A 144,179-nucleotide genomic window follows, 5' to 3' on the forward strand; every position below is an offset into this window, starting at 1 on the left:
TGTGTGACCTTGGGCACATTTAACTCCATTGCCTTACAAAAAAAAAAAAAGAGAGAATATAAGCTTCTTAAAAGGAGGGGACCTTTTTTTGTTTCCATGTCTTTAATGCTTAATCATGTTTGGCACATAGTAAGTGTTTAATAGGTGTATGTTGATGACCTCTGAATTGAGGGAGATGAACTAAATGGTCTTTAAATAGTTCCATTCCAGCTCAAAATCTATGATCCTATCAATGATCCTATCAAATTAGTTTCTATCAGTACAGTCAATTATTGTAGATGATAAGCTTTATCTAGAGGCTTGATTATTGTTCATTAAAATCTTCTATGTTCCTCTTGGCTCAAGTCAGTCCCTATATTACCAATGAGCCCATTTTTAATGACAATGCACTTTTGCTACAATCCACTAAAGTATCACAAGATTCCCTGCTCACAGCCCCTGTTTGGATTCAATTCAATTGTTTTTAATTACTTTGGATTCTGTGACCCCATTTGGGGCTTTCTAGGCAAAGATATTGAAATGATTTGCCATTTCCTTCTCCAGCTCCTTTATAGATAAGGAAATTGAGGTAAACAGGGCTAAAGTGCCCAAGGTCACATAAGAAATAAATGTCTTGGGGAGGCTAGGTGGCTCAGTGGATAGAGCACTGGCCACTGGAGTCAGGAGTACCTGAATTCAAATCTGACCTCAGATACTTAATAATTACCTAGCCGTGTGGCCTTGGGCAAGCCACTTAACCCCCTTGCCTTGCAAAAACTAAAAAAACAAAAACAAAAAAAAGAAATAAATGTCTTAGGACAGATTTGAACTGAGGAAGATGAGCATACGTGATTCCAGACAACTTCAGAGTTGTAGAGGATTTTAGTAATCTGAGCCAATTCCCTTATTTTATAAATTATAAAGACCTAATATAATTGAAAAGGACATATAAAAAAAGATAGAACTGATAAATAGAAGTATATATAGAATAATTGTACATATATATATACATATATATATATTATATATATAGTTTTCTGTATACATACCTACTTCTTTATAGTCATCTTTAGGGTGGGGGAGAGAAGAAATTTAAGGAGCTTACATTCTTTATTTTTTTTTTTTGGTAAGGCAATGGAGTTAAGTGTGTACAAGGTCACACACGTAATTATCAAGTGTCTGAGGCCGTATTTGAAGTGAAGTCCTCCAGACTCCAGGGCCGGTGCTCTATCCATTTTGCCACCTTAGCTTCTATTCTAATTTTGTTTTATGTTTAAAAGGAACATCAGGCCATACATAGTAGATTTGTAGTTTCATGTATAATCATCTTTCTTATAGTACTATGTTATGGAACTATTTGTTTTATACTATAAATTAAAAATAGAACTTTTAAAAATATAAATATAAAAGTAGAGGAAAAGAAAGCTGAAGAGACTTTGCTAAGATTTCAATTTTTTTCAATATTGACATTTTTCGATAGTAACATGATGCTTCATACAACTTCGGGTAGGGAAACTACCCTACAGGGTCTGTTCTGAGACTGGTACAGAAAAATGCAGGAGGAAGTAAGCTCCAGGCTCTCTGGAAACTTAGATTTCTGCTTTGACTAGGGTGTTGGGACCCTGAGTCTAAGATCTTGATTATCCTACTAGAATAAGCTGAAGTAGATAAGGAGAAGAAATTACCAAGTCCACAAGAACATTTATACAAATGTGAGGAAACTTTGAGTTTCTCTATTCCAATCCTCTGCTACATGCAAGAATGAATAAATTTTTTAAATCGCCTTTCAGAGTGCTTACTCACTATGTATCAGATATTACCAAATGTTGGGGCAGCAAATGCAAAAGCTAAGACACAAATCCCCATCTAGCATTCCTGAACCAGAACTGACAGAATTAGTTGGAGAAGGAATTGAATATTAAACAAACCAATATGGGAAGCCTAAAGGAACGAACCCTCTCTCATTTCCCTCAAACCTCATCTTGATAAGCAAAGCACCAGACTTCCCTGGCAACAAGGAAAACTGCACTTCTAACTTCAGACACCAGGTGTGGCTAGTGTTCCAGAGGAACTTGATATTTATTAAATACCTTGGCATGCCTTTCTTCTCACAGATGAGTACTCCAGATACTACATGATTTCCAGGAACTTTTTTTTAAAACTATAGCCTTCAAGTCCATAAACATTTTTATTTTTATCAGTTAGATGGACAATGCAAGAGTTCAGATCAGATCCAAGTAGTGAAAAAGTAAGGTAAGAAAAGTAGCAATAAATATCTTCCTCCCTTCCCTGCTCATGAGCTTGAGATCAGTATAAAGAGTAGATGTACATCCAATGGGGAATGAATGGAAAAGGAGTGGATATGTATCTAATCATGACTGGGAATCACATAGAGAATATATGTTTCCAGAGTACATATATGGAAAGTTAACTCACACTTCAAACATTACAGAGTTGTTGATGTCTTCTGGTGATGTCACTGTATTCAGTTCACTGGGCATGTTATCTTCCCACCACTGGTATATAATCTCTACCCAGGCTGCTGTCATTGCTAGAGATGTAAGGATGTCATCAAATACTCTCTGGTGAGCATTGTTTCCTGCTAATCTCACACAGCTGTTGTTTGGCAGTGACCTAGAGTTCTTTTGGTCATTGTCAGGCATGGTTCCATTGGGCACAAGATTATGGAGCTTTCTTTGCCTTCCAGTTTAATACTTCAGTTAGTTTCCTTAGCAGAAATGTTATTGGACAGACAGACAGATACAGATAGATAGAGAAGGAGAGAGAGAGAAATACAGAGGAGAGAGAGAGAGAGAGAGAGAGAGAGAGAGGGCTTTGCTGTATTTATTTTTATTTGTAGTAGTAGTAGTAATAGCTGTTGTTGTTGTTGTTTAAGATCCAGAGACATAAAAAAAATGGCAAGGTCCTCATAAATGAAATCATCAAACTGGGGAAGAACTCTGACTAATTTTTCTGCACATAGAAAAGTTTATTAATCAGAGACTTGACTAATAAACTTTTCCTCTGCAAAAAGAGAACCTTCATCCTAGGGACCAGGCTTTCTGGAAACCCAGAATAGGCAGTTACACAGTAGCTGTGGGCTCTAAAAATTTTTTTAATCTTCATTTCTTAGTCTCTAAAAACCATGTCTCTATCAAGATCTCCACTGACTAGGATTATAAATTCTTTGTAATTCCCTACTTAAAGCCAAATTGTCAAACTACACCCAGTCAAGAATTGAAGCAAGATGGTGGAAGAGGAGGCAGTAGAGCACAGCTCTCCCATAACTGTTCCAAAAAGGATTTAATAAGAATGCTAGACTGAATACTAATTGGAAAATCAAAGGAGAAACCAAAAGGGGTCATCTTATAAGACCTATGCCAACAGTGTAGAGAGTCTCCCAGAGAGGATATAAACTTCTACTCAGTGTCCAGAGCTCCAAGTAAGGACACCCCAACACTCATCATATACTGAGTACCCTGACCAGGACAAAAATCTAAGGAAATATTTCAGAGAAGCCTGTAATCACAGATCCATTCCAAGGACTCTCAGGTAGATTGACAATGCAGGGTTACCCAGAGCAGATTTCAGGAAGAATAAGTTAAGGGGGGGGGGGGAGAGAGAGAGAGAGAGAGAGAGAGAGAGAGAGAGAGAGAATTTATCTTGATATCCAAGACAAATATCAAGAAAAGAGAAAAGAAGAATAATTCCAAAATACTTACAAGCAAAACTCCAAAGAAAAACACAACTTGGGGGAGTCTAGGTGGCGCAGTGGATAGAGAACTGAGTTCAAATCCGGCCTCAGACACTTAATAATTACCTAGCTGTGTGGCCTTGGGCAAGCCACTTAACCCCATTGCCTTGCAAAATAAAAAAAAAAACCCACAACTCACCTACAAGAGCAATTGGAATTTCTAGAAGAAAAAATGTGATTCTTTAAAAGTTTTTAAATATATTATAAATGAATTGAAAGTCATAGAAGAAATAATCAGAAAAGAATTGAGAACTATGAAAGAGTCTTAAAATGGGAAGCAATACGTTGGCATAGAGGTACATGGACCTTATTTAAGTAACAGACACCCTAAAGATTGGAATGGACCAAATAGAAGAAAACATAAGGCATTTCATACCAAAGGCAACTGACTTGGAAGATATATCAAGTTGATATAATTTAAGAATCATTATGCTTCCTGAAAACCATAGCTAAAAACAAAATATCCTATGTATCATATCTTTAAAAATCACAAAGGAAAAAAGTGCCCATATTTCTTACAACCAGCAAGATGAAAATAGAATCACTGATCGATTCTAGGAAAAAAAATTCTAATACGAAAACTTTCAGCAATGTTACAGCCAAAATGCAGAGCTTCCAGGTTAAAGCAAAAGTACCGGAACTAGCCAGAAACAATGACTTTAGGCACAAAAAAAACTTAAGTCAAGATCACACAAAATTTAGCAGCTACCATTAAAAAGATTCAGAGAACATAGAATACATTATTTAAAAGGCAAGCTATTTAGACTTAGAGGTAAGAATTACTTATCCAGAAAATTCTAAGTATAATGCCAACAGGAGAAAAAAAATCCAAGCATTTCTAATTTAAAAAAACTAGAACTACATAGAAACTTTGGAATATATGAGAATAAAGAAAAACATAAAGAGGGTAGAACACAAATAAGCAAACAAAAAAGTCTCCAGGAAAAATGAAGTATTTGTATTCTAATTAGAGAGATGATGCAAGAATCCCCAAGAGCCATAATGTCATCAGTGGTCACAAAAGAAGTCAAATAAAATTGAAGGCCCCTGGCATGAGTAGGCTACTGCTGGTCTCAGTCCTCTCTATACTCTTTTCTGTGATGTTCAAGTCCTCAAAAGGGACCTTCTTTAGGGACAGAGTGAAGTGTTCTGAGGCCCAGAGTTAGCATAGAAGAGTTCTCTGGTGATTTTCAGTGCAGGTATCTTGGCAGCCTCCTTGACACATCAAACAGAAGCAGGAAGCAGAAATCGGAAGTGACTGCTAAGTAGTGATGAGAACAATGTGACTGTTGTGATGGCTACACACCACAATTCCGTCTATACTGAAAGTTTAGGGAGGATGTGTGTAGGATAGGAGTGGGGGGAGAACCATTACAGGAGGAAGTGGTTAGGTATGAGAAATATTATCTCAAAATCAAGTTTTTGGTTTTTGCTGCTCAAACTCATGAACTGATCAATGATGATTGATGATATCTTTGGCCTTCTTTCTCAAAGAAGATCTTGACCTTAGGGAGGTGATGCCATGACAAGCATATGAATTGGATTTGAGTGAGGGGGCACTGCGCTAAGTCACTAGTCTTACTTTCTCCTCCAGAGTCATCTGGGTCCAGTGGCTAGATATACATTGGGAAAGCCTGGAGATGACTCTGGATGTAAGGTAATCAAGGTTAATTGACTTGCCCAGGGTCACATAGCTAGTGTATTAAGTGTCTGAGGCTGGATTTGAATTCCTGTCCTCCTGACTCCAAGGCTAGTGTTCTATCCAATTCACCACCTACCTACCTGTTCAGGTTTGTAGGGAACATGAGTTGACCTGTCTTTTATTTTGCTTTTAAATAAGACTGTATGCTTCCTACTGTGGACAAATGAATAAAAGACATTCACAATGTGTCTAAAATGCAATAATGAATAGCAAGGTGGAGTAGTGGATAAAGTATTAGACTTGTGGCCAAGAAGAAATGAGTTTGAATCTTATCTCAAACATGACTCTGGGCAAGTCACTCCTCTCAGTCTCAGTTTCCTCATCTATAAAATAGGGGCAATAGCAACACTTTATTCACAGGATTGTTGTGAGGATCAAATAAGATATTATAGATACAGGACTTCACAAATATTAAAATGCTGTATAAATTTTATCAATTATTTTTATCATTTTTAATCATCATAAGTTCACCATGCACTCCGGTTTGTATCCTTGTCATTTTTTATTAGGACTATTACATTAACTTCCTAATTGATCTGTCTGCCTCACAATTCTTCCCTCTCTAATCCATCCTCTGTGAAAGCTCCAAAATGATTTTTTCTAAAGCACACATCTGAACAATTTTCTAAAACATACAAATATACTGACATATTGAATTCTCCATCTCCTATAATACCATCTACAAACAGCTGGTATTATTGAACACCAGATAGACTCTTAAAATAACAGACCTCATGCTCCTGATTACTGGGGTTGAGTTTCTCACCTCCCAAAAATGGTGTATGTGACAAATTGGGAAATACACTAGGAAAGGCTCTCTGTCTAATAGTTCCTTGGATCCCACCTCTAGTAAGATTTACATTATAATGATGGACAACTTTTAGACATACCCCTGATTGAACACTTCTAATCCTAGTCTATTCCCTATGCAGCATCACATGAGCCCCTTTTAGAAAACTTCATAAATCTTGGAATAATTCCTCCTTAATTGTCAAATCTCCTTTTTGCTTGGGGTGATTCATACAACCTCTTCCTAGAAATGGCTTAAAGGATAAAAGGATGAAAATTTTTGAAAGGTACTCTATCCATGCTTGAAAGTAGAAAAAATATCTTTCCCATAGGCGTGAATGAAAGGACATTTCTTAGCAGATATGGCCACAATCTTAAGTTTCTGGATGAAGGGGGAGTCTTTATTTAACCCCTACAGAAGAAAGCAGCTCTTCAAAAGAGGACTTCAACTACTTATACCTAACTATCTATACCCCTTGACTGAACAATGCCACTACTTGGTCTATTTCTGAAGTAAGGAAAAATAATCTATATGTTCTAAATTGTTTGTAGCAGCTCTCTTGGTGGTGACATAGAACTGGAAATTGCAGGGATGACCATCAATTGGGGAATGGCTGAACAAGTAGTGGTATATGATTGTGATAGAAGAAATGTTTATCTTACTGATTTTAGAGAATCACAGGAAAAACTTGCATGAAATAACAGAAATAATGAAGACTGAAATGAGAAGAAATAAGATAATGTTGTTTACAATTACAGCAATATTGTTCTAAGAACAACTATTAATGAATGTTATTTTGACTTTTATATATATTTAAATTAACTATAAAGGATATATGAAGAAAAATGCTATCTACATCCAGAGAAAAATTGTTAAATAGCTTATAGGATTTGTGTCTAATGGTAGCCATCTTCAGAGAGTGGGGAGGGAGATAAAAGGAAAAAAAAAATTTGTGTAATAATTTTATTATATATTTGAAAGAAATAATAACCTGTACATAATATATTTATAATTTCACATGCAACCATCTTTTTATTGTATTATGTTTTGGAAATGCTTGTTTTATTACATAAATTAAAAATAAATTTTTTAAAAAAGAGGACTCCAAAGGAACAAATATTTGGTATCATCAACAACCCTGATGGGGTTCCCAGAAAGAGGGAGATTTGTATATAGATACAGGACTTCACAAATATTAAAATGCTGTATAAATTTTATCAATTATTTTATCATTTTTAATCATCATAAGTTCACCATGCACTCCAGTTTGTATCCTTGTCATGAGGTCTTGGATGAGTCTCAATAACATCTTAGGTCCCATGACCTAAGTCAATGTCTTCTTCAGTACCTTTGTGACAGATGGATGGGGATCAGTGACTGCTCTAGAGGTATTATCATTTATAATGTGCTTCTAAAATTGCTAGTGCTGTTCCTTTTAACAGCTGTTATTTTTTTACTGGGAGATATAATATGAACTGCCCCTGATATCACCTCCACTACATAAACTGCATTTTTCCTTTTTTTTCCAAATTAGTGTTTTTCCCACTTACTCTGTAAAGACAGAGCTTGGTATCTTCAGTTATGTTAGATGAATCTACTTTAAAATGACCCTTTTTACACTAGTTCTCTACCCCTAACCTTCAAATATCTCTCTTTCCCCTAGTTTTCAAGTTTGCTTAACATTAATTTCTTTTCCTATCTTCTTTTTATCTATTCCAATTATTCTCCTTTTTTCTCTCTGTTAAATTGTCAAAATCTCCCTTCCTCTTCTGTCCCTTCAACTTGTTTTATTTATTAGTTTCTCTTTCATTTTCTACATCTTTTCCACTCTTTCTCTTCATCAACTTCCTTCCCTTCCTGTCTACTCTAGACTTTTATTCTTTGATTTATGAAGCTCATGTTTATTTGTTCCTTCTTTGACCTCTATTTTTTTCATGGAATTAAAATACCTTCTAAGGAATGTGTTTCTAGTTCTCTCTTCCAAACAATTGTTCAGTTATTGCCTGTCCCTCTTCCCCTTTTTTCTATTGCATGTCTCTCTTAGAAAGAGCAATTTTTGCAAGAAGATAAAAGTTAATAGAAATTTTCCCATGTCCTTGAGTGAGTAATTCATTATTACCCCTTGCCCTCTTATTGATAAATTTTCCCCTCTTTGTTATGAAATTCCATATCTAGATCCATGTCCTTTTGCCCTAGGATGCTCTAATTTTACTTCTCCTGAAGCAGGATGCTATCCATTGAGACACAACAGTCTATCAGAGGTAGTGGTTTCTGAATATCAGATCACTATAGATTGTACACAGTGTAAGGTCACCATCTCTCCTAATATAGACTATGTCACTCTTCCCATGGGAACTTTCTTCAGTGATACCCTTTTTCACCAGTGAAAAAAGATTGTTCTCCTTTCCCCCTTTTTCAATCTTTCTTTCTTGTCTTCTTATACATTCTCCTGTAGATCCCCTTCCTCAAAAAAAAAAAAAACACAGGAGTTATTTTCCTCTTATTGTTAAACTTCCACTTAATTAGTCTACTTCACATTTTGTCCTTTTATTTCTCCATCTACTTTTTACGTGCCCTTCTATCCTGCAATTAAGTCCCTCAAAAAAAAAATACTAATACCTTGTAAATGGGTGTTGTGAGGTGTTAATTCCTGCATCATTATACCTATTTTTTTTATTTTTTTTTTAGGTTTTTGTAAGGCAATGGGGTTAAGTGACTTGCCCAAGGCCACACAGCTAGGTCATTATTAAGTGACTGAGGTCAGATTTGAACTCAGATACTCCTGACTCCAGGGCCAGTGCTCTGTCCACTGCGCCACCTAGCCACCCATCATTATACCTATTTAAGTTTTGCTTTCAAACTTTTCTTCTTGTATATTTTTAGAAAGAAATTTCAATCTCTCTGTTGCTATTTTGTTGTTCTTAACTCTGCATTGTCTTCTTTTTCTAGTTTTTTCTTTTTGTTTTGAGGTAATTCATTTTGTTATTTCTTTCTTTCTTGGTTAACATATTTGTTTACCTTTCTTGTATTTCTATTGTCTTGGGTCATTTTGTTGTTGCTATTCAATCATTTTTCACAGATTCATTGAAAATAAATCATTTGATCAGATCAGGTTTTCTTTGTAGGAATGGTTCAAATGTCTCTTTTTTTATTGAATATTGATTTTTTTTCATTGCTGAGTAGGCTCAAGTTTGCAGGGCATACAAAGCTCAAGTTATATCTTGTGCTCATTTGCTCCTCAGAATACATTATTCCAACCCTTCTTGTCATAGCTAATGAGTGAAAGATAGTCTCCAGTTAATTTAATTTCCTTTCCTTTCCTTTATCTTTGAAGGTCTTTCCCCTGGTCACTTGCAGGATTTGTTGTTTGTCATAGGAATTATTCAATTTAACCACTACGAGTCATAAGGTGGGTTTTTTGTGGGGGGGGTTATTTTCTTGGAGGAAATATGTAGAATCTTACAAGTGACACAACTTTCTGTATTCAGAAGTTCTGGACAATTTTTTTGGTATTTCTTGCATTATGGTACTCAGGTGTTTTGACTACTGATGGTCTTCAAAATAATATAATCATTAAGTTGTCTCTCTGTGTCCTGTCCTCTAGTTTAATATGCTTTGCATATTATTCTTTTTGACTCTCTTCTACCTGATGATCCATTACTTTTATGTATTTGCAATTCCAATCTCTGTTCTATCTTTTATTTTTTGCTTTTGCAAGGCAATAGGGTTAAGGGACTTGCCCGAGCTCACACAACTAGGCAATTATTAAGTGTCTGTGGTCGCATTTGAAATCAGGTCCTCTTGACTCCAGGGCCAGTGTTCTATCCACTATGCCACTTACCTGCCCTCTCTCTTTTGTTTTTGTTTGGTTTGGTGATGTTTGCCACCATTGTCTCAAATTTTTTCTATTATGCCAATTATTTCTATTATGCTAGTCATAAATTCTGCTACAATAAGGGAGAATGGCCTACAACTTGGAAAACCCTATAATAAATACTGTCTAAATCCCCTTATTGCTCTAAATGCTATGGAATTATGACTACTTCCCAATATCACCTCTACTACCATCTCTGCACAATTTTATATACATAACCTTAATGATGCTCAGAAATAGGAAGTTTGAGACCCTATGATATTGTGATACTATTGGTCTTCTCCAATTGAAATATTTCCCAGTTCCTTTACTAGACAGAGTCCTCCCACCATCATGGTGACCCTTCTCTGGCTATTCTCAGGTTGATCATTTGGAGGGCTTTGTGTTAAAGTGTAAACATATAAACAATAAGAACCATTTACAGTTGTACAATTTTCAGATCTTTCTTCTTCTATGATCCTTATGCCTCCATGTGAGCAGACAGGAATGAACAGGAATGGAAAAAGTACTTGTTGACTCTACCACCTATTGGTTGGGCAATTGTAAACATGTCACTTTCCCTTTCTTGCCTGTAGCTACTTCATCTACAATATAGGTAATGATTTTTGGTGATGCTATCTACTAATCAAATCAAATTATCAACTGGAAGGAGCAGGATCTAGGTTAGTCCCAATCTCACTCCAGTAGTTTTGTTGATATTTCTTGGCTTTTTTTGGTCTTCAGAGGGTAGACAACTTTCAAAATACCATTTCTACTTCTGCCACTCTAGCCACAATGACTGATCTGTCTAAGGGTAAATGGGGGTTTGTATAGATTTACTCATTTTATTTTATTTTTTTTTAGATTTCTTTTTTCAAGGCAATGGGGTTAAGTGGCTTGCCCAAGGCCACACAGCTAGGTAATTATTAAGTGTCTGAGGTTGGATTTGAAACCAGGTACTCCTGACTCCAAGGCCAGTGTTCTATCCACTATGCCACCTAGCCGCCCCATATTTATTCATTTTAAATATGTTATGAACCTCCATCCTAGTGATAAAATTACTCTTCTTCCTTCAACTTGCTATATTTCCCAGAGTCTTTGTAATCTATATTATAATGGATTTGGGGGTATGGAAATAATAAAAATAATAAAAGCAAAAAATATCTACCTTGTGCCTCCTTGTCCACAGATTCTCCCAGATCAAGGCAACTGTCCAGATAATATCTAGACTAATCCACAACCAAGAGTTCTAAAAAGGATTTATCTTTGGTGCACTTAGTTTCATAAGGGCATGATTACAGCTACTGGGCAAAGGAACTTCTATTGTACAATATAAATGCACTTCCCAATTAATGTTAAAACTCAGGTCATTCAATTGAGTTAAAAGCTCAGAAACTCTGAACTCCTCTTCCAAGGGGGCCTAAGTTTGGGATCTGGCACAAACTGAAGTTTACATAAACTTGTACTTTTCACTTTTTTTGATGTAATAAGGGTCAAGTGACCTGCCCTGGGGTCACACAGCTATTAATTATCTGAGGCCAAATTTGAACTCAGGTAGGTCCTCTAATTACAGAACTAGTGCTCTATCTACTGTGCCACCTAGCTGTCCTTAAGCTTGTGGTTTTTCAACCATTGCCCTATAGTTGATGGAAAATTCTAACTTCTCAACCTAAGCTAGCTCATTATTTGTGAAGAGAGGAGCAGGTTAAATGAGAAGTGCTCACTGTAGTGTCTGCTCTGGTTTCCTCTATCTCTGACCTGGACTGAGGAATTGTAAAATTTGTAGTAGACCAGGAAGGAAATTATACCCTCTTTGACCTTCTAATCAGCAGTCATACTTTCTCTCTCTTTCTCCTCCAGTTCTTATAATCGTGAAACATGAAAGAGGGGATAAGACTGAAAAAATAAAACTGACATAACCTTTCTATTGTGTTATAAGAATCACATGAAATTGTAAAATGATTATAAAGTGCTTTCCAAACAAGAATGAGCTAGATTGTTTCTTATGACTCTATATAGCTTAGGAACCATTCTTAGTTATTTCTCTAATTTGCACTCATTTTCAAAGATTGGGTCTCCAGAGTGTAACTGCTACCTTGAATTCTAAGGGTAATACAAGAGGTCTACACTTCTAGAAAGATAATTCATGAGCCCCCTTTGGTGTGCTATCCATATAACAGTCATGTTAATTTAATTAACTCTTAGCAAAGATAGTTATTCAGGGTACCATATCAAGATTAGTTCCTACAACACATTTTTCCCCATAAACCTTGGGTATACCCTCCAACAAATGCACAGAGTCCAAGGGAAGAGTGAGCTCAAATATAGAGTTCAATCATAGTGAGAATTAATAGGATATAAGAGAAATACAATTACACTTAGGACTTTTAAAAAAGGCAACTCACAACTCCTGATACTATAGCCTACTCCTTAACACCTTGTTAACACCTAAAATTCTTTTGGTCTTCTGTGAGTATATCAAAATCAGAGAAGTCTTTATTCTCAATGACCCACCAGGGAAATATTTACCATCCTCAGCAGATCAATTGTGCTGACTTTTGTCAAAATCCAAGCTATACAGTTCACAAATAACATGGAAACTAATATTCTTCAACAAGGATAAAGGTCTTCCACAGGTGGTAGACTTGGCTAATATACTAACTTCTAAAATCACGATTATACATTTTTAATAAACATGTTATTTTGTAAATTTTTTTAGATTGCCTCTTGTCTTGGTGCTTGCAAATGTATGTAGGGGTGTGTCTTGTCCAAAAATCCCTGCAATTCAAGGCTCCCCCCCCCCTCAAACAAGGGGTTCAACATGATACTGAAGAAAGAGGCCAGAGAGCTCCAGATTGACTATATAAGTAATTTAACAATCAAAGGTACTCATATTGGGGCAGTCTGGGGCAGCTGCCAGACAACATATTTGGATCCCATGAAGAACCCTCAAAAGCCCAATGGTCATTATAGAAATCAGACTAAGGGAGGAGTTATAGAGTATGTTAGTGTGTGATGAAATATAAAAATGCTATGGGGTGTGGTCTAGTTTGGGGTTTGAATGTGTCACAAATTCCTGAAATACTTGACTCTGGCCTAGAAGTATTTAGGGATGAAAAGGTTTATTTATGGATTACTGTGATAAACAGAAGCTAAAGGAAAGAGAAATAAAGGCAGTGGGCTGATCCCCTGAAGGGATGAGCAAGAAAGACAGTAAAGATAGTTACAGGAAAAAGCAGCAGCAACTACTGCCTTTAGGGAATAAGTAGTAAAGAAGGAGAGCAGTATAAGGAAGGGGAAATTAAGGACACATGCAAGCACAACTGGGCTGATAACAGCAACATCCATCAAGGGTATAGACTGGGTTTATATAGGGGAGCAGGGCATAAGTGTATATGCCAGGAGGGAGGAGTTAAGGTAATTCCCACCATCTCAAAATCCCTTGTACATGGGATTAGCCCTGAGTGAGATTGGGAAAGAAGTGGAGATATTTATATCTCAGAAAGGGTTTATATGATTCCCACCATCTTAGTACCCCTTTTATGTGGGATTAGTCCTGGTGTGAGTTTTCAGATGACTCACAATGCCTAAATGGGATGGAACAACAATAGGTTGGAAATGAGCATATTTTTCTTAATATTCCTTCTACTTCATATGAATTGGCTGATCTTTTTTTGGATTTACTCTTGTTCAACCCTGGGTTTTAGTCCCAAAGACCTGGGTGACCTATCAGTACTGTTTGTGCTAGTGTCCCCAGGCGTGAAAGGTTATGAACTGAATAAATGCCAGTCATATCTGGGTTGTGTCCTGGTCAGTATGCTTTCTTTAAGCTTTCATTAATCTTGGTTTACATTATTCATGGTTTTCATTAACAAGGACTCCATTTTATTATTATTATTTATTATTTATTTATTTATTTATTATTGTTTATTGTTTATTTATTTATTTATTATTTATTATTGTTATGCTTTCACTAATGGAGACTTTTGCTAGGAAATTCCATTATCACCAGCTTTTACTGTCAAGGAATCTATACCAATAGGTACCTCACAAAATTCTAATCTAATGTGCAACAAAAGGATACTGAGATACTCCAAGCATTTTTTTTTTGTTTTTGCAAGGCAATTGCGTTAAGTGTCTTGCTCACGGTCACACAGCTAGGTAATTATTAAGTGTCTGACGCTAGATTTGATCTCATGTCCTACTGATCCCAGGGCTGGTGCTCCATCTACTGTACTACCTAGCTATCCCACTCCAAGCATTTTCAATTTATTAGGGAGTCTAAGGAAGGTTCCCTAATTAATTAGGTTCAAGATCTTCCTCATAATTAGGTATCCTTCCCCTTGAATGACACTTGAGAAATCACTAAAAAGAGAATGAGGCAGTATAATTTTATGATTGGCTAATGGCGGGGGGACACAGTGAGGAAGGCACATTATTACTGGTTGAGGGGAATGCCAATAGCTATTTTGACAGCAGACTTTTGAGTCATTAACTACAAGTTTTTCCTGGAAAATTCATTCTACTTTCTACCACAATAGAGGTTTACATAGGAAACCAAATGTCTGATGTTTTGGTTGTTGTTCTAGGAAATAAGAATGTTGTGGACAAAAAGAAAGGTCACAATGGAATAGTGATTCATAGGGATGAGTGAGAGAGTGAAGCAGGGGAAATTCAGGCCAAAAGAAACATTGTAATCTCTCCCCTTTTTCTGTACTGAGACAAATATTGTAATTTCTATAAGCAAGGAATATAGCTAGCCAACAGACACTCTTTTAAAATAGTTAATTTTATGAAAACCTTCCTAATATTGACTCTGTACTAGGACCCTATGTTATCCTATCTAAACTAGTGTTTCCAAGTTATTTCAACAAGTTCTACTATATATATATATATATATATATATATATATATATATATATATATATATGTATGTATATATATCATAAATTCCTCAGTGCTATCATATAGATAGATAGATAGATAGATAGATAGATACACACAAAAATCCCAACTCCAAGTCACATTGATTCTTTCAGTTAAAGTTTAACCTTAATTTGAGAATTTAAGGTTAATCTAAAACTGCATCCCCCAGACATGCACAGGAACAGAAACTTGTCATGCATTAAGCCACCCCTTAGTTCCTCTAGGTACCACCCTAATTCCTCCCTCTGCAGTAGGTGGGCTCCACTCCCTATAAGAGTTCTGCTCACCTTCTCCAAACTGCTATTCTTAGCTGAATTTAGCTAATCAACCCAACTGTTGACTTACAGCTGTATTCCTCTTTTCCCCTTCCTCTTTCCCCATTCTTAGCTGTCCTTTTTTGTTCTCACCAACCCAACTTGCTGTTTCTTCTTTGCTTAAACTTACTCTCTTCCTTAAAAATTCACTTTCTTTACCTTGCTAAAGAATTCTATGAATTAACATGTGACTTTTTGCAGTAAACTGTGAATTAAAAAAGTGATTTCTTCATTTAAAAGAACCTCATTGGGGCGGCTAGGTGGCATAGTGGATAAAGCACCAGCCTTGGAGTCAGGAGTACCTGGGTTCAAATCTGGTCTCAGACACTTAATAATTACCTAGCTGTGTGGCCTTGGGCAAGCCACTTAACCCCATTTGCCTTGCAAAAAACTAAAAAAAAAAAAAAAAAAAAAGAACCTCATCTGTTTTTAGTATCTCCCCACATCCAACCAACTTCTGAATCTAATTACAAGATATAGTGATGCTGCAATAGACAGCCATATGATTTTTATCTTATAATCTACAATTTTATCACTAATATCAGTATCACCAATACATGAGGTCATTTGATCATAACTGATAAATCTTATCCTAATCTTCTGCTTAATTCACCAATATAATATATAATCATTGATACTCACCAAATCATAACAAACTGAGTAAATGCTGATTAATTTGAATAGGAGGTATCAAAATTAGGGGTGAGAGTGGGGGAGGAGGTAGAAATTCCCATAAGGAGAACCTTGTCGAATCCCTGAGAAAATCTATGGACAAATTAATCCCTATTGCATTCTTATAATGTATAGAAGGAAGGGAAGGGAAGGGAAGGAAGGAAAGAAGGAAGGAGCAAGGAATCGAGGGGAGCAAAGGAGGAAAGGGAAGGAGGAAGAAAAATAAACTTCTTTATGGAAACGACCAAACTTGATTAATTTACCAAATACATATGTAACAGGGGACTAGCTAATGAGACATTAGCTAATGAATGTCTAGTCTTGGAAGTATGTAGCTATTTGGTTAGCCTTGGGTCTATGAAGTATTACATATATAATTTAGTTTTACTGTACCCCATAGTCATTTCCCTGAAATTTGGTAACAGAAATATTTGTTTACAAGACAGGCAGATTATCTAGAGTTCCTGAGGTTCTTGTGGTCTTACCCACAATCTTGCATGGAATTCAGAGAAGAACCCAATAGGGTGGCTACAAGAGATATGTTATATGAAACTTCCAGAGGCTTAGATCAGGATGTCCTCAGAACTATATTTTATTTCATCCAAGGTTTTATAAGAATGATGGAGACAATTAGATCAGGAGCTAATGGAATATAGGACTCAGTTCATAGGGAAGTAATAGACATGAGAAACAAGACAATGGCTTACAGGTATTGGGTCCAATGAAGAACATTAGATTAGCTGATACATTTATTTCCTCTTCTCTGTCCATCTAGGAAGAAAACGTACCCCACCCCATTTTCCTATAAATCCCTTTATTCCTACTTTTATCCTTGAAGTTCCCTGCTTACTAGACTGAGATGCCTATACTACTATGACAGTCAAGAGTTTGGGTTTCCCTAATTACTTTCATTCTATTTATTTAAACTATTATTATAATTTATACTGATAGTCATCAATTTTGAGGCTGCTTGGCTATTAATGAAGAACAGAGAAGTGCAATCCCACTCCTTAAATGGATAGAATATTATTCCTCCAGAACCATAGAAGGAAAGGGGCCCAAAGTCCCAAAAAGAAAGAAAATCTGTTATTTTATTGTTGGGTCTTTCCAGAGAGCATTTGCATACAAATTTGAACCCTGGATTTATTTCATTCCCTTTTTATGAAACTAAACTGGGAAGAAAGGCAAGGGAAGTGTTGAGGAAAAGCCTGTATCATGAACTTTTCACCTAGAAACCTAACCTAAGCAGGGAACAGAAGAGATTTTCCACATGCAAATTTATTCACAACCAGAAGATTTCTTTCATTTTGGTGCTAACTTTAATAAAGCCATAGACAGCTAGTTGATAGCACTTGGAGGTAGGTGAAAGGATCCTGATCTTGCTCATAATCTCCCTCTAGTTCTTAGAGATGTTTTACTTTTCTTTAAATTTCTTTTCTCAAAGCTTATCTCTAGATTTATCTATCCTTATCACAAACTAATGTGGTTTTCTTTCTTTGTTTTCTTTAAATATACTTTTAAAGCTACCAGAAACTTCACATTGCTAATTCAGAAAGGACTAAAAAAAATCAGGAAGATTTATTCTGTGCACTTGTGGTATGCACACAGATCAAATATGTGAACTCAAATCACCTTGGGTGTCTCTCCTATTCCTCTTCCATTCGGGACCATGGCATTTCTCTTTATAGCTTCGTCAGTACTTCACCTAAGTGCTTAACATATGCTTGTTTAATTAATATTATAATTCTTACTTAATTAAAATTATTCATTCATAATGTAATATAATAGCTCATATCTATATTGCATTTTAAGAATTACAAAAATACTTTCCTCACTACAATCCTGAGATGGACAATGTGACTACTCTTACTATAAAGCATTATCTTCAACTTTTCACTACCCTTATCTCACATATCCATTCAATTGTCAAATCTTTCTATTTCTGTAACCATTAACAGCTTCATTCACATTCAACCACTTTTTTCTTTACGTAGTACCTTTTTTCAGGTCATCATTACCTCTTGTCTAAATTATTATTGCAAAACCTCCAGACTATTTCCCCTTCCTCATTTCTTCTTATTCAGATCTATCCCATGAATCCTAAGGTTTGGTTTTTCTCTAAGTACACATATGACCATGTTAATACACTATTCAAATAACTTCAATGGCTCCCTATTACCACAAGAATAAAATATAAATCCTTCCAATCTAACTTTTACGTCTTAGTATATAGTCCTCTCCTTTCTCCTCTCTTTGACAGAGTCAAACTGAACTCTTTGCTCTTCACAAATTATACTACTTCTAAAAAATGCTTTTGAACTGGTTGTCCCACATTTCTAGATTCCACTTCATAGAATTCCTCTTTCTTCAAGGTGCAGGTCAACCATCTTCCTTTTATGAAAACTTTACTTATATCCTTATATATCCATATATCCATAAACATACACACACATATATATAACCTCCCTTCAAAATATCTTAAATTTAACTACTTTAGATTTATTAGAATTTGTGCCCTTTATATTTATTCTGTATAACATTATGATTTTTTATTTTTCTTTCCCTTTAGAGTATATTTTTCTGTATTTTTTTTCCTAAATTTCCATTTCAAAGTGTCTACTCAATTCTGAACTTTTCCTTAGGAATGTTTAGAAATATTTCTATTTCATTAAAAATCCATTTTTCCCCCTCCATAGGGATTATACTTAACTTTACCAGTTATTCTTGGTTATAAACCTTTATCTTTTATCTTTTAGAATATTGTGTTACAAGCTCTCATCTCCTTGAAACTATCATTTTCATGGCAACAAGAGCAGATCGTGTCTTAGGTGCTCTCTCATAAATCTTTGAAACTAAGGACTTTAACTAAATTTTCAAGGGATGGAACCCACAGAAGGACCCAGTGAGGCAGTTCTCCTACTCAAGGTAACCTGGAAAAGAGCAGAAAGGCTCTGCTACTCCGGGGTTGGAGGGGGCAGCCTGCCAGAGGGGTGGCCAGCCAGAGCAAAAGAACTTCAGCCTCCCAGAGGCAGCCCCAGGGTGCTGGGAGCCAGGGCTCGCAGCAGTGGGGGAGGTTTCCTGAACTACGCCCCCCGGGGAGCACCGAGCACAAATTGGGGGAACAGCGGGAAGCATGTGAAGTCCAGCCCTCAGGGCACACAGCCAGCAGCTTGGTCACTGCATCCCAGATCTAGGAAACATAAGCGGGCAGAGCCCATAAGCAGAAGCCCCTAAGGCATGAGCCCATTGAGCTGAGGGAGGGGAGTGAAGACAGACTGCCAAGCTCTGTTCTCTACACCTGGAACAGGACTCTGGGGCTCTGAAATTCAGATGCTGATCACAGTCTAGGCCCCCCCATAGAACAGCAGGAGCCCCCTCTACCTCAGCCCCATAGCAGAGGGGGGTGCATATGGTCATTCACAGACCAGGAGGGAGGACAGAGCCTCACACACTGAGACCCTTGTGGGAGTGTCCCAAAAGCTCAGGAAGCACCCCAAAAAACAGGCTCAGGCTGGGAAAATGAGCAAGCAGAGAAAAAAAGAGGAACCACCATTGAGAAATACATTATCTATGATCCCAAGAAGGATCAAAATACTCACTCTGAAGATGAGGAAGCACAAGCTCCTGCATCTAAAGACTCCAAGAAAAACAGAAATTGGGCTCAGGCTATGACAGAGCTCAAAAAAAGACTTTGAAAATCAAATGAGGGAGTTGGAAGAAAAACTGGGAAAAGAAAGGAGAGAGATGCAGGAAAAACATGAAAAAGAAGTCAACAGCTTAGTCAAGGAAATCCAAAAAATGCTGAAGAAAATAGCATGCTAAAAACCAGCTTAGGTCAAATGGATAAAACAGTTCAAAAAGTTATTGAGGAGAAGAATGCTTTAAAAAGCAAAATTGGCCAGATGGAAAAAGAGATAAGAAAACTCTCTGAGGAGAACAAATCCTTCAGACAAAGAATAGAATTCAGGGAGATTGATGAATTTAACAGAAATCAGGAATCAATACTTCAAAACAAAAAAAATGAAAAATTAGAAGAAAAGGTGAAATATCTCATTGAAAAAAACAACTGATATGGAAAACAGACTTAGGAAAGATAATTTGAAAATTATTGGAATACCTGAAAGTCATGATCAGGAAAAGAGCCTTGACATCATTTTCAAAGAATTACTACAGGAAAATTGCCCTGATGTTCTAGAAGCAGAGGGCAAAATAGAAATGGAGAGAATCCACTGATCCCCCAGAGAAAGAAATCCCAAAAAACCAACCCCTAGGAATATTATAGCCAAGTTCCAGAACTCCCAAGTCAAAGAGAAAATATTACAAGCAGCCAGAAGGACACAGTTCAAATATTGTGGAGCTGCAGTCAGGATCACACAGGATTTAGCAGCAGCCACATTGGAAGCTTGTAGGGCTTGGAATACAATATAGCAGAAGGCAAAAGAGCTTAGAAATGCAGCCAAGAATGAACTACCCAGCAAGGCTGAATGTCCTCTTCCAGAGAAAAAGATGGACTTTCAATGAACCAGGGGAATTTCAAATGTTTCCTGTTGGAATGGCCAGAGCTGAACAGAAGGTTTGATCTTCAAATACAGGACTCAGGTGAAGCATAGAGATTGGAGGAGAAGGGGAAAATATGAGGGACTTAATGATGATGAACTGCATGTATTCCTACATAGAAAAATGACACTGATAATATTCATATGAACCTTCTCAGTTAATAGAGCAGGTAGAGGGAGTTTTTATAGTTGAAGCACAGGAGAAAGCTGAATTTGAAGATAAAATAGGTTGTAAAAATGGAGTCAATAGAAAAAAGGGAAACATAATGGGAGAAAGAAAAAGGAGAGGAGTAATAGGCTAAGATATTTCATATATAACAAGATTTTTTCTTTATTACAGTGAGCTATTGCAATGATATGGAAGGGGGGAAGACAAGGGGGAATGAGGGAATCTTCATTCTCATCAGAGGTGGCTAGGAGAGGAAACAGGATATATACTCAATGGAGTATAGGCATCTGGAGTAAGAAGAAGGGGGATAGGGGTAAGGGGTAGGGATGTGAATGATGGAGGAGAGGGTGGACCATGGGGGGAGAGTGGTCAGATATAACACATTTTCTTTTTTACTTCTTGCAAGGGGCTTGGATTGGATGGCCTGTCCAGGACCATAGGCCAGGTATATGCTGGGCCTAAAGGGTGGTAGGGGGGCTCAGGATCTCTTGCCCCAGGACCAGGGATCTGTCTGCTGTGTCACTCAGCTACCCTACCCCAGAGTCAGAGTGAAAGGGGAGAGCAAATATAGTACACGGTAGTGGAGAAATGCAAAAGGAGGGAGTTGCGATCAGCAATGGCAAAGATGGAAATATATGGAAGTAACTTTTGTAATGGACTTATAAAGAATGTGATCCACCCACGACAGAGTTGTTGGTGTTGGAACAAAGACTGAAGCACATTTATTATTATTATTATTATTATTATTATTATTATTTGGGGGAGTGCAGGGCAAATGGGGCTGGGTTGCCTGCCTGGGGCCGCATAGCAGGGTGATCGTTGGGTGTCTGAGGCCAGATTTGGACCTGGGTGCTCCTGGCTCAAGGGCAAATGCTCTGTCCACCACCCAGCCACCCCCTACTATTATTACTATTTTATTTTATTTTGGGTCTTTTTTTCTTTTTTTTTTTTTTTTTGGTTTTTGCAGGGCAGTGGGGTTGGGGTGGCTTGCATGTCACAGGGCTGGGTGATTGTTGGGTGTATGGGGGCCGGATATGGGCTCGGGGTGCTCCTGGCTCCAGGGCTAGTGTTCTGTCCATTGTGCCACCTGGCCATACCTACAATTATTACTATTATTTTTTTAATTTTAATTTTTTTTCTCTCCCCCTTTACTTTATTGCTCAAGAGAGTCTATGTTTTTTGGGGGAGGGGGTATTTTGTTTACTCTTAAACAAGAATATTTTATTAATGTATAAAAAACATTATTTGTAAAAAAAAATGTGCATACCCTTTGATCCAACATACCACTCCTCAGTCTATACCCTGAAGAGATGATGAAAAAGGGTAAAAAACATCACTTGTACAAACAATATTCATAGCAGCCCTGTTTGTGGTGGCTAAGAACTGGAAATCAAGTAAATGTCTTTCAATTGGGGAATGGTCTTAGCAAACTGTGGTGTATTTATGGAACACTATTGTTCTATTAGAAACCAGGAGGGATAGGAATTCAGGGAAGCCTGGAGAGATTTGCATGAACTGATGCTGAGTGAGATGAGCAGAACCAGATAAACACTATACACCTAAACAGCAACATGGCAGCAATGATCAACTTTGATGGACTTGCTCATTCCATCAGTGCAACAATCAGGGACAATTTGGGGTTGTCTGCAATGGAGAATACCATCTGTGTCCAGAGAAAGAACTGCAGAGTTTGAACAAAGACCAAGGACTATTACATCAAATTTAGAAAAAAAAAAAACCCTGATATCTTATTTTCTGATCTTGCTATCTCTTATACTTTATGTTTCTTCCTTAAGGATAACATTTCTCTCTCATCACACTCAATTTGGATCAATGTTTACCATGGAAACAATGTAAAGACTGACAAACTGCCTTCTGTGGGGGTGAGGGGTGGGGGGAGGGAGGTAAGATTAGGGGAAAAATTGTAAAACTCAAAATAAATAAAATCTTAATTAAAAAAAGAAAAAAGAAAAAAAAAGAAACTATCATTTGCCAATCTTGTATGATCGTTGCCATGGTTTATTGGTATTTGAATTCTTACTTTTAGATTACTGGTAGAATTTTTTCTTTGATAGATTTTGGCTATGATGTTTCTGGGAGTTTTTATTTTAGGATTTCTTTTTGTATGTAACTAGCAGATTCTTTCCATTTTCACTTTGCCCTCTAGTCCTAATAGTTGGAGGAAGCTGTCATTTTTGATTTCTTGAAATATGGTGTGAGGGAGTAATTTGGACATGATTTTCAAATAGTCTAATAATTTTTAAGCTATCTTTCCTCGTCCTATTTTTGAGGTCAAGCTCGAAAATTATATGTCTTACACTTAGTCTGTTTTTTATTAATTTTGTGGGATTTCTTCATATTTGTTTTCTGAATATATAATATTTCTTATCTCATTGAGTCATTCTTGGGTGAGACTTTCCTTCATCTATTCTAAGGCATCAGTTTCCCATGTCATTCCTTCCTCCCGAGCTATTCCTTTTTGTAACTCTTTCAAGTACTCTTGTACTACTTGTGACCAAGATTTTTTTCCTCTAAAGATTTAACTAGACTTGTGATGTCTACCTCTTCTGTGCATGCCAGTTTTCATTCTTAAACCAGTTTCTAATTCCTTATTTGTTTCATAATGAGAAAGTTCAATAATTATTTCAAACTATATTCCTTTTTTTCCTGTCTAATCCTGATTGCAGCACCATAATATTTGAATTGTTTCCTTCTTGTTGCTTGAAATATTTTCTCTTTGATTTGGGAGTTCTGGAACTTGGCTATAATATTTCTGGGGGGGTGGATCTCTTTCAGGAGGAGATTAGTGGATTCTCTCGATTTCTATTTAACCCTCTGTTCTAGAATATCAGGGCAATTTATCTATAAAAATTCTTTAAAAATGAAATCAAGGCTTTTTTTTTTCCTGATCATGACTTTCAGGTAGCCCAATAATTTTTAAATTGACTTGCTGGATCTGTTTTCCAGATCAATTGTTTTTTTCAATGAGATATTTCATGTTTTCTTCTAGTTTTTCATTCTTTTAGTATTGTGCTATTGTTTCTTTATTCCTCACAGCTTGCTTTAGTTCCATTCTACTTTTGAAGGAGTTTTTTTCTTCAGAGAGCTTTCTTATCTCCTTTTCTATCTGACCAATTCTGCTTTTTAATTATACTAATACATTAGTATTCTCCTTGTTAACTTTTTGGGCTGCTTTTTTCATTTGACTTAAATTAGTTTTTAACATGTTATTTTCTTCAGCAATTTTTTGGATCTCCTTCACCATGTTGCTGACTTGGTTTTTATGTCTTTTCCTGCATCTCTCTCATTTCTCTTCCCAGTTTTTCCTCTACCTCCCTTACTTGATTTTCAAAAATCTTTTTTTGAGCTCAGTCACAGCCTGAGTCCAACTCCTATATTTCTTGGAATTTTTGGATACAGAAGCTTGGACATTGTCATCTTCTGAGTTTGTGTTTTGATGGTCAGGTTGCTTTTTTTCTGTGTACTCATTTCCCCAGCCTGTGCCTTGGTTTGGGGGTACTTCCAGAGCTTTTGAGTATTATTGGGACCTCCCTGTAAGGACCTCAGTTCCTTCAAGGTCTTATGAGAGGCTCTGACTGCTCTCCTGACCTGTGTTGTGGTCTGTGGATTACCACAAGTACATCCCTCTGCCTTGGAGCTGTGAGAAAGATCTCTGCTCTATGTCAGTATTGGGGCTCAGATTGTGAACAGGGTCTGAATATGGACAAAACACAAGAGTCCTGTCCCAGGGACAGAGGAGAGACCTCAACAATCTCCCCTCACCTCCTTACCTTCCATGGGCTGAGCACTCTGGAGTCAGCTGCTGGGCAGCTCCATGTTGGGCAGCTCTGTGGGCCTGCTTCCATTTCCTGGGATCTGGGCCGTGCTGATGACCATGATTGTACTGAGGGTCATGATGGCCCCCACTCACTCAGGCAAAGGTTTCCCTACTGATCTGCCAAGTTGTGCTTGGTGTTCCCTGGGTTGGCAGGTCAGGAAATTGATTCTGCTGCCAGGAGCCAGCACTCCCAGGGATCCAGGCACTCTGCAGGCTGTTTCTAGAAGGCCGGAGCTCTTTCTCTCCGGCACATTGATCCCGGCTGCACTGCTGCCCTCCTTCAACTGTGGAACAGAACCTTCCTACATTCTTCCAGGTTACCTTGGGCTGGAGAATTGCCTCACTGGATCTTTCTGTGTGCTCTGTCTCTTGACAATTTAGTTAGAATTATAATTTTAAGGTTTTTTGAAATATTTTGGAGAGAGCTCCTAGGAAAGGCTGATCTCATGACACCATCTTGCCTCCACCCTCCCCAAACTATATTCCTGATAAAAAGGCTAATTTCTCAAGAAAGTACTCAGCCTTCACTTCTCAGTCACCTTTGTCACTCAGTAAAAAGTCAAAATCATTGGGTATCTCTTCTTACGTTAATTATACATTTAGGCTGGGCAGTTAGGTGGCACAGTGAATAGAGCACCGGTCTTGGAGTCAGGAGTACCTGGGTTCAAATCCAACCTCAGACACTTAATAATTACCTAGCTGTGTGGCCTTGGGCAAGCCACTTAACCCCATTGCCTTGAAAAAAAATCTAAAAGGGGTGGCTAGGTGATGTAGTGGATAAAGCACCAGCCCTGGAGTCAGGAGCACCTGGGTTCAAATCTGGTCTCAGACACTTAATAATTACCTAGCTGTGTGGCCTTGGGCAAGCTACTTAACCCCATTTGCTTTGCAAAAACCTAAAAAAAAAAAAAAGAATTATACATTCAGGAAGACAAATGATCAGGAAGCCATAAAACTTGTTTTCCCCTCATGATGCTTTAATTCCAGGAAGAGATAACAATTCATCAGATTGAATTATATAAAAATGAGTCTTTGAAGAACAATTGTGCAACTCAATATTATGCAACCTCATAGACAGGCCTCCAAGGAGGTTATTGATTTCCCTTATGCTTTATTTTGGATAACTACTCCCTTCTCTCTCAATTTGGGGGTGATTATTACCATAATAGCCTTCACCCTATAGCATTATGGTAAATCCTGGAGAATAAAATATTTCTAACCTATATTTTCTGTCATTTTATTTTTAACTCTATATTTTTAAGGTTTACAAAAGAAAACTAGGATTGATCAAAACAGCTTTTGATTCATGTCTAACCATCTAGGTGGCATAGTGGATAGAGGGTTGTACTTGGAGTTAGGAAAATTAAATTTTAATTTTGCCTCTGATACTTTCTACTAATATGACCCTGGACACCAAATCTCTTTGAGCCTCAGTTTCCTCAAGTATAAAATGAGGACAGTAATAATATTTATCTCTCAGGACTGTTGTGAAAAATAAATGAGATAATATTTGTGAAGGGTTTTGCAAACTTTAAAGCACTCTTTAAATGCTAGTTATTATTAAATATAGCAGAGAACATAGTACAGAAATTTACAAAACTAAATAGGATAGAAATTTCTGTCTTAGTCCAAAATGCTAGGTTATTTGTGTTTGGTTTTTCATTCCTTATGTAGAGGCTGAGTTGGAAGAGTGAGAATCTTATGGTTTTAAATTTGTTAATAAATCATAACTACCTAAATTTGTTGTTATTTAATTGCTTTCAGGCATATAAGACTGAAGTAGAGGAAATATTGGACAGGGAAATATGTTTTATAATTATAAATCTGTACCCTCTGTACTGACCATGTGTCTCCCTCTCATCCCATTGCCCAAGCTATGAGAGAGGCCAATGAACCTTGCCCCTCCCTGACAATGATTCCCAGTAGATCCCTGCCCCCAGGCTATGAGATGAGGTCAATGATATTTTAGTAAAGTACCTTGTCCAGTCCAGGCAAAAGACAAGCCCCTATCAATAAAACAATGGATCCCTGCCTTAGCCTTAGTCTTTGAGCTACCACCCTTCATCTGTATATCCCTCATTACTTTATTTCTGCTATTTGAGCTACTTACTGCCCCTCATCAAAATATCTACCTCTACCTATGTCTTCCTTAAAAATTCACCTCAAGGAGTGGCTAGGTTGTGCAGTGGATAGAGCACCAGCCCTGGAATTAGGAGTACCTGAATTCAAATCCAGCCTCAGACACTTAACAGTTACCTAACTGTGTGGCCTTGGGCAAGTCACTTAACCCCATTGCCTTGCAAAAACCTAAAAAATAACAAAAACAAAAAGTCCCTCAATCCTCCATTGAGCTGCTCCTCTGTCTTGTCTGAGAGAGTGTCATCCTGCACCCCTATTAACCTTCTTTACTATTTATCCCCTACTGCTCTTGCTCCTTTGAAGAAATCCACTCTTGGGGAGCATCATCCCCCAAATTCTCCTACTCTTTCACCCTTCTCTACTGTTATCTTATCTTCTACTTATGTTGCTTGTCTTGCTGTGAAGCTAACCTCCTCTGGGTTAGCTTCTGATTCCCCAAACTTTCCCACCCTCTTCTTCTATTGAAACTCACTACCTTGCTGCTTCTCCAAAGAAGTTGAACTGTGAACTTTTTGTAGGAACTGGTAAACTGTTTGAGCAATCTGTGAATTAAACTTTAAGCCATTTTGATCTCCCTGAGTCAGAGATTGGTGAATTCTTCACAAAACAAATCTTCATAGATTGGATCTTTAAGCCCCCTTTCCTCAAGCCCATTTTCTCCCATCTTCAAGACCCTTTGTGACCACATTTGGGTTTGGTTTTGTTTTTTAGCAAAAATACTAGAGTAGTTTTTCATTTCCTTCTCTAGTTCATTTTACAGACTAAGCAAAGAGGGTTAAGTGACTTGTCCAGTGTCACACAATTGAGCCTGAACTTTAACTTAGGTCATTCTAACTTTAGGTCAGGTGCTCTTTCTGTGTCATCTAGTTGCCCCAACTTCTTAAGTAGCATAGATAAATGAACCACATGTCTTGAGACCATTTAGACTTTGGTTATTAAATGTCTTAGAGTGCCAGATATTTCTTTCAAGTAATTGGGTTCAACAACTAATGGTGAGCTCAAGAAAAAGAGAAAATTAGAAATAAAGACCAAGTGAAGGCTTGATGTGAAGAAAATGTCCATGCCCTGGGGAAAACCCAAAAAATTCCAAAGGAAGGGAGCAATTTCTGCAATGTACAATCAAATTCCAACACACAGTGTCATTTGTTACCTTGGGAATGTTAGAAATAAATCTTTAAAGAAAACCAAGGGGCAACTAGATGGTACAGTAGATAGAGCACCAGACCTGGAGTCAGGAGGACCTGAGTTCAAATGTGACCTCAGACACTTAATAATTGCTTAGCTGTGTAACCTTGGGCAAGTTACTCTTAACCCCATTGCCTTAATAAATAATTTTTTTAATTATTAAAAAAAAGAAAGAAAAAGAAAAACCAGAAGATTCCAAGGTGACTGAAGTAGCTTAAAATTTTAATACATTCTGCAGGAAGGGTGTCTGAAGACAGACACACAAACACATACACACACACACACACACACACACACACACACACACGCAAAAAATAAGCATCCCTTAATCTCTGCCTCTGAAACTCAGTTCCTTCACTCACTCAGATCCTTACTGGCTGGGGATTATGTAAATCCCAATTTCCCAGACTACCTCTTGTATGTTGCTCCTTAATATATCCCTCCATCCTGGTCCTGCCTCCATGTATACAGCATGTATAATGAATATTAAGTTCCTCCTAGGACAGAGAAGCTAATATATATATAAATATATATATATATATATATATAAGTTTATTAAGAATGCTCAGAGTAATGTGCCAAGTAACCTTTAAGTAATCCCTATTTTTTCATTAATCTTGATTTTTGGAACTTTCTACCAGAATGTAAGTAAGTGAGGTAACTACCTCCCTTGTATTTCATCAATTAACTGAATTTTTCCTTTTATGGAAACACAAAATATTTCATTTCTTTCCAGAAGAAAAAGAAATAAAAGAGATATGACTTTCTGACTCTCTGAAGGTCAACTTGGTTCAAGAATTATAGTATCAACTGTGAGCCAAGGTGGTGGAGTAAAGGCAGGGACACATCCGAGCTATCAAACCACTCCAAATAACTTTAAATACTAACTCTAACCAAATTCTAGAGTTACAGCACTTATAAAAAGACTGAGTGAAAAAATTTTCCAGCTCAAGACAATTTGGAAGATCCACAGGGTCTGTTAAACCAGGGTTAGAAAGGGCCTGCAGGACAGCCTGGGCCACACCCAAGCAAACCAACTCTAGGTAGGAATAGACTGTGATATACCTGGGTTCCTTGGCAGAAGTGTCAGTTTCTGGACCTCAGTCCAGTGATTGCCAATTACAACTTGGAAGGTCAACAGGAAAACTTTGCCACACCAGAGTAAGTATGAGGCCCAGGCCAGTACAGACCTCAACTCAGACTCAGTCTCAGGGGACCAGGAACTGTCAGGGAGTCACCTGGCCACTTCTTCCAGAGAGTTCAGCCCAATGATGGTAAGGAAGTGGAAGAGATAGCACAGGTCTGTTCGCTATCACTGAAGCATGACTCTCTTGTTTTGTCCATACTCAGATCCAGATCACAGTCTGGAGCCCTAATCTCAGGAAAAAGAAGAGAGGCACAACAGAGTTCACTGCCTGTAGAAGAGCAGGGACTCTCCTCACAGTTCCAGGGCAGGGGGAAGTGCTTATGGACATCCACACATCAGATAACAGAGCAGGAGAGCAGTCATAGACTGCTCATAAGACCTTAGAAGACTCTCATAAGACCTTGGAAGAATTGAGAACTTGCAGGTGCCTGGGGAGGGTCCCTGAAAATAGCTGCAAAAACCCTCAAAAGCCAACAACTGAAGAAAAAAAAAAATCCAACCATAGACAATTACTTTGGTCCTATGGAGGATCAAAATATACACTCAGAACATAACAAACCCAAAGCTTCTGAATCCAAAGCCTCAGGCAATAGAAGAGCTCAAAAAACATTTTGAAAAATCAAGTAAGGAAGGTAGAAGAAAAAATGGGAAGAGAAATGAAAGCAATGCAGGAAAATCATGAAAACCAAGTCAGTGACTTGGTGAGGGAGAGGTCAAAAAATAATGAGGAAAATAACATCTCAAAAGCCAATTTAGATTAAATGGAAAAAAAGCAATCCAAAAGACCAATGAGGAGAAGAATGTCTTTAAAAAAGCAGAATTGGCCAGATGGAAAAGGAAATACAAAACCTCTCTGAAAATAATAATTCCTTAAAGTGTAGAATGGAGCTAAGGTAAGCTGATGACTTTATGAGAAATGAAGAAACAATAAAACAATACCAAAAGAATGAAAAACTAGAAGAAAATGTGAAATATCTCTTTAGAAAAACAACTGACCTAGAGACCACCCAGGAGAGATAATTTAAGATCCTAGATTTCATTTTTCAAGAAATTATCCAGGAAAATTGCCCTGATATCCTAGGAGCAGAGGGTAAAATAGAAATTGAAAGAATCCACTGATCACTTTCTGAAAGAGATCCCAAAATGAAAACTACCAGGAATATTATAGCCAAGTCAAAGAGAAAATATAACAAGCAGCCAGGAAAAAAAACAATTCAAATATCATGGAGCTAGTCAGTCTAATGCAAGATTTAGCATTACATTATATTACAGCTACATTAAGGATTCATAGGGCTTAAAATATGATATTCTGGAAGGCAAAAGAGCTTGGATTACAATCAAGAATCACCTATCCAGCAAAACTGAACATACTCTTTCAGGGGAAAAGATGGCCATTCAAAGAAATAGGAGATGTTCAAACTTTCCTGATAAAACCACCCAGAACTGAACAGAAAGTTTGATCTTCAAGTACAGAACTCAGGTGAAGAAGCATATAAATGATGGTTAGGAAAGGCAAATCATGAGAGACTTAATGATGTTAAACTGCTTGTATTCCTGCATGGGAAAATGATACTGATAATTTATATGAACCATCTCATTTATTAGAAGGAGTATATATAGACAAGACACAAGTGGGAGTTGAATTTAAAAGTATATATTAAAAAAATAAAGCTAAGAGGGGAGAAAGGAATGTACTATAAGAAAGGGAAAGAAGAGGTAGAATGGAGTAAATTATTTCACATAAAAAAACACAAAAAAATACTTATGCAATGGAATGGAAGAGGGACAAGTGAGCCTTACTCTCATCAAAAAAGAAGGTAATCACATACACATTCAAATGGGTATAGAAATCTATCTTACCCCAGAGGAAAATAGGAGAGGAAAGGGATGGGAGAAAGGGGACAGGAGGAAGCAGGGGAGGAGGAGCTGAAGGTAATAGAAGAGAGGGAAGATCATGGGAGAGAGGGATCAGATGAAACACACATGAAGAAAGACAGGGTGAAAGGGGAGAGAGAGAGCATAGAATAAATAGGGAGGATAGGATGGAGGGAAGGAAATACAGCTAGCAATAGCAACTGTGAGAAAAAATATTAAGGCAATTTCTGGACTTATGATAAAGAATGCTAACCATCCCAAAGATAGAGCTGATGGTGTCTGAATACATACTGAAGCATTTTTTTAAAAAGGGAATAATGAAGGGGATAGTTGCAGAAAAACCTGGAATTATGAGGGACTTAATGAACTTGAAGTGCTTATGTTACATCATGGGAAGATGATATTGATAACTAATATGAACGTTTTCACTTATTAGGATAGTTAGACGGAGCATATAGAGTCAAAGTGCAGAAAGGAGATGAATTTGAAGGTATAATATATATATTTTTAAATGGAGTTAATTGTTGAGAAAAAATGTACTAGGAGAATGGGAAAGAAAAGGTAGAATGGGGTAAGTCATTTCACATAAAAGAGGCAAGAAAAAGCTTTTGCAGTGGACTGGAAGAGGGGAGTAAGTGAGCCCTACTCTCATTGGAAGTGGTTCAGAAAGAGAATAATAAACACACTCAATTGGGTATAGAAATCTATCTTACCCTCCAGGAAAATAGAAGAGGAAAGGTATGGGGGGAAGGGGACAGGGGGGCAGAGAGGGGATGTAGGTGTTAAAAGAAAGGAAAGATCATGGGACAGGGTAATCAAATGCAATACACTTTTGAGGAGGGACAGGGTGAAAGGAGAGAGAGAACAGAGGAAATGTGAGTAGAGGAAATAGGATTGCAGGAAATACAGCTAGCAATAGCAACTGTGGAAAGAAATATTGAAGCAATTTCTCTGACGGACTTATGATGCCCCTTCAGTAAATTAAAGACTAGTTAAAAATTAGGGAAAATAATCAGGCTTGGAGAGGAAGGATTATTATTTAATTTACTAATTACTTTTTAATTACTATTTAAATTACAAAAATCAAAAGTAAAAATTCAGGTACTGAACTTAAGGTCTTCATACCCACACATACTTCCTTATAACAACAAAAAGGGAAAAAAAACTCCTTCCAGTGCCCGTCAAATAACTAGGAGAGGAGATGGGAATGGTTTTAGTCATTCCTGGGGCTATGTGACAGGAAGAAGCATAATACCTCCTCAGGGTAGTCTGGGTTGACAGAGGAGTTAGCCTTGGGGATCCAAGCATATTGTCTTCACCTTTCATAAGCAAAGAGAGGGAAGTTTTAGTCACAGAATGATCCTTTAGAAAACTGGATTCAAACTTCATAGTATCCATTAACTTCAAAAGAGAGATTCTCGATGCTCCCAGATGCCATATTAGGCATATAGACTGTATCTCTGCTCATATTTTTCTTGGAATTTGATACATGTTGGAGATGTTATCTCAAAAGTTTGAAGAAGAACAAAATCTTTTGTTTTTCCTCAGTGTGAAATTTGGATTTTGTATCCTGGGTGTTCATAAGTAAGTGAAATAAGATGACCCCTTCCCTAGATGCCATGCAAAGAATTCTAGAACTCCAGGGGTCCAAGCACCTAGGATGATGGGAAACAGGGAATAGGAATCCACTATTTACTCATCTAAAACAGATCTTTTGCATGTTTTCCTCCATCAAATTTTAAACTTCAGATCAGAGATTGCCTTTTTTTTTATTTGTAGCCCCAGCACTCAGCATCATACCTGGAATATTCAGTCATTTTTCAGTCAGATCTGACTGTCATAACCCTATTTGGGGTTGTCTTGGCAACAAGACAGCAATGGTTTACCATTTCCTTCTCCAGCTCATTTTACAGATGAGGAAACCGAGGCAAGCAGGGTTAAGTTACTTGTCCAGAGTCATACAACTAGTAAGTATCTGAAGTCAGATTTGAACTCAAGAAGATGAATCTTCCTAATTCCTGGGTCAGTTCTCTATCCATTGTGCCACCTAGCTACCCTGCCTGATATATGGTAGGCAATTAACAAATATTTATAGGTTGATTGACTGATCACAATATCTCAAACTCCTTCAGTCAGAAAGAACCTGATCTTCTGGTTTATTCCTCTATATCTGAGCAACATTGACATATAAATCCAGACACCCTCACTTTTGTCTAGTAGAAATGCAACCTTAAACAATTCTAACTGATCCTGATGCACTTGAAACTTTAGAGATTATCAGAAGTCTTTGTATAATACTTGATCACCTCAATTTCCATTATCTGAAGGCCAACAGGGTTAAACATCACCAATCTCCCAGGATTCTTCATTATCCTTTTTGGAGATTGGTGAATGTGGGCATAGTGTCTCTGCCAATGGCTCTATGGCTCTAGTCCCTAACAAGAGTGTTCCCTCAATTGCAAAGGGTGAGTCCCTGGCACTCCAGTTCCATTTAACCATTAGAAGTTGGATTCAATTTTATAAAAGAATATTTAATTAAAAGGTATGATCAGAAATAAAATTATTCCCCAATATGTCAAAAGCAAAATCATTTACACACATACATACACACACACATACACATACACAAACACACAAAATACCACTTCAGTCTCTGGGGAGAGAAAGGTGCTTTAGTTGACAGTTTTCTCAGTTCTTATAGTCTTCAATCTCAAGGTTTCAAGTCCCAAACTCCTCTTGATCTCAATATCAAGCACCATGATCATTCTCTGCTAGGTTAGCTGGCTAGATGCAACATTCCACTAGGAAACCTGGCTCCAGCATAACCTTGGTTTGAACTTCTGGGTTCAATGAAGTTTATTGCCAGTACTTCAGCCTGAGAAAAACACAAAACAGAACAGAAACAAAAACTCCCCAAATCACAGTGACTACTAAAACAAGAAGGAAGGAAAGACTACTTCCTCCACTTCCCAGTTCACTTCACAGTTCCAGTGCTATGTGTGAACTGGGTGTGATCTTTGTCCCATACAGTAGGAAAGAATGCATGGGAAAAAGAGAATGCCCCAGTCTAGTAATTTTTTAAAATTATAGCTTGTTCTGGCTACATAGCCAATCAAACAAGGCTACTCTCATTCACGGGGTCAGAACACAGAAAAGTAATGTGTCTCCATGTTAGGTTATCTGACCCTAAACCCAGAGCCAAAGCTCCTGATCCAAGACCCTGGGGCTCCATTATACACTTTAACCTGTTTGAAATTTGTCATCCCTGACAAATAGGGAGGGGTGAACTTTTTAATACAGTTCTTGTCCCAATTCAGAACAGGATGAAACAATCATATTTTCGTTGCTTTCTATTGTATTTCTTCCACTTTTAGTATTATCCAAGCACTCCTGGTATTGTTTGCTCTATGCCCCCACAGACATACAGAACCTCTTACCAACTAAGAATCTCTACCCAGATCAGGAGGATTTGAGACCTTGCAGTCCCAAGACCAACTTTCCACACCAGGAAATCATTGTCCTTCAGAAGCCTCTCCACTCCTGGTCCTATTAAAAAAGCAGCAAAGATAAGAATTAGAAATTAAAGTATGCCCATCTATTGGAGAATTGCCAAACAAGCTTTGGTATATGATTGTAGTGGAATAGTATTGTGCTATAAAGAAATGTCAAGAAAGATGATTTCAGAAAAACCTGGAAAGCTTTATATGAATTGATGAAAGATGAAGTGAAAAGAACCAGGAGTGGGGCAGCTAGGTGGCTCAGTGAATAGAGCACCAGCCCTGGAGTCAGGAGTACCTGGGTTCAAATCTGGTCTCAGACACTTACTAATTACCTAGCTGTGTGGCCTTGGGCAAGCCACTTAACCCCATTTGCCTTGAAAAAAACCTAAAAAAAAACAGGAGAATGTTATATACAGTATTAGCAATAATGTTTGATGAAGAACTGTGAATGACTTAACTATTCTCAGCAAGACAATGATCCAATGGGGCAGCTAGATGGTGCAGTGGATAGAACACCAGCCCTGGAGTCAGGAGTACCTGAGTTCAAATCCGACCTCAGACACTTAATAATTACCTAGCTGTGTGGCCTTGGGCAAGCTACTTAAACCCCCTTTGCCTTGCAAAAATCTGAAAGAAAAAAAAAAGACAATGATCCAAGATGATCCCAAAGGACTAAAGATGAAGAATACAACTTACCTCCAGAGAAAGAAATGATATTATTTGAATGCAAATAGAAGCTATTTTTCACTTTCTTTTTTTTCAATCCAAATAGAAGCTATTTTTCACTTTCTTTTTTTTCAATCCAAATAGAAGCTATTTTTCACTTTCTTTTTTTTTCCTTTTATTTAGGTATTCCTTTTGAGTATTACGATTTTTCCCCAATCTTACTTCCCTCCTTCCCACCCACCACAGAAGGCAATTTGCCAGGCTTTACATTGTTTCCATGGTATACATTGATCCAAATTTAATTTGATGGGAGAGAAATCATATCTTAAAGGAAGAAACATAAAGTATAAGAGATAGCAAGATCAGACAATAAGATATCAGGTTTTTTTTCTAAATTAAAGATAATAGTCCTTGGTCTTTGTTCTATCTCCACAGTTCTTTCTCTAGATACAGATGGTATTCTCCATTGCAGACAGCCCCAAATTGTCCCTGATTGTTGCACTGATGGAATGAGCAAGTCCATCGAGGCTGATCATCACCCCCATCTTGCTGTTAGAGTGTACAGTGTTTTTCTGGCTCTGGTAATCTCACTCAGGATCAGTTCATGCAAATCCCTCCAGGCTTCCCTGAATTCCCATCCCGCCTGCTTTCTAATAGAACAATAGTGTTCCATGACATACATACACCACAGTTTGCTAAGTCATTCCCCAATTGAAGAACATTTAATTGATTTCCAATTCTTTGCCATCACAAACAGGGTTGCTATGAGTATTTTTTGTACAAGTGATGATTTTACCCTTTTTCATCATCTCTTCAGGTTATATACCCAGTAGTGGTATTTGGCATAATTTCAAATTGCTGTCCAGAAAGGTTGGATGAGTTCACAGCTCCACCAACAATGTATTAATGTCTCAGATTTCATGCATCCCTTCTGAGGTGGTATCTCAGGGATTTTTAATTTGCATTTCTCCAATAAGTAATGATTTGGAGAAATTTTTCATATGACTATAGATTGCTTTGATTTCCTGAGCTGTAAAATGCCTTTGTATATCCTTTGACCATTTGTCAATTGGGGAATGGCTTGTTTTCTTAAAAATTTGACTCAGTTCTCTGTATATTTTAGAAATGAATCCTTTCTCAGAAATACTAGTTGCAAAAATTGTTTCCCAATTTACTACATTTCTTTTGATCTTGGTTACAGTGGTTTTGTCTGTGCAAAAGCTTTTTAATTTAATGTAATCAAAATTATCTAGTTTGTTTTTAATGATGATCTCTATTTCTTCCGTAGTCATAAACTGTTTCCCTTTCCATAGATCTGACAGGTAAACTGCTCCTTGATCTTCTAGTTTGCTTATAATATTGTTTTCTATGTCTAAATCCTGTATCCATTTAGATCTTATCGTGGTATGGGGTGTGAGGTGTTGGTCTAATCTAAGTTTCTTCCATACTAACTTCTAATTTTCCCAACAGTTTTTATTGAAGAGAGTTTTTATCCCAATAGCTGAACTCTTTGGGTTTATCAAACAGCAAATTACTATAATCATTTCCTGCTCTTGCACCTAGTCTATTCCACTGGTCCACCACTCTATTTCTTGGCCAATCTCAGACAGTTTTGATGACTGATGCTTTATAATATAATTTTAGATCAGGTAAGCCACCTTCTTTTGTACTTTTTTTCATTGAATCCCTGGAAACTTTTGACTTTTTATTTCTCCATATGAATTTACTTATAGCTTTTTCTAACTCATTAAAGTAATTTTTTGGAATTTTGATTGGTAGGGCACTAAACAGGTAGTTTAGTTTTGATAGAATTGTCATTTTTAATATATTACCTCAACCTATCCATGAGCAGTTGATGTTTGTCCAGTTATTTAAAACTGATTTTATTTGAGTGAGAAGTGCTTTGTAATTGTTTTCAAAAAATTTCTGAGTCTGCCTTGGCAGATAGACTCCCAGGCATTTTATATTTTCTGAGGTTACTTTGAATAGGAGTTCTCTTTCTAGCTCTTCCTGCTGTATCTTGCTAGACATATAAAGAAAAGTTGAGGATTTATGAGGGTTTATTTTATATCCTGCAACTTTGCTAAAATTACTAATTGTTTCCAGTAGTTTTTTGGATGATTTCTTGGGATTCTCTAGGTATACCATTATCTGCAAAGAGTGAGAGTTTTGGCTCTTCCTTCCCAACTCTAATTCCTTCAATTTGTTTTTCTTCTCTTATTGCTGAAGCTAGCATTTCTAAAACAATATTAAATAGTAGTGGTGATAATGGGCATCCTTATTTCACCCCCTGATCTTATTGGGAATGCCTCTAACCTCTCCCCATTGAATATAATGTTTGTTGATGGTTTCAGATAGATATTGCTTATTATTCTAAGGAACTGTCCATTTATTCCTACACTCTCTCTAATGTTTTTAGTAGGAATAGGTGCTATATTTTGTCAAAAGTTTTTTCAGCATCTATTGATATAATCATATAATTTCTGATAGGTTTGCCATTGATATGATTAATTATACTAGCAGTTTTCCTAATATTTAACCAACCCTGCATTCCTGAGATAAATCCTACTTGGTCATAATGTATTATCCTAGTGATAACTTGTTGTAATCATTTTCTAAGATTTTATTTGAGATTTTTGCATCTATATTCATCAGGGAGATAGATATATAATTTTCTTTCTGTGTTTAACTCTTCTGGTTTAGGCATCAGCACCATATTGGTGTCATAGAAAGAGTTAGACAGAGTTCCATCTTTTCCTATTTTTCCAAAAAGTTTATATAGAATGGGAGCCAATTGTTCCTTAAATGTTTGATAGAATTCTCTTGTGAATCCATCTGGCCCTGGAGATTTTTTCTTAGGGAGTTCAATGATGGCTTTTTGAATTTCTTTTTCTGAGATAGGGTTGTTTAGGTATTTAATCTCCTCTTCATTTAACCTGGGCAACTTATATTTTTGTAAATATTCATCCATTTCACTTGCATTGTCAAATTTATTGGCATAGAGTTGGGCAAAATAATTCTGAATTTTTATTTTAATTTCCTCCACATTGGTGGGAGTTCACCTTTTTCATTTATGATAGTAACAATTTGGCTTTCTTGTTTCTTCTTTTAATCAAATTGACCAGAGGTTTATCAATTTTATTGATTTATTCATAAAACCAACTCTTGGTTTTATTTATTAATTCAATAGATTTTTTTCTTTTGATATTATTAAATTCTCCTTTAATTTTTAGAATTTCTAATTTGATATTTAACTGGGAGTTTTTAATTTGTTCTTTCTCTAATTTTTTAGTTGCATATTTATTTCATTGATTTCCTCTTTCTCTAATTTATTCATGTAAGCATTTAAAGATATAATAAATCCCCTGACAGCCTCTTTTAATGAATCCCATAGGTTTTGGTATGTTGTTTCATTATTGTCCTTATCTAGGATAAAATAATTAATTCTTTCTATAACTTGTTGTTTGATCCACTCAATATTTAACGTGAGGTTATTCAGTTTCCAATTAGTTCTGGGTCTATATCTCCCTGGCCCAATATTGCATGTGACTTTTATTATGATCTGAGAAAGATGTTTCACTATTTCTACCTTTCTGCAATTTATTATTAGATTTTTATGCCCTAGTACATGATCAATTTTTGTATAAGTGCCTTGTACTGCAGAGAAAAAGGTATATTCCTTTCTATCCCCATTCAATTTCCTCCATAAGTCTATCATACCTAGGTTTTCGAACAATCTATTTACTCCTTTAACTTCTTTCTTGTTTATTTTATGATTTGATTTATCTAAATCTGAAAGCAGGAAGTTGAGGTTTCCCACTAGTAGAGTTTTGCTATCTATGTCTTCCTGTAGTTCTTTCAGCTTCTCCTCTAAGAATTTGGATGCTATTCCCATAGGTGCATACATATTCAGTATTGAAATCACTTTATTGTTTATGGTACCTTTTAGAAGGATGTAGTTTTCTTTTTAATAATATCTATTTTTGCAGTTGCTTTATATAAGATAAGGATTGCTACCCCTGCTTTTTTCACTTCAGCTGAAGTAAAATATATTTCGCTCCAACCTTTTACCTTTATTCTATATGTATCTCTCTGCTTCAAATGAGTTTCTTGTAAGCAGCATATTGCAGGATTCTAGCTTTTAATCTACTCTGCTATTTGCTTATGTTTTAAGGGAAAGTTTGTCCCATTCACATTAAAAGTTATAATTAGTAACTCTTTATTGCCCTCTATGCTATTTTCCCTCTGTTTGTATTTCCTCCATTTTCCCTTTTATCCATATTCTGTAGTATTTTGTTTCTGAATACTGCCCCCTACAGTGTGTTTGCTCTCCTATATCGACCCCCCCCCTTTCTTTCCCCTTTCCCTTTTTTTCCTTTTCCCTTCCCTTCCTTCTGTTAGTTTCCCTTTTTCTCCCTCCGTCTCCATTCCCCCTCCCCTTTCTCCTTTTAATTCTTGAAATATAAGTTTTTTTTAAGTTAACTGAGTGTGTGTGTGTAAGTTAACTTTAAGCCAAGTCTGATGAGAGGAAGAGTCAGGTGTTTCTCATCTCCTCCCTTCTTCCCCTCTATTACCATAGGTTTTTTTGTACCTCTTAATGTAATGAGATTTACCCCATTCAATCCCGTCCCTCCTCTCATCTCCTTCCTGTCCCCCTTTTTAAGGAGGAAGTGTTTTTAAATCATTCTATCTGAGTCATAGAAAATCCTGAGTATTCATCACTTCTGGCTAAGTATATTCTCTCTAATAGAGTTACAATTCTTAAGAGTTATGAGACTCTTTTTTCCCATGCTGGGATATAGCCAGTTTCATCTTATTGGATAGCAGGTTTTTTTCTTTATCCCCCCCCCCTTCTTTTGCCTTTTCATGTGTCTCTTGAACCTCCTGTTTGATGTCCAAATTTTCTATTTAGCTCTGGTTTTTTCATCAGGAACTGTTGGAAGTCTTCCATTTTGTTAAATGTCCATCTTTTCCACTAAAAGAGAAGACTCAGCTTGCCAGATAGTGGATTCTTGGCTGCATTCCAAGCTCCCATACTCTTCAGAATATCTCATTCCAGGCCCTTTGAACCATTAATGTTGATGCAGCCAGGTCCTGTATAATCCTTACTGTGGCTCCTTGGTATCTAAAATGTTTCTTTCTGGCTGTTTGCAGGATTTTCTCTTTTATCTGACAGTTCTGGAATTTGGTCACAACATTCCTTGGTGTTTTCATTTTAGGATTTCTTTCTGGAGGGGACTGATGTATTCTTTCAATTACTATTTTGCCCACTGGGTTCCATGATATCAGGGCAATTTTCCATCACTAAATCCTGTAATATTAAGTCTAGGCTTTTTTTCTCTTCAATGCTTTCAGGAAGACCTATAATTCTCAGGTTGTCCCTTCTTGATCTATTCTCAAGGTCAGTGATTTTGCTGATGAGGTATTTTACATTTTCTTCTATTTTTTCTATTTTTTGCTTTTGTTTAACAGTCTCTTGCTGTCTCATGAAGTCATTAATTTCCACAGACTCCATTCTTTTTTTTAGAAAAGAATTTTCTTCATTTATCTTTTGCAACTCCTTTTCCATTTGGTCAGTTCTATTTTTGAAAGAGTTTTCCATTTGACCAATTGAGGTTTTGAGAGAATTATTTTCTTTTTGTATTTGCCCAATTGAGGATCTGAGAGAATTATTCTCATTTTGTATTTGTCCAATTGTATTTTCCAGTGATTTGTTTTCTTGTTGCAAGGTGTTAATCTTCTCTTGGGTTTCTTTTCCCAAATTTTCCAATTGATTTTTAAACTCCTTCCTTATTTCTTCAAAGAAGTCTTTCTGTGCTGGAGACCAGATAATATTCTCTTCAGTGGTTCTAGGTCTCTCTGAGTTGGGGTCTTTTCCTTCCAAGAATTTTTCTATGGACCCTCCTTTGCACTGACCTTTCATCATTATTCTAAGACTGGTTCACAGAGGTGTTGGTGTTGGGATCCCTAGAGGTTTTACTCACTGAGTGTAGTATCTCCAGATGTCCAGTAGGGAGTGCTATAGGTTTTGGTCACTTAGTGTAATATCTCCAGCTGACCAGTAGGTGGTGCTGGTTGCTTTCTCTGGAGTGTTGGTGTCCTTGACTGAGGCTCTCTCCCTTGGCCTGGAGGGAGTGACTGAAGCTGTTAAATACTTTTGTCTTTCATCAATAGTGGGCTATAGGGGCAGCTAGGTGGCACAGTAGATAGAGCACCAGCCCTGGAGTCAGGAGTACTTGAGTTCAAATCCGGTCTCAGATGCTTAATAATTACCTAGCTGTGTGGCCTTGGGCAAGCCACTTAATCCCATTGCCTTGCAAAAAAAAACTAAAAAAAAAAATAGTGGGCTATACCCTAGGGTGAGGTGATTACTCTCCCTATTGCCAGCTGAGTGGTTCTACTGATTGGCCTTAGCCTGGGGCAGAGGTAGTCTGTAATTGTGTTTGTTCTGGGAAGAGGCTTCAGCTGAAATGGAGGTGTGGACTCTGAGCTCCTCCCCACCAGTGGAGCCCATAGATGATGTCTGCAGCACTCCCCCCCATTGGGAACTCTACCTCTATCCCTGCCAGCAAGCTCCTGAGGGTCAGTGCCAACACCAATGCCTCTGTTCCCTAGTTGACCCAAGCCCCCATGGTCAACCAAGCTCTAGCCCCATGACTGATCAGGATAATCTGAGGTTGATCCAGGTTCCCAGTCTCACCCAGTCCTGTGCTCCCAACAGAGTCTGCCCTCTGTGCCCAGATTTACCCACAATTGCGGAAGACAAATCCTGAGGTAGATGTTCTTCTCCTGGCTTTTCTTTCTGGGTTTTGTTGATTGGATTTCTGTTAAGATGTTTGTTTCATATCATATATGGTGGGGGGGGGGGGGGATCAGGAGATTTTAGAACTGTGCCTGTCCTCTCTCTGCCATCTTGGCCCTTATTTGGGTATTCTTGTACAAAAATGACTAATATGGAATTGTTTTACATAATTGTACATGTACAACTTATATCTGATTGCTTACCATCTCAGAAAAGGTCGGGGGTGGGGCACAGAGGGAAGAATAGAATTTGGAACACCAAACTTCAAGTAAAAAATGTTTGAACAGCAAAGGAAGAAAGTAAACAAAATGTTTTGTTTTGTTTTAATATACTGAGAAGAGCAGAAAGAAAGTCAGAAGTGGACAAAACAAGCAGGGCAGTGGTACCATTTAATTTTTTTAATTTTATTTTTTGGTATTTGGTCATTTTTCAGTCATCTTCAACTCTTCATGACCCCACTTGGGATTTTCGTGGCAGAAATACTAAAATAGTTTGTCATTTCTTCTCCAGCTCATTTTACAAATGAAGAAACTGAGACAAATAGGATTAAATGACTTGCCCAGGATCACACAGCTAGCAAGTATCTGAAGTTACATTTGAACTCAGGAAGATGAGTCTTCCTTTCTCTAGGCACAGCACTCTATCCATTACACCATCACTTTGAAAGAAAAACAAGTTATATGTGATAGAAATTATTTCAAATACTGTCCTCTTTTTCTGTTCTTTTTTATATTGAAATATTTATGTGTTAATATTTGTTAAATTCATAATTAAAAATTTGAATTGGGGTCACAGGATGAGATTTCTCAACATTTTACTCAGAGTTAAATGGAAGAAATTAAGTGGAATAGTGGACTAAGAATTTTATAACCCCAGGGGCATGACCAAACTAATATATCTACATGTAAAATTTTGCTGATTTTGGACTTACATCCAGTGGAGGTCTATATGTGTAGACAGAGATGGGTAGCAAACTTTGCTATGTCTCTCTGGTTAATTAGTCTCTCCCAGAATTTTCACCTGGGAACATTAACTGACTTGTACTCCTCTCATTTGCAAGTATCAGACTCCCAAAGGCATCTATCATAGAACATATTTTATTTAGTTTCATTTGCCAACCTCAGTTCATTCTGAATTTTAACATTCCTAATACTATTATTACAGGACCTTGTCAACATTTTTGCATACTTTTTTCTATTGCATCATCTTGCTTACATATTCTTTATGTTTTTATATTTTAAGTTGGGTGATGTTTGCTGCTCAAGCATATCAATCTCTTCAGACAAATTTTCTTCCTGATTTTAATTGTTTCTCTTTGTGAAATTGTCAGAATTTCACTCTTGGATATTCTGAAGCATTTTGCTCCATAGGATCATTTTACCATCTTTCTTCTGAATCTTTTCAAATCTATTTTCTCAAAATTCAGCACTCACACCTTCCACTCATAGTCCCTTAATTTATCACAAACTCCAGGATGGAGTCATCACTTCTCTTCAAGGTTCCCATAATTTCCACCCCAGCACAAGTTCTTCTGCTAATGAGAATCAGAATCCAGAATAGAATTTCCCCTTGTTGGTTCTTTCATCTTTTGAAGGATGAAAATATTTCACTGCTTTTGATTAGAACATTGAGATTCAATGAAGTAACTTGCCCCCTGGCAAGGACTGAGCAAATCCATTCCACCAGACATAAGACAAACCCCTAACAACAAGATAATAAATCCCTGCCCTAACCTGAAAATATTATGTCTTTGAACTACTGTCCCTCATCTGTTTGTCCTTAATTACCTTTTCTTTGATCTCTGAGTTCCTGTCCCCATCAGTATCTCCTTAAATACCTCATTTTTCTGCACCTTTTTAAAGCTCACTCACTCCTTAGTTGAGTTGCTCATCTTCCTTTGGAAGGGAGTAGCAAGCACATTTGGGGGAAGTGTGATCTCCCAAATAATTCTACACACCCCTATGTCCATTTTTGTTGCTTTTCCCCTGGTTGGTTTGTCTTCCTTTGGGAGATCAGCCCATTTTGGTGGGGGGGGGCATAATCCCCCAAATAACTTCTCTTTGCCTCTTTTCCTTTCCTTATTTTCTCATGTCAGCTGTTGCTGCTGTTGCTACTGCTGCTAATCTAGCTCTCCCTTAGCTTCTGCTAACCATAGCAATACTTTAAATAAATTTTTTTTGTTTCTAAATTCTTCTGGATCAGAGTCAATCTTTTAAGTGAATTCTTTCACATTCGCTAGAACCCCTGAAATTTTTAGCCAACCACATTTCCCAACAACACTTGATCATATGGATTGCATTTCACTTTTCTTGTTTTTAATTCTCAGTCCTTGGCACAGTGCCTAGTACATCATGGACATTTAAAAGTTTATTGACTGATCTCTGAGACAAGGAGTTTGAATTAGCTCAGAGTACAAATATCTTTGGTAGTCAACCAGTAACACTGAGCATTTCTTGGCTACCAGATGGCCCTGGAATTAGACACCTTTTAATCCACTGCACCATCCCTATAGGATGGGGCAGCTAGGTGGTGCAGTGAATAGAGCAACAGCCCTGATCAGAAATTAATCAATAAACAGCTATTATGTGCCTATTATGTGTTAGGTGTCATGCTAAAAACTGGATATACAAAAATAAACAAAATACAAAATACACTTCCTGCCCTCAAAGAATTTATAATCTAATGGAAGAGATTAGAATCTAATGGAAACAGAGCATCAACAGTGAACTGACCAAGGAAAGTAGGCATCTGACTGCTCTATCAAATAGTACTTGCTACAGAGGCCCTGGAAAGGTGAAGAGAGGGGAATAGGGACTCCTAGTGCAAAAAACTTAACCCAGTCTTTATTTATTTGTTTGTTTATTTTTTCCATCACATACAACAGTAGTTTTCAACAATCATTTTTTGCTAGGTTTTGAGTTTTACATTTTTCTCCCTCCTTTCTTTCCCCCAACCCCCTGAAAGAAAGCAATCTAATATAGGCCATTCATGTACAACCATGCTAAACATAGATCCATATTAATCATGTTGTGAAAGAAGAATCAAATTGGGGGGGGGAAAAAGCATTAGAGGAAAAAAATCTGACAACTTTTAAAAATTAAATACTCTGCCTTTAAACTCCACAGTTCTTTCTCTGGATATGGGTGGTATTTTTGATCACAAGTCTTTTAGAATTGTCTTTGATTATTGTGCTACTGAAATGAACAAGTCCATCATAGATCATCACCCAATGTTGCTGTTAGTGTATAGTGTTCTGATTCTTCTCACTTCACTCAGCATCAGTTCATGCAAGTCTTTCCAGGCTATTCTGAAGTCCCATCCCTAATGATTTTATATGGAATAAAAGTGTTCCATCATATTCATTCATATACCTCAATTTATTCAGCCATTCCCCAAATGATAGGCATCCCTTCAATTTCCAATTTTTTGCCACTATAAAAAGAACTACTGTAAATACTTGTGTACATGTGGGTCTTTTACCCTTCCTGTCTCTGACATATAAACCAAGAACAAGAGGTAGAAGGCAAGAGGTGACTTTGGTGAAACTGAGTGAAGTACAGAAGAAGCATCTCCTTTACCTGTAGCTATAAACAGAAATAACCACATACCACAAGCAAGACTATAGCAGGGTCCCAAGAAGAGTGGGATGGGGGGAGGGAGAGTCTAACATTAATTACCTCAAGGTCAAGGCTTTTAAGTTTTGTCTCTGAAATTCTTGACATAATCTTAGCCCAGAAATTCTATTACCTTATCTCTAAATAAGGCTATAGCTTGTCCAACGAACAAAGGAAACCTAGCCTCTCCTGCCCTCTACGTCTTCAGTTCATAGAGTCCTTTTTTTGTTGTTGCAAAACAGTGGGGTTAAATATCTTGCCCAAGGTCACACAGTTAGGTAACTATTAAGAATCTGAGATTGGATTTGAACTCATGTCCTCCTGTCTTCAGGGCCAGTGCTCTAGTCACAGCACCACCTAGTTGCTCTGCCACCTAGCTGCCCTCATAGAGTCTTACTGTTGGAAAATACCAAAAGGCCATCTAGTCCAATACTCTATTGAATCATAAACTCTTATTACAATGTTCCTGACAAATAATTCTTTAACTTGCACTTGAATTCTTCTGGGTTGTGGGAGCTCCCAATAAGCTGAGACTGGAAAGGAGATCTAAGGACTAGAGGGAAAAAAGTACATTTAGGTTGGTGGGGGAAAAAAGTAGCAAAAAATGAGACAGAACAGCTTCATTCATGGTGTAATAGTTAAGAATACTAGATTTTGAATCAAAGAATCTTTTTTAGTTCAAAAATCATTTTTATCATTTAACACCTGCTAGACAAATCATTTAGTACCTCCAGGCTTCAGTTTCCTCATCTGTAAAATAGGAAAGGAGATTAGATTGGATGGACCCTGAGGTCCCTACCATCTCAGCCTATAATACTGTGACTTGCAATAAATTTCTAGGGATGATGGGGTGGCTAGGTGGCGTAGTAGATAAAGCACTGGCCTTGGAGTCAAGAGTACCTGGGTTCAAATCCAGTCAGACACTTAATAATTACCTAGCTGTGTGGCCTTGGACAAGCCACTTAACCCCATTTGCCTTGCAAAAAAGCCTAAAAAAAAAAATTTCTAGGGATGGATGGGGCAATGAAAATGGACAATATAAAGGATTATAATAGCATCTCCATTGTGCTTTAAAGTTTTTGAAATAATATATAATATTACCTCTTTTAACCTAAAAAAACTAACACATACACACACACACACACACACACACACACACACACGCATGCACACAGACAAACCCCTCAGGAAAATCAGTGCTCTTATTATCCATCTTACAGATTGAGGAAACTGGGTCAGATAGAGGTTAAATGACTCATCCAGAATGTGAAAGTCTGTTTTTCTCCCTTGAATAACAAATATGAATCTCCTCATTGTATTAAGGGTCACTAGATGGCAAAGACATTCTGGAGGGGAGAAGATTCCCATACTTTGTAAAGGTATTTAGAATAACTGATAAGGGGGCAGCTAGGTGGCACAGTGGATAGAGCACCAGCCCTGGAGTCAGGAGTACCTGAATTCAAATTTGGCCTCAGACACTTAATAATTGCCTAGCTGTGTGGCCTTGGGCAAGCCACTTAACCCCCTTTGCCTTGCAAAAAAAAAAAACTAAAAAAAAAAAGAATAATTGATAAGGCATAAAAATCCTGAGTTGGGGAGATACCTAACTGAATGGAATGTCTGATATGTTCAGGCCCACCATGTCCCCAGACCATTCAGGACTTTCTCTACTATACCCCTCCATTATTTACCTCACATACCCCCTTTTCCAGTTTCCTTATATGTATTGTCTCCTGCCATTAGACTGTAAGGAATTTGAAGGCAAAGACTACTCTTCTTTCATTTGTATTCATATTCCCAGCACTTTGAACAATTTATACTAGTTTACATGATGCTTTAAACTTAATAAAGTGATTATAAATATTACTTCCTTTATCCTAAAAAAAAATAATAAACTGGAAAAACAGTGCTCTTTTTATCCCCATTTTACAGATTGAGGAAACTGGACCAGATTATAAATGACTCATCTAGAATGGGGAAGTCTGCTTTTCTCTCTTGAATAACCCCATTGTTTCAAGGGTCACTGAAACACAGACAACTCAGAGGGTGGAGATTTCCATGCTTAATAAATAAAATAAATGTTTAATAAATGTGACTGAGGAAAAGAACTAAAATCCATAAAGAACTTTTCAAGTTAGAATAATGGAGTGAATCTAATAAAAGTAAAGGCTTACCAGAAAGTTCAAGAAATCAACTTAACAAGTTTACAGTAGGAGAGGCATGTTACGGGGCAGGTTTAATAGCCTCAGGATGAGTCAGCAGTGTGATATGACGGTCAAAGAGAATCTCAATGCAATCTCATATTGCATTAAGAGAGGCATAGTGTCTGAGAACAGAAAGGCTATAACTCCATTGAACTCTGCCAGGGTCAGAACACACCTGAAGTACCATAGACAATTCTGAGAACCACATTTTAGAAAGTATCCTGAGAAACAGAAGATTATCCACAGGCTGGCAAGCAAGATGGTGTCAGCCTGAATAAAGAACACTGCTCAAGTAGTGACAACAAAGATCTTTTAATTCAGTCAAGGGGATTGCAATCCTTGGTCACCTGAAGTGCCCAAGGGAGGCAGGGTTATATATATTTCAATAGGGAGGGAGTTTTCATGGGAGGTATTGTCTCAAAAGCTAAAATCCATATAAATAGCTTGGGAGGTTCAGGAGTAGTAACAGGACTGGACTCTTTTTTCTATTTTTTTAACTGATTTTAATAGTCTCCTTTAAATTGGTCTTGATGTCCTCAGAATATATATATACTTCTGGGATCAGGCAAGTTATATTCTGCAATCTTGGACATGGGTTAAATAAAGTCTTCTAGGTAATGTCATATGCTGATAGTTAAAGAAAATAGAAATGTTTAGGGAGTTATGTGGCACAGTGAATAGAGAACTGTGATTGAGGTCAGGAAGACCTGAGCTCAAATTTGACTTCAGAAACTTAATATCTGTGTGACTCCAAGTAAGCCATTTAATTTCAGTTTGCCTCAGTTTCCTAATTGATAAAATAAGATGCAGGGTTGTTTGGGGACCAAAAGAGTTAATATTTTTAATCCACTTAGCATAGTGCCAGGCATATTGTAAGCCCCATATTAATGTGAGCTATTATTATTGGAAACAATTTAGGAGGGCATGATGATTGGCTTCAAGTGTTCAAATAGATATTATGTGAAAAGCACCTGAGTTCAAATTCAGACTCAGATACTTAATAATTGCCTAGCCACAAGTCACTTAACCCTGTTGCCTTAAATTAAAAATAAATGAAATTTTTAAAAAATTAGAGATTCAAAAGAGGAAGGGTCTATCCCCTTCATTAGAGATCTTCAGAGAATAGATAAACATTTGTACAAGAAGTTACAGAAATGATTCTTATTTAAGTAATTTGAACTAGAAGATGTTTGAGGTTTTCTGCTCAGAGATTCTACAGTTCTTTGAACCCTGGTGACTCACTAGCCAGCTGAAAAGAAGCTGCTGCAGAGATATTTGCTAGCAGGGGAGGTAGGTTGAAAACTCAGGGTATTTTAGCCTTAGACCATTTCTGACGTATTAAGCAGAAGCATGAAGTGAGAGACAGGGGGAGGTTGTGGTAAGGTAGAAGAAAAGTATTGCCCAACCCACCTTGTCCAAACTCTGAGCAAAAATGACCACAAACCACAGCTCTGACTACTAAGGTTTCAAGCAGCTTGGGTCTGGAGAATGAAAAATCAAGTTTCCTCAAGACTGAGACTTTTAGTTCTTGCCTGTCAAATTTTTTTTAATTACAGATTTTAATTGAGTTTTACAATTTTTCCCCTCAATCTTACTTCCCTCCCCCCATCCCCCCACAGAAAGCAATCTGTCAGTCTTTACTTTGTTTCCATGTTGGACATTGATACTAATTGAGTGTGATGAGAGAGAAATCATATGTTAAGGAAGAGACAAAAAGTATAAGAGATAACAAGATCAGACAATAAAATATCTGGTTTTTTCTAAATTAAAGGGAATAGTCCTTGAACTTTGTTCAAACTCCACGATTCTTTATCTGGATACAGATGGCACTCTCCATTGCAGACAGCCCAAAATTGTCCCTGATTGTTGCACTGATGGAATGAGCAAGTCCATCAAGGCTGATCATCACCCCCATGTTGCTGTTAGGGTGTACATTGTTTTTCTGGTTCTGCTCATCTCACTGAGCATGCAAATCCCTCCACTGCCTGTCAAATTTTTAACCTTATCACACTGGAAGGAAACATGAGTAGTCATCTTGGATATTGGCCTGCTTTGAAAAAATTGTTCCTCTATCCCTTGCAGACCAATGGATAAAAGGTACCCTATCCTGGTGCACTTCCACTTTATGGTATCTTAGATTCATTGGGAACTTTAGAAATTATCTCACCTAACACTTTTTTTTATTTTTTTCAATGCAGTAGGGTTAAGTGACTTGCCCAAGGTGACACAGCTAGGTAATTATTAAGTGTCTGAGACCAGATTTGAACTCAAGGTGTCCTGACCCCAAGGCTGGTGCTGTCCATTGCATTTTCCAACCAAAGAGATCCAAGAAATTTTTTTTATAGCTTTAGGAGAAGAAGGGGAGGAGATAAGTGAGGTAGCAAGAATAGGTCATGAGATACCATGGCCCTTGACAACCCCAGAAAGAAATGTCACTTCATTCTGGCTGTTTTGCTTTCAAGCCATGAATCCCAATGGAAGTGGGCAAGGACACTTGAAACTGAAAAACCTCACTAAAGTTTGACTTTAATGAAAAACAAAGTTATATTAACACCTAATATATGCCTACAGTCTTTGACAGGGAGCTCAGTGGAACAGAGCTCAAAGAGGTTTTGTGGGGGGGGGGGGTGGAATATAACTACACTTTTACACAATCAGAAGGCAGAATCTGAAACATCACCTCCACCTTGTCCAATCAAATACCTCTATGGACCCCAATATAGGATGAGGCCATGAGGAGCTACCTATGAAATTTGGAAGGCAATCTTTGTTTTTTTAAGTTGACATTTTCCATTCAAATTTGTATCTTTCTTAAAGTCAAGGTTTGTCTTTTACAATTGAGGAAGCTCTCTTTTTTTATTTCTTTGGATAGCTTATTGTTTTGCTGATTGTCTAGACTTAAAGGATGGAATAATCCTATGTCATTTTAGGCTTTGAGTTAGGTGTTAAAATATTTACAGTATGGCTAGAAAATTTAGAAATTACTAAATCCAAATTGCATTTTATAGTTAAGAAAACTGAAGCCTAAAAAGACCAAGTTATTTGCTAAAGGTCACAGTCAACATTTGAATATAAACCCTTTTAATCTACCCTTCCACTGTGCCATTTATCAACTGTTTCAATATTGTGCTAGACTTGGCGGTTACAGATTCATGTAAAACAATCCCTACTTTAGAAACTTAAGTTTCATAAGGGTAAACCAAATGTAAAGAAAAAATATATCTGGAATAAATCTGGAAATTCTCTCCAACACTACCTATAACTCATTCCATGTACTCCCTTAAGACATTCAAAAGAATGTCCACTCAATAAGCTAGTGGCTTTCAATTTCTCCTGTTACGTCAAGGATAGCAGTGGAGCACTGGTTCCAACTGTTTTCCTTTACCCTTGACACATAAACAACCCATCTCCATCAAACAATTCTTTGCTGAAGTCATTTCTCCCATTCTTTGCAATTTCCCCATTGGTTATAAAAAAGTTTCAGCCTCTTCTCACCCAACCCTATACCTCATTGCCTCTTGCATTATATTCATTTTTAATCCTACGGTCCACTGAATTCTTTATTTCATTGTCCTGAAATTTGTATTAAAAAAAAATAAGTCATTGCTTGCATTGCAATATAAGTGAGTATTAAATTAGACAACACATTCTTGATATAGCCACTTAGTCTATTCTATGTAGATGTTAAAAGCAAATGTTTTAGTTACTATTAATCTTTCAATAGGCTCACAATATTTGTGATATTTTGATATTTGAGTCCAACAGCATCCATCTACCAACAGCACCCTCTAATTCCAGAGGAATTCTACATCCATAGAGAATTCCTCTTCAACTTGGAACCTTTGTTAGACCTCTTCAATAACAGTGACTAATAAATTTAGTGAGCATGACTTTTGAGGAAACTTTCTTTAAATCAAGTTTCGCAAATTTGATTTGATTACCAGGAGGTTCTCTATGTGAGAGATAACTTTCCAACCACCTCTATACTTAGAGACACAGAAAAAATAAGTCAATTAAATAAATAAATATATGTGGTCATGTGTGTGTGTGTGTGTGTGTGTGTGTGTGTGTGTGTGTGTGTGTGTGTTATAAAATTCATTGTTCACAAATCTGATAATCAGCTTGAGCTGAACTCTTCACAAGGCAATGTCCTTGGGTGGGGGGAATCTAGAATGTGGTTCAGTTCAACCTAATCAAAATTAAATAAATTAAAGTAGGAATGTAGGGATATTCCTAAAATTTTGACATCACAAAGATCATTTAAAGAAGTGGCAAATAATATTTATTATTTATAATTTATTATTATTAACAATTTATGTCCTTATATTAAAAATTTTGTCAAATTATGACTATAACATCCCAAAGACATTATTGCTGTCAACCTCCATGAATTTGGCCTTATTAAAGAATTAAACTAAACCTCCAGAGTTTGTTCTGATAAGGGACAAATGTTTATTTCTATATTTTGCTTTCAAGAAACAAACAGAATTATGTTTATTAGATTTCTCTATGTTTAGGACCTGGCTAGAAAACCAGAACCAAAATGAAACTTTGGGGGATGGTATTTATACAATTCCATTCTCAGAAGGTAGGATTTGAAAAAACTGCTTCTGAGCTTGTCCATCAAAGGAATGATCCTCAATTGAGGATGTACTTATATCACACTAGGGGTGGGACATTCCATTAAAACATTCCATTAAATTAGGAAGACCCCTCTCAATTCCTTATTAGTTATGCTAAAGATCTTCACAAAGCATGGGAATCTTCTCCCTCCAAGATGCTGGTGTCATTCAGTGATTGTTGGTGCAATGGAGAGATTCATACCTATCAGTCAAGAGAGAAAAGCAGGCTTCCACATTACCTAGCCTCTGCCTAGAAGACATTTAGTAGCTGAAAACTCACAGACCCCCAACAAAATTCTTCCTTATAAAAAGCCTAAATCCTTTCATTTTCATCCAAAAGTTTCAGTTCTGCTCTCTAACTCTTCACAGAATGAACTTAATCCATCTTTTATAGGAGAGTCCTTTTAATATATGAAGACAGCTATTGGATTCCCATAATAAATCTTTTCTTCTTCAATATAAAGTTAATAAATAGTTCTTCATCTAGTCTTCAAAATATCATGTTCTCCAGTTTATTACCCTAATCATCCTTCCCTGATAAAAAAAAATAGTTTTTAAAAATCCTTTTTAGGGGGCAGCTAGGTGGCAAAGTGGATAGAGCACCAGTCCTGGAGTCAGGAGTACCTGAGTTCAAATCCGACCTCAGACACTTAATAATTACCTAGCTGTGTGGCCTTGGGCAAGCCACTTAACCCCATTGCCTTGCAAAAACTTAAAAAAAAATCCTTTCTAATACAACTAGAGGCTTAAGTCCATTTGCAAAAGACTCAAAATGGAAGTTGATTTCTCAATGATCTGGCATTTTAAAGAGAATCCAAGGTAGCAAGTCCTTTAGACTAAACAGATCTTGCTCTTCTGACTTCTACTAGTTTCTCTTCAAGGAGAGGTCCTCAAGGGAGAAAGACCCTCTGAAGAAACCATGTCATAAATAATTCACTTAACCATTGCCTGACTTAGTTTCTTCATTTGTAAAATGAGAATAATAATTTCATCTACTTCCCAGTAAAGCAGAGGAACTCTGGGCACAGAGAAATACTGTAACTTCTTTGTATTGGAAACAAATCAGATTTTTTCTTACTGATAAAGTGTTCTTGAATCTTTATTAGATTTTGTAAACCCCATATAGCAGTAAGCCAGCACCAGACATCCCTCCAAGTATCTCTGTCTTTAATCCTAAAAACAATAGGTGGCCATGTGCCTGACCTTGCTCATACCCTGGAGGCAGGTGCAACAGACTACTCATGCTTAGTGAATACTACCTTACACCAGGTGTTAATTAAGCCTATTTCAAGTTCTTAAAGACCAGTCCTCTGACCATAGTAGTGTATTAAAGATGTCTGACACTCTATCCTCTCTCTTTTTTCTACCTGACTCAGTGGGGCAGATTTCTTTCTCCTTCCTTTCTCCATCTGGATCCATGTGATCCTAACACCATGCTTCTGGACTCATTTGATTCCAGTTCCATGTGGCTAGATCCTTGTTGATATAAGCCCAGTCACCATCTCATGACTGTTAACCTTTTTTCCCTTTAATTGTCTTTGCTATTCTCCCCCCACCAGCCCAACTTGTAACTGTCTCTTTTTGCTTAACCATCTTCTTAGAAACTCTCCATCTTTACCTTGTTAAAAAACCAAAGCATAATTCCCCACATGACTACTCTTTCTCACATCAGGGATCAGTGATTCCTAGTCTTCACTTTACCCTTTCTTTACCTCAGTTTCTGCTAAACACAGCTTGTCCTTTAGTCTTGCTTTCCCTTTAGGTCCCCGCAATACTGAAACTCACTATCTTCTCCAAAGAACCTAACTTGTGAACTTTTTGTAATAATCTTAACAATGTGGAAATTGAAGTCTATGGTTTTTCTTACCCTCCTGAATCAGTCTTGTGATTTCATCACCCAAAATCAATTATAATTGTGTCTCTTGTATTTCCCTACCCCAGCTTCTCCAGCATCACATCTACCTTAACCCTTATTATATATATATATATATATATATATATATATATATATATACACACATATATGTGTATGTGTATATATATATATATGTGAGTGTGTGTGTGTGTGTGTGTGTGTGTGTGCAAATCAAAATAGCTTGTTTTGGTGCTCTGTTTTTGGCAGCAAAAAAAATAAACTTGTTGTTTTCCTAAGGCTATCTCAGATGCAGAAAAATTGATATAACAGTATTTATATATCTAAGTATTTATAAAAATCCTAAATACTAAATGATATTTCCTAAATATGACTACTCATCTATAATGTTCACTGATCTTTTCAAATCTTTCATGACTGTGGACTGATCTAACAATTGCCTTTGATAATCTTATCAATTACTGTAATACAAAGTACAGCACACATAATTTAAAAGCAAAGGCTGGTCACTTACCTGGGTCCATTTAAGCCCACAATGATATTAGGTTACATGCACATTCCAACCCCAAGCCAAGAAAAAGAAAAAAGATTCTTGGTCATTCTTATCCCCACCAAGAATAATAAATAATTTCTGCTCTGCTATATCTTGGGAAGATGGAAAAATCTATAATCTGTATCCCCAAATAATAAAAGTAAAGAGAAAAAACTTATATGTAAAAACCTATTTCTAGGAGCTCTTTTAGTGGTGGCAAAGAATTGGAAATTGAGGAGATACCCATCAACTGGGAATGACTGAATGAGTTGTGGCATATGATTAAGATGGATTACTAATGCACTATAAAAAAGAATGAGATGGATGGTTTCAGAAAAATCTGAGAAGACCTATTGAACTGATACAGAGTGAAAGAAGTAGAACCATTGTACAAAGTAGCAATAATACTACTATGAAAAACTTAGCTACTCTGAGCAAGACAATGATCCAAGATAATTCCAAATTTTTCATGATGAAAAATTCTATCACCAAAGAAAGAACTGATGAATTCAATGCAAATTGATGAATAATATTTTCATTTTCCTTATTTTTCTTGCTTTTATGGATATATGTTTTGCAAAATTTCACATGTATATTTGATATATTACTTGTCTTCTCAAGAATGAGGGAAGAAATGGAAAGAGGAAAAGGATTTTGAACTCAAAATTTTTTTAAAAAGTTAATTTAAATAATAATTTTTTACAAAAATAAAAGTAAAATGGTAAAGAGCTACAAAACGCTTTCCTGAAAACACCATGACTCAAGTGAAAAATCCAGGACCCCTTTGTCCTTCCCCTTCCATTTCACCATAATCCACTAGTGGAGGAATCACCTTGTTCCCTACATCACAAATGCAGCAAAAGCTACAGCCAGTGCTGACTTTCACCAATTTAAAGACACCGTTCCAACTACTATCAATAGAAAAAGGTTCTTTTCAATCACATGGTAGGCCAACACAGAATGCCCATGTGTGTTCCTTGCCACAATTCTCCTTGGAAAAACTCTCCTGTGTGGATGTTATCATCCCAGCAAATACACCATCTTTTTTTCTTTCTTTTTTCTTTTTTTTTTTTTTGATGAGGCAATTTGTGTTAAATGTTTGTCAAGAGTCAAATAACTAGTAACTGTCAAGAGACTGGGACTACATTTGAACTCGGGGCAAATGCATTTACTAAGGATTTCTCTACTATTTTTATCAAAAATCCCATATCTTCTAGCATCTTAGCCTATCAGTGATTCTCTCTCCCTTTCATCTTCAGTCTTTCCTAATCTAATTGTAATTGGGAAGATATATGAAGAGATGGATAGGTTTTGAAGTTTGAGGGAGCAGAGATAAGTATGCTTCTGATAAATGGCCTAGATCTTTTCAGTGGACAGCAGCATCTGCTTAGAGAGAGAGAGTTTGAGTTAGAGTTGCAGGCTGGGAAAACAGAAAGAATTTCCAATTCTTTGCCAACACAAAAAGATATGCTATGAATATTTTTGTACATACAGGATTTTTTCCTTTTTGTTTTGATCTCTTGTGATACATTGGTGTTGGGAATGTGATCAAGTATTTTATGAATATTTAAGGATGGAAAAATTACTTTTAGTGGTCAGAGAAGGCTTCACAGTGAAAATGGAACCCAGGTAGTCCTTGATATAAACAGTGCCTTCAAGACATGAAAGAAGGTCTGTGAGAGTATAAGATCAAGTGATAGGCATTAGTCAGATTGAAAGTTGAACAGCAATGTATAAGTGAGTGTAGGGAACACATATAACTAAGATACATGCATACCTTTGACACTGATGAACTACTCATGTGTTTCGGTGATGTCATTGGATGAATAAGCCTTTTTTGCACAGAGCTGGGATCCTGTATTGCTCTTTCTCTCTCTTATGTTGATCTCCTTTGAATGAATCTGCTGTTTCTGGTCATCTCTAATACAAATATTGTTAAAATTGATTATCTGAAATAAAAAGAAAACCGAAGATAAAGTTACTGAATTATCTATGATTTAATCTGCAAAGTTAGCATTTGTATATCAGACCAGGTCATCTGACTCCTCGGAGGCCAAAGACAAGGGATGATTTTTAGAGATGATCTTTATAACAAAAAATAGGAATAAAAAAAATGACAAGCTTGTTTTGAACACAATTCAACTGAACAAAGCAGATCACCTAACTAGTTAGCTTCTTCCATACTTTCTTTCTTAATTCTATGCCAGACATCCTTTCCTCCAGGTAGTACCTTTTATAGTCAGAAAGTATACTGGGAAAGGGAAATTTGTGGTCAGTAGTTAGCAGTCACCACCCCATCTTCCTTAGTAGAGTCTATTCCTCAGCTTAGACATAGCTGAAGAAAAAATGTCTTAATGTTTCCCTGTCAGAAAGAGAAACTTATCATCTGCTCAACCTGATTTCCTGTTAGAAAGGGAAATTTGGTCTTTTGAAAAACCTTAAAATCCTATGAATATTTTTTCTTCTAATTTATCTTCTACTAATGGTAAAGACTTCTCAGAATATTTATAGATTTATATTTATATTTATCTATAGGTAACCTAGACTTGAGACTATCTTTAACAGTCTAGCTTAGTTTAGGACTAGCTCTTCCTAAAGAAAGAAGACAATTTGTTCACTGTTGAGAGGAGGGGATAAGAAGGAAAGGGGGAAAGATAATATATCACTTATAAATATGCATATGCATATGGATGAAAGGTGAAAAACTTTCAAAACATGTAATTGGCAAAATAAAATATCAATTGGGAAAAAAGGAAAGGATTCTAATCCTATAATCAAACTAAAAATAAAATCAAAATAATCAATAAAATCTGATTTCCTTTCAATTTCCCCACTAGGCATCTCCATAGTTGTAGTTTCTGCTCTTTGCTACCACTTGCTGGTCTTTGGCTCCCATGCAGCCTCTTTCTCCTATATAAAGAAAGGGGCTCCATAGCTTGCTAGCCCCAGAAACCATCTAGAGAAAATAATAATAATTATAGCTAGTATTTATAAAACATCAACTATGTAGCAAGTACTGTACTAAATGCTTTACAAATATTATCTTATTTAATTCTAGAAGGTTGGTATTGTCCTTATACCTACTTTACAATTGAGGAAGCTGAGAAGAGGTTGAATGGCTCGTCCAGGATCACATAGTTATTAAGTTTCAGAAGCTGACTTTGAACTCAGATCTTCCTGAAACTAGGTCCACTGTGCCACCCCACTCCATTCAGTTAGCTAGAAGAATCCCAAGGTATATTTGTCTATTTGAAATGTCTTCTCTGCTACTTCCTTCACTATCCATTTGGCACATCTGAATTAAGGTCAGAAATTCCTTCTAATTCAAATTATATCCCTAAGTATAATGGAGGGATGGGTGTGTACTCAAAGAGGACTATCATCTCTGATGTAAGGGCTTGCTAAGTCATTTTCATAGTTGTTCATGCACCTTTGGTATCTATTTGAAACTCAACTCTCATCTGTGTCTCCAAGAAACTATATCATGCTGCCACCCCTGTAAAGTATCTCAGCAGACAGGCTAAACCAGGTTAAGGGTAACCAATGAGTCACAAACCCAGTGTGTTGAAGGGGTGTCTAGTCCGAGCATGTGAAGATTTTACTCCACTGGAATAGTGAATAAGAACACTTTATTCCAACAGTCATGAAAGTAGGTACTGAGGAGAACTAAGAGTTGGGTCAAACACTGAAAACCAAGATCACCTATCTCAACCATTATTATTATTAGCCCCGACTTTTGTTTTGCTATTGGACTTCAATGAGTCTGGAAGTGAGGTTGATTACTTTGTGCAACTCTGCTCCACAAATACAATCCATCAAGGGGCAGCTAGGTAGCACAGTGGATAGAGCACCAGCCCTGGAGTCAGGAGGACCTGAGTTCAAATCCAGCCTCAGACACTTAATAATTGCCTAACTGTAGGACCTTGGGCAAGTCACTAAACCCCATTGCTTAAAATAAAAAAAAATCCACATCCACAAATCCAATCAATCTACAACTCAAGACATCACCTTGTGATGTTATTGATTCTCTTTGAAAACAAAGTACAAACAACAATATTCCTGGGAAACTTTCAAGGCATTCTGGGTAACCCACTTAGCAAAACTATAAAGACCCTGGCAGGAATTTCTGTAAACCCCAATATCCTCACTTTCATGAAAATGAAGCTCGGAAGCAAAACAGAGAAAATCCAATGGAAGTTAATGGTCTTTGATCCTACATTCCTGCCAGAAACAAAAATGCTGGCCTCTCTAAACTTAACACTTAGGATTCAGCTATATAGGAAAGGATTCTAGAGTAATGAAATGGGAAAAGAGCAGAGGTAGATCTATTGAGAGGCATCGCAAACTTTGGCCTTTGCCTTCTCTTTTCTCTATTTCTAAGGTTTTCTCTTATCTCCACTTCCTACCTCAGTCAGTAGTTTTCCTATCAAATTCACACTAAGGCCATATCAATCCTGTACTGTCCTTCCTGCCCCCTCCACCAGACAAGTTCAACTTTACCTTGCTCAGCCCAGGAGGAGAAGGCTCTTACTTGTATCTATTGTGATCTGTTTCTTCTACCTTTTGATTACCAAAACCAAGCATTTTTCCTCCACAAAAAAAAAAAAGCTTGGGAGCTCTTTGGACAAAGGAGGGAGCAGAATCAGCAACTTCTCTCCTGAGAATAGAGAGAAGTACTTTCCCTTTGGGCAACTGCTAGAAGTATTTTTTTCTTTGATCTGGAAGTTCTTGGCAGACTTCTGGGTAAACTCAAATGGATGATAAAAGTCTACTTGAACTCATTTCGCAATAATTAATCAACTTCCCCTAGCCATATCTTCCCCATCCCAGTGATCCTGAACACACACACACAAACACACACACACAGAGGTTCATCATTCAAACCCATTTTGTGCGCCACATTAACCAATTCCTTATTACCATTTCACTTAACTCAGTCTCCTCCACTTAATGTCCATTCATTTCAATGTACCGTCCAAAATGCCTGCTCCATAGGTGCAGGGGTTCAGCCTCTGTGGGGTCCTTGGAACCTGACAGGAGGGATAGAGTTAGTGAAATGAGTTGTCAACACAGGGGTTAAAGGCAGGAGCAGGTTGACTGACAGCTGCTCAGATTTTATTTTTATAGTCTCAGAATCATGTATGCATCAAGCAAGCAAGCTAAGATCATTTCCTTGGTTACAAAAGTGTACAATTTTTATTATCAATCATATAATTCATGTGGTTACAAGTTTGATCATGTAGTGGTTACAAGTTTGATTATCAATCATGTAGTTAATTAATTTTTATCCCTGCTCAGGCCATGATGACCTCAACCTATCTGCTACCTAGTTTGTTGCTGCATGTAAAGTTATTCATTAAACTGGGTCTCTCCTAATAATAATAATCTTCTGATACAATTTGCTTAATGGAATGTTTTTTATGTTTCTATATATGTAATGTTTTTTGATACACTCCCTTGACAACCTATAGTAAGGGTAGTTGTGTTTGTCCACCCATCCACTGACTCCTTCAATAACCAATTTTCCTTTCAGACCTTGTTGGCAGACACCACGGTTTCTATGACTTTTTATTCTTTCCCTATAAACTAAGGCTGTTAGAGTTCACATATCAGTCACCTATACTAAGTATTCTTTCACCATCTTTATCATATATTCCTGTGTATGGAAAAGGGGGCAAAACTGTTAATTTCCCTGGAATTCTACCTAACTCATCTTGTATCTGTTTTCCCTGTATATATTCTGACATCTTGGAATTCCCAGTTTGGGGTTTTCCAGAGATTTCATAAAGTTGAAGCCTTTTGTATGCCTCAGGGAGAGGCAATCCTGTTAAATCTGGACAGAGTTCACAATATGTTTTATTCAAGGATTCCACTATTAGGATGAATAAGTTTTGCAATCAATATTAGACCTACAAATATTGGTATACATGGAATCCCTATATATATTGAAGAAGGAAATGTTCTTCCATCAGGCGGTGTGACTGCCTTGAGTCTTCTTGCCGTGACTGTGTCAAGCAGCTTAGAGACTCTGGCTCCCAACACATAGGCAAGAAATTTGCTTTCATCTTAAATCTTTTTCTTTCCCATTTCTTTCATCTGATTTTTACAGATACTTACCTCATGATGATATAGCCTCCCTTTTCCCCACTCAACTGAGTTGAGGTGGGGAAGCTGGAATACTCCTTATTCCCTATTGCCACTTCCAGATTCTTCCCCATTACTCAGTAACTGCTCATTCAAGCTGTATCTACCATCTAAACAAAATTCTGGTAGCTTTTGTCTAATGACTTACAAGACATTCCCCTTCTTCCCTTAATGGATTCAGTGCCTGGTTCACAGGATCTTTCTTCTCTTCTATTCTTGCCCTTAAACTAGAATTCTTCAATCAACATATTGATGCTCATTCAATCATTCTAACCTCATAGTTCCTCAGTTTACTCATTTTACATTACCTGCTCCTTCATCCTACCTCAATTATACATAAAGCTATTAATACTCTTGATCTTGTCATCATCCATAAATGCAGCATTTCCACATTTATGAACTCTGAAATTCACTTATCTGGTCTGTCTTACAAATTAAAATCCTGGTTTGTTTATTGTTAAATCTTTCACAGTCTGCTGGTTGTTTATAAATATGCCCATGTTTCCCCCATTTAAAAAAAAGAAATCTCAATTGATCTATCCACCCATTCTTGTCAACTATTGTTCTCCCTGCTGCCTTTTGAAGTTAAGCTCCCAAAGAAGGTTTACCACATTAGGTACCTCCGTGTCCACTCCTTTGACTCTCTTCTTAGCTCTGGCTTCCAATCTCCTTATTCAACCAAAACTAATCTCTCTGAGGTTACCAATGATCTCTTAATTACTACATCTAATAGTCTTTTCTCATTACTCATCCTTCTTGGCCTTTTTGCAGCCTTTGACCCTGCTGATCACCCTCTTCTCCTTGATACTCTCCTCTCTGTAGTTTTTCAGGATCACTCTTTCCTGGTTCTCTTCCTATTTATCTGATCCCTCTTTTTTAGTCTCCTTAGCTGGATCTTCATCCAGGTCATGCCATTTAGCCATAGGTACCATTTCCACAGGTCTCTTTCCTGGGGCTTTTTCTTTTTTCCCTCTATTCTATTTTTCTAGATGATCTATTTGCATCTCTATGCTGAGGATTCTAAAATCTAATTATTGAGTCCTGACTTCTCTGCTAACCTCGTCTTATATCTCCAACTGCCTTTAAGACAATTCAGACTGAATATCCTACATACATATTAAATTGAACTGACCTTTTCCTCCCTTCTTTCTAACTTTGATATGACTAATAAGGATACCAATATTTTCCCAATCATTCAGACTAGATATTAACCTAATTAACATCCTTTATTCCTTATTTTCTATCATACCACTGGCTTTAGAGTTGGAAAATTTAAATCCTCATCCCGCTATTAGCTTTGTGGCTTTGGAAAAGTCACTTCTCTCCTGTAAAATGAGGAGATAGACCCAGATCAGTGATTTGCAACCTATAGTAATATTTCCTTTTTACACACACACACACACACACACACACACACAATCATACAAATTTTATAATTTTCATAAAACAATTTGTAAAAAGTTTTTTCATTTAATGCTTTATTCAAATAAAATTAATAATTCATCATAATTTAATAACTATGTGCAAGCAAATCAATCATATAATAATATAACACAGATATGGATGTTACTGGTATCTTTTATGTTTTCAAATGCATAACTTGTTTTAAAAATAAGAAAAGTTAGAAGACTTCCGGCCAAGATGGTGGAGAGAAGACACACAGTTCTAAAGTCTCCTGATCTCTTCCCCATCTATCACATGAAACAAACCTCTTAAAAGAAATCCGAACCAGGAAACCCAGAAAGAAAAGCCAGGAGAGGAAAATCTACCTCAGGATTTGTCTCCCGCAGCAGCCTTGGCTGAGTACCGGCAGGTGAGTCTGAGCTCCGAGGGAAGATCAGCCAGATTAACAGCTGAATCGGAACAGGGAGTCTGAGGGCCCGAGAGCCAGACCTGCTGGATCATCAGTGGGGCTGGATGAAGGGGGCTTGGGTCCGCGGGGAAGGAGAGGCACTGGTGTTGGTGCTGTCCCCCTGGAGCTTGGGGAAGGGGCTGCAGGGAGAGGTCTGGTGCAGGAGAGCTGCAGACACCATCCCTGGGCTCCTCAGGTCTGAGAAACTCTGAGCCCACGCCTCCATTGCACTGAGGCCTCCTCCCAAACAAATGCAAATTACTTCTGCCTCAGGCCCAGGTGTGTGAGCAAAAGAACCAGCCCAGCTGAGAAATGACCTCAGGCCAGGGTAAAGCCCACCACTGATTGAAGGCAAAAGAATTCAACAGCTCCAATTCCCTCCCTCAAGCAAAGGGAGAAGGCCTCACAACCAAGGTCACAGACACTCCAGAGAGGGCAACCAGCACCTCCTACTGGCCAGCCAGAGAAACTTCACTCAGTAAAGCCTTTAGAGATCCCAAGCCCAGGTGAACCAGCCCCACCCAACTCAAGGTCTTAGCATAATGAAGAAGGGTCAGCAGAAAGGTGGATCCATAGAAAAATTCCTGGAAGGGAAAGACCCCAACCCAGAGAGACCTGGAACATCCGAGGAGAATACAATCTGGTCTCCAGCACTTAAAGACTTCCTTAAAGAAATAAGGAAGGAGTTTAAAAATCAACTGGAAAATTTGGGGGAGACAATTAATACCTTGCAACAAGAAAACAAAACCTTAGAAAGTTGAATTGGACAAACACAAAAGGAGAATAAATCTCTCAGATCATCAATTGGACAATTACAAAATGAGAATAATTCTCTCAGATCCTCAAATGAGCAAATGCAAAAAGAAACTAATTCTCTCAAAACCTCAATTGGTCAAATGGAAAGCTCTTTCAAAAGTAGAATTGACCAATTAGAAAAGGTTAATGAAGAAAACTCCTCCCCCCAAAAAATAATGGAGTCTACAGAAACTAATGACTCACAAGACAGCAAGAGTCAGTTAAACAAAATCAAAAAATAGAAAAAATAGAAGCAAATGTGAAATACCTCATCAACAAAACCACTGACCTCGAGAATAGATCGAGGAGGGGAAACCTGAAAATTATAGGACTTCCTGAAAACATTGAAGAGAAAAAAAGCTTGCACTTAATATTACAGGATCTAGTGATGGAAAACTGCCCTGACATCATAGAATTGGAGGGCAAAGTAGTTATTGAAAGAGTACATCAATCCCCACCAGAAAAAGATCCTAAAATGAAAACACCAAGGAATGTTGTGGCCAAACTCCAGAACTATCAGACAAAAGAGAAAATCCTGCAAGCAGCCAGAAAGAAACAATTTAAATATCAAGGAGCCACAGTAAGGATCACGCAGGACCTAGCTGCATCAACTTTAAGGGATTGAAGGGCCTGGAACGAGATATTTCAAAGAGCATGGGAGCTTGGAATGCAGCCAAGAATCTACTTTCCTGCAAAGCTGAGCCTTCTCTTCCAGGGAAAAAGATGGACATTTAACGAAATGGAAGAATTCCAAAAATTTCTGATGAAAAGACCAGAGCTAAACAGAAAATTTGGATATCAAATAGGAGGTTCAAGAGACACAAAAAAAGGTAAAAAAAGGGGGGGGCGGTAAAAGGGGAAAAAAATGCAATCCAGCAAGTTGAAACTGGCTATATCCCAGCATGGGGAGGGGGTAGAGACTCTCATAAATCCTGAGAAATGTAACTCTAACAGAGAGAATATACCTAGCCAGAAATGATGAACATCCATGACCTATTCATGAGACTGATATCTAATGGGATGTAACTGGCTTTAACTCCACTGGGAAGAAAGACTCTAATAACTCTCCCGAATTTTGACTCTATTCAACAGAATATACTGAACTAGAAGGGACAGACACACAGAATTTTCTATGACGTAGATAGAATGATCTAAAAAAAAAATACACTACCTCCCTAAAAAGGGGGACAGGAAAGAGACGGGAGGAGGGAGGGGATTGAATGGGACAAATCTCATTATACTAAGAGGTACAAAAAACCTATGGTAATAGAGGGGAAGAAGAGAGTAGAGGAGAAACACCTGAATCTTCTTCTCATCAGACTTGGCTTAAAATCAACCTACACATACTCAGTTAGCTTATAAAACATCTAACCTTTCAAGAAGTAAAAGGGGAAAAGGGGAGAGGGGGACAGAGAAAGGGAAGGGGAGTGGAGGAAATAAGGGGAAATAACAAAAGGAAGGGAAGGAAACAGGGAAAGGGGAAAGAAAGGGGAGGGTGTGATATAGGAGGGCAAACACACTGAAGGGGGTGGTATTCAAAAACAAAATACTGGGGACTATGGATAAAAGGGGGGAAGGGGGAAAAATACAAACAGAGGAAAGATAGCACAGAGGGCAATAAAGAATTAGTAATCATAACCTTGAATGTGAATGGGATAAACTCTCCCTTAAAACGTAAGCAAATAGCAGAGTGGATTAAAAACCAGAATCCTACAATATGCTGCTTACAAGAAACTCATTTGAAGCAGAGAGATACATATAGAGTAAAGGTAAAAGGTTGGAGCAAAATATATTTTGCTTCAGCTGAAGTAAAAAAAGCAGGGGTAGCAATCCTTATCTCAGACAAAGCAGCAGCAAAAATAGATAGCATTAAAAGAGATAAGGAAGGAAACTTTATCCTCCTAACAGGTACCATAGACAATAAAGTCATTTCAATATTGAATATATATGCACCCAGTGGGACAGCACCCAAATTCTTAGAGGAGAAGCTGAAAGAATTACAGGAAGACATAGACAGCAAAATTCTACTAGTAGGAGACCTCAACGTCCTACTATCAGATCTAGATAAATCAAATCATAAAAAAAACAAGAAAGAAATTAGGGACGTAAATAGATTGTTAGAAAAATTAGATATAGTAGACTTATGGAGGAAACTGAATGGGGATAGGAAGGAATATACCTTTTTCTCTGCAGTACACAGAACTTATACAAAAATTGCCCATGTACTAGGACATAAAAACCTAATGATCAACTGCAGAAAGGCAGAAATAGTGAATACATCTTTCTCAGATCACAATGCAATAAAAGTCATATGCAATACTGGGCCAAGGAGATATAGACCCAGAGCAAATTGGAAAATGAATAACCTCATCTTAAAAAATGAGTGGACCAAAAAACAAATTATAGAAAGAATTAACCATTTTATCCTAGATAATGATAATAATGAAACAACATACCAAAACCTATGAGATTCATTCAAAGCAACTCTCAGGGGATATATTATAGCTCTAAATGCTTATATGAATAAATTGGAGAAAGAGGAACTCAATGAACTAAACATGCAACTAAAAAAAATAGAGAAAGAACAAATCAAAAATCCCCAATCAAATACCAAATTAGAAATTTTAAAAATTAAAGGAGAAATTAATAAAAATGAAAGCAAAAAACTATTGAATTAATAAATAAAACCAAAAGTTGGTATTATGAAAAAACCAATAAAATTGATAAACCTCTCATCAATTTGATTAAAAAAAAGAAAGAAGAAAACCAAATTGCTAGTATTATAAATGAAAAAGGTGAACTCACCACCAATGAGGAGGAAATTAAAGTAATAATTTGAAATTATTTTGCCCAACTTTATGCCAATAAATTTGATAATCTAAGTAAAATCGATGAATATTTACAAAAATATAAGTTGCCCAGGTTAAATGAAGAAGAGATTAAATACCTGAACAACCCTATCTCAGAAAAAGAAATTCAACAAGCCATTATTAAACTCCCTAAAAAAAAATCTCCAGGGCCTGATGGATTCACAAGTGAATTCTACCAAACATTTAAGGAACAATTGGTTCCAATCCTATATAAACTCTTTGGAAAAATAGGGCAAGATGGAACTCTGCCTCTTTCTATGAAACCAATATGGTACTGTTACCTAAACCAGGAAGAGTTAAAACAGAGAAAGAAAATTATAGACCTATTTCCCTGATGAATATAGATGCAAAAATCCTAAATAAAATCTTAGCAAAACGACTACAACAAGTCATCACTAGGATAATACATTATGATCAAGTAGGATTTATTCCAGGAATGCTAGAGTGTGTAGGAATAATTCTTAAAATGATGAGCAGTATCTATCTGAAACAATCAACAAGCATTATACTCAACGGGGAGAGGCTAGAGGCATTCCCAATAACATCAGGGGTTAAACAAGGGTGCCCATTATCACCACTACTATTCAATATTGTATTAGAAATGTTAGCATCAGCAATTAGAGAAGAAAAAGAAATTAAAGGAATTAGAATTGGGAAGGAAGAGACAAAACTCTCACTATTCACAGATGACATGATGGTCTACCTAGAGAATCCCAAGAAATCATCTAAAAAACTACTGGAAACAATTAGCAATTTTAGCAAAGTTGCAGGTTATAAAATAAACCCCTATAAATCCTCAACTTTCCTATATATGACTAGCAAGAAACAGCAGGAAGAGCTAGAAAGAGAAATTCCATTCAAAGTAACCTCAGACAGTGTAAAATACTTGGGAGTCTATTTGCGAAGACAGACTCAGAATCTTTTTGAAAAACAATTATAAAACACTTCTCACACAAATTAAATCAGATTTAAATAACTGGACAAATATCAACTGCTCATGGATAGGTAGAGCTAATAAAATAAAAATGACAATTCTACCAAAACTATACTATCTGTTTAGTGCCCTACCAATCAAAATTCCAAAAAATTACTTTAATGAGCTAGAAAAAATTGTAAGTAAATTCATATGGAGAAATAAAAAGTCAAGAATTGCCAGGAGCTTAATGAAAAAAAAGAGCAAATGAAGGTGGCTTAGCACTACCCGATCTAAAATTATATTATAAAGCATCGGTCATCAAAACTGTTTGGTATTGGCTAAGAAATAAGAGTGGTGGACCAGTGGAATAGACTAGGTGTAAAAGCAGGAGAGGATTATAGTAATCTGCTGTTTGATAAACCCAAAGAGTCCAGCCATTGGGATAAAAACTCCCTCTTTGATAAAAAATTGCTGGGATAATTGGAAGTTAGTATGGAAGAAACTTACATTAGACCAACACCTCACACCCTTTACCAAGATAAGATCCAAATGGTTACAGGACATAGACAGAAAAAAACAATACTATAAGCAAATTAGAAGATCAAGGACTAGTCTACCTGTCAGATCTATGGAAAGGGGAGCAGTTTATGACTAAGGAAGAGTTGGAGAACATCACCAAAAACCAATTAGATGATTTCGATTACATTAAATTAAAAAGTTTTTGCACAGATAAAACCAATGTAATCAAGATCAAAAGAAAAGTAGTAAAGGAGGAAACAATCTTTACAACTAATGATTCTGACAAAGGACTCATTTCTAAAATATAGAGAACTGAGTCATATTTTTAAAACAAAAAGCCATTCCCCAATTGACAAATGGTCAAAGGATATGCAAAGGCAATTTACAGATGAGGGCATCAAAGCAATCCATAGCCATATGAAAAAATGCTCTAAATCATTAATTATTAGAGAAATGCAAATTAAAGCTTCTCTGAGGTACCACCTCACACCTCTCAGATTGGCCAGTATGACCAGGAAGGATAATGATCATTGTTGGAAGGGATGTGGGAAATCTGGGACACCACTACACTGTTGGTGGAGCTGTGAACTCATCCAACCCTTCTGGAGAGCTATTTGGAACTATGCCCAAAGGGCAACAAAAATGTGCATACCCTTTGACCCAGCAATACCACTACTGGGTCTATACCCCGAAGAGATGAGGAAAAAGGGTAAAAACATTACTTGTACAAAAATATTTATAGCAGCCCTGTTTGTGGTGACAAAGAATTGGAAATCCAGTAAATGTCCTTCAACTGGGGAATGGTTTAGCAAACTGTAGTAAATGTATGTCACGGAACACTATTGTTCTATTAGAAACCAGGAGGGATGGGATTTCAGGGAAACCTGGAGGGATTTGCATGAACTGATGCTGAGTGAGATGAGCAGAACCAGAAAAACACTGGACACCCTAACAGCAACATGGGAGTGATGTTCAACCTCGAAGGACTTGCTCATTCCATCAGCGCAACAATTGGGAACAATTTTAGGCTGTCTGCAAAGGAGAGTACCATCTGTATCCAGATAAGGAGCTGTGGAGTTTGAACAAAGTACAAGGACTATTCCCTTTAATTCGGGGAAAAAAAAAACCCAGATGTCTTATGGTTTGATCTGGTTACCTCTGAGAATTCTGTTCTTTAAGGATATGATTTCTCTCTCATCACACCCAATTTGGATCGAGGTACAACATGGAAACAAAGTAAAGACTGACGAAGTGCTATCTGTGGGGTGGGAGTGGGGGGAGGGAAGCAAGATTGGGGGAAAACTGTAAAACTCAAATAATATCTTTAATAAAAATTTAAAAAAAAAAAGAAAAGTTAGGGATAGGGACTGGACCTATTGGTCCAAGAAACTCATAAAGAAACCCCTTTTACAAATGCAGATTGGCAACATCTGGGTAACTCAGTCTTGGAAAGTTGGTTAAGGCATTGAGAGTTTAAATGACTTGAACAGATTTATAAAGCTGATGTGGATTAGAGACAGAACTTATATCTAGTTCTTTCCAATTCTTTTTGTTGTTCAGTTGTTTTTCCAGAATATCTGAGTTTCCATCACCCCACATGGGGTTTTCTTGGCAGAGATGTAGGAGTGGTTTGCCATTTCTTTCTCAGTTCATTTTACAGATGAGGAAACAAGGCAAGCAGGGTTAAATGACTTACCCAGGATCACACAGATAGTAAATGTCTGAGACCAGATTTGAACTCAGGAAGATGAGTCTTCCTATCTCCAGGTCCAGTGTTCTATCCACTGTACCATCTAAGCCTTCTCTAGCTGACTCTATAGTTCATCAACAATATGACCACTATTTGCAGGTTTGTTTTTGTTACAAAGTTCCTCAAAATGTGGCATCATTGATAATATTGTTCTTTGTAATTATTTTTCAACCATTAATCAAGATTAATGTTTTCTCTCTGAATAGCTACATCAGAAAACTCTTTAAAACAAATATAATACTAATAATAGCAACATTTATATCAAAAAGATAAAGCATTTATTACATATTTACTATGTCTTTGGCATGGTGCTAAGCACTGAAAATAAAAATGCAAAAAAAGAAGAAAAATAACTTTATTCTCAAGGAATTTACATTCTAATAAGGGAAGATAACATTTAAAAGAGAATTGACAAGGAAATATTGCAAGGGAGTAGATAAGTTAGGATCAGAACCTTGTGAGAAGTGAGTAGTGACCATGACTGGTTTGGGTGTTTTCTCAATGTAGGCTCCAACAAGGAATTCACCAACTGAAAGAAGGAACCATTAGGTGGAGGGTTCTTCCAGGATGAGAAGTACTTTTGGGTGGAGGAATCTTTCAGAGGGAGGAGACTCCTTGGCAAAGTAAAGAAGTCCATACAGTCAAGATCAGAACCCTGAACACAACCATTTTGGTCAACTTGATTCACCTATGGCCAAGATATAATGAATATTTTCAGGTTCAAATGTTTATTTCAACATATTCTCAATTAGTACTTATTTATTAAACAGCTATTATTTGCCAGGAATTTTGCTAGGTTCTGAGTACAAAGTATGTGCACCAAGAATTAAACAACCTTTACTCCGAATGAACCTACATTCTTTTTTTGGTTCAGTTTTGTTTTTTTTTTTTGGCAAAGCAATGGTGTTAAGTCACTTGCCTAAGGTCACACAGCTAGGTAATTATTAAATATCTAAGACCAGATTTGAACTCAGGTCCTCCTGACTTCAGAGCTGGTGCTCTATTCACTGCACCACCTAGTTGCCCCATGAGCTTACATTGTAATGGGAAAGATAATATACATATATATATATATATATATATATATATATATGTATGTATGTATGTATATATATATATATATATATATATACATAAAATCATCCTTTCATCCTTGATTGTTATTGTCCTATATAGCTCTCCTGTCTTGTAATTAAACTCCTTGGGAAGACCAAGTTATTTGGTTATTTAGATGTCTCTACTTTCTTTAATCTCACTCTCTTCTAAAGTTTTAGAAGCTTGGCTTCCCACTTCATCATTAAATTGAAATTGCTCTCTCCCAAATCACCAATGATCCCTTTACCAGATCTAATGGTCTTTCTCAATCTTCATTCTCTTGACCTCTCCTAATCCTTTGATACTATCAAACACTTTCTTGTCCTTGATTCTGTTTTCATAGAACTGTTCTCTCCTGTTCCTCTTATATGTCTGACCCTCCTTAATCCCCTTTGTTAAATCTTCATTCAGGTCATGACCACCAACATGAATGTCCTCCATCTCTCTTCTCTTTCCTCTCTACACACTTCATTTGGTGATCTCATCAGCTCTTATATATTCAATTATCATCTCTGTTCATTTCTAGGCAATTAGGTGGCACAGAAGATAGAATACTGAGTCTGAGGTCAAGAAGAGTTATCTCCCTGAGTTCAAATCTAGCCTTAGACACTTACTAGCTGTGTAATCCTGGGGAAATTGCTTAATCCTCTTTGTCTCAGTTTTCTCTTCTATAAAATAAACTGGAGAAGGAAAAAGCAGATCCTTCCATTTGCCAAGAAAATTCCAAATATAGTCACAAAAAAATCAGACACAACTGAAAAATGACTGTGCATTTCCCTCTCAGCTCACTATCCTCTCTGCTCCAATTCCACAATGGTAGTTTTTTCTCAGAAAGATCCCCCTCTCCACCTGCTTTCCATCTTCCCTTTTTGTGTTATCTTTGTTCGATAGAATATAAATTCCTTGATAGTTTTGTTTTCTTTTTATATTCCCAGCACTTTTGTATCCTCACTATAATACAGTGTCTGGCACAAAGAAAGAACTTATTAAGTATTCTATCTTAAATAATCTATTGCAGATAATTCTCAGGTCTATTTATCCAGGCCTAACTTCCCTTCTGAATTCTAATCTCATTTTTAACAACTATAGGACACATCAAATTGAAAGTCATATAGATATATTAAATTCAACATATCCAAAACTGAACTAATGTCTTCCCCCTAATTTTTTTTTACTTTCTTATTATTTTTCAAGGATACCATCATTCTCCCAGTCACCCAGACTAACAATCTTGGTGTCATCCTTGACTCTTCAATCTCTCTCACTTTTGTCCCACCATATCAAATCTGTTGTCAAATCCTATCAGTTGTCCATCACAGCATCTCTCATATATACCCCCTGCTTTCCTCTAACATATCATCCACCTTCTGTAGGCTATTATCACTGCAGTAATAGTCAATTGAAATAGATTGTCTCCCCCCAGTACCCCTGCCTAAGGTCTCTCCTTTCTCCACTTCATTCTCTTTTTCTCTTTCAAAGTGATCTTCCTAAAGTGTAAACCTAATCATGTCACCCCCTACTCATACACTTCAAAGATTTCCTATTGCCTTCAGGATAAAATCTAAAATCTCATTTGGCCTTTAAAGTCCTTCATAACTTGATGTCTTCCTAGCTCCAGTTTCCATATGGTTCACTCCTTCTATATGTTCTTTGATTACATTGGCCTCCTTGCTGCTCTTCGCACAAGATACTCCATGTTAACCCCATGGCTTTTCTCTGGTTATTTTTCCATGCCTGGTATATTCTCCCTCTTTGTATTCCTTCAAGTTCAAAGAAAAATTTCAGAGCCTTCCTTCTGAAATAACCTCCAATTTATCCTGAAAATATATACACTTGTTTTTATGTACATAGATGTTTACATGCAGTCTTCCCTATTAGAATGTGAACTCGCCAAGGTCATGGGCAGTTTTTGCTTATTTTTGTATCCTCCAATTCTAAGCACACTATCTGGACCATATTAAGTGATTAATACATATATTACACACATACATATTTTGTATGTAGGTGTATATATATATGTGTGTGTGCATGTGTATATATATGTGTGTGTGTGTATATATATATATATCTTTGCTCATTTATGAAGCCTGGAAAGAGATAAAAGGCATATATGAACAAAGATGGAATTTGAATCATTTTTTTCAGTTTTTTCTGACTATGACCACATTTGGGATTTTGCTGGCAGATTATATTGGAGTAGTTTGTCATTTCCTTCTCCTGCTTATTATATAGATAAGGAAATTGAGGCAAACAGATTTAAGTGAGTTGTCCTGGGTCATACAGCTATTAAGTATCTAAGCCTGGATTTGAACTCAGGAAAAATGAGTCTACTTGACTCCATGTCCATCAGTCTTTTCATTGTGCCATTTATCTATCCCAAAATGATATAGGTAAGCATTCTCCCCAGTGGAGAGAATGAAGGAAATTTGAAGTAAATGTGTATATAACTCTTGACTCAAAAATCTAATTGCATGATACTCTCTCCTCCTTAGTGGAGAATGGTTACTAAATGCCCCCTGCTAATGTAAAGTGCAGGTGGAATTGGTGAAATCAGGAGAGAAGAGCGATCTGAGTTCCTTTGACTTCCATATAAAAAGAGAAGAGATGCAATTTCAATCACTCTTGAGGTTCCTGAACAGAGAGAAAGATTATGGAATGAAACTGACATGTAGAGAATCTAAAACCATGTCCTTATTCCCCATTTGCTACATAGAGACTTTAGGAAACATCCTCTTGGATGAGATCTGAGAGCCTCTCTTGGTAGACCTGAGTTATCTTGCTCCCAATGGAAGAGCTCATTCATTTTGTATTGTCTGGGATGTAACCTTCTATCCTTTCTATGTCCTCCTTGCTCAGATTTCTTTGTGATCTCATACAGAGGAAATACTAGATAGGGAGCAAATAGTTAACTATTTTTCTAGACTGACTTTCTCCTTACAACCCATTATATGTAACCTAAAAAGAATATTGTTTTATGCCATCTCTAGGAAAGCTTGGCATTTTGTCCTCTCCCCCATCCCCACTGTCCTTGGGTTGATAAAAATTGTCTCATTATCTTGTAGCTGGTCATAAACTTTCCCATATCAGGTAGACTGTATCCTGTAAATATTCTCATACACCATGTCAAAGCTATCTTGCCCCAGACAGGGACCAGGATCATCAGAGGTACATAAATAATATCAAGATAACAGAATGTTACCCAGTAATGAGCTAACTTTCCTTGACTACTTCTGATGTGATTCCCTAAGACCACACTTGCTCAGAAAGCTCAGAACTAGTCTCTCTCCCTTGTATCTCCCTAGTCCTTCCCTAAACCCTTCCCAATTTCTCCCAGCTCACCCCCACCCCCTTGCTTGAGTTTCCTTTTACAAATTTCTATCTATCCCCTCCCCAAGGTGCTAGTTCTTTCTTGAAACTCAGTCTCCTTGGAGAATCATAATAAACTTATATGTCCTTTATATCTCTAGGTCATTTGAGTCACTGAGTCATTTTTCACCCACCTTGAACCCAAACTCCATCATTCTCAGTTTGAATAAATGGGTATCTTTGCCATTTCTTATGCATATTCATTGTGGAACTGGAATGTGGTAGCAAAGAAGTCAAGTGTTGTATATAGAACTTGGAATTTCTTTCCCTATTTAGGAATAGGAATATTCTTTCCCCTAAAAACTTCTTAATGATATTTAACTAAGCAACTAGATACATTTCTAGCCCAGTAATCCTCTCTCTGAAGAGGGCAAAATAGCCAGCCTCTAGCCCCAGTGTCCAGCTTCTTTTCCTGTCAGAATCATACCTTAGAGAAATGTGAGGACCCTGGGACACCCAGCAATATAAAGACGGGGCAGCTAGGTGGCTCAGTGGATAGAGCACCAGCCCTGGAGTCAGGAGTACCTGAGTTCAAATCCAGCCTCAGACACTTAAAAATTACCTAGCTGTGTGGCCTTGGGCAAGCCACTTAACCCCTATTGCTTTGCAAAAAAAAAAAAAAAAGGAAGGCTGGAACAGGGTAGGACACTCTATAGTTCCTCTCTTAGTTGGTTTGTTTCTCTCTGTACTCCTAGCACCCTCAGTAAAGCACATCCTCACACGCATCTCATAGATTAACTATTTAAATGAAGGTTATAAAGAAAGTTGCTACAGATGTGACTGGCAGTAACTACTGCAGTGGAACAACCTCTGCCTCTTCTTTTGTCCCTCCCTCCTCATTCTCTTCAAGAACACCCCCCCCTAAAAAAATTCCCACTATAACCATGCCTGAAAAATTCCATGCCCTGCTCCCTTCAAGGGTTGATTTTGAAGTAGGGGAAATATTGAACAGAGAAATATGTTTTATAGCTATTCATTTACCCTCATCCCATAGTTTAAGCTATTGGGATGAAGCCAATGAACTTTTAGTCAATTTAGTACCTTGACCCTCCCTAAATTTCTAAAATACTGGTCCTTGCCCTACCCTGAAAGGATTAAGTCATTGAGCAACCATGTCTCATCTATATATCCCTAATTACCTCATCTCTGCTCTCTGAGCTACTGGCTCCCACCTACAGCTCCCTATATCTCCCTATGTTTCCCTACATTCTCCACAAAACAGCTCACTCCTCAGCTGAACTGCTCATCTTCCTTTGGAGGACAGCCCACTCTGGAAGAATATGATTCCCCAAACTCTCCTACTCCTAGACCTTTCTTTACTGCTCAACCTCTCATGACAATTTAGGTCTAGGTTATTCTTTTCTTTAACTTCCTTTCTACTTAGGGATCAGTGGTTTTCTGACCCTTAGCTGACAGAAATACTTAAATAAACTTTTTTGTCCCAAAATTTCTTCTGGATCAGAGTCACTCTTTCACATAAATTCTCTCATGTTACCCCTAACCTTTAGCTAGTCACATTTTCTCCAGCATCAATATTAGGTTAGTTTCCTCTCTTCCTAAACTAAAAAGAATTACAAATAAAAAGAGAAGCTATGCTTCTTTTACTCCTTGATTCCTTCCACACCACCAGCTCTACCCCTCATCAGGTGCTACATACAATTAAAAAGATCTTAGGGAGCTGACAAATAGGGAAGATACTTTCAAATATTTTAACATATTGGGTGACATATGGGTTATATATTGTATATTGGGAACCCTGAGCTCCCTTTTTATATACTACCCCAACTTAAACATCTAGAATCTCCCCAATTATATGCTCATTACCTAAGTATTTGGGGGTATCTTCTGGATCTCACTGTAAATGGTGAGGACTTTTCTCTCCTGTGGCTGCATCTCACAAGCTTCTTGGCACTAGAAGATAAGAGAGATGTTGGGACTTGGGTGGCAGAGAGAGAGAATGAAAATGGAGATTTGAAGAGGAACACAGAATCAGGTTGATAACAGAGAAATTGGGCAGTGACATCAGAGAAAAATCAGCATTCTTGAAATTGAAAAACTCACACCTGGCCCAGGAGTTGTTAAAGGAAAAAAACCTCAGATCTTTATTCACAGACTTGTAAAGTTCATCACAGGTTCACAAAAATAACACAAAACTGGGAAAGAATTCAGCTACAACCCTGGAAACAACCTAGGAAAGAACTCAAGAGGAAAAAAGGGAGAAGGAAATGGCAAGGAACCCAGGAGAGGAGAGAAGAAAAGTTTAGATCAACATAAATTTGGTCACATGAAACTGTAGCCATATTCCTCCAGTGGCATAATTTGGAGCACATGGCTCTAGATTAGAGACAAAAAGTGGCCATCCTGCCAGGAAAATGCAAAGAAGAAAAAAGACCTCTACTCTGGAGGACCTTTCTTAAATGTATTTTCATGGTGGTTGGGACAAGGGTAATACTTGAGGAGTGGTTTAGCACCTGGCTTCCAGGTATTCTCTAATAAGTATGCCACATAGGTGACCCCCCAAGGAGTGACTAAGACAATACTCATTGTGCATGGGCAGCATTCCACATACTAAAGGGAATGACCTTCAAGTCCAATATGGCATTTCCCTATGCCCTACTTCAAGTTCTCTAGTGGGACTGGAGAAACACAGTGGTTTATATTTATTTTACATGTATATTTTTATTTTATAGCATAGAGAAATCTATATCAGAAATCATAAGATGATCATGGAATATGATTGACTTTGAAAAAATTGGGCTTCAGTCCCAAAAATCACAGAATTGAACTGAAGTCTCCTGGCTCCCAGACCCAGTACTCTCCACTACAGCATATGAACTTAGCTTTTGTGAGGGTAAAGAGAGGAAAGTAGGGGCAGGTGGTGTGATGCCTGAACAAACAAAGACCTAAAGGAACAGAGGGTTTTTAGGGAGCAGGGAGGGGTTTCCCAATCCTCACTCACCTGATTCTTGACTTCATGAGGCCTGACTAGACTCACTTCTGCATATTGTATGCTGTTGTCACCATTCCTCTGATTCCTTGAAGAATTCATATCTGAGTCAATAGAGAGAAGACATAGGTTTGATTCTCCCCATACTCTAAGAGCTAAGTATCCCAAATCCCTCTCTCCAGACCCAGCAGAGACCTAGGGCTCCTGCCTCTGTGAGGCTTTGGTGCAAATTCCTTTAGTTGTTTGACATATTCCCCCATCCTTAGATGAATTTGATAACATATACATCACCCTTTAAGGACCAAAACTAGCAGGGGAGGAGCCTGGAATTAAGAAGAGAAAGGAGAGGATCCTTATCTTCAACCATACCTTCCTTCTTTTGTTTTCTTCTGAAGAACCACACTCCAATTCCCAGAATCCCCAGCAATGTGATCAAAAGGAAAACTCTACCCTGCCATGATCGGTTTGAGATTCTCGGCATGACCGAAACTGAGAGAACAGGAGACAGAAGAACAGGAAGGAAATGGGAAAGAGTGCAATTCAAAGTGAAAAGAGATACTTGACTGACAAGTCTATTCTCAGGGAATGAGAATCCTCAGATCTTTGTAAAAGCTACATAAGATTCATAGAAACTCTTAGACAAGGTTCTATAAGTATCTGATCAGATGATACCAAAGTACTTTCTCCTCATTTTTTAAAGATGAAAACAGAAGCCATAGAAAGGACTAAGGCACAGGTGACTAAGAATGGTGATGTGACCAAGTGAGAGTAGGGCAGAAAAGCAACATTTGAGTCTAATTTATTTCAATTCAATAAAAAATTAAGTACTTGGCTGCCTGAGAGGATAGTGGTACCTTCAATAGAAATCCCTAATGAAAGTCTACAGAAATGGGTAAAGTGACCAGCCCTCTGTCCCTTTCCCCAGGGTCCCCCCAACTTCTATAGCTATGTTTCTCTTTCTCCTTGATTCCTTCCATACCACCAGCTCCATACTACACAACCCACCCACCTAGAAAACCACACTCACTGAAATTCTCATCACAGGCATCTTGCAGGTTTAACTTTATGCTTTTCTGCTCCACAGGGTTCTTGGCTAGGCAGGTGAGAGAGAAATTCTGGAAGCTCGGTGTCAGGGACAAACCCAGAATACTAGAATTAGAGATCTGTTCTATATTCTCCTGAAACAGCTTCATCATAGAGATATCTTCACTTTCCCAGCTCACTGTCACTGTCTTTGTGATCCCCAGGACCTGGCATATTAAAGTGATGTTGCACCAATCTGATGACAGGAACTTTGAGAGTACCTCGATCTTGAGGAGGATGGGCTCTGAGAACAAAAGGAAGACTAAGATTCAAGTGAAATGGTACCAAAACCAGCCCTCACAACCATGAGCAGCTTATTTGGCCTCTATCATCCCCAGAGTGAAGAGATGGACTTTTAATTTACTGTTGAGCCAGAACTGAGTGTACACTGAAAAATCAGAAGTATTCAACCCTTTTTTCTTGTCTGATTGGTTCAAGTAAGGAAGATATACTGTGAGATTTTGTGTGGGAAGAGGTCTCATAGCCTCCATACCAGTGTGCCATATGGCCTGTGAATATGGGCTTCTGTTCTTTTCTTCACTGCATTTCTTCTTTCTCAATTTTGGTTGGAGTATTAATGATGACCATGATGATCCTGTGAGCTTCTATAGGTTGGGACTGTGAGCCATCACAAATCCAATGAAAGGAATCTAGATCCTGACTGGTAGCAAGTCAAACTCCAAGGAACAAAGACCCTAACTGAACCACTGGTTATGATGAATTTAGAAATGAATTTGATGCAGTGGATATTCACAGAAGCTACTCTAAACCTGAATCCATTCTCCCCAAAACCTTATGTCTAAGAAGTATACCCCACAATTATGGAGGGGAGGGTAATTGGTATATCTGTTCTCACATCTACTCAGACAATAACCTGTTATAAAAGTTAATTGATGAAAATTGGTTAAATGTTACTGAGGAACTACTTAGTGGCAGTTATCCTTTGGGAAAACACTGGAGTGAGATCTTGAACCTATTGTAATAGCCAGTGTTTCAGGGATTCCTCTAGAATCTTGAGGACATGTGGTGCCTTGCATGGACTCAACTCACAACTATGAGTCAGAGATGGAATGAGCATCCTCAGATCTTTGTAAAAGCTACTTAAGGTTCAGAAAAACTCTCAGACAAGGTTCTGTAAGTATCTGATCAAATGATACCAAAGTACTTTATTCTAATTTTTTAAAGGATGAAAACTGAAGTCATAGAAAGGCTTAGGCACAGGTGAACCAAGGGAATAAGAAGCAGATGTCCTCTCTTCAGCTTTGCCTGTTTGCTGCTGTTCCCCAGGAGCAGATTGGCAACTCTCTCAGAGATACAAAGAAAAAGGGAATAAGCATCTACTAAGTGACTACTGTGTGGTATATGTAAAAATTTTACTACTAATATATCATTTGATTCTCATAACAACCCTGTGAGTGGGATGTTGCCATAATCCTCATTTTACAGTTAAAGAAACTGAGTCAGGTAGCAGTTAAGTGACTTGCTAGAATCACGTAGCTACTAAATGTCTGGGTCCAAATTTGAACTCTAGTCTTCCTGTTTCCATGCTCAGGGTTCTTCTATCCATGGTACCAACTAGCACTGAGGAAGGGACCTCAGGAGATCAACTAGTCCTATCAATTTCTCTTCAAAAATCTCCTCTACAACATACTTAAGAAGAAATCATCCTAGTGAAGCTTTTTCTTAAAGAACTCTATTGATGGGGAAAGAAATACCTCCTAAAGCAACCCATTTCTTCTTTAGGATTATTCTAATTATCAGAAAGTTTTTTCCTTGCTTCTTTGTTTTCAGTCATGTCCATTTCTCCATTTAAGATTTCTTGACAAAGATACTGGAGTGGTTTACCACTTCCTTTTCCAGATCATTTTATAGATAAAGAAACTGAGGCCTGAAGGTTTAAATGACTTGCTAGTACTGAGGCTGGATTTAAACTTGCAAAAATGAGTCTTCCTGATGCCAGGCTCAGTACTCTATTCATTGCTCCACTTAAGCTATCCCAACATGCTGTAAGATTAAATTTGTCCATTTGCAACTTCTATCCATTACAATAGTCCTTAAGCCTTATCCTACAGGTTAAAGTGTACATCTTTCCTGAACCTGCTCACAGATCCCTTTTTGAGAGGACTTTAGTAAAATGGATTTTTCTTATCATCATTCATAACTATACTGGAGGTGTCATCATCTGTGCTGGGACTCTGATACTCTTTGTGCTACTATGATTCATCATCACCATTTTGCATTAGAACTTCAACTAAAGTGGCATCACTTTAGTGAAGTGAACAGAAACAGAAAATTATACACAGAAACAGTAATACAATGCAATGATCAACTATGATTAATTTAGCTATTCTTGGGAATAAAATGATCCAAGACAATTCCAAAAATCTTATGATGGAAAATGATATCCACATCTAGAGAAAGAACTGATAAATGCAGATTGAAGCATACTAATTTCACTTTTTGTTGGGTTTTATTCATGGTTTTCCTTCTATTTGGTTTCATCTTTTACAACATGATTAATGTATAAATATGTCTTATTTGATTGCACATATATAATCTATGCCAAACAAAAAAAAAGAAATAAAGGGGTAGCTAGATGACATAGTGGATAGAGCACTGGCCCTGGAGTATGGAGGACCTGAGCTCAAATTCAGACTCAGACACTTAATTGCCTAGCTGGGTGACCTTAGGCAAGTCACTTAACCCCATTGCCTTAAATAAATTTTTAAAAATTGTGGTTTTTTTAGACAAAGGCTTAGAATTTCTGGCTTTTGTATTTTTTCACATTTTTTGTTTTGTTTTGCTTGTTTGTTTGGTCTTTTTCCCTTTTTTCCCCTTAATACTATCCATGCTAAGAGGACACTCTAGTAAAAGACTTGAGGCTTAGTCTTTCTGAAAAGAGAGAAGAAAGGTCTAGAATTTCTGACTTTACTTCTCCATGTTTTTGTTCTGTTTTTTGTTTTTCTTTTTTTCTTTTTCCTTTTCCTTTTTTCTTATTCACCCTGCCTTAGTACTACCTGTGACAAGAGGACTATGTCATCTTTAAATAGTAGAAGTTCCTCTAGAAGATTCTTAAGACCTTGCCACCAAGGAGTAGCAATATAATAGGACCAATGTTTTTCAGAGCACACTTCCTAATCAAGTTCCCAGCCACATGCAGTCAGGGCTTCTCAGACTTGGTGGGTGTATGAGATAACACAAATCACCATATTGTGATAGCCTACTGCCATCACAGATGGAAACAATGGAAGGCACATTCAGAGAAACTAAGTGCAACTATGTCCTTGTTGAATATTCTTGCTGTATAATACTCCTCCTGTATTAAATGTTCAATGACTTAGAAATAATTCATATCATTCCATCATCATCATGCATTTCCCAACAACTGGTTTTAACCCCATGAACATCAAGCCTCTCTCAGGATGAGATTGTCACCTGAAATTCATTATCATAGAGAATGATTCCTGATACTCAGCATTCTCAATTGCCTCTCCCCTTAGGGTAGACCAATAAACTCTTCCTCAAACCTTACTTTATAAAGGGCTCAGAATTTCCCAGCTAATTTAATTTTCTATCAGTTACTGTGCTTGATTTGGACTCCACAATTATGTGCCCCCAGCAGACCTCTATCAACCCCCCCAAACACACACACACACACCCCTTTCATTTTCCTTTTGTGTATTGTCTTCTGTCATTCCATTGTAATCTCTTTGAGGATTGGGGCTGTCTTTCTTTTTTTTTTATATATACCCATTGCTTACTTAGCATAGTGGCTGGTACAGAGCAGATGCTTAATAAATGATTATTGACTACTGACATCAAACCTGAACTAAGAGAATGCTGTTATTACAACTGCACCGCCAACATACACATCACAGTCAGAAAAGCACCAAGATCACATGGAATAGAAAAAGAGTTTAAGCAGATGGTCAGATATTATAACAGCACATGGACTATGGACATTATATCAGGTTTCTTGAATATATGTGATTATTCAAAAAACATCTCCTTTGAAGGGCTTATGCTCAATTACATCAGACTGCCTCTGCTCTTGACATCACCTATAACCTATCCTTTTCTGAAATCTTCCATATTTGAAAGTTTCAGTTAGACTTTTTTTTTTTTGGCAAGGCAGTGGGGTTAAGTGACTTGCCCAAGGCCACATAGCTAGGTAATTATTAAGTGTCTGAGGCTGGATTTGAACTCAGGTACTCCTGACTCCAGGGCCAGTGCTCTATCCACTGTGCCACCTAGCTGTCCCCAAACAGTCAGACTCTTGCCAGCTTACCTTCAGGATCTCCCTTCCTCTGATATCAGAGATGGGAAGTCAATCAGAGCCACCTAGCTGCCTCTTAGAGATACTTACACAAATGCTTAAAGATCAATTGAATTCTATCTGTTTTTTCTATTTTCATTCAAATTCATTCTTGGGGGGGGGGGGCAACTAGGTGTCGATGTGGATAGATTACTGGCCCTGGAGTCAAGAGGACCTGAGTTCAAAGCCAGCCTCAGACACTTAAAAATTACCTAGTTGTGTGATCTTGGGCAAGTCACTTGACCCCACTGCCTTGCAAAAACTAAAAAAAGAAAAAAAACAAATTCATTCTTGGCTTCCTAAAGAAAGGGACACAAATTCGGGGGGGGGGGGGGGGGTCTTGACTCATGTATATACTCAAATAATAGGCAAAAAAATATCTCCTTCCTGTCCCTGACAAAGAAACTGGAAGAAGAAATATGACCAAATTTGGTAGCTCCTGAGGAAAAGTGTTACATGATAAGAGAAGCCATAACACTTTCTCAAGTAGAGCCTGGGTTGTAAGAGTGGTAGGTCTTGGGGTTCTCATTATTTTATTCTCACTTACCATAAACAGAGAGAAAAAAGTTTTGATCACTAAATAGTCCTCTACGATATTCGATTCGAGCACTATAGGACCCACTATCCTCAAGGGTGAGATTCCCTATCCTCAGGAATGTCATGTTAGATGGCATATGAACTCTGTGATCAAATGTGTTCTGAAGATGCTCCCGTATTAGACAACCATTTTTAAACCTGATGACGAACAGAATCTGATGAATTTCCATCATTTCAATGCTCCATGTGATCTTTTCAATTTCTTCTCCTGTGTTTATTTTCAAGTGAAACAGGATGAAACCTCCTTTGACCCCATGCAGAGTAGTTTGAATTTCAGAACTCTGAGCTCCAAAGATCCAGGCACCTAACATGATGGGAAACAGAAAACAGGAATCAGCACTATTTTCTCACCTAGAACAGATCACAGCATCTCAGGTTCCCCTAGAGTCAAACTCAAACAGAACCTGATCATCTAATTCATCCCTCTGCATCAGGACTATACTGTTCTAAACAAGCTTCACTTTAGGAAAGGAGTGTAGAAAAACCAGCCCTAGAACCTGACATAGAATTAATTCACTTATAGCCAGAAACTGCCATAAAGCATGAGCCCCAATCACATGGTACGGAGGAATGATACTGACCAAGAGCCAGGAGACCTGGATTTGAGAACTAGCTCCATCACATATTAACCATGAGACCTTGGGTAAATCACTGAACCTCTTTTGGCCTCAATTTCCTCATCTGTAAATGGGTATTAATTCTTCCACGAGTAACTTTGCCAGGTTACTTTAAGGAGCAAATGAGATCAAATATGCAAAGTGTTTTATTAATACCCACACAGAGCTACTATTATCAGGAAGGTGTTTACATTGTAGTTTTTACAGTATTCTTCCTGGTACAATAAAAACACTCCCTCTTTCTCTACTCTTAGTAGAGATAGATAAGAACTCATCATACCCTTTTAAGTATATATGCCCTTCAGGGGTTTGAGAAACATTATTCCCCATCCTTCTCTAATTCATTCATTTGCCAAGAATTTACTAAGTGCATATGAGCTAGAGCTGAAAGGAACCTGGAAGGTAATCTCATCCAAACCCCTCCTTTTACAAATAAGAAAACTGAGGCCCAAAGTGATTCAGGGATTGTCCTAAGGTCACATAGGATATTTGTCCTTCATTTTTGAAGAAGAACATGACATAAGGGAGGTGATGCCATGATAAGCAAGTGAATTGGATTTGGGTGAGGGGGATGCTATGCTAAGGCACCAGCCTCAAGTGACAGAGATAAGATGAAAAGCTTATTTCTCTGCTTCCAAATCTAGAACTCTTTCCAGTGGACCATGATGCATCTCAAATATCCATTCCCTGTACATTATTTTGTCTCTTTGTATATAATGCTATTATATAGCTCTTCTATCTTTTCTATTCTATAATTACTTTACCTAAAATGGGAAATTCATATAATTCATATAGGTATATAAGAACAAGAGCCATTCTTGAACCTAAATGGTCAAATAATATGAATAAGAAGTTCTCAAAATGAAAACGATCAATAGCCATATGATGTTACAGATCACTAATAAGAAAAATGCAGATTAAAACAACTTTGTAACTCTGTTTCCACATCTATCAAATTGCCTAAAATGAGAAAAGAGGAAAATAACAATTATTGGAGGGATTGTGTGTGGGCATATAAAAAAACTATTAGTGGAACAATTCACAGTTCTATACAAAAAAGTCACTAAACTATGTACACTCTTTGACTCCTTAATAATACCAATTCACTTATACCTCAATGAGGCAAAAGACCAAAATGTGCAAAACATTTGGGGTCAGTTTTTATTATAGCAAAGGACTAAAACAAAGTTTGTGTCCTTGAATTGGGGAATAGTTAAACAAATAATAGTATATTACTATATAATGCTTTATTAAAAATGATGGAAAGGATGAATTTAGAGAAACATGGAAAGATTTGTATAAACTCATACAGAATGAAATTGGTACAGAGCATCTAGGTGGTACAGTAGATACAGCACCAGCCCTGGAGTCAGGAGGACCTGAGTTCAAATCTGACCTCAGACACTTAATAATTACCTAGCTGTGTGGCCTTGGGCAAGCCACTTAACCCCCATTGCCTTGAAAAAACTAAGGAAAAAAAAATAGAATGGTAGAACCAGGTGAATCCTTATATAAAAATTATAATACTATAAAGGAAAAGAACTTTGAAATACTTAAGAATTATGAACATTCCTATGATTCATGGCTGTGCCTAAAGATTGATGTTGAGTCCCATATACTTCCCACCTCTTGGCAGAGATAATAGCTTGGGAGCAAAGAATGAGATATAATCATCTGACATAGTTAACATATATATATTTGTCCTGTTTTATTTAACTATTTGTTTTGAGGAAGGACTTCTGTTTGTGTCTATGTGTCGGAAAGGGAGAATTGTGGAAAGAAAAGCTATTATAGTAATAACAATGTCAAAAAAAGAAGAGCAATAATAAAACTTTCAAAATACATGAAAGAAAACAGAAGAAAGTTCAGTAGGGGATAAGACAAGCAGAGCAGTGTTAGTTAAGTCTAATAAATACTCAAGAAACAAATTATATATAATAAAGACTTAAGTTTCATATGCAATCCTTTTCTCTGTATTCTTTGTATATGAAAGTGTTCATATATGTTGATATTTGTCAAGCCCATAATTCTTAAAAAGAAATTTTAAAAGATAAAGATATCAATGACCCTGCAGCATTAGAAGTATGAGTTGTTCCTTCAAATATATACCTCTCAGCACATTCCCTATGGGTCCATCCTCCCCAAAGAAAGTATGTGCCCTACTATATCAGGTCACTGGGTTCTGATGGTCCTGGAAAAGATAATGCAAATGGTGCTTTGCACAACAACCCCTCACTTTAATTCAAATTTTCTTGATATCATGGTCTTTTTCCAAGATCAAAGCACAACAAGACAATATTTGTGTGACAGTATATATCCCTGGCTTATGGGTAGAAATGTTTTAATGCTTCTCTTCTTTCTCTGCTATTTCACTAAATATTTTTGGCTCTAAAATAATTGGGTCTCTCTGAATTTGAACATACATATCTAAATAACCAAAGTCACCAGTTAGATTGACTGGAGTTGACTTAATGGAGGATGGAAATATAAGCTGCTTCATCTCTAAGCTAAATCATCTCAGTCTTTTTCATTTGCAAAACAGGTCATATTATTCAAATCATCTATTCTCCCTGGGTTATAGAAATATCCCAACTCCCACTGGGAAGTTTCTTTTCAGCTTTTCTGAGTTCTTAGTGCCCTTCTAAGTTTCCCACCCAATTCAGGCCCTCAACAATTCGCTGCCTGGACTATTGTGGTCTTCCTACTTTAAGTCTCTCCCCAATCAATTCATTTTCCACACAGCTGCCAAGGTAATTTTCCTAAAACATCTCTTCTCCTATACTCAATATTCAAATCCAAAGCCATATTCAAATGGTTTTTACTTCTAGGATCAAATAATAACTATTAGAGTCTGTTGCCTGTACCACCATTGCATGAAGCCCCACAACTGGCTTCACTTCCAGATTAACTTTTTCTGTGGACTTCTTTGCCTCCTCAGCAGTAGCCTAATTTCCCTTGCTTTTTAGCTCCCCCTGTTTTAAGTTCCTTTGTAGACCTTTTTCCCTACCCCTCCTCCCCAGCTCACTTTGAAAGGTAAGATCCTAGAAGGTGTCTTGTTTCCTTATATTTGTAGTCTCTACACTTACCACAGTATTTAGCTTATAATAAGCACTCAATAAATGTCTGCTTTATCTATATACCCCCAGCTCTGGGCCTCCTTTTCCTTTAAGCTATGGAAAGCAGAGAGAATTCATTCTGAGAAGCAGTCCTTTCTCAAAAGGGTCCACAATGGGGAATGAAAGGGTTAATGGAAAAGCTCTAATACATGGAACAGCTGCATAGAAACATTTGGCAGATGTGTCTGTAAATACAGAAGTCCCTAAATGAGACCCAAGTAGCTAGATAAACAAAATAAAGTCATTTCCTGGTAAGCATGGTTCTTTGAGTACATATTGATAAGCAATTGACTCCAGATGTCTCTTCTCATGACTATTCAGGTTGCTAGGCTTTCTTCCCACCCCACACCTGGCTATTCCTGAGCTCTCCCTTCTGTGACCTTCCCCTGCCCTCAGTATTTAGCACCACTTCTCCAGGAGGCCTTCACTGTGCCCAAAGGGCAAAAGCTTTTGACTTTCTTCACTTTGAAGAATTGTAGCTGCAGATGAAAGCCATATTCAAATGTACTAATCCCTGAGCTTAAAGTGTGGGGGGAAGACCCAGGACCTGCACTTAGCCTGTATTATATCCCCACTGACCATATCTTAGCCCTGACTCCTCCAGAAAATATTCTCAGATTTCTGAAGAGGAGATTATTCAATTTAAATCCTGCCCTCTCTAGGATAGGCTTCCAACTCTCCAAATATTTATCCCTGTTCTGAGTTCAATAGATAAAAAACATTTCAAACTATTCACATGTAATACATTTTCCCAACATCTGTATTTTGTTCTCCAGTTTGCTCTGATCTTTAAAAAAAAAATTAGGGGCAACTAGGTGGCACAGACACTTCAGACACTTAATACTTATTTAGCTGTATGACCTTGGGCAAGTCACTTAACCTCATTGCCTTGCAAGACAATTATTCTACATTTAAAATGACAAAAATAGAGCATTTCTTTGCATACAGCAGAACACAAAAGGAGGATATTATAATCATGAATTGCTATTTCCTTCTGCAGCTCATTTTATAGATGAGAAATTGAGTCAGGTAACTTGTTCACAGCTAACAAGTGTCTGAGTTTGTATTTTAACTCAGGAAGATGAGTCTTCCTGATCCTAGGCCTGGTACTCTACCTACTGCACCATCTAACTGCCATTGCACTAATGTTGAACATGACAGGGAAGCTGTTAGGTTATGCATATTTGTTACAAAGATTTTGTTTTTGTTCCCTATTTTACTCCAGTGGTGATAGGAAGCCCCAGAAGTTTATTGAGTTGGGGGGAAGGGTGACATGGTTAGACAAAGGCTTTAGGAAATTTACTTTGAAAGCTAAATGAACACCCTGACAGCAACATGGGGATGATGATCAACCTTAATGGACTTGCTCATTCCATCAATGCAACAATCAGGTACAATTTTGGTGTATCTGTATCCAGAAAAAGAATTGTGGAGTTTAAACAAAGACCAAAGACTATTACCTTTAATTTAAAAAAAAAAAAACTTGTTATCTTATTATGTAATTTTGCTATCTCTTATACTTTTTTTTCCTTAAGGATGATTTCTCTCTCATCACATTCAGCTTAAATCAATGTATACCATGGAAACAATATAAAGACTAACAGATTGCCTTCTATGGGGGTGGGGGGAGGGAAATGAGATTGGGGTAAAATTGTAAAATTCAAAATAAATAAATAAATAAATTTTTTTAAAAAGAGAAAGCAAAATGGAGAATGTACTGGAATGGGAGAGATTTGAGGCAGGCAAATCAACCAGCAGGCTGTTGCCAAGAGGTGGAAGATGATAAGGCACTGGACCATGGTTATAATTTATGTCAGAGAAGAAAAAAGGGCACATATGACATATGTTATAAAGATAAAAATCAATAAAACTTCACAATAGATTGTATGTGAGGAGTGAAAAAGTGTGGAAGTCCAGTATAACAACAGTTTGCAAGCCTAGATGACTTGGGCATATAGTATTATCTTCAACAGTAATACAGAAGTTAGGAAAAGGGAAAAGATCATGAGTTCAGTTTTGGTTATGTTGAATTTAAGAAGTCTATAACTGGGGGCAGCTGGGTGGTGCAGTGGATAGAGCACTGGCCCTGGAGTCAGGAATACCTGAGTTCAAATCTGGCTTCAGACACTTAATAATTAGCTAGCTGTGTGGCCTTGGGCAAGCCACTTAACCCCATTGCCTTGCAAAAACCTAAAATATATATATATATATATATAAAAAGAAGTCTATAACTTTTGCAGCCAAGATTATCTTGATCATAGCTTATGCACCGATTGGTATTGTACAGATACAATAACTGTACAGTTTTGTCACCAAATTCAATTTTACTCTGCAAGTATAAAGGATGATTCTTATAGATATCTAATGAATCAAATCAAAACTGCATTTGAACCTTGCTTTGTTTTGCTCCATTAAAAAATTCTACCCACGGCACAGCTAGGTAGCACAGTGAAGAGAGTACCAACCCTGGAGTCAGGAAGATCTGAGTTCAAATCCAGCCTCAGATATTTAATAATTACTTAGCTGTGTGACCTTGGATAAGTCACCTAGCCCTATTGCCTTGCAAAAAAAAAAAACCTCTAACCAGAGGAGACTCTCAGGGAGAAACTATTAATGTCCCTAGAGGTGACTGATTTGATTATAGCTCACATAATAGTAACCATCACACTTATTTTTTATTTTCTATTTTACAAAGGGTTTTTCCTTATAACAACTCAGTGTGGTAGGTAATACAAGTACTACTATATCCATTTTACAACTGTCAGGCTGTTAATAACTATAGAGCTATGAATTTGTACTATTTTCCTGAATTCCAGTCTGCTGCACCAAACGTACCAGTACATGCCCACACACACACACACACACGTATGTATGTGTGATATTTATGTATGTATGTATATTGAGCATCAGAAAACAGCAGCCTGAGTTGAAATGGACCAAGAGAGGTCCTATAGAGAAGAAAGAATGTCCAAGACACACAGATGAGTCTATATTTGGATTCAAAAAATCAACCTCACAAGTATAAGATGGGAGAGGGCATGGTTAGACATCAGTTTGTCTGAAAAAGATCCATAGGTTTTAGGTGTCTACAAGACCCTCATGAGTAAACAACATCTCATTGAAGGCACAAAGAAAAATAATGTCCCCAACAAGAAGATAGTCCTGCTGAACTCTGCCTTGGTCAGACCATATACGGGATAGTGTGTTCAGCTATGGATGCCACATTTTAGGAAGGATATTGATAAGCTGATGTAGATTCCTTTTAAAGAGTAAAGGCTTTAGGTCAACTAAAAATATTCAGAAACAAATATCACCAGTCTAGAATTCTTTCCAGACTTATCTGAAAGAAAGAAAATTAATTAGAGCTTGATCAAAGTTCAGAGGAAATAATGCCTTGCACTAATGTCCCATTTTATCTTTTTCTTGGGCTTAACATTGTTCTCTTAGGAGAGAATATGAAAAGTCAAGAATGAAAGCTAACACCCCAGAAAATAGTCAAGTATAACAATACTTGGGAGAAATACCTTACATCTAGTTAAGATTATTGCCTTTTCCATCCAACAAAGGGATTAGAGTATTGACCCACCCAAGGCCAACAACCTGTTTCCTCATTTCTTGAAGGGATTAGTGTATTAAAAAGAGGAAGAAGGGCCTTTTGATTACTTCCTGTCACCTTTAATCTTTATGGATGGAGGATGGGGAGAGTGGGAAGAAAGGGAGGAGTCAAAATGGGACAAAAGGGCTTAAGGAGATGATTAAAAAAAATTAAATTACTCATTTTATTGAATTATTAAAGTAGAATGCTAACTACTGACTGTAACATTTCTATTTCATTGTGTAATTTGCCTTAAGATGACTAAGTTATATGCGGTGATTGATGATCGACCATATTGGACTTCTTCATTCCATCAGTGTAATAAACAGGGACAATTTTTAAGGGACCTATAAGAGAAAATACCATCTGTATCCAGAGAAGGAACTGTGGTGTTTAAATGAAAGCCAAAGCTTATTATCTTCAGTTTTTAAAAGTTGTATTGTATATATATATATATATATATATAATTATAATTATTTATATACTTAAATAAATATATATATTATTATTATTTATATATAAATATATATATTTATATAATTTTATTATATCTGTTTTCTTCTGTTTGGATCAGATTCTTCTCTCTCAACACTTTCAATTTAGTTCTATGTTTAGCATGGCTGCAAATTTAAAGCCTATATCAGATTGCTTTCTGTCAGGTGCTGGGGGGAGGGAAGGGAGAAAGGGAGAAAAAAAGCCTTGCAAAAAAAGATTGGTAAAAACTACCATTGTTTGTAGTTGGAAAAATAAAATATTTATTTGAAAAAAAAAAAGATGCCTATATTATATCAAAATGACTTGCATTAGAAACCTGTCCAAGGGCATGAGGAGTCTAGAATATGCTTCTTTAGTCATTTCTCCCTAAAGTAGGAAATTGCTTTAATTTAGATCAAAGATTCTTTTTTGTTGTTGTTTTGGTTTTTGCAAGGCAATGAGGGGTTAATTGATTTGCCCAAGATCACAGGGCTAGGTAATCATTAAGTGTCTAAGACTGGATTTGAACTCGGTGCTCCTGATCCCAGGGTTGGTGCTCTGTCCACTGAACTACCTAGCTGCCCCTAAATCCAAGATTCTTAACCTTTATGAGTCATAGTGAAATTTATGAATCCTTTCTCAGAACAATGTTTTTAAATATATAAAATAAAATACAAATGGTAAAAACAGAAAGCAATTATATAGAAAATAAATTTTTTTTTCATATTCAAGTTCATGGACTTCTGAAATCTATTTACACACCTTGGGGGGAGGGGAGGGTGTCTTCGAACACTTTAAGAATCTCTGATTTAAAGTAATGTTAAAGTAATAGTAAAATTAATAAAAAATTATTTCTGGCAGACTTGTTCTAGCACACTAAATACAGTATTAATTTTTTTTTCCATACTAATGAGCATCTAAAGAACAGAAACCAGGATGACAAGGTCCTGAAACTACATTTGGTGAGGAAGCCTTGAAGGAACTTGGGCCTATTTATCCTAGCGAACATAATACACATTTGAAGGATTGTCAAATGGAAGAAGGCATAGGAAGAACCAATAAGTGAACATTCCAGAGAGGACAATAGAGGATTGATATAAAGACAAACAACAAGGAGGGGTTGTGAAAATCCTACGAATATGAAAGACCTTTGTAACTAAATCCCAGAGCAACACCATTCACAACACCATTCACAACCATTACACAGATGTACTTTTGTCACCAAAATCCAATTTTGTTCTATAAATTTAAGGTCCTTGAGGGGTGGGATTATTTTATCTTTATAATATAAAACCTAACATAGTATTTTGCACAGGAATATTGTGAGATTAAATTGAAAAAAATTCTCATTTTCTCCTTTGATGTTGTTGTTTAGTCATTTCAGCAAATGAGAAAACTAAAACAAATAGAATTAAGTGACTTGCCCAAGCTCCCAGAACTAATAAGTGTCTGAGGCCAAATTTGAACTCAGGTCTGGCGCTCTATTCATTGTGCCATCTCACTGCCTTCATTTCTTCTTATTAGTCCTCCAAATAAAATCAGAGGCAGCTAGGTGGTATGGCAGATATCTGAAGTCTGGAAGATCTGAGTTCAAATTCAGCTTCATTCCCTTACTGGCTATATGAACCTGGGCAAATCATTTAACCTGTCTAAGTTTCCTCATCTGTAAAACAGTACATAACTGGCAGGGTAGTTCCGAGTATCAAATGAGATAACATTTGTAAATATATATGTTATATAAATTCTTGTTTGTAATACATATATATATATATATATATATATATAAATTCTGTTCCCTTCCCTAGCTACCTTTCCTCCAATATATCCACCAATATTTATATATTCCATATTCCCTCTTCATTACTATGACAATCTCATCCACTATAAGCAACATCCATCTCCATTCTTCAGTTTTCTTGCCTTGTTCTCCCCATTCCCACTCCTCACAAAATCATTTTATTTGTTATGGAATCAAAGAATACTGGAATCAGAATGGATGCCATTGATCACTTAATTCAATCCAGACCCAAAGGAAAGATTCACCGCAATAAGGGGGGGGGGGGGGTCATCTGAACTCTCCTTAAAGATCTCCAAGGCAGAAAAATTCAACCCCCATCTCTCAAGGAAGTTCATTTCTCTTCTTAAACATTCTAATAGTTGAAAAGATTTTCCTAACATTAATTTACTTTTTACTTACTGTGTAAGTACTAAATACTTACAATTACTTAATTTACCTCTACTTATTGCAAATGATTCCATCCTTTTGGGCTAAACAAAACAAATATTATTGTATTCTCCCATAAATACTTTCTTCTCTTCCGTACTCTACATATACCCTATTCATTCAATCAAGTCTCATACCTTGTGATCTAAGAGCTCATCACCACCCTCCAATTCATCATTTTATCATTCATAAAATGTAGAACTAAGAACAAAGTACAATATTCCAGATGGGAAACTCTCACTTCCTTAAACTTAAACACTATAAATCTCTTAATGAATCCTGAGTTCATATATTTTAAAGCTGCTATATCACAGTTGATTCACATTGACTATGCAGTCCACTAAAATCCCCAGATGTTTTCAGATGTTATCTAGGCAGGACTCTGTCATCTTGTACTTGTAAAGTTTTGACCTAAGAAATAAGAAATCATGGATTCAAGTCCCACTTTTGCCATTTACTGTCTGTGGGACCCTTTTAGTATCTATAATTGACTTTTTTTTAAATTTTATTTATTTAAGGCAGTGGGGTTAAGTGACTTGCCCAAGGTCACATAGCTAGGCAATTATTAAGTGTCTGAGGCACATTTGAACTCAGGTCCTCCTGACTCCAGGGCTGGTAATCTATTCACTGCCCCACTTAGCTGCCCCAATTGACTTTCAAAGAATCATAGAGAAGAGAAAACACTGATCTGAATTAATGAAAGTGGTTCCTCACTGGGAGCAATGAAATCACAAAAAAAAAAAATTGACCCAATATTCTAGTCTATCAAGATCTGTTTGGTTCCTGATTCTGTTATCCAGACTATTACCTATGCTTACCACTCTGTAGTTGCCTGTGCAAATTAGATAGGCATGCCTTCTATACCTTTACTGAAGTCATTTATTAAAATGTTAAATAGGAAAGACCCACACATAGATATACTATATAGATATAACTAAAATATTCTCCTAAATACCTTCTTCCAAGTTGACATTGAATCATTAATAATGATTCTGTGAGTCTGGCCATCCCAAATCTGTGTCAACTGCTTTATGAAAATCTAAGCAAACTCTAGCTATAGCCTTCTCCTGCTGTATCTATCTAATAAACCTGTCCAAGATGAAAATGAGATAGACCTGACTTGATCTGTTCTTGGAGAAGTTGTGCCAGCCCTTTGAATGCACCGCTTCCTTTTCTAGGCATTCAGTAACCAAGAAAAGAAACTCCATTCATTTTTCTAGTTTATATAATAATCTCTTCACTTTTGAAACTTTGCTGCAATGTTAATTCTTCTTCAGATCTGGAAAAAGGAGCTCTAAGATTATGGAGAACTGGGAAAAGATTCTTTCAGAAAGTGGCACATAAACTGAGACTCAAATGAAGTCAGAGAACTAGGAGATGAAGATGAGAAGGGAGACTGTGCGTTAGTCAGTGAAAATGCCATTAGGAGATGGAATGTCTTATCCATGAAGGTTAATGTTACTGTATTATAAAGTATGGGGATTGGGAATTGGGGAGATGGGCAATGAGTAATATGTGAAAAGCCTGGAAAAGAAAGGGGGCTGGTTAGGAAGGATAGGGGGGTTTACATTTGAGTCTTTTCACAGAGAGGAGAACTGAGAAACAGAACATGAGAAGAGTAGGGGTAGGAACAAAACAGATGAGAGTAGTTCTGAAAAAAAAATGTTTGTCCTTCATTCCTGAAGAAGGCCACGACATCAGGAGGGTTTAGGGAAACCACTGATAATGTATTAGGGATAGGGTGGTGCCTTCATTTGCTAAAACATTATACAGCAAGCAAAATCAACTACTGTAAATATCAGCTATATATAATGAACTGTGGGAACTTTTTGAGTAGAGACAGAAGCTTTAGAAGGGTTGATTGCTATCTCTACATTAAATATAATTTGGTGGATCTGAGATGTGTGGGAAAGGTTCCGTGACCCAGAGATAGAGGAAACACTTTTATAAAGGAAATTATGTTTTCTGGCTTAAGATCTTCGTCCCCAGACAGGCAAAAACTACTCAGAATCAAAATGGGGTGGGTGTTGATGGGGTGGGAGGAGAGAGAGAGGTGAGAGAATGGGATCCCTATAAGTCATCTAAATAAAAATATTCTGGTCTCCTTACTTCTAAACTTAAAAAGGTCAAGACTCAATCCTAGCAACACAGATCCCATCCCCACTTCTCAGTCTCAGGTCTATGAATTTCAATTGTCACTTTTATATTTCCCCAGAGATAAATTTCAACTTTTCTCTCCTCCCAAACCAGCCTGGGGGTGGGGGGTGGGGCAAAAGTTAAGAAAAACTCCCCTCCCCATTGTCCACGAGGGGCTCTACTATGCAATAACTAGCTAAGTATCTCTCAGATCCTAGAGTTTAGGCTGAAGAGTTTGATGAGACCCCATTGCTGCCCTCCTCATAGGCTCAAGGCTGAGGGGGGCATGAAGGGAACCCAATTAAAGGCAGAAAGACTTACCCAGGAGAATGACAAGGGCACCCAGGACTCTGGGGAGCTGGAAGCATACAACTTTATTGGCAAACAGCACTTTCATTGGAGGTCTACCCATCTGTATTATCTGCAATAATTTCTTTCTCAAAAATGAGAAACAGATGGTCCCTCCCTCTCTCTCAGCAGTTCTTTGAGGGGTGGGGCTCAAGCTGACTGGCTAAAAAGATCTTCCCCATCACGAATAGAAAGGACACTAAATTAATGTATTGTCCTACAATCTCTCTGTATGTATAAGCCCTTCACTCCTCTCCATCACAGTAATCAAGGAAGATAAGCTATAGAGAAGAACCGGGAGAAGGAGGAAAGCTATACAAGGTACACTGTTTCAATCCAACTTTCCTCCCCTCCACAGTCCTGCCCAACCTACTTCCCCTTTAGATAGGGAGCAGGAATAAGTCTTCAGTCACAGACACACTAACAACCTGGGGGGCGAGGGGGGCAGAGGAAGATAAAGGGTAATATGCACAATACATTTTTAATTTTAATCTGTATTGATTACTCACTGTCATGGGGAAGGGAGCGAAATAGAAAAATGTAGAACTCAAAAACTTACAAAAAAATAAATGTTGAAAACTAAAAAAAAGTTTAACCTATATTAGTAAATTTTTTCCATCATTCTCAAATATAAATAATTAAAATAACAATTGATCAAATCCCTATTTGCAGAGTTTATGGATATCCAAGAAATGTACCTATTCACTATCTCAGTTCAAAATGGTTTCAGCACAATTCTTGGTTACAGCCTTTAATTTTCTCTCCAACCTCTCTTGTTTGCTCAGAATCAACCTCAGAGAGGTTGAGCAAAGACTAGTTCTTACTTACCTCTGTCAATCAGTCAATAAACATTTATTAAGCACCAGTCACTGTGCTAAGCCTGGGGTTCCAGAAAGGGGCAAAAAGCAGTTCCTGCCTTTAAGGAATGTATAATCCCATGGGGGAGACAATCACAAAATAAATATGTACAAGGTATATACTGGATAAATAGGAAGAAAAATGAGAGGAAAAGCACTAAGAATTGGGAGTTTTTAGTTGGTACTTAAAAAAAGTCAAGGAAGCCAATAAACAGGAGAAAGAGCATCCCAACTATGGGAGACAACCCCAGAAAATGCCCAGAAGCAAGAGATGGAGTGTCTTGTTCATGGAACCGTCAAGAAGCCAATGTCACTGGCTTGAAGAGCATGTGGTGGGGAGTAAGGTACTTTGAAAGGTATTAAGAGGCTAAGTTCCAAAGGGTTGTGAATGCAAACAGAGCATTTTGTATAAGCTCCTGAAGGTAATAGGGAGACCATTCACTGGAGTTTATGAGTGGGAGGTTGAGATGGAAGAACTGTGGTGTAGGAGAAAAATTACTTTAGTAGCTGATGGGGAATGAATTAGAGTGGAGGCTTGAGCCACGCAGACCCACTACAAGCCATTACAATAGTCTGGTTGTGAAGTGATGAGGGCCTACACTAGAAAGGCAGTAATGCCAAAGGAAAAAAGGGGGCAGCATAATCAAGAGAGATTTCAAAGATGAAATCAATAGCCCTTGGCAACAGATTTGGATATGAGAGATGAAAGGAATTCAGGATGCCTCCTAGGTTGTGAACCTGAGGGACTGAAATTGTGTTAGCCTCTACAGAAATCAGGAAGGTGGGAGAGAAGAAGATTTTAAGGATAAAAGATAATGCATTTTTAGATACACTGCATTAAAGATGTGTATTGGACATCTAGCTTGTAATGTCTGAAAAAGCAATTGGAGATGAAGATGGGAACTCAGCAGAGAGTTTGGGACAAGGATAAGAATTAGAGAATTATCAACTTAGAGATAGTAATTAAATTCATGAGAATTGATGAAATGATCAAGTGAAGCAGTATAGAGAAAGTAAAGAAAAAAGTCCAGGACAGAACTCTGAGTGACACCCATAGTTAGAGGATATGGTCTCAATAAGGATGTGGAATAGGAGATTGGAAAGGAGTGATCCTATAAGTAAGAGGAGAACCAGGAGAGTAGCAGCTAAACTTAAAGAGAAGGGAGGGCCAAAGAGAGAAAGGTGATCAACAGTGTCAAAGCCTGCAGAAAAGTCACAAAAATGACTGAAAGAGAAAAACCACTGGATTTGGCAATTTAAGAGATCATTGTTAATTTCAAAAAGAGTAAACTCCTGAAATGAGATAAAAAGCCAGATTTTCAGGAGTTAGAAGAGCGAGAAAAGAGAAAGTGGAGGCACCATATAGATGACCTTTTCAAGGCCACAAAGAGCAGAAGAACTATAAGACTATAGTTGGCTGCAATGGAAGGATCAAGTGAGGGGGTTTTTGAGGATGAAGGAGAGATGATTGGAGAAACGAAGGAGAAATGATTTGCTGATTTACTTTTGTGAAGGGATTTCTAAGCTTTAAGGGACAAGTCAACAGGAAAATCTATCCTAGAATCTAAGAGAACAAACAGGAAAGAAAAATACTCAAACTAAACATCTTGAAAGTATTCACTTCCAAACCAGGAGGGACAGGATTTCAGGGAAACCTGGAGGGATTTGCATGAACTGATGCTGAGTGAGATGAGCAGAACCAGAAAAACACTGGACACCCTAACAGCAATATGGGAGTGATGTTCAACCTTGAAGGACTTGCTCATTCCATCAGCGCAACAACTGGGAACAATTTTTGGCTGTCTGCAAAGGAGAGTATCATCTGTATCCAGATAAGGAGCTGTGGAGTTTGAACAAAGTACAAGGACTATTCCCTTTAATTCGGGGGGAAAAAAAAAAACCCAGATGTCTTATGGTTTGATCTGGTTACCTCTGAGAATTCTGTTCTCTTTAAGGATATGATTTCTCTCTCATCACACCCAATTTGGATCGAGGTACAACATGCAAATAAAGTAAAGACTGACGGAGTGCTATCTGTGGGGTGGGGGTGGGGGGAGGGAAGCAAGATTGGGGGAAAACTGTAAAACTCAAATAATATCTCTAATAAAAATTAAAAAAAAGAAAGTATTCACTTCCAACTCCTACATGCTTTAGGATCTGAAAATGCAAATATCCTTTGTCACATAATAAACAATGAGAGCAGCTGGTCATGGAAAATGTCTATCAGGGTAGAGAAGAATTAGCCCAATATAAACACAAAATAAAATATAAAGGTACAGATGTCCTTCAAAAGGACAAGATGCTTATGAGTTTATGATCCATGAGTTTTTCAATAGAATCACAGTGTTAGGAGAGACCTCTGAGATCATCTTTTCTGAAGGGTAGCTGAATAGGAATCTTCCAAAGTGAATTCAGACATCACTTAAAGCTGTCCCTTGAAAGAGAATTTGTCACCTCCTGAGTCAACCAAATTCATCTTTAGACTTCTGAGTGACTAGGGAGTCATTCCTTTTCAGCAAGTCTTTGTCGAACTACCCTGCAGCTTTTCTGCAAGACACTAAAGAGAGAAAAACAAAAATTAACAAGCCCCTGTTCTTAAATAAGGGAGACAAGGGATCTTAATACCACTCTCATTTACCCTGAAACAAAAAGATAGTCAAGAATAAGTGATGTCCTAGTATTTGAATACCTTGGTTACCTAGAAGATTTTTCCTTCCTTCCTTCCTGGGATCTTTTTTCTGAAAAATGGGAAGAAAGTGCTCTGAGATCCTTAGTTGATAGCTTCCCAGATAATCCTTGAATATTGGTTTCTTTTTTATTCATATTGTTTGTCCCTATGCCCAGATTCAGATTCTGTTCCAGTTCCTGACATTGGGTTGATATATTTGTGGATTGAATTTAGGACTACAAAGATAGAAGAGTTAGGAAAATTGGAGATCCCCTCAGAAGCTGAAACAGGAGGAGAAGTTCCATGAAAAACTTGCTGTCAATGAGAGCTCTCCTAGAGGTGGCATGGGCAGCCTTGAATGTCTCCAAGCACAGTCTAGATGATCATTTGTTGGATATGTTGTAGGGGGAATTCTTTTCATATACAGATTATACAAGATGGCTTGCTGAGGTCCCTTCTAATCTTTCAGTTCTATGATTCTTTAATAGTTTTTCCCTATGGGTTTACAGATGAGGAAACTGAAATAAAAAGTTACATAGATCATTCCAGTCAGTCAGAGGAGAGGTTTGATCTCTTCAGATTCTAAAACTAGCACTCTTTCCATGTACTACACTGCCTCATTTTACTGATGAGAATACAGAGAATCAGAGAGGTGGATGACTTACCCTAGGTCACACACAGATAGTCAGAAACAAAGGCAGAATTCAAACTCAGAGACAATGTCCTGTGATCTTTCTTCTAAATTTCTAATAGGATAAAATTTTAAAAGACAAAGTTGTATTAATAGACACAGTGTGTTCTTTCATCCACAAGGCAAAGAAAATAAAGATAGGATGCAAATTTTTGTTTCAAAGTAAAATTACAATAAAATGTTTGTATCATTTGACACACCTGGTCCTTCTTGTGTTTAAAAAAAAACTCTAAAAGACAGCTAAGTATCCCACCATGTCTTCTCAGACTATACATCTGAAGTTCCTTTAAATGGTCTTTATAAAATATGGTTTCCAATGCTTTTACCATTAAACTGAATGTCCTCCTGCTTCTTATTTTAGACCTACAGTGAAGAGAAAGATCCCTGGAAAAAAAAAAAGGTCAGCGTACAGAATGGATTTAAAGGTGAAGAGCTGGTTTTTTCCAGGCAGCTAACAATGCAATGAACAAAGCATTGTGCCTGGTCTCTTTGTAGGGGAAAGGGAAGTAAAGTCCAGGAGGGAGGGAGTGGGGAAAGCCAGCTGGAGGCTATTGGTCATAATACAATCCAGGTCCCAACAGCTTGATAATGAGAGGTCCCAGCAGCTAAATAGCAAGCCAGCAGGGAAGATCCAAACCCATAAAAGACAAGACTGGGCTGGGAACAATCCTCTGGACATAAAGGAGAAAACAAACCTCTGCAAGGGCAAAGTCTGGACTGCACAGGCAACATTTTGGCCAACAACAAGCCAGGGACCAGACCCCAGCCCCAGCAAAATAAATGCTGGATCTATACTCCATATACCCCCAGGAATAGGACTATAACAAAAATGAACAAAAAAGCTAAAAGAGCACTTCTATAGAAAACTAATTTACAGACAAAGATGACAGCAATCCTATATCTGAAGAAGAAAGCAATGAAAGATCATTCACAGGAGAAGTATCACAACAATCTATAAATTGGACTCAAATACAAAAGCTCATTTAAGAGCTTTAAAAAAGAATTTAGAAACCAAAGAAGAAAAGGAAAAAAAATGGAAAAAAGAAATGAAAGTCATGCAGGAAAATTATAACAAGTTGACCAAAGAAATACATTAAAAGTAAAAATAACCAACTGGAAAAGGAAACATATAAGATAATTGAAGAAAATAAAACTAAAAATTAGAATTGAACAGTTAGAAACTAATGAATCTAACAAGACTATAAGATTCCATCAAACAAAATAAAAAGGCTGAAAAAATTGAAAAAAATGTAAAGTACTTTCTAGGGAAAATGAATGACCTGGAAAACAGATCTAGAAGAGACAATCTACAAGTCTTTGAACTACCAGAAAGCCTGGACCAACAAAAGAACCTGGAAAACATCATGTAGGAAATTATAAGGGAAAACTGCCCCAATCTACTAGAACAAGATAACAATATAACAATTGATGGGGAGGCTAGGTGGCATAGTGGATAAAGCACCAGCCCTGGAGTCAGGAGTACCTGGGTTCAAATCTGGTCTCAGGCACTTAATAATTACCTAGTGTGTGGCCTTGGGCAAGCCACTTAACCCCGTTTGCCTTGCAAAAACCTAAAAAAAAAAATTGAAAGAATTCACAGAACGCCTCCAGAAAGAGACCCTAGGATAAAACTCTAAGGGATGTAATAGCCAAATTCCAGAACCTTCAAATACGAGAGAATATTGCAAGCAGCAACAAGAAAACAATTCAAATACAAAGGGAACACAATCAGACCACCAACACAGGACCTATTAGCCTCAACACTGAAGGATTAGAAAAACTGGAATAACATATTTCAGAGAGCTAAGGACCTGGGATTACAACCCAGAATGTACTACCCTGCAAAATTTAACATATATACTGTCAGGGGAAAAGATGGATATTCAATGAAATACAGGACTTCCAGAATTTCCTGAAACAAAGACCAGAACTAAATAGAGAATTCAATTGCCAAATACACAACTGAAGAGTTTCATTTTTAAAAAACAGTAAATGAAAAAGGGGGACTGAAAAAAAACAAAATTGCTTTAAACAAATGTTGATCCCTAAAAGGGAAGATATAACAATTCTAATTCTTTAGAACTTTATTTCTCTAAGGAAAATTAGAGGGTAGAATATAATTGAAGAGAATGAACCTAAAGTTTAAAACCTAAGAAGATAAAGAAAAAGTAAGCTTCAAGTAAGGGTGTTAATTTTAACTTAAGTGTCTCATTATACTATGACTCACTTTAATCACAAGGTGCTAGTTACCTTGTCTAATGAGGGCATCATAAATTGTGAGGACCTCAGACAGTGTCTCTGTTACAATCATGTATAAGGTTCTCAAGTGAGACATCCTGAGTCTCCCAATACTTAGAGATCTTTAAGCATCATAAACTGCCAGGATCTGAGACAGTGTCTCTGTTACTGAAATCATTTGTAAAGTTCTCAGTGAGACCTTCAGAGCCTCCCAGTACTTAGAGATCTTCAAGATTCTGTGGGTGCATAAAGGAGAGAAGACAACAGGCCTTGGTTCACTTAACAAAGTGCTAAGTACCCTGGATGAGGAGGAGGTAAAGTGTGAAGGAAAATAGGCCTGGGGGTAGGGAAACAAATAGTTCAAGAAATGATATGGCTTTGGATGATACTTTGGCTCATAAAGAGGATTGTGTGTACTTAAAAGATAGTTGGGGGGCAGCTAGGTGGCGCAGTGGATAGAGCACTGGCCTTGGAGTCAGGAGTACCTGACTTCAAATCCAGCCTCAGACACTTAACAATTACCTAGCTGTGTGGCCTTGGGCAAGCCACTTAACCCCATTGCCTTGCAAAAACTAAAAAAAAAAAAAAAAAAAAAAAAGATAGTTGAAAAGGGGGTAAGGTAAAAAATGATTATAATTATAATTTGATGCAATTTGAGTCAATGCTGCCTATCAAGAAATCAAGGAAACAATCTGTGATGATATCTTGATAACAATAGAAGCTTACCAAACAATCAAATAATTGAACTGTGATTGATGATACCTGATTAATAATACTAGAGCACCAAGGGAAGAGGCACGAAGATTTATAATTTTAGGGGGGAAAAGGGAGAATGTGAATGCTAAGTAAATTCTATTCAATTTATCCCAGTGAGGGAATAAGATATATTCCCACTTGGGTTTAAAAATCTAATTTAGGGGGTAGCTAGGTGGCACAGTGGATAGAGCACCAGCCCTGGAGTCAGGAGTACCTGAGTTCAAATCTGGCCTCAGACACTTAATAATTACCTAGCTGTGTGGCCTTGGGCAAGCCACTTAACCCCATTGCCTTGCAAAAACCAAAAAAAAAAAAAATCTAACTTAATCTAGAGGGAAGCAGGGGACAGGGAATGGGAATGATAAGGGAGAAGGGCCTGATAAAAGGGAAGGGAAGGTATAAGTGAAAATAAACTGAAAGTTAAATTTCTAACAGAAAAATCAAAGAGGAAAGGTAGTAAAATTTTGGTGAGGAGGAATAAGAGAAAAGAAAAGAGATCAATATAAATGGAGAAAGATAGTATGCAGGGAAACACAGAATTAATAATCTTAACTGTGTGAATGGGATGAATTGTCCCATAAAACAGAAGTGGATAGCAGAATGGATTGAAAAACCAGAATCCTATAATATGCTGTTTACAAGAAACACATTTGAAGCAGAGAGATACACACAGGATAAAGGTAAAAGGTTGGAGCAAAATATATTATGCCTCAGCAGAAGGAAAAAAATCTGGGGTAGCCATCCTAATCCCAGACAAAGTACAAGCAAAAAATCAATCTCATTAAAAGGGATAGGGAAGGAAACTACATCTTCTTAAAAGGCACCATTAATAATGAAGCTATATCATTACTAAACATATATGCACCTAGTGGTATAGCATCCAGATACCCAGAGGAAAAACTGAATGAATTACAAGGAAAAATAGACAGCAAAACTTTAATAATGGGAGATCTCAATCTCCCTCTCTCAGACTAGATAAATCTTACAACAAATTAAACAAGAGGAAAGTTAAAAAGGTGAATGAAATCTTAGAAAATTTAGATATGATAGACCTCTATCATAGAGGTCTATCAAAGAATATCTTATTCTCAGCAGTACATGGCACCTTCACCAAAATTGACCATGTACTAGAGCACAAAAACCTTAAAATCAAATGCGCTCCTCAGACCATAATGCAATAAAAATTCCATGTAATAAAGGGTCAGGGAAAGATAAACCAAGAACTAACTGGAAATTTAATAACTTCATCTTAAATAATGGGTCAAATAGTAAATAATATAAATAATCAATAATTATATCCAAGAAAATGTAATAATGAGACATCATACCAAAATTTATGGGATGTAGCAAGGCAGTTTTTGAGGAGAAGTCAAAGGATTAGAGGATAATAGGGTATCCTGAAGAGAGAGTGGGGGTTTGGAGTTCCCTCTCCAGGAATTTTCCCAAAACTAGAGCCCACCAAGGGGAAAGTGGGGGAGGGCGAAGGGGATCCGGGACAATGGGGTGTCCTGGCCCAAAGCCAGAAGGCACAAAGCATAAGGAAGAAAGCCAAATGAATCCAATGTGAGTGTGTGGTCCCGAGGGTATATGTGTACAAATCTATGTTCTGTCTTGTGTAAGTGGTCTGGGTTAGTTATTTTTCTGGGTCTGTACTCAGTTTCAGTTTTAAACTACGAGGGACACTAGAAGTTGAACCGAGGAATTTCAGAAGATGGGTCGGGGGGAAGTAAGGTTTGCAGCACCTCCCTCATGGAGCTTATCCCCTCCTCCACTGGAGATGGGAGGAGGGAGGCTTTTAAAGAGAAAAAACTGTGATTCGGGGAGAGTTTAGAAGAGAAAGAATTCTAAGGAAGTGATTAAGATTGAAAAGTTATAGCAGGGAAGATTTCTTATTCTGTTGGCTGTCCAGGGGAAAAATCCCATGTCTCCCTGGTTTGGGGGGGGGGGGTTCACACCTGTAGTGGTTTGATTCTACCCCCATCTCATTAAGATTTTAACCCTATGCTGTCTGCAATGGAGAATATCATCTGTATTCAGAGAAACAACTGTGGAGTTTGAACAAAGACCAAGAACTATTACCTTAAATTTAGAAGAAAAAAAACAACAACTTGATATCTTATTGTCTGATCTTGCTGTCTCTTATACTTTATGTTTCTTCCTTAAGGATATGATTTCTCTCTCATCACACTCAATTTGGATCAATGTATACCATGGAAATAATGTAAAGACTGACAAATTGCCTACTGTGGGGGGGGGGGGAGTAAGATAAGGAGAAAAATTGTAAAATTCAAAACTCAAACTTTTGAAAAAGAAAACAAAAAGATTTTAACCCTAAAATTAATTTCAGTTGGAAGGATGTCACCTGTCGGAGAGGGGATGCAGGAGACCAAGTGCTAGCCTTAAAAGGAAAGAAAAGTACAGGCAAGGTGGTGAGTGATTGGAAAGAGAAGAAAATATATTTTTTAAATTTATTTTTTTATTTATTTAAGGCAATGGGGTTATGTGACTTGCCCAAGGTCACACAGCTAGGCAATTATTAAGTATCTTAGGATGAATTTGAACTTAGCTTCTTCTAACTCCAGGGCCAGTGCTTTATCCACTGCGCCTCACTTAGCTGCCCCAGAAAATATATTTTAAACAAAAAGGGTTGGGAGACACATTTATTGAAAGGAAATAATGCTTAATGAATGCCTCTGCCCTGAACACATGGTCTAAAGTGCTGCACTCCTGATCCTCACTCAGTTTTTGAGGTTGACCCATTTCTGAACTAGAGTTTTAGAAATCAGTCTGAGGATTTTAAAAGGGGTATTAATGTTATTACATTCTGACAAAATTTGTACAGAATGGAAGGAATTAAATAATCTAGATTGTTAAATTGGTTTAGTTAAAGGAAAGTTGTATTGTGTTACTAAGGAAAAAATATAAGTATGTTATCAGGGATATTTACTGAGGAAAGAGTTTTGTAAAGGGCATTTATGGAAAGGGCTTATTAATTCTCTTATTCATTTTAATGTTAAGCCTAATACTGATAATAATTGTTTTATTTTGGGATGGAATTTTGGAATGTGAGTGCTGTATTCTCTGTATAAGGTACTCTAAAGTTTTTATCAAATTAAACTGTTGAGAAATTACAATTGTATAGTTGATAGCAAACTAAATGAATTGAGGTTTCATCTAATGATTTAGTCCTTTGCCATTAGATCAACCATGGCAAAAATAAGAATTATATTGGGGTTTTAAATGTATCATATGTATGAGATTGGATATTTAGAGAATAAATAAATAAATTTTAGGTAAAGAAGCATAGAAGACAAAAATATAAGAGATATTGAAATATTCATTTTGTTTTTGTTCTAAGGGAATGGGTTGTTAGCATAAGAATCTTATGTTTAATTTAAGTTAATAATTGTATGTTTAATTTTAAAGAAGTCAAGAATGTGGACTCTCATGGTAACTGCAGACAACTGATGGGGGCAGCTCTGAAGGATGACTGAGCAAAGAGTGTGGTCCCACTGCAACATAATTTATTGGGAAAACAGTGTGGTTCCACTGTAACATAACTTATTGATGAGTAAGATGTGTTTATCAGGTATGTGATATTCTTTTGTAACTGCAGAGAGATTATATTTACAATTATTTGGTTACCTGTTGCAATATTAAAGCCTGGAATTAACACATGATTGCTTTGAAGGGGTAATAAGGGAAATACCAAAAATTATGACCCTTTCTGAGATCTCTGAAATTCTTAAAGTATGTATTGAATTTGGTATAGAGCTGTGCGTTCAGGTATAATGTAATAATGGAAGTATTGTTTTGTAAAATCTAGTGATCCATGTGGTATTTTTTCTTTTGCTTTGTTATTAGAATTAATAACATGTTGGAAAATTCAAAGGCATCATGTTCTAATAGTTTGAAAGAACTCCAAAATCATGATTTATATTTTAAGTATGACTAGCAGTTAAACAAGTTTAATGTATAGGAATTTTACAGTTAAATATGTAAATTGGGATTATTATGATTATATATTCCAAAACTGTGGTTGTTTGCTTTGAAGTAAAAGCACCTATATAAAATAAGAAAGATTAAAAAAAAAGAAAGATAATTTGAGATATTTCTGTGACAATCTTTAGCTAATTGTTATGTGAGAATTTAGGAGATTATAGGCCATCTCCTAGCAAAAGGACGTGTTTAGTTATTGTCTAATACAACATGCTATAAGGAGGGGTCTCTAGCTAAGAGACATCTGACAAAACCATCTTTATATAGGAATAGAACAGGTATGATTTCAGACAAAGGGATATGGGTCTGGAGATCAGAGGTCTCAAGTAAGAGATAGGAGATGAGGCATGTAGAGTCAGTCATAGTTAGAATTCCTGGTTTTAGCAAGGACCCAGGAAGGACACTCAGAGCTTTAGGTAGGGGATTCATTAATTGGAATTTAGTGAATTGGACTCACTTGGGGTTCCAATTAAGGTAAAATTACTATTTTAGATTAGGGGCCTTTTAATTTATTTTCTCTTTTATGTCTGATATCAGGATGGTCAGCAAAGAGGAAGTGTTAGTGGGTCAATGTGCTCCTGAAGTCAAGAAAGCCAATAGGTTGAAAATTTCAGGTAATGGAGTATATATTTGAAAGGGTGACTTTTCATGTGGCCTGAGGTTGGACCTTTTCTGACTTGATTTTCCCCAAACATGACATTTGAGTAATGTTTCACATGGTAAAATATATCTGACCTAAGACATTTGACTACCCACATGACCTCTGCCTGGACACTGACATTCAAAAATTATATCTATAAAGGAATTTTCCTTTGATGCCCTGGATCTTTATAGTTAACTACTTTGAGCAAATCAGTTAAAGTTTTAGTTCATTTGAATTTAATAGCCAGATAGGCTAGGTGTGTGACTCTGACACCTGCTGTTAGTTACATGTTTAGATAGGAATTAAGATTCCTTAATTTTTACGTTAGAGGGGATATTTTGGTAGGAAGAAGAATGGGAAAGAATGTGAGTCAGATAAGTACAAAAAAGGAAAAAGAAAACCTATGGTATATTTGGGGATATTTTGGAAAGAAAAAAATTCATTTAGGCTAAGATGTTTGAGTCATTATTGTTATTTATAAGAGCAAAAGTTAAGACTTTTTATTTTTAAGACCTATGCTGGGTACACTTTATACTAAGATGATTGTTAAATGTATATGTTACAAGCTTAAGTTAATGTGGTATTTCTCAGTGAGAATTACCAGTTATGGGACAGTTATAGAAGTTTATTGTGTTAAAATGAAGTATGGGGCAGCTAGGTGGATCAGTGGATAGAGCACTGGCCCTGGAGTCAGGAGTACCTGAGTTCAAATCCAGCCTCAGACACTTAACAATTGCCGAGCTATGTGGCCTTGGGCAAGCCCCTTCACCCCATTTGCCTTGCCAAAAAAAAATGAAGTATGTATGTTAACATGACAAGGGGTGAGCAAACTGTAAATTGTAATAAGCTTCAGAATATTATTGTCTTGTATTTTGGTCTGAGTAAAATGTTAAGCAGTTTCTTTACCAGAAGAGAAGGTTGAAACAAATCTCTTGAGTTGGAGAGGACTTTTTGGAACAGATTCAGAAGATGCAGAAGGCTATCAGATCTTTCTAGGGGAAAAGAGAGAGAAACTTGACCAATTCATCTCCAACCTCTTGCACCTATTTGTATGGGTTGTTTAGTCAGGGGATCTGCCCCTTTTGACACCTGTAACTTCCTCTTGATTCTGTAAGTGTGTCACCCCTACTTATGCCCCTTACTTTATAGATTATGTACCAACCAAGGGATAAAGGTTTTGAAGGAAAGGAGAGACATGGTGATGTTACTTCATTGAGAGAAAAGGAGTTGAGATTGTTAGGTGGCATGATTATATCCTATATGAGTCTGTATATTCTAGGGAGAGTCCTAGCTCTGATTTAGAGTATTATATTTTATTAAGATATCTTAACAAAAGGACTTTTATAATAGTTATTATTAGTAATAGAGTTATTAATGGGAGGAGAATCTAGCTGACATATGTCATTGCCCAGTCTTTTGGTGTGCCTAACTGTTGGACCTGCAGTGGTCCATAGCAGTCTGAGAACTGCCAGTCTTCTCAAGTCTGGCCTAGATTCTCAGTCCCCAGTGAGAGATGCACTGTGGCACAGGATTCTGGTCCAGAGGAGAGAAACACCAGTGACATATGCCTGAATCAGTTCAGGTGACTATTGTTTTATAACAGTCTGGATAGGATATTTTCCTAAGAAGTAGAAAATGTCTGTGGACTTAAATCTGGGAGCAAGATACACATATTCTGGACTGTACAATTTACAGAAATAGGTAGCTTGAGACTCATGTGAGATGTAATGATGGTACCTGGATCCCTTGTCAGATTGCATTAAGATAAAGAAAATTATGATAACCACATGCCATATACCTATCTGCCAAGGGTTGGTCAGGGAGTTGTTATCTTAGACTTATGGGCCTGCTACCTAGCACAGGATGGGAATTAGGGCTATGGACACCCAATTTATATCCTGATTAGATGCTAAGTTGTAGTGGAAACAATTACCAATTAGACAGGTCCCTGGACTTGCTGACTGACTAAGCCATGCAAATAAGAGAGAGAAAGAGTTATTCAACACAGAATTGTATTAGATGATCTGTTGATTGGAGAAAGAGGAATTTGTGGTAAATTGAATCTATCAAGTTGCTGCCTAAAGATAGATGACAATAAACAAATAGTAAAGGAAATAACTAGGGACATCAGAAAGATGGCATGTGCTGCAGCTCAAACCTGGAAAATAGGTTGGGTCTGATATTGAGGAAGTAAAATCTTGATAGAAAAAGGCAGTAGTCATGTAATAACAAAGATTATGATTTGAAAAAGGAATTACTAAGAAAATGTGGAAAGCAAAATTGATTTAAAAAGGGGGAAGAGGGGAATTGGGGGGAGGAATCAAGTGTTTTGCTTTCAAAAGAGTGAGAAAGGGTACTGCAGAATCTCACAAAAGTCTGTGAGGATAATATATTACAAAAACCAGGATGTCTGGTCTGTGTGGAAATCCAAAAGATGCCAACCTATTTACAGGAAGGAGAGAGGTAGACAAAGGGAAAGGTGATTAAAGAAATAACTTTTGGGGTGGCTAGGTGGCGCAGTGGATAGAGCACTAGCCCTGGAGTTAGGAGGACCTGAGTTCAAATTCAGCCTCAGACAATTAATTACCTAGCTGTGTGGCCTTGGGCAAGCCACTTAACCCCATTTGCCTTGCAAAAACATATATATATATATATCCCCCTATCCTCACACACATACTTGTGCATGTACACACACACACATACACACACACAAACAGATGCATAGCAAGAACTCTCTTATAACAAAGAATTTAAAAGGAAATAAAAAAACTAATTCAATAAATTAAACCAACATGTAAACTGAGTGGCATATATGAAGCATTTCTGGTCCATTGTCCCACACCTTCATAAAGAATAAGGGGTGGAGCATATTATTTATATTGGACAGCTAGGTGATACAGTGAATAGAGAGCTGGACCTGGAGTCAGGAAGACCTAAGTTCAAATCTGGTCTCAGATACTAACTGTGTGGCCTTGGGCAAATCATTTAATCTGTCTGTCTCAATTGTAAAATAGGGATCATAATAATATTTGACCCCAGAGTTGTTATCATGATCAAATGGAATAATATTTGCTAATGCCCGGTTCACAGCAGGTAACCATATAAACCTTAGCAATTACCTTGTGAGGATGTCGAGGAGGAGAAAGCTTGATCACTATAATTAAGCAGTTCAATTTCATTTTTTTCATTTCTTCCTTTTATCCTGGGGATAGTCTTGGTATAAAATGTTTTCCTGGTTCTGTTTACCTTCCTCTGCTTCAGTTCATAGAAATCTGATACTTCTTTGAATTTTTCACATTTGTTTCTTTGCATCACAGTAATAATATTCCATTACTACAAGGTGCCACAATTTATTTAGCCATCCCTATAATAGATTGACACCCACTTTGTTTTTCAGGGAGGATCATTGGATTTAAAATCAGAGGAGGGGCAGCTAGGTGGTGCAGTGGATAGAGCACTGGACCTAGAGTCAAGAGTACCTGAGTTCAAATCCGGCCTCAGACACTTAATAATTACCTAGCTGTGTGGCCTTGGGCAAGCCACTTAACCCCATTGCCTTGCCATAAATAAATAAATGAATGAATGAATGAATGAATGAATGAATAAATAAATAAATGGATAAATGAATGAATGAATGAATAAATAAAATAAAATCAGAGGAATACCTTAATTCAAATACTGGCACTGCCATTTACTAACCAATCTATGTGACCCTGGGTAAATCCTTCTAAGTCTCCACTTCCTTATCTGTATAAGGAGGGAATTATACTAGATAGAGGACCTCTGAGATTTCTTTCTTCAATTTTCCTCTTTTAAAAAAAAGGTTTCTGCACTCAGCTACCCTACAGCAGAGTCAGAGTGAAAGGAGAGAGAAAATATAGTACATGGTAGTGGAGAAATACGAAAGGAGGGAGTTGTGATCAGCAATGGCAACGGTGGAAAAATATGGAAGTAACTTTTGCGATGGACTTATCATAAAGAATATGATCCACCCAAGACAGAGTTGTTGGTGTTGGAACAAAGACTGAAGCACATTTTTTATTATTATTATTTGGGGGGGGGGGGTGCAGGGTAAATGGGGCTGGGTGGCCTGCCTGGGGCCGCATAGCACGGTGATTGATGGCTGTCTAAGGCCGGATTTGGACCCGGGTGCTCCTGGCTCAAGGGCCAATACTCTGTCTGCCACCCAGCCACCCCTACTATTATTACTATTTTATTTTATTTGGGGTCTTTTTTTCTTTTTTGGTTTTTGCAGGGCAGTGGGGTTGGGGTGGCTTGCATGTCACATGGCTGGGTGATTACTGGGTGCATGGGGCTGGATATGGGCTCAGGTGCTCCTGGCTCCAGGGCTGGTGCTCCATCCATTGCGGCACCTGGCCATACCTAAAAATTATTACTATTATTTTTTTTATTTTAATTTTTCCCTCCCCTTTATCACTCAAGCGAGCCTATATTTGGGGGGGAGGGGGTATTTTGTTTACTCTTAAACAAGAATATTTTATTAATGTATAAAAAACATTATTTGTTAAAAAAAAAATGTGCATACCCTTTGATCCAGCATACAACTCCTCAGTCTATACCCTGAAGAGATGATGAAAAAGGGTAAAAACATCACTTGTATAAAAATATTCATAGCAGCCCTGTTTGTGGTGGCAAAGAATTGGAAATCAAGTAAATATCCTTCAATTGGGGAATGGCTTAGCAAACTGTGGTATATGTATGGAGCACTATTGTTCTATTAGAAACCAGAAGGGATGGGAATTCAGGGAAGCCTGGAGGGATTTGCATGAACTGATGCTGAGTGAGATGAGCAGAACCAGAAAAATACTATACACCCAAACAGTAATATGAGGGTGATGATCAACCTTGATGGACTCACTCATTCCATCAGTGCAACAATCAGGGACAATTTGGGGCTGTCTGCAGTGGAGAATACCATCTATATCCAGAGAAAGAACTGCAGAGTTTGAATAAAGACCAAGGACTATTACCTTAAATTTAGAGAGAAAAAAAAACCCTGATTTCTTATTGTCTGATCTTGCTATCTCTTATACTTTATGTTTCTTCCTTCAGGATATCATTTCTCTCTCATCACACTCAATTTGGATCAATGTTTACCACAGAAACAATGTAAAGACTGACAAACTGCCTTCTGTGGGGGTGGGGGGTGGGAAGTAAGATTAGGGGGAAAATTGTAAAACTCAAAATAAATAAAATCTTTAATAAAAAAATAAAGGTTTCTGAATTTCTGCTCCTAGTGAGACTTCTTGATTTCTACAAAAAAAAAAAAAAGTAAACTCTTTGGCCTGGTCTTTGAGGCACATTCTACACATGTCCCCTTACCAAGCTTATCACAGAATCACTAAAGTACAGACTCTCAAAATGTTTGAGAAGGCAACTAGTTCAAAGAATCTTTTGGTTAGTGTCTCTGACAAGAAGTCAGGTGGTCACTTCTTGAGGACCTACAGAATGGGGCCAACTGCAGAAAAGATCCATAGCCTCCAGAGGAAGCCATTATTCTTTTGGGTCACCTTACCGACTAGGAAATTTTTCTTTCATCAAACCTAAATTTAGCTCTCTGAATCTTCCTTTTCTCCTATTTCTGCTGCTCAGGGTCAATATTTGAAAAGACCTGCTATGGACAATGATCTATCTATATTCAGAGGAAGAAAAACTAAACAAAGAAATACCTACAGAATCTGAAATAACACTAAGTACACTTTTTAAAAATTTCTCTTATGTTTTTCTTTCCTATCTCATGGTTTTCTTTCTTTTCCCTTACTCTAATTCCTCAAACAGAAAATTACTAATCTGAAAACATGTTAAACACAAATATATATGTACAATGTCCGTCAGATTGTTTGCCATGGAGGGGAAAGGGGTGAGAAAGGAGGATGGAAATTATGAAACTTATGCATATGCATGCATGTTGAAAAACTTTTATATCATGTCATTAGAAAAATAAAATATCAATCTGAGGGAAAAAAGACTTCTCTGCTCCAGGTTAAACATCCCCAATTCCTTTCATTTATTGTCCTATGGCATGTATGAAATGCCCACCTAGGCTTGCCTTTGGAGAGAGAGATCTGGATTCTGCCTAACTATTCCAAGAGATTTGTAACTTAGCCAGAAAACAAGCATTAGTAAGTTTGCACCTAGAAATTATTTCTTTTTTTATATCTAGATAGTATTTTCTAACTGCCCCAAATTGATCTCCAAGTGATGGAAATATGTCACAATTTGTCTTCCAGGAAGTCTTTCTAGACATTCCCAGCTTTGTTCATTCTGGTACTGGGGTTTCCCTCTAGGGAATTTTCAGTCCTGTGTCCAATTTGATTTTATATTGCTCTCTGACTAGTATTTCTCTAGTTACTGCTACCAGTGAGTTGAGAGCAAAGACAAGAAGCAGTTAAAGATCTGTGAGTAGTAACTTTCACAAGCCTAATGTGCAAATGAATAGGAACCAGGAATTAAAAGAATAGATTGCCTCATTTTCACTCACTCTGGATCTAATGAGATCAGTTCCATTTCTGTCTAGCTCTGACTGTCTCTTCATCCTTCTCCCTCTGTTTTTCATTTTCTTTGTGTTTCTCTGACTCTGTATCTCTGTCTCTGTTTATGTCTCTCTCTCTCTCTCTCTCTCTCTCTCTCTCTCTCTCTCTCTCTCTCTCTCCCTCCCTCCCTCCCTCTATTTGTTTTTTCCCATAATTATTTTTATTTAATCTGTTCCTTCCATACCTCTTATTCCTATCAAGCACATTTTTGAAAAATGAAAAACAAATCTTTCATATTACAAATCCATACATATTTACATAATTTTTTGTTTTCCTTTGGGAGATCATTTATGGTTTGTTCGATTTCTTTTTTTGATTCTAGGTTATTTAAAGAATCTAATTCCTTTTTTGTTAAGCTAAGTATTTTATATGTTGTGTATGCATCTGTTTTCTTTATGTTGGGAGTTGTGCTAGTACATAATTGGATAAAACATTATTTGTTTATTTTCTTTACTTTCTCTTCATTTTTTTTAAGTTCTCTTTCATTTTTGTTCCAGACAGTTAATCCAATTGGCTATTTGTCCATCCTTCCCCTCTAGCTATCTCTGAGTGTGATGTGATCTAACTATAAGTTAATAAATAGCTATGGACTTCCCCTCTGATTCTGGGAATAGAAAATTTTATGAGATAACTTCTCTCTTCCCATGAAAACTAATAGCGTTGTAGCAGAAGAAACTGACTATAGAATTGTCAAATGGAAGGTACCTTGAACATCATAAAATCCAATATCCTTTTTTTAAAATTAATATCTTTTTTCCCTAACAGAGACATTTTGAGATAAAGTCCCCCACTACTACCCTTGAATAGGACATTCTGAAAATGATTAGTGTCATAATATTAAATTTCCAACAGAGAAAATATTTAATTGTGTTAAAATCAAACTAATTAATGAATATGTTGTAGGTAAATTGCTAGAATTGACTTGAAATAAAAAGTCATTTGAAACACAAAAAACTACAATTGTTCATAGGCTTTCTTACACTACAGAGTATAATATTGCATTATTATCATTATTATTATTATTATTATTACTATTGAAGTACAATATTACATTACAGTGGAGTTAAAAACTTCAGTTAGGATTATTCTCAGGGAAGGAGCTATGACTCTCAGAAAGAAAAAAATGTATATTTGGAATAAAAATATAACTAAAACCTTACAATGGTGATTAGAATCTAAGATGGAAAAAAGAAGTAAACCACTTGAAAGTCTTAAAGGTTGCATATTTGAGATTTCACAAAGTATAAAGACTGAAGAACCAGAAATAACTTGGCATAAATGTTTCCATTAGTCTCTATCAGTGGGGCATTTTGACAGGCATTAGGCTAATTTCAATCTCATTGTTGTTGTTGTTGTTGTTGTTTAACCATGTCTAACTCTTCAGGACCCCATTTAGAGTTTTCTTGGCAAAGATACTAAAATGATTTGCTATTTTCTTCTCCAGCTCATTTTAGAGATAAGGAAACTGAAGTAAAAAAGGATTAAGTGTCTTGACCGGGGTCACGAAGTTAAGTATCTGAGACTGGATGTTAACTCAGGCCTTCCTGGTACTTTACATGCCACCTCATTGCCCCAGTTTATTCGCTATACTATCTGGAAAAAAAAAAGAGAACTTTTGAGTTTGTAACTAGAGAAGATAGTGAATTTCAAAGACTGATATCAAGAAGAAAAGGGAAATCTGTAGAAAAACATAATACATTTTAATGAACTGTTGGAAATGGTCCATCACTTTTTGTTGAAAGCATCTAATCTTCTTTCCAGAATTTCCATCCATGTGTGTGTGTCAAAGAGGCCACTTCAAATTGTGAAGAATTAAGAGAAGGAAATGCATCAACATCCTGAAAAGAGGGGGAAAAATAACTTGATGTAACCAGGGAGTAAGGTTTCAAAGTTCCAGAAGTTTTTTTTAAGGCAAGGCAAATGGGGTTAAGTGGCTTGCCCAAGGCCATACAGCTAGGTAATTATCAAGTGTCTGAGGTCGAATTTGAACTCAGGTACTCCTCACTCCAGGGCCTGTGCTCTATCCACTGTGCCACCTAGCTGCCCCAAAGTTCCAGAAGTTTTGATGGAAAATCACCACTAGTTCCATTTCTGTCTATCTCTGACTCTGTCTCTTCATCTTTCTCCCTCTGTTTTTCATTTTCTCCCTTTCTCTGACTGTATCTCTGTCTCTGTTTATCTCTCTCTCTCTCTCTCTCTCTCTCTCTCTCTCTCTCTCTCTCCCCCTCCCCCTCTCTACTTCCCTCTCTCTATGTTTTTTCCCATAATTATTTTTATTTAAAGGAATAAAAAAGATATCTTTGCTATTAATGGAGAATAGACATATGAAATTTAAAAACAAAATAAGAAAAGAAATACAGTTTTCACATGTGAAAACTTGGATTTTAAAACATTGAATCTGGGGGCGGCTAGGTAACGCAGTGAATAGAGCACCGGCCCTGGAGTCAGGAGTACCTGAGTTCAAGTTCAGCCTCAGACACTTAATAATTACCTGGCTGTGTGGCCTTGGGCAAGCCACTTAACCCCATTGCCTTGCAATGTAAAACTATCTCATCTTCAAATCACCACAAATTAATAAAAGAACTCCAACAATAAGATCCCATAAAAAAGGAAAAGGTATCTTCTGTTGTTAATTGTGAGCTTTCTGATCATAATTATGCTAAATACAACCAAAAGGAAATTTTGATTTAAAAAGCTGATACTCATAGAACCAGTGTCAAAAATTAAGAGACCAAGTTTGATTCCAAAAAATGAAATAAGATTTCAAAATTTTGCAGGAAAACTTTGTTATTCCTAAAAAGGTTGGTACAGATAAGAATCAAAAATTCTTATGAGATATTTAAATTGAAGGAAAAACTAGAAAGTTATATAACCTATAACCCCTGATATGGGACTCTCTACTTGTAGTTGAGATAAATGGCCTGTGTGAGAGGCAGAACAGAATTGACAAAAGACAAGAGAACTTCACCCTTCACCAATGACTCTTCAGGCCCAGTCCTCTATGGGTCCTAATCAATCTCCAAGTCTTGTTCAAGTGAATCACTTCAAATATATGATCTGTGGCTTCCAGCTTTGAAAAAGAAGATGGAAAAGGCCATCTTGAGCTTGTTGTAGGAAAAGACTCTGGGAATGAAAGGAATGAGTAGTCTTTATCATCTCCCTGTTCCCAGTTTGCTACTCTAGAGATTTCAGGTAATTTGCCCTTTGTTAAAATCCAGGACAATCTCTCTTAGTTGAGTTGGATTATGTTACTCCCAATGGAAAAGCTCCTTCACTCTGTATGGTCTGATATATATTCTCCTATTTATACAATCTCTGGTTTCTATTTTGCTATGATATGGATAAATGAGTTTCTTTGCTAAACATTATAAGTGCTTATTATAGAACTGGTATTTGGTGATAAGGAGTCAAACTTGTTTATAGAACTTGTAGTCTCCCTTTTCCCTATAAATGACAAAATGACAGGAAGTTAACTGTAACTTGATCAAATGCCCTAACTAATCATATTTAATGAATCAGATGGATATAATTCTAGCATGGTATCCCAACTCTGAGAAGAACAGAATGGCTTCAACCCCAACTCCTTGTTTCCCCTCCTAGCAGGAATAAAGTCTCCCTTGAAGAATGATTGGGGGAGATAAGGTTAGAGATGTCTATTTTGCCTCCCTTCAAACTACACAATGACAAACATCTCTAGACATGAGACTCCTTTCACTCATTACTTTACTGTAACTAGAAATCCAAGTTTCATATATATATATATATATATATATATATATATATATATATATATATATCAGAAGAAATTATTACATTAAAGCAGAAATCCAAAGTTATTCAAAGGCAGCATGTTCAGAAATCAATAAAGAGAACTAATAAAGCTACTGCTGTGTGGGGAATAGAAAGGAGAACTATGTCTAGAACTGAAGACTAGTTCACATAATGATATTTTATTTGTATTTGCTGCTTCCTAGAAGTTCAGTTCATTTTTACAATATGTATTTAAATCATAGGTAAAGTCAATGAGAAATAAAAATTCTGGGAGGATTAAACCCCTATATAAAGCTCTTTTTTATCATAATGTTATGATTAAGATCCAAAAATGTCACTATTGTGAGTGGCTGGTTAGTGTAAATGGAAATGAATTAGAAGAGGCTCAAGAGCAAAGGTTATAGATAACAGAGTTTCTTTGGTATAACTTCATGGTAGTTGTCCTTCTCTGAAAACCTAAGGCTGCTTGTGTGGGGAAAAGTTGGAATAAGTGAGACAATCCAGAAGACAAGTGATGGATATAAGAGCTAAGATAGCTAATCATGTACCTGACCCAATCTGACTTTGATTCATAATGCATGAAATATTCTCTCCCAATGTAACTTGCATCTCTATGAAAACTGTGGCTACAGTTTTATGGATTTGGGTTTCCTTTTAATCCAACTCCCATTTCATGGTCCTCTTGGAGAACAAAGGACAAACAACAACTAACCACATAATAAAGAGGAGACTTTTTTTTAATTGAGTACGTAAGTCAACCAAGGCCTATAGTATCTGTTCAGTAGAGACAATCATGTTAGGGGAGAATCCTTAGGCCTTCCTCATCTCTGATTCTCTGCCTTCCCCCTTCTTTTTTTTCCTGAATCCCTCACTCTTTCTTTGTGCATCCCAGTCTCTCTGTCTTTCTCTCTCCCTATCTCTCTATATTTCTGTGTCTGCATTGTTTCTCACTGTTTGTCTGTCTCTTCCTGTCTCTTTCTGCGTGTGAGTGTGTCTCTGTACCTCTCTATTCATGTTTCTCTCCACCTCTGTCTCTGTTTGTCTCTCTATCTCTCTCTGTCTCAGCAAGTGTATATCTCTTTCTTTTCCTCTTTTCTCCTCTCCTCTCCTCTTTCTTCTCTCCTTTGTTAAAAGACTGTTCACAAAGAGCCTTACAAAACTGAAAACAATTTAATAAAAACAAAAATGTTAAAATAAATAAGTAGCAATTTGATAAAAAGACCACAAGGTGGCAGCAGAGAGCAAGTGAAGACAAGACAATTCACAGAGGAATTGAGCTAATGCTAAATGCATAATAGTCCAGTAAATAGAACAATCTAGCCTTGCACAAGTGCCCATAGATGTTATTATCAGTTCTTTTGTGGGAAGCAGAAAACAAAACTACTAAAGAAAGAGAGAATTTCCAATTGGGACAAAACCTAAGAGTATGAGTTGCCCGTCCTTGCAAATGCTTCCAGGATATGTTCCTTAACCATCTGTGTTCTTTCTTTCTCCAGTGATTGAGAATGTTTGAGAGTGTCCCTTTGTATGACCAGGGCTGTGGGATTTGTTATCACTACGTTGTTCGGTTGAATGGTTTTTGCTTTGAATAATTTGGTCTTTTGGTCTTCAGAAGGGGTCAGCAGCTATAGTTTTGAATAGCAGCTGATTCATAACATGCTTTCATTCTAAGTGGTTTTTCAAGAGGTAAGATGTTAGGAGCTCTGAGCTACAGTACATGTAGGGCTTTTTTTCTTATCAATAACCCAGGTTAAGTTATGGTCCTAGTCAAAAGGTGATATTAGTCCTTCGTTCTTGAAGAAGACCATGACATCAGGGAAATTATGCCATGACATGAATGTGAATTAGATTTGAGTGAGAGGATACTGTGCTAAGTCACCAATCTCACTTTCTTCTCCAGAGCCATCTGGGTCCAATGGCCAGATATGAATTAGGATGACTGGAGATGTCCCTGAATGAGAAACAATTGAGGTTAAGTGACCTGCCCAAGGTATCTGAGCACAAATTTGAACTCAGGTCCTCCTAACTTCAGGGTTGGTGCTCTATCCACTGTACCACCTAGCTGCCCTAACTTAGTTCATTTTTATGTCCTGTTGAGTATATCAAATATCAAAATGTATGGACACTTCTATAACTCTTTGATAACTTCTATAACCTAGGTGAACTCTTCCCCAACCTTGCCCTTCACAGCTTCCTCCCCAGGAAGTGACTTATCAAATAACAGGATCCCTGTGTCTTCTGCCCCAAGACCTCGAGTCTTGAGTTGTGAAGGCCTTCCTAATCTGCCTTCCATACCCAACAATTCTTGTAGCTTTTACCCTGTGTGTTGGAATTATTAAATATAGTAATATAGTAAATACAGTAATTTAGTAAATAAATTACTAAGATCTAACCATAGCCTCATCCTGATAATCTCTCTCAGGCCTTCTGGGTATAAACCTCAGGAAAAGAGCTTGGTACCAGAGAAGTAACCTGTGGTGAAGTAGGGTGGGAATGGCAGGCAGGCTCTTTTAGAAAATACAGAAAATAACTTCTCTGGAAATCCATCTCTAGTCTAGTCTAGTCTAGTCTAGTCTAGTCTAGTCTAGTCTAATCTAGTCTCCAGTTGCTTATTATTCCTGAGCAAAACTTGAGAAGAAACATTCAGGGTTTATTGATCTTTCTGATGCAAAATGGAGAGAAGAGCTAGGTATCTTATTACCAACACCACTTTAGGAGTCCCCCTGAAGTCAAATTCTGCATTGGGCACTGGGGAGAGATCCATAGAGAGAAAAAAAATCTAATCCCTGTCCTCAGGGATACCTTAACCTATAGGAGAAAATAGGATGCCTTCCATAAAGATATAGAAAGCAATCTACTCTACCTTTTCTTTTTCAGACTTTCAGATCAGCTTAGCTGATCCTTTTATGGACTCTTCTCCAGGTTACCATGCTAGTTGCTTTCCTCTGAACAATCTCTATTTCTCAATGTCAGTTCTAAAGTTTGGTACCAAGAAACACAAAACTAATTTTGAATTGCATTTATATAGTGTTTTATCTAGTTATTTAAAGAGCTGATAGATTTCTCTACAATTTTTTGTAGCTCTCTATATTATCCCATTTAAGAGCATTCTCAAGAGATCATCATCCTATATCTACTCTTTTCCTCAATCAAACTCCTAGAAAAAACTGTCTATATTTATTGACTCTACTTTCTTTCCTCTCACTTCTCAGTCCTTTGTAACCTGACTTCAAACTCATCATTCATCTGAAATTGGATGCTCTGAAATTAACAATGAGCTTTTAATCAGACTTCTTCAATCCTCATCTTTCTTGACCTCTCTTTGCCATTGTTGAGCATCTTCTCCTCCTGGATAATTTTTAGTCCCAGGTTTGTCTCTTTTTTTCTTCTCCCCATTCAGCCAATATTTTAAGTCTTCTTTGCTTAAACATTACCCATATTATACCTGACAACTCTGCATAACCTAAGGCTCTGTTCTGAGCCTTCTCTTCTTTCTCTCTACTTTCACTCAGTGACCTCAGCAGCTTCCATAGGTTTAAATATTGTCTCCATTTAGATGAGACTCCTAGCTATGTATAATTAGCCCTAGCTGCCCTCCTGGACTTTTAGGTGGTACTATGGATAGAGTATCAGTTTTGAAATCAGGAAGAGTTGAGTTCAAATCTGACCTCAGACATTTACTAGTATATGATCCTGGGCAAGTTATTTAACCCTGTTTGCCTCAGTTTCCTCATCTGTAAAATGAATCTAAAAAGGAAATAACAAATCATTACAGTATCTTTGCCAAGAAAATCCCCAAGGGGGCGGCTAGGTGGCGTAGTGGATAAAGCACCGGCCTTGGAGTCAGCAGTACCTGGGTTCAAATCTGATCTCAGACACTTAATAATTACCTAGCTGTGTGGCCTTGGGCAAGCCACTTAACCCCGTTTTCCTTGCAAAAACCTCAAAAAAGAAAAAGAAAAAAAAAGAAAATCCCCAAAAAGAGGTCATGAAGAGTTAGACACAGCTGAAAATGACTGAACAATAAAAGTCTTTCTTTCTCAGAGTCACTACTGTAGCACCATTATTCTTCCAGTTACCTAGGTTCACAATTTAACCCATCACTCATATCTAATCAGTTGTCAAATCTTGTCATTTCTACCTTCACAGCCTTTCTTGCCTCTATTCCTTTCTCTCCAATAGAATCACTTTCCCAATTTGAGCACTCATTATCTCTGGTCTGAATGATTGCAAGTCTCCTGATTGGTTTCCCTGACTCAAGTCTTCAATCCATCCTCTAGGTAACTGCCAAAGTAATTTTCCTGAAATGTGAGACTGATCATGGCACTTCTTTATTCAATAAGCACTAGTGACTCACTACCACCTCTAGGAGAAGTACCAGACAGATAGATGAACACACTAACAGTCAGATGGATGGATGGATGGATGGATGGATGGATGGATGGATGGATGGAAGGATGGATGGGTGAAGGGATGAAGGGATTAAGGGATGGATGAATAGATGGATTTTTTTTTCATTTTCAAAGAGGATTAATAACTTCATGGGGTGAATGTCTTGACTTGTACATGAGTTGGATTTAAGTAAGGCAGAGTTGCCCAAAGCTGTCAGTCTCACTTTCTCTTTCCGAGTAAGTCTAGTAACAATACAAAAGTCAAGATGACTAGAGATGACCTGGGATACAGTGGATGACTTTGACATCTATAATATCTGACCAAGTTCTCAGGGCTCCTCAGTGCCCTCTTCAACCACCTTCATGGCTGAAGATGCACACTGCCTTACAGGAAAAGGAAAAAATGGCTTTCCAACTCAGCTCATTTAGCTTTGTGTCTTTACTAGGAGTATCTTCTTGGGGGTTGTTTTCTTTGTTTTTCTCTGTTTTGTCTCTGTCTCTGTCTCTTTAACTCTGGGTCTCTCTCTCTCTGTCTCTTTTTTTATCTGTCTCTGTCTCTTTATCCTCCCTTTTTTTTTCCCAATCCTCCCTCATGAATTGGCATTAGAGATCTGGTTTAAACACAATTTTAAATGCATAAGGAGAAAGTTCTGAATACCAGCTGCTTAGACTCCATTAGGATAAACTTATAGAGTCTAGATCCTAGATATATTCCCTGTGCATCTTCTTTTCTTCTGGGGTGAGTAAAATCAGGAAATAGATATGAAGTTAGGTAAGAGTAAAGTTGATCTTTGCCCCAGGTCTGGCAGAACTTAAAATAGTTTCATCTACAGATATTCATTGTTTCATGCCCCAGAACTAGCAGGTACTGGATTGATTCTTCTGCATCAAAGTATCATCAGTACCTAGGATCCTAATCAAAGTCAAGGAAGCAGCATTCATATGGTCTAAATTGGACAGTACTTGGAAAGTTAGGCTTATAGATATTGTCTATATCCCATTTAACTTGAGGGCATTATTTGAGAGAATGGGAGGCAAACAGGGGGTATAACCAGTACAAACTCCCAGAGATAGAGGATGGTACAATGGAGGGGAGGCAGCTATAGAATAGGATGCTACTATTGGTGAAGGAAGACTGTATAGAAGATGGAAGGCATCTTTAAATTAAAGTCCCTCATGCTCCCCGATTCTCCTCAAACCAGTGAGAACCATAAGATTCTCCAGACAAAAGCTCCCACATTCTATTCTGCCTAACTTTCAGACCTAAAATCCTAACTGGTTTCTGGGGAGTGTATCATAAATAAAGTATAAAGTCTTTCAAAACTTGACTTCAACCTACATTTCCAATCTTATTACTCTCCTTCACTCATTCTATAGCTGCCTCCCCTCCATTGTACCATCTTCTATCTCTGGGAGTTTGTACTGGCTATACCCCCTGTTTGCCTCCCATTCTCTCAGAATTCTTGGGATTTGTTAAATTAGTATGCATATATTAAATACTTACTATTTGCTAGGCACTGTGCTAAATACTGAGGACACAAAGAAAAAATACAGAATAACCCATGCCCTCAAGATAAGTGGGATATATATACAATATCTATAAAGAAGGACTCACAAAATAAATAATAACTAAATAAATCTAAAGTAGATGGAAGGTAACCTTGGACAAGTGCTACAGAAGCATGAGTTATTATGACTGCCTTCAAAGTTTCTACTATTCAGTAGAGAATAAAAGATTATGACCCAAAGAATTATATAACAATGAGGCAGTGGAGTGCAAGGCAAAATAGAAACCGAAGGGACCTAAAAAGCCTATGGGAAGGAGAAGCAACTCATAAGCTGAGTCTTTGAGGAAATGAGGGTTGCAAGAGAGAGCAGTCAAGAAGAACATTTCTGGACAGCTAGGTGGTGCAGTAGATAGAGCACCAGCCCTGGAGTCAGGAGTACCTGGGTTCAAATCCGGCCTCAGACATTTAATAATTACCTAGCTGTGTGGCCTTGGGCAAGCCACTTAACCCCATTGCCTTGTAAAAAATAAAAAAACAAAAAAAATTAAAAAAAATTTCTATATCAGATTTCTTTCTGTTGGGGGCAGGGAGGAGGGAAGAGAGGGAGGGGGAAAATTGCAAAACTCAAAGTCTTGCAAAAAAATGATTGGTAAAAACTACCATTGGAGTTGGAAAAATAAATAAAATATTTATTTTTTTAAAAAAAGAAGAGCATTTTGGAGAAAAACTGTTCTAAGATATGGAAACAGAAGATGTAGTACCCTGTGTGAGAAATTGAAATTTGTATATGGTAAGTGTCCTCTTCTATAATAAAATTTTTCTAGATTTTCCTCCCTTGTTTCTTTCAAGTCCCAGTTAAAATCTCACTTCTATGGAAATCTTTCTTGATCCCTCTAAATTTTAGGGCTTTCTTTCTTCTGATTACATCAAATTTATTCTTGCTTGTGCATAGGGATTTGCATGTCGTCTCCTCCATTAAATTGTGAGCTCTTCAAGAGCAAGGACTGTCTTTTACCTTTCTTTCTTGTTTCAAACACTTAGCACAGTGCCCAAAATATAATAGATATTTAATAAATATTAACTAACTGGCTGCAAGTGCTTTAACCTCAAAATTATCTTGTATTTATATATCATATATATCTACATAAATCAATATTGTCTCCCATAATAGAATTCAATCTCCTTGAGGACAGAGTCTGTTTCTCTTTTGATTTTGGATCCTTAGTACCTGGCACAGTCCCTGGAACATAGTAAGCATTTAATAAATGCTTGCTGATCAAGCAATTGGGCATGTCTTCAGTTGTCTCTACATACCCCAGGGAGTGACTGGGGAAATGTCATTTGTCTTAACTGCCTTTAGCCTTGGAGGCAGACAGTGCAGAGATTTAAAAAAAAAAAAAGCTACCCAGAAACCAGAGGAATCAAATCAGTGAATATTTTAATTGATTCACCATCAGCTCTTTCCCTACAATATGACTGAGAACAACCTCAGAGTGAGAGGAAAGGGAAAAGCAAAATTGATAGCCTCATCCCAAAAGATAAGAGTTTACCCCAATTAGAAGCAAAAAATAATCCTGCCAGAAATGATGGACATTCATGACCTATCCATGAGACTGCTATCTAAAGAGATGTAACTGGCTTTAACCCCACTTGGGAGAAAGACCCTATTAACTCTCGGGAATTTTGACTCTATTCGATAGCATATACTGAATTAGAAGGGACAGACACTCAGAATTTTCTAAGACTTAGAATGAACTAAAAAACACTAACTCCTTAAAAAGGGGGACAGGAAAGAGACTGGAGGAGGGAGGGGAGTGAATAGGGTAAATCTCATTACACTAAGAGGTACAAAAAAACCTATAGTAATAGCAGGGAAGAAGGGAGCAGATGAGAAACACCTGAATCTTCTTCTCATCACACTTGGCTTAAAGTCAACCTACACATACTTAGTTAACTTATAAAACATCTAACCTTTCAAGTATTAAAAGGGGGAAAGGGGAGAGGGGATGGCGAAAGGGAAGGGGAGTGGGGGAAAAGGGGGGAAATAACAAAAGGAAGGGAAGGGAAAAGGGAAAAAAGGGAAAGGGGAAAGAAAGGGGAGGGTGTGATATAGGAGGGCAAACACACTGAAGGGGGTGGTATTCAGAAACAAAATACTGGGGAATATGGATAAAGGGGGGAGAAAGGGGGAAAAATAAAATGGAGGGAAGATAGCACAGAGGGCAATAAAGAATTAGTAATCAGGGGCGGCTAGGTGGTGTAGTGGATAAAGCACCGGCCTTGGAGTCAGGAGTGCCTGGGTTCAAATCCGACCTCAGACACTTAATAATTACCTAGCTGTGTGGCCTTGGGCAAGCCACTTAACCCCATTTGCCTTACAAAAAAAAAAGCATTAGTAATCATAACCTTGAATGTGAATGGGATGAACTCTCCCTTAAAACATAAGCAAATAGCAGAGTGGATTAAAAACCAGAATCCTACAATATGCTGCTTACAAGAAACTCATTTGAAGCAGAGAGATACATATGGAGTAAAGTTAAAAGGTTGGAGCAAAATATATTTTGCTTCAGCTGAAGTAAAAAAAGCAGGGGTAGCAATCCTTATCTCAGACAAAGCAGCAGCAAAAATAGATAGCATTAAAAGAGATAAGGAAGGAAACTTTATCCTCCTAACAGGTACCATAGACAATAAAGTCATTTCAATATTGAATATATATGCACCCAGTGGGACAGCACCCAAATTCTTAGAGGAGAAGCTGGAAGAACTACAGGAAGACATAGACAGCAAAACTTTACTAGTGGGAGACCTCAGCCTCCCACTATCAGATCTAGATAAATCGAATCATAAAATAAACAAGAAAGAAGTTAAGGAGGTAAATAGGTTGTTAGAAAAATTAGATATGGTAGACTTATGGAGGAAACTGAATGGGGATAGGAAGGAATATACCTTTTTCTCTGCAGTACACAGAACTTACACAAAAATTGACCATGTACTAGGACATAAAAACCTAATGATCAACTGCAGAAAGGCAGAAATAGTGAATACATCTTTCTCAGATCACAATGCAATAAAAGTCATATGCAATACTAGGCCAAGGAGATACAGACCCAGAACAAATTGGAAACTGAATAACCTCATTTTAAAAAATGAGTGGACCAAAAAACAAATTATAGAAAGAATTAACCATTTTATCCTAGATAATGATAACAATGAAACAACATACCAAAACCTATGAGATTCATTGAAAGCGACTCTCAGGGGATATATTATAGCTCTAAATGCTTACATGAATAAATTGGAGAAAGAGGAAATCAATGAACTAAACATGCAACTAAAAAAATTAGAGAAAGAACAAATCAAAAATCCCCAATTAAATACTAAATTAGAAATTCTAAAAATTAAAAGAGAAATTAATAAAATCGAAAGCAAAAAAACTATTGAATTAATAAATAAAACCAAAAGTTAGTATTATGAAAAATCCAATAAAATTGATAAACCTCTGGTCAATTTGATTTAAAAAAAGAAAGAAGAAAACCAAATTGCTAGTATCATAAATGAAAAAGGTGAACTCACCACCAATGAGGAGGAAATTAAAGTAATAATTTGAAATTATTTTGCCCAACTTTATGCCAATAAATTTGATAATCTAAGTGAAATGGATGAATACTCACAAAACTATAAGTTGCCCAGGTTAAATGAAGAAGAGATTAAATACCTAAACAACCCTATCTCAGAAAAAGAAATTCAACAAGCCATTATTGAACTGCCTAAAAAAAATCTCCAGGGCCTGATGGATTCACAAGTGAATTCTACCAAACATTTAAGGAACAATTGGTTCCAATCCTATATAAAATCTTTGGAAAAATAGGGCAAGATGGAACTCTGCCTAACTCTTTCTATGAAACCAATATGGTACTGTTACCTAAACCAGGAAGAGTTAAAACAGAGAAAGAAAATTATAGACCTATTTCCCTGATGAATATAGATGCAAAAATCCTAAATAAAATCTTAGCAAAATTATTACAAGTCATCACTAGGATAATACATTATGATCAAGTAAGATTCATTCCAGGAATGCAGGGTTGGTTTAATATTAGGAAAACTGTTAGTATACTCAATTATATCAACAACAAACCTATCAGAAACCATATGATCATATCAATAGATGCTGAAAAAGCTTTTGACAAAATACAGCATCCATTCCTATTAAAAACACTAGAGAGTGTAGGAATAAATGGACTGTTCCTTAAAATAATTAGCAGTATCTATCTGAAACTATCAACAAGCATCATATTCAATGGAGAGAGGGCTAGAGGCATTCCCAATAAGATCAGGGGTGAAACAAGGGTGCCCATTATCACCACTACTATTCAATATTGTATTAGAAATGTTAGCATCAGCAATCAGAAAAGAAAAAGAAATTGAAGGAATTAGAATTGGGAAGGAAGAGACAAAACTCACTCTTTGCAGATGACATGATGGTCTACCTAGAGAATCCCAAGAAATCATCCAAAAAATTACTGGAACCAATTAGCAATTTTAGCAAAGTTGCAGGTTATAAAATAAACCCTCATAAATCCTCAACTTTTCTATATATGTCTAGCAAGAAACAGTAGGAAGAGCTAGAAAGAGAAATCCCATACAAAGTAACCTCAGACAATATAAAATATTTGGGAGTCTATTTCCCAAGACAGACTCAGAATCTTTTTGAAAAACAATTATAAAACACTTCTCACACAAATTAAATCAGATTTAAATGACTGGGCAAATATCAACTGCTCATGGATAGGTACAGCTAATATAATAAAAATGACAATTCTACCAAAACTAAATTATCTGTTTAGTGCCCTACCAATCAAAATTCCAAAAAATTACTTTAATGAGTTAGAAAAATTGTAAGTAAATTCATATGGAGAAATAAAAAGTCAAGAATTTCCAGGAGCTTAATGGAAAAAAAGTGCAAAAGAAGGTGGCTTAGCCCTACCTGATCTAAAATTATATTATAAAGCATCAGTCATCAAAACTGTTTGGTATTGGCTAAGAAATAGAGTGGTGGACCAGTGGAATAGACTAGGTGTAAAAGCAGGAGATGATTATAGTAATCTGCTGTTTGATAAACCCAAAGAGTCCAGCCATTGGGATAAAAACTCCCTCTTTGATAAAAAATTGCTGGGATAATTGGAAGTTAGTATGGAAGAAACTTACATTAGACCAACACCTCACACCCTTTACCAAGATAAGATCCAAATGGTTACAGGACATAGACATAAAAAACAATACTATAAGCAAATTAGAAGATCAAGGACTAGTCTACCTGTCAGATCTATGGAAAGGGGAGCAGTTTATGACTAAGGAAGAGTTGGAGAACATCACCAAAAACCAATTAGATGATTTCAATTACATTAAATTAAAAAGCTTTTGCACAGATAAAACCAATATAACCAAGATCAAAAGAAATGTAGTAAATTGGGAAACAATCTTTACAACTAATGATTCTGACAAAGGACTCATTTCTAAAATATACAGAGAACTGAGTCATATTATTAAAACAAAAAGCCATTCCCCAATTGACAAATGGTCAAAGGATATGCAAAGGCAATTTACAGATGAGGACATCAAAGCAATCCATAGCCATATGAAAAAATGCTCTAAATCATTAATTATTAGAGAAATGCACATTAAAGCTTCTCTGAGGTACCACCTCACACCTCTCAGACTGGCCAATATGACCGGGAAGGATAATGATCATTGTTGGAAGGGTTGTGGGAAATCTGGGATACCACTACACTTTTGGTGGAGCTGTGAACTCATCCAACCCTTCTGGAGAGCTATTTGGAACTATGCCCATAGGGCAACAAAAATGTGCATACCCTTTGACCCAGAAATACCACTACTGGGTCTATACCCTGAAGAGATGATGAAAAAGGGTAAAAACATTACTTGTACAAAAATATTTATAGTAGCCCTGTTTGTGGTGGCAAAGAACTGGAAATCAAGTAAATGTCCTTCAATTGGGGAATGGCTTAGCAAACTGTGGTATATGTATGTCATGGAACACTATTGTTCTATTAGAAACCAGGAGGGACAGGATTTCAGGGAAGCCTGGAGGGATTTGCATGAACTGATGCTGAGTGAGATGAGCAGAACCAGAAAACACTGTATACCCTAACAGCAACATGGGGGTGATGTTCAACCTTGTAGGACTTGGTCATTCCACCAGTGCAACAATCAGGAACAATACTGGGCTGTCTGCAAAGGAGAGTGCCATCTGTATCCAGATAAGAAGCTGTGGAGTTTGAACAAAGTGCAAGGACTATTCCCTTTAATTTAGAAAAAAACAGATATCTTATTGTCTGATCTTGTTACCTCTTAGACTTCTCTTCTCTTCTTTAAGGATATGATTTCTCTCTCATCACACCTAATTTGGATCAAGGTACAACATGGAAACAAAGACTGACAGAGTGTTTTCCGTGGGGGGGTGGGGGGAGAGAAACAAGATTGGGGGAAAAATTGTAAAACTCAAATAATATCTTTAATAAAAATAAATTAAAAAATATATAATCCTGGTTCGATGAGAAGACATCATCATCATCATCATCAGAACAATAACCTAAATGGAGGCTTCATCCAAAGAAAGACCTCATCTTTAAGCCTTTCCCAGGCCTAGTGTTAATCCCAAATCAAAGCTAACTAATTTCCTTAGTGATATAAGTCACCTCCAGACCTGATTCATGTCCCTCTATCACCAGCCTAAACCCAGACACTGTTTCTCAAAGCTAAGAACCTGATTCAATATCTACCAAAGAAGCCCCTACCTCACCTACCTATGGTATCATAGGGCTTAGAAATGGAAGGGTCCCTTGAAGTCACCTAAACCAACCTTCTCATTTTATAGTTGAGGAAACCAAATTGAACGTCTTTCCACTGTATTATACTGGCACAAATTTAAACCCTAATACAACCATGAAAGGACATAAAACTTCTCTGGGACACAGTATCCTCATCTGTAGGATGAGGGATTAGAATTGATGAGCCAACCTTGAAGTCTTTTCCAAACTTAATTCTATGATCTTCCCATTCTTTCCCAGCTCTCAGCCTCCACCTTTTTCAGATATATCAGCCTAGAGAGAGAGGGTCAGAGGAAAAGGAGGAAAGTGAACCCAAATTCCAGAAACACACACACACACACACACACACACACACACAAAAAAAACTTATGAGATCCTTACACACTTCAAAAAAAAACAGTCAGCTCCCTCTCTTGGTACAATCCTATGTCACATAGTGACATTGGCACCACCTGGTGGCTATGAGTTAAAAATACAGTTAATCATTTCTTTATTTTAGAAATACAGCTATTTTTTTTAAATTAATTTTTCCAATCACATATAAAGATAGTTTTACCATTCATCCCCCTGCAAGCTTTTGAATTCCACATTTTTCTACCTCCCTCCCTTCCTTCCCCCTCTCCCTCCCCATGACAGCCAGTAATCTGAAAAAGGTCTATGGGCACAATGATATTTAACATATTTCCATATTAGTCATCAGCTATTATTTTTTAAATTCTACTCTCTTCCCACCCTAACACAAAGCACAGTAAAGGAAACAAAGTTAAATTCATCAGCAATAATCCCATGTTAGAAAAACCTCACAGGCTACTGTATCACCACTACACAAAGCTGATAAAATAATCCTCCAACAAAGGTCTCTGACCTATCTAACCTGGAGAGGTAGTATAAAGATATACTAGGCATGACCCCCAAGGAGAGGTCCATGACATACATATGCCACAGTTTATTAAGCCATTCCTCAATTGATGGACATTCATTTGATTTCTAATTCTTTGCCACTACAAACAGGGCTGCTATGAATATTTTTGTACAACTGATGTTTTTACCCTTTTTCATAATATCTTCAGGGTATAGACCCAGTACTAGTATTGCTGGATCAAAGGGCATGCATGTTTTTGTTGCCCTTTGAGCATAATTCCAGATTGCTATCCAGAAAGGTTGGATGAGTTCACAGTTCCACCAACAATGTATTAGTGTCCCAGATTTCCCATATCCCTTCCAACACTGATCATTGTCCTATCTGGTCATATTGGCTATTCTTAGAGGTGTGAGGTGGTACCTCAGAGATGCTTTAATTTGCATTTCTCTAATAATTAGTGATTTAGAGCAATTTTTCATATAACTATGAATTGCTTTCCTGATGCTTTATCTACTACAACACTTTGCTGCCCCATGGAGGGGATAACAAGGACAAACACATGGATTCACAGACACACAAACACACACTATTGAGCAGTTAAATACAAATTAATTTGAGAGGGAGGATAGTAGTAGCTGAGGAGATGTGGAAAGGGTTCATAGAAGATAGTGTTTGAGCTGGGAATTAAAGAAAGAAAGGGATTCTATGAAGGGGAGGGCAGAAAGAGGGGATTCCAGGCTCAGGGGATGACCAGTGAATGCATATATACAAATATTTATAATAGCACTTCCTGAAGAAGGAAAAAATTGGAAGAAAAGTGGAAGCCCCGGGGTGGCTAGGTTGCATAGTGGATAAAGCACCGGCCCTGGAGTCAGGAGTACCTGGATTCAAATCTGGTCTCAGACACTTAATAATTACCTAGCTATGTGGCCTTGGGCAAGCCACTTAACCCCATTTGCCTTGCAAAACCTAAAAAAAAAAAAAAAAAATGGAAGCCCAACAATTGGAGAATGATTTAAGCAAACTGTGGCACATGAATGCAATGGAATATTATTAAGCCATAAAAAATTTAGAAATATGGGGCAACTTGGTGGCACAGTAAATAGAGCACTGGCCCTAGAGTCAGGAGGACCTGAGTTCAAATTTGATCTCAGACACTTAATAATTACCTAGCTGTGTGACCTTGAGTAGGTATTTAACCTCATTGCCTTGCCAAAAAAAAATTTAGACTATGACTAATTCAAAGAAACTTGAGAATACTACATAAAGTGATTCAGAGTAAAAAGTAAGGAGGAAAAAAATCACATTATTGCCACAATAACGCAAAGGAAAATTACAGTGAAAGATTTTATAATTCTGATCAATAAAATGATCAACTAGGATTTCAAAGACCTGATACCTTATGGGAGGAGTGGGCTGGAGCTCAAACCAGCTTTAAGCACTACAATTCTATGTTTGATTTATTGTTTTGTTGTCTGGATTTTAGAAACTGATGGGTAAATTATGTGTTAACTTTAAAGTATGCCCTGTTTACATTTTGTTAAAGATCCAGTTGTTAAAAATTTTCAGCATATCACTCATTGTATGACAGTGAAATATGCCTCCATTCTCTACAGAGTTGCTGGAGTACAACAGATGCAGACATGATACATATCCATTTATTTTGTTTAACCTTCCATTTGTTACAAGGAAGTTTTTTGTGGGGGAGGACATCATAGGAAAGTAATAAATAGATATAACTTACAGGAATGAAAAGAAAAGAACACCAATAAACTTTGAAAAATAAATAACAGTGGATTTGAATTCAGAGAACTTGAGTTCTCCATCACCTTCTATTTTAGAGGCACTTTCCTAATTCAATCACCCATTACTTCTGGCCTGGATCTTTTTAAAAGAAAGTAAAGGGGCAGCTAAGTGGCATAGTGGATAGAGCACTGGCCCTGAAATCAGGAGGGCCTGAGTCCGAATTTGACCTCAGACACTTAATATAATTACCTAGCTGTGTGACCTTGGAAAAGTCACTTAACCCCATTGCCTTGCAAAAACCAAAAAAAAGAAAAAGAACAGAGGGGTAAAAACCACGAGAAAGAAAGAAAAAACAAAAGAAAGTAAAGGATAGTTAATGGAAGTAACCTGTTAAATGTTGTGTAAAAAATATGTTTACCTCTGTTATCCTATTACAAAATGTGAAAAACTTTCCCAGAACAGTTTGTCTTTAGTGATTCAAGACTGGCTACATTCTGGTGATCATTGAAAAGTTAGAAAACAATCTAGATATGAGATTGGAAGCAGCTTTGTGGAAAATGACCTCAGTACTTGTACTAGAGTTGGGGACTCGGAGGGAAGGAAAAAGGATTTATTCTTCTTTTCCCTCACCATTGACCCTGGAACCTTGCAGCAAAACTAGTTTCCCAGTAGATATTGCATCTAACAGGAGGCAGAGAAAAAGAGGGAGACATAGAAAATAGAGACAAACTTACAGAGACATTGACACAGAGAGACTGAGATACAAAGAGAAAAATAGAGAAGAAAGGGAAAGAAAGGAAGAGAAGAGAGGGAGAAAGATAGAAATAGTACATTTATAGTCACAGACACAAAGGGATGAGAAACAAAGGGAAGATGTGACAAAGAGGGAAAGAGACAAGCAGTGGCAGAGATAGACAAGCCTGGGAAACAAAAAGAGATGGAGACAGACAGACACTGACTGACAAACAGAGACACAGAAAACAAAAGAGAGAGGAAAGAAGGGAGTAGTTAGGTGGTGCAAGGGACAGCACCAGGAGTACCTAAGCTCAAATCCAACCTCAGACACTTAATAATTACCTATCACCTTAGGCAAGTCATTTAAACCCATTGCCTTAAATAAATAAATTCAAAAAAAAAAAGAAAAGAAAAGAAAGGAGGAAAGTTAAGAGGGAGGGAAAAGGGGCGGCTGGGTGGCACAGTGGACAGAGCACCAGCCTTGGAATCAGGAGTACCTGGGTTCAAATCTGACCTCAGACACTTAATAATTACCTAGCCATGTGGTCTTGGGCAAGCCTCTTAACCCCATTGCCTTGAAAAATATTGAGAGAGAGAGAGAGAGAGAGAGAGAGAGAGAGAGAGAGAAGGAAAGAAGAAAAAAAGAAGGAAAGAAGAAAGGAAAGAGGAAAGAAACAGAGAGGAAAAACACACAAAGACCAAGATGTGGGGATAAGAGAGGGTTGGAGCTGAGGGAGGGAGGGGGAAAGGGAGAAAGGAAGGGGGAGTGGCCGAGGGAAAGGAAGAGGGAAGAGGGAGGGAAGGAGTGGAAGCAGAAGAGGATAACTCCTCCCAGATCCTCCTCAAGGAGAGGAACCTGGACACCGCTAGATTACAGAATTTCAATGTGCCCTTGTTTTCTCCCATTAGATTGTGAGCTCTTTGGGGATGAGGAGAGCCTTTTGCCTTTCTTTGAACTCCCAGAGCTTAGCACAATACCTGGGACATAGTAAGCATTAAATAAATATTTATTGACTGCCTGACCACAAACAATTAATTACCAAACTGTTTCTACCTCCACAATAGCTTTCACATCTGACCCCTTCTCTGTACTCACACAACTGCCACTTTCAGATGCTCCTCAACTCTCACCTGGATCAATGCAACAGCCTCCTAAAAGGTTTCCCTGTCTCCAGTCAATCGAAAACACACTGATGCCAAAATGACTTTCCATAAATATGACTTGATCATATCACTTCCTACTCAATATACTTCAATTATTTTTTATTTCTTCTGAATCAAATATAAATTCTGCAGTTAGCTTTTTAAAGTTTTTCACAATCTGACCTCTACCCCTCTTTTTAGTTACTCCCCTAACCATGCTCTGTAGTCCAGTCAAATTGCTCTCTTTTTCTCATGCACAACCCTCAGCTTCCTGTCTCCATAATTTTGCATTCACTGGCCATCCCCTGGGCCTGGAATTCCCTCTTTCTTGCCCTCCCCTTCATAGAATCTCTTTCTTTCTTTAATTCCCAGCTCAAACACTATCTTCTATGAACCCTTTCCACATCTCCTCAGCTACTACTATCCTCCCTTTCAAATTAATTTGTATTTAACTGCTCAATAGTGTGTGTCTGTGTGTCTGTGTATGTATATGTGTGTATGAATCCATGTGTTTGTCCTTGTTATCCCCTCCATGGAGCAGCAAAGTGTCGCAGTAGATAAAGCATCAGCAAAGTGATTCACAGTCATAAAAATTGCTCTAAATCACTAATTATTAGAGAAATGCAAATTAAAGCATCTCTGAGGTACCACCTCACACCTCTCAGACTGGCCAATATGACCAGATGGGACAATGATCAATTTTGGAAAGGATGTGGGAAATCTGGGACACTAATACATTGTTGGTGGAGCTGTGAACTCATCCAACCCTTCTGGAGAGCAATCTGGAATTATGCTTAAAGGGCAACAAAAATGTGCATACCCTTTGATCCAGCAATACCAGTACTGGGTTTATACCCTGAAGATATTATGAAAAAGGGTAAAAACATCAGTTGTACAAAAATATTCATAGAAGCCCTGTTTGTGGTGGCAAAGAATTGGAAATCAAGTGAAATGTCCATCAATTGGGGAATGGCTTAATAAACTGTGGCATATGTATGCCATGGAACACTATTGTTCTATTAGAAACCAGGAGGGATGGGAATTCAGGGAAGCCTGGAAGGATTTGCATGAACTGATTCTGAGCAAGATGAGCAGAACCATAAGAACAATGTATACCCTAACAGCAAACATGGGGGTGATGATCAACCTTAATGGACTTGCTCATTCCATCAGTGCAACAATCAGGGATTTGGGCTATCTGCAATGGAGAATACCATCTGTATCCAGAGAAAGAATTGTGGAGTTTGAACAAAGACCAAAGACTGTTACCTTTAATTTAAAAAAAAACTCTTAAGTAATTTTGCTATCTCATACTTTTTCTTCCTTAAGGATATGATTTCTCTCTCATTGCTTTTAACTTAGATCAATGTATACCATGGAAACAAAGTAAAGACTAACAGACTGCCTTCTGAGGGGGATGGGGTAGGGAAGCAAGATTAGGGGGGAAAATTGTAAAATTCAAAATAAATTAATTAATTTTATAAAAGATAAACCATCAGGCCTAGAGTCAATAGGACCTCAATTCAAAGCTGGCCTTAGATACTTGCTAGCTCTATGACCCTGGGTAAGTAACTTAACCCTGTTTGCCTCAGTTCCTCATCTGTAAAACTGAGCTATCTCTGCCAAGAAAACCCCAAATATTGTCGCAAAGAGTTGAATATGACTGAAACAACTCAACACAACAGCAAAAATCTCCATTTGAGAGCAGTGGTTGTTTTTGTGTTTATATTCAACACCCTAGCTCAGGACCTTGCCCATAGAAAATAGCACAAGTGATAGAGTGTGGAGTCAGAAAGAACTGAGTTCAAATTTGACCTCAGATACTTACTGTCCATATATGACTCCAGACAAACCACTTATCCATCTTTGAAGTTTCCTTATCCATAAAATAAGAAAGATAATAGTACCTACCTGCAAGGGTAAAAAAGATATTTGTAAAGGACTTTGCAAACCTTAAAGTATTATATAAATGCCAGTTTTTATTATTGTCATTGTTGATGATAATGGTGATGATAAATAATGCTTGTTGACTGATACTTCATTGATGATATTTGGGCAAAATCCATGCTTGCCCAATAATCTCTATTTTAAAATTTTAAATCATGCAGGAGGCCATTACATCTCTTAGCCAGAAATTAGTTGAAGTCCTACATACCAGTTAAGAACAATGGTTAGATGAATACAAAGAGCTAAGGAATGAAAAGATACTTAATTTTGTTGTCAGGAATTCCAATAAGATAAGTCCTGTTACAAAATCTTGTTGCAAAGTTTAGGGAAAATATAAAATAGTCGACCAACAGTGAAGTCACTGCATACCAAATATAGTAATAGTATCTATTTTCCAAGGTTGTTGTGAGGATCAAATGCTAAACTATTTGTAAAGTGCTTAGCATAGGGACATAATAGGCAATACATCAGTGTTAGTTATTATTATCATTATTGTAATCATTATTATTCAAAGAGCCTCTGCTCTACGAAAAAGCATCAGGAAATGATCCTTGTAATCATCTGCTGCCATTAAGGAAGTTCATTTTCCAGGTTATCAAAATATGAAACTGATGGAGAGTCAGGAAAGTGGAATGCAAGGTCGACCCAGGAGACGTACTTGGCCATATGGAAAAAGATGAAAATCCATACAGGAAGGATACACATTCATATATTAATAAATAGAAGCTTCATTATTATGTCCTCTCTGGCAATGGGAAACCTTGCCAAGATTCCTCTAGACCGGAGAGAAGCTTTGTCCAGATAGAGATAAATGGCTAAGTCCAGTGACTGTGATGATCCTAAGGTAACATAAAGCTCTTTAAGAACTGGAACCAAATTAGAGAAATGCAAATTAAAGCTTCTCTGAGGTACCATCTCACACCTCTCAGACTGGCCAATATGACCAGAAAGGATAATGAGCATTGTTGGAAGGGTTGTGGGGAAACTGGGACCCTATTCCACTGCTGGTGGAGCTGTGAACTCATCAAACATTTCTGGAGAGAAATTTGGAACTATGCCCAAAGGGCAACAAAAATGTGCATACCTTTTCATCCAGCAATACCACTACTGGGTCTGTACCCTGAAGAGATGATGAAAAAGGGTAAAAACATCAGTTGTACAAAAATATTCACAGCAGCCTTGTTTGTGGTGGCAAAGAGTTGGAAATCAAGTAAATGTCCTTCAATTGGGGAATGGCTTAGCAAAGTGTGGTATATGTATGTCACGGAACACTATTGTTCTATTAGAAACTAGGAGGGACAGGAATTCAAGGAAGACTGGAGGGAACTGCATGAATTGATGCTGAGCAAGATAAGCAGAACCAGAAAAGCACTGTACACCCTAACAGCAACATGGGGGTGATGATCAACCTTGATGGACTTGCTCATTCCATCATTGTAACAAGTAGGGAAAATTCTGGGCTGTCTGCAATGGAGAATACCATCTATATCCAGATAAAGAACTGTGGAGTTAGAACAAAGTTCAAGGACTATTCCCTTTAATTTAGAAAAAAACAGATATCTTATTGTCTGACCTTGTTATCTCTTATACTTTTTGTTTCTTCCTTAAGGATATGATTTCTCTATCATCACACTCAATTTGGATCAATGTACAGCATGGAAACAAAGTAAAGACTGACAAATTGCTTTCGGGGGGGGAGTAAGATTGGGGGAAAAATTATAAAACTCAAAAATAAATAAAATCTTTAATAAAATAAAAAAAAAAGAACTGGGGCCAAAGTCATTCAGCCCATCCATGGGCTCTGTATTGAGACTGTAGGTCAATGAATCTGAATATATCAAGGATACCATATGGGAAGTAGACCAGACCTAGCCAGAAATAATGAGTGAAGAATTTTCACATGGAGTATATATAATATAATATTATAAGAATATGATATATGTCATTAGAGAAAAGATAGATGATATTAGAGAATATGATGCTATGTATTACAAATACCCTTTGTGCTTAAATTTCTGTAACAATTGTTCCTATGAAACTTTAATTTCATATAGCAAGTTGTCTTTATTAATCAGGATGAATGTTCAGTTCTTATAATCATCAGAATAAAGAATTGAAATCTAAAACAAAAAAATTGTTCCTATAAACCTGCATGTATTTAGGATACCATGAAAGAAAATCCTATTTTTTATAGGGGCAGCTAGGTGGCACAATAGATAAAGTGCCAAGTCTAGAGTTGTGAGTCCAAATGTGACCTCAGATATTTTCTAGCTATGTAACCCCAGGTAAGTCACTTAACCCTGTTTGCCTCAGTTTCTCCATTTATAAAATGAGTTAGAGAAGTCTATGGCAAACTATTCCACTATCTTTGCCAAGAAAACTTCAAATGGAATCACAGAGTCATCATCAACAACAACAAAAGGCAAAAACCTATTGCTACCAAGAAGTATATTAGTTGAAATTCTGAACCTAAAGTCTGAAAGAAAGGTTCAAATTCTTCCTCAGACACCAGTTGGGTGACCTTAGAAAAGTGCTTTAATTTCTCTGTTCCTCAGCTTCCTCATCAGTAAATGGGAATTTTTTTTAACATGCCTCAAAAAATGAGTAGGATGTTTAAAAAAAAAAGAATGGCTGTAGAGCACTTTGAAGACCTTAAAAGATCATATAAATTACAGCTACTGTTTTTACTTGCATCCAAATTAACTTGCACCTAAAATTATTTGATGTGCTCCTCAAAAATGAGATCTGGGGGCGGCTAGGTGGCGTAGTGGATAAAGCACCAGCCTTGGAGTCAGGAGTACCTGGGTTCAAATCTGGTCTCAGACACTTAATAATTACCTAGCTGTGTGTGGCCTTGGACAAGCCACTTAACCCCATTTGCCTTGCAAAAACCTAAAAAAAAAAAAAAAAAAAAAGATCTGTCCACTGAACCTGATTTGCAGGGAGTACAAATTTTTACTGAGTGTAAGAAAGTTTAAAGCAGTAGGAATGTAGAGCAAAGGTTGAAAATCGTGAAGCGGGACAGGGGCCTTCAAAGTAATCAAAAAAGTGAAGAACAAAAGTCCTGTTCTGTCCCTTACCCTTTAAGTGTTATTAACCCTGAGGTTGCTTGTAAGGGGCATGATGGTAGCTGAAAGAAATTGATTCCCAATGTATAACATGGAAACAATGTAAAGACTGACAAATTTGCCCTCTGTGGGAGGGTGGGGGAGGGAAGTAAGATTGGGGGAAAATTGTAAAACTCAAAATAAATAAAATCTTTAATTTAAAATAATTTTTAAAATTAAAAAATATATTCTGCCAGGTATTATTAAACATTAAAAAAAAGAAATTGCTTCCCACTTAACCTAACTACAGTGGGAATCTTGGGTGAGTAGAGGACAAGTGAAAGAAAAAAAAACCTTAGCCTTCTAGCCCTCCTTTTTGGTGTGCTCTAAAAGGTAGCTTACAACATAATCACTCTCATATATAAGTCAAAATTAAATAAGATTCCTTACAACAGATCTCATTTTGTTCAATGATTGCTGAGTAGTAATATCAAGCAAAGCAGAAAGATATAGGTAGATAAGTGATAGATATAGATAGATGATTAAATAGATAAGTGAGAGATAGATGATAGATGATATAGATGGATGTATAGATAGACAAACAGATGGTTGAAGAGAGAGAAAAAGAAACCATTATTTTGGTAAAATTGTTTGCCATAATTATTATGGAGGATTAGGTCAAAGACCAAATGATTGCAATGGACTACAGACACCCTTATTTATAGATTTTGCTATTTGTTTCAAGTCCTAAGAAAAATTATGATCTCTCTTAAAAGAGAGCTATAATCACTCAAAAGAGTTCAGTCTATCTACCACATTAAATACACATAGACTCTGATACAGATATACACACATACACACATATACATATAAATTGCCTATTATTAAAACTATAATGGTCACATATATCTTGGACAGATACTGAAGATAGACAATAAACCAGACTAACAAATAAATTGGAGAAGTACCTTCTAAGAACTAATTATTGGGGCAGCTAGGTGGCACAATGGATAGAGCACTGGCCCTGATGTCAGGAGTACCTGAGTTCAAATCCGACCTCAGACACTTAATAATAATTACCTAGCTGTGTGGCCTTGGGCAAGCCACTTAACCCCCATTGCCTTGCAAAAAAAAAAAAAAAACTAAAAAAAAAAGAACTAATTATTATTTGCCCCTTCCCCCACAAAAAAAACCCTACCCTCTTCCCCAATTTCCTTATTTCTATCTAGAATATAACTATACTTCTAATCATCCAGGTTCACACTTCAACATTATCCTCAATTCATTATTTTCCCTTACTACCTTGATTGGATAGCTGATTACCAAGACTTGTTCATTCTACCTCCATAACATTTTTTTCTTCCCATCCCCTTATCTCTACTCACACAACCACCACCAGAGTCCAAGCCTACATCACCTATGACCTAGACTACTTCAGTTACCTCCTAATCAGTCTCCCTACATCCAAACTCAACAGTCAGCCTTCTCACAGTTAACATGTTATTCCTAAAACACTGGTCTGACCATACTGATTACCTTCTCAAGAAGCTTACCATGGCTTACTATTTCTACTAGAGGAAAAAATATAAATTTTTTTGGCATTAAAAACCCATGAAAACAAGTCTCAAATTTGCCTTTCCAAACTTATTTCATATTATTCTCCATCAGTCTATATATTATAACCAAATTGATTCACTTCACTTTCTGTTTTCTATAGCCAATTATTCTCTTTCCTACCTCCATGTCTTTGCAAAGCCTCTCCATCATTCATAAAATGTCCTCCCTCCTCACCTCTACTCTGCTGAATCTCTAGCTTCCTTCAAAACATAGTTAACATGCCACCTCCTACATGAGACCTTTTCCCTACCCTCAATTGGTAGTGCTCTTCCTTTTATTTGTTCTGAAATTTACTTTGTACATATTTTGTATATAATTATCTGTGAATATGCTGCTTCCCCCCAGTAGAATGTAAGCTCCTCATAAGAACTGTTGTTATTCAGTCATTTTTTCAGGCATGTATACTATTTGTGCTTCTTTTGGGAATTTCTTGGCAAAGATATCATTTCCTTCTCCAGCTCATTTTACAGATGAAGAAACTGAAGCAAACAGGGTTAAGTGACTTGCCCAGGAAATCAGATTTGAACTCAGGAAAAAGGGGTCTTCCTGACTCTAAGTCCTGTACTCTGTCCACTACTCCAATTATCTGCCTATGAAAAGTACTATATTATTATAATCTTTGTGAATCCAGTACCTGTCACAATGACTGTCATATATAGTAAGGACTTTATAAATGTTTTATTTATCTCTCTATTATTTATTGTTTCAATTTAATAACCCCAAATTTGTCCCTGAAGCAAAGACCTGTCTTGTTTTAATATCAATATGCTATTAATGTTGTCATATAGCTAAGAGCCATGGAATTTCACATTTTCTGAAAAAAAAAATTAAAGTTGCTGATCACTCTAAGGGCATTAATGGTATAGGCTCATGATAGGCTTGAGTAATCTTCAGTACATTACCAATAAAATATTACACACAAGAAGGGACATAATGGATATCATCTATGTATGACCAAAAAAAGAGATAGGTTTGTCAAGTAGCAAGAGCAAGGAACAATTCATGACCCTCCTTCAAAAAATAAATTAGAGGAAATCCCTTACTATGTTGGATGGATCACTATGTAGGATTTCTAGAAAAATATAAATAAAAGTTGCTTAGGATAAAAAGGCAGGGATAGATCATGAATTGTACTTTTGGATAAAGTAATCAACTACATTGATGGTATCACCTATCCATTAAGTATCAAGGAAACATTTACTTTGCTATTATTTTCTCACTTAAAATGTTGTTATTTGATTTATGGTTCCAGGCTGATCTGTTAGTAGAAAATATACCAGATGGGTATTTATGTTAGTATAATTATCCAAAACAGCTGGGCTTCTGGGCTTGTTCCTTTCTACAGCTTAATTCTTGTCTGCCAGAGCTAATCTTTCTTGAGTCCATTGTTTCATATTTATAAAAATATGATTACCCAAAACACTCCAGTGATGAGTAGTGATGGGTTTCAGAGAAACCTGAAACACATGATTCACATATATTCACATGCATCTTTGAATCAATGGATCTATGATTTCTATTTTTGGTATTTCCCTCCAATAATGAAGATTGCAACCCATCCATGCCTACCACCTTGTATGACTCTTATCCATGCCTTCCTATAAAAAGTCTTCCCCAATATGTTGGTAATCTTTTTCGTGTTTCTATTATATTTCATGTAATAGCCACATAGTACAAAAATTGGCCATCAGTTGCCCTTTATTCTCCCTGGGTCATGTGTTCCAAATCAATATAATTGGTGTCCTTTGTAATCCCATGTTCAGAACGCAAAAACAGTTAAAAATTCTTGCATTAAAGAGAGTCTTGGCTCTATTAAATACATACCTTTTTTCATTGTCACTGTTCAATTGTTTCAGTCATATCCAAATTTTTGTGACCTCATTTTGGGGTATTTTAGACAAAAATAATGGAATGGCTAGCCATTTCCTTCTCCAACTCACTTTTACAAATAAGGAACTGAGGCAAACAGACTTGTTAAGCATCACACGGTAAGTGTCTTGCTAATAATTCCAAGCACAGTGTGCACCTAACTGCATTTTTTTAAATGTCAACCAATAAACACAATTTTAATTTTATATTGCCTACATCTTTCAGTCAATTATAAAATGAAAAAAATTTAACAAATTGCTGTTAAAAATTGCTTTCCAAAACCTGCCTTCTCCTTTCTAATGCTCTTTTCAAGGATATATTCAATGCATGTGTAAAATATTCTCAAAAAATTTTTGCATAAATGCATAGGCATTTTAGTAGGACATTTTTAGTACCTTTGATCACCTTTTTTTCCTAGTAATGAGATCCAAGAAATTTTCCATGCCTTTAGTGTCTTTCATTCTCTCTTAAGCTTTAATATTCAATCCCTTAAAGTCTTCACAATCCAGTTGCCTTCCACACAGAACTCTTTGGTGGGTACTTTTTCTAATTTAGCTGTTTTACATATTTTTGTCTCTATTATGACATTTCTACTTCCTCCAGCAGCATGGTTGAGATGCTAGAGGAAGAGTCTAAATTAATGGTCCACTCTCCTTGAGACTGAAAAATATTTTGTTAAAAAAATGTTGCAGATATTTTCCATTTTTCATCCACTTTCATCCATTAATAAGTATCGGTTAAGCAACTGATAGGTACCAGACACAGATCTAAGCTCTGAGAAATCTCTGCCTCCAAGGAACTTATCTGCCATTGGAATA

General features: G+C 37.1%; 1 protein-coding gene across 3 annotated transcripts; it reads right to left on the minus strand.

The window, feature by feature from the left end:
* Positions 1-32,033: 32,033 nt before the first annotated feature.
* Positions 32,034-95,813, minus strand: LOC141513401 (SLAM family member 5-like). Of its 3 annotated transcripts, XR_012475788.1 has the most exons (9): positions 95,445-95,813; positions 82,912-83,265; positions 77,994-78,293; positions 77,336-77,455; positions 76,979-77,070; positions 75,844-75,930; positions 59,633-59,742; positions 56,490-56,661; positions 32,034-34,445 (listed from the first exon to the last, which is right to left on the minus strand). XR_012475788.1 is itself a non-coding variant. In XM_074223154.1 (7 exons), exons 1-6 carry the CDS (start codon positions 95,533-95,535, stop codon positions 75,844-75,846), a joined length of 1,044 nt encoding a protein of 347 aa, XP_074079255.1. In that variant the 5' UTR covers positions 95,536-95,813; the 3' UTR covers positions 56,682-59,742. The 3 variants fall into 3 exon arrangements, 2 of the variants coding, with proteins under 2 accessions (XP_074079255.1, XP_074079254.1); XM_074223154.1 differs by lacking the exons at positions 32,034-34,445; positions 56,490-56,661 and having other exon boundaries at positions 56,682-59,742; XM_074223153.1 differs by lacking the exons at positions 32,034-34,445; positions 56,490-56,661; positions 59,633-59,742 and adding an exon at positions 68,517-70,246 and having other exon boundaries at positions 95,445-95,812.
* Between the last annotated feature and the right edge of the window lie 48,366 nt (positions 95,814-144,179).

This window comes from Macrotis lagotis, chromosome 2 (genome assembly GCF_037893015.1).
Source record: "Macrotis lagotis isolate mMagLag1 chromosome 2, bilby.v1.9.chrom.fasta, whole genome shotgun sequence".
Taxonomy (NCBI): Eukaryota; Metazoa; Chordata; class Mammalia; order Peramelemorphia; family Peramelidae; genus Macrotis; species Macrotis lagotis.

Excerpts from the sequence above, each read along its gene's own strand:
- LOC141513401 (XM_074223154.1), bottom strand. The coding sequence starts at position 95,535 with ATGGGTAGACCTCCAATGAAAGTGCTGTTTGCCAATAAAGTTGTATGC. Across the intron at positions 83,266-95,444 it reads TGCCCTTGTCATTCTCCTGG|GTGCCTGGATCTTTGGAGCT; the intron begins GTAAGTCTTTCT and ends CCATCATGTTAG. Across the intron at positions 75,931-76,978 it reads CTCATGAAGTCAAGAATCAG|TGCCAAGAAGCTTGTGAGAT; the intron begins GTGAGTGAGGAT and ends CTTATCTTCTAG.